Source organism: Micromys minutus (assembly GCF_963924665.1).
Source record: "Micromys minutus genome assembly, chromosome: 29".
In the NCBI taxonomy this organism is placed as follows: domain Eukaryota; kingdom Metazoa; phylum Chordata; class Mammalia; order Rodentia; family Muridae; genus Micromys; species Micromys minutus.
In genome coordinates, this window is record NC_137964.1 from 21,970,034 (window position 1) to 22,114,212 (window position 144,179).

Sequence of the window (144,179 nt, forward strand, 5' to 3'; positions counted from 1 at the left end):
TTAAGAGTGGTGTTATTCCACATCTGAAAAGTGAGAACTTATTACAACGTGCATGGTTTCATAAGATCGCTGGTGAAAAAAAAAATTAATGAGCTATTGCACACGATGCAATTAGCACCATGTAATTAACACTGCAATAAAGTGATATTAAGTCACTTAAACAACTATTACTGATTAAAATGAAAAGCAACCTCAATCTCCTCCATGGAGAGAATCTTGGAGGGTGAGGAGTGGTTGTATAAGCCCGTGTCTCACTTCAGTATTGTGGAGGGAGGGTGGAAAGAATATTTGTGGCTGGAATTTATTGAATGACCCCCCCACACACACATACAAACATTTCATATGGTATCCTTACAAAAGTATTTCCTGTCTCAAATAATACCTAATTACCTAGTCAAAATATAATCAAACTATTTTGCATTTGACTATCTTACTTACTAAGAGAATTGATTTGACCTAGGTTGGATTTTAAAATAAAAATGTACATTAAATTTCAATTGTGCCATAAATGTGAGGTCTTCCACTGGAGCGTGGTCTACAAACTGGGGCCACACTCTTAAAATGACTGCTGCTCTCTCAGCTGCTATCAGTTGTTAAAGGCACCTCTGATATGACCAGACTTCCTGCACACCTCCTCTCTCTGTGCTTCAATTCTATCTGGAAAATAACAAACGAGGACCCAGAGATGGTAGAGAAATAGGTGTAAATCTGGGAGGGGCTAGCAGAGGGACAGTTATGCATGTAATCAAAGTGTATGGTATAAAATTTTCAAAGCACTAAAAAAAGATGAATAGAAATTTTAAGGAGTGGGACTGTTACAGTAAGTCAAGACTTGGAGTGAGTCCCAGAGTTGAGATTCAAAGTAAATTATCTTACAGTGTGCAACTCCCGGGCCATTCAGTATACACAGCCTTGGGCAGGGGGGAAAATAACACAGAGTAAAATATCTGTCTAGGAATGAACTGCTTGTGAGTTTGATAGAATGGATTAGGTAAGGTATATTTATGAATAACTAGAATGTTCTCCTTGGGACATATCCATGCAATAGGAAGTTAAAATGGCACCCATCCCAGTTGGATTTTCTCCCAGATTATCCATGCTCCCTTCACTGTGAAGAGCTGCCAGATTAAAAAAGACTGACACTGTCCTGGGGGCCAACAATTCAATCCTCAGCTTATTTCCCTGACAGAGTTTCACTGGAGCATAGCCATGTGCATTTGTTTATATTCTGGCAATGGCTGACTTACAGACACTGACAGAGTGAAACCATACTGGTGGAGGATATTCAGCTATGAAGCATACCAGGGATGTGCACCAGAATCACGACCTTCACTCATAGATACTTTAGGACTCAAGAAGGCGACTGCCTCCCCTCACTGTTGCCTATGTGGAGTCTGATGACTGTGAAAAGGATTCTGTAAAGAAGTCACTGGACCTCTTATTCAGTATAGGAAGGCTCAGGAAAGCGGTCCTTTAATGAAGGACAACAAAGGGGATTCTGGGAGAACCAATCAGACTCAGACTTTGTGAGAAGCAAGGGCGTGGCTCTACTGTCTACTTGGAGGAACTTAGCCTGGAAGAACTCTTTGAAACTGCTCTCTTGGGCACTGCTTCAAGGGGAGAGGTGGTTGCGTTTCCGTGAGTGGCTCAATAGCCTGTGAAGATGTCTAGGTTTGTTTGAGGCTCCAACACGATCTGGTGAGATAGAACCGGTATTAGCTTACAAGCAATTCCACTCGTCTCTTCTCACAGATGCAGCAATGGCTTATGTCATTACCAGCCACCATCACTTGAGGCTGCCACAAGGTGCACCAGGTGTGGGCTACATATAAAAGGACTTTCTGCCACTATAGCTTTCTCTTTGTGTTCCCACGGGTGCCCAGTCTCTTTCCTGCCTCTTCGCAGCTCTGCCCCATTTGTCTGCCTGTCTACATGTCTGCTCGTCTGCCTCTACCCTTTGCCAAGTCCTCTCTTCTCTCTGACTCCCCTCAATAAACTCCTTTTTACATCAGATCTGTTGTTGCATGGTGTAACTACTCAGGGGCATGCCTTGGCATGGGTTCTCTAGGTCCCCACTCACTGCTTTATATTTCATAAAAGCCAGGCCAGGCTAACAAAGAATTCTACCTGCGACTTGGAAGTAAAATGACCTCAGCAAAGAGGCCAAGAAGAATGACCTTGAGAAGGCCGGGAACAGAGAAGCAGGTTCACATCAAGAGAAAGGAATTCGGAGACACTGTTCGGAGTGTATGAAGAGACCATCACACTCCATGGAAGGGTCTCTCTCATTTCTCCTCTCAAGAGCAGGCTTGGTTATAGGTTACCCATGGAAACCTGTCTTTACCCTTGATAATCAATCAATCCATCTTCATGGGAGAGACAAGATCAGAATCTAACAAATGAGAAACAAGAGGCATAAGAAAGCTGGGACTTTTGCAAAGTAGCACCATCTCCCTCTCTCATCTGGAGGCTCACTCTTGAAGCAGCCCCATGGGTAAGAAGAATGGGCTGGGATTCTGTTATCCTGCCTTGGGTATCAGAAATGAGAATTATTCATATGGCTAGAAAGCCAAGGGAATAGGACCCTGGAGAGATATTTTCTTGGACAAGCAAAAGCTGGTCCTAACTGGAGCCTGTCTGCTGGGGAGTTGCTGGCACAGTTGTAAAACCTGGGGCTGGAGATCAGGTGTAGACCTCTTTCTAAGGCTAAGTATGCCCTTGTCTTGCTACCTAAAGGAGTAGAAATGACTCGAGGCCCAGCATTGAGGGACAGTTCACAAAAGCTGGGAACCTGGAGCTCACTGCACAACCTGAAGACAGCTCAACAAGTAGAAGAATGTTTCTTCGGGGCGCTCAGTTAGTCCGGTCTTCATTTCAGGTAGTTAAACTGGTCCCCATTTGTGTGTGTGCGTGTGTGTGTGTGTGTGTGTGTGTGTGGTGAGAGAGAGAGAAAGAGAGAGAGAGAGAGAGAGAGAGAGAGAGAGAGAGAGAGAGAGAGAGAGAGAGCGCTGATTTGCCTTTTCTAACCAGCTCAGCTGGCCTGAGAGCATCCCTCAGCAGTCTTTCCTCTTATTAAAAAATATGTGTGTCGGGGGAGGGGAGTAGCTTCTGGGATTTTCAGATGATGTTTGAGTTGTTTACTTCCTGAGCTTCAAAAGCTTTCTCACAGGATGGACTCTTTCACCTTCCATTTGACTCTTCTGGGCCTTCGCATCCTGTGAAGCAAGCTCACTTCCAATGTGGAAGGTTTTCATCTCAGAGGAAATGGTTACAGAAGACAATGGGTGTAGCACTCCATTTCTCTGATACTTGGGTAATCTTCCTTTGCAGACAGGGTTATGTTGAATTACCAAGCCAATCCACAATTCTCTGAGGCATTTTTCATCCTCAGATTCTTGAAAAACAAGAACATTTCATCATGCTCTACATTTTTTTTGTTTGAAACTGTACAAAATGTAGTAAACAAACAAAAACCATAAAAGTGGATATACGCACACAGCAGATGCTTAGTTCTCTCTGGGCCAACAAATGCCCACGATTAGTCAGGGACTCTGCAGCCATCTCTGCTAAGCCCTGGAACTCTGCTCAAGGACCAGCCTAGCTCAGTGACAATTAGAGGGATGCGCTTGAGCATGCTCTAGCCAGTATAGATGTTTGTAAGTTGGTCTTCACAAAAATGGCCTTTCGTGTTCACATTTGCATAATTTAATATTCAATTGAACAATAATTAGGCAACTCCAAAATCTACCTGCTCTGTTGCAAGGAGTTAACTTGGCTGGCATAAGATGAAATAGAGTCAAAAAGCAGTTACAATAGAAAATGTATTAGTCGTAACAAGAAATGGGGAAAGAAGAATAAGCAAGAAATTATTATTGTGCTGAAGAAGTGAGAGATGACCCAAGGAAGTGCTCAGAATAACTTTAGTGGCTTGACAAACTATATGTGTTTGTATTCATGTGCACACGCATGTGTATATGCTTATAAATAAATGCGTACATAAGCCTATGAACATGATGTGTATCCACAATCTATAAAATCTGTATAGTGCATAATTAGGAAATTCAACTTCTTTTCACAGGACACCTGGGAAAAAGCTGAATTGGTCCAAGAAATTAGAACCAAAGAATGACAGTTTACCAGGTCTTTGCTTTTTATTACACAATTGGACCTGTTGAATAGAGCATGGGTGTTTCCCCAGCTCAACTTAATGGACCAAAGAAGCCCTGGGCAGGTTGTAGGCCCTCATCAACTCTTGGCTCTCTAGGGTCTTGTTTGTTGCTAAATATATTCAGACTGCAACTGAGATTTCACGAAGAGTAAAACATGAAGGCTTAACCCAGATTTGAGGTTTTTTTTTTTTTTTAAGTAAGCTTAACATTATCATATTTTAATGAATGGAACTCATGCTTTTAGCCCTACAAGCAACTACCTTAATCTGACAGGCTTCTAGTTTCACCCCCAAGGGGGAGAAATGGATTACAGATCAATACTATTGGCAAATGAGCTGGAGGTCCCCCCACCCCTTTTGAATTAGCAGCGTGATGTGGGAATTTTTGTTCACATAATGATGGCATCTGCCAACAGTACATAAGAAATTATCAAAAAAAAAAAAAAAAAGGCCATGTTCCTTTGAACTACACTGCAGTTGGTGGACATCTTGTTATGTAAACTGGCACTCAGCACTGCATTGGGAATAGAAAACTCAGTACTGTTTTGAGTTGTCTGTGTTGTCTTTGTGGCTTCTTGATGTCAACTCTCTTTTCCAGCATCCCCTCATGTTTGTACAACAAAACCAGCAATGATAATGTCAGTGAGACATCCAAAGTGCTAGTGTTCTTCAGAATGTGGTGTTTGCATCCACCCAGTGTGATATAGTCTCTAGATGGCAGGAGAAAACTCTGAAAAGCATCTCAACCATCCCATATCATCCCATTCCTAATCCCAGCTAATTCCTTTCTCCATCCTATGTGCACCCACATGCCTCTTCCCATCTCCCCCTCATCCTTCCTCCAATCCTGCATCCCATTTCATTCTATTCCTTATCCCATCCCATCTCATCCTTCATCCCATCCCTCATCCCATCCCATCTCATCCTTCATCCCATCTTTCATCCCCTCTCATCCTTCATCCCATCCTTCATCTCATCCCATCCCATCCCATCACATCCTTCATCCCATCACATCCTTCATCCCATCCCATCTCATCCTTCATTCCATCCCATCTCATCTTTCATTCTATCCCTCATCCCATCCCATCTCATCCTTCATCCCATCCCTCATCCCATCCCATCTCATCCTTCATCCCATCCTTCATCCCCTCTCATTCTTCATCCCATCCTTCATCTCATTCCATCTCATCACATCACATCCTTCATCCCATCCCATCTCATCCTTCATTCTATCCCTCATCCCATCCCATCTCATCTTTCATCCCATCCCTCATCCCATCCCATCTCATCCTTCATCCCATCCCTCATCCCATCCCATCTCATCATTCATCCCATTCTTAATTCTATCTCCCATCTCATCCCTCATCCTATCCCATCCCTTTCATTCTGTTCCATGCTATCCCATGTAATTCATCCTGTCCCATCTGACTCATCCATTTTATCTCATCCCTTCTCTCTTCTCATTCCAACAAATGAATGAATGTCGACCTGCATCCAAGTCTATCTCATCATATTCCATCTAATTTACCCTGTCTTATATCATCACATGCTATCCCATCCTCTATCCCATCCTAGTCCACCCGCATCCCATCCTATCTCATCCCTTCCCATTCATCTCACCTCATACCATGCTATGTCCTATACAACCTGGCAACTCATTTTTATCCCATCCTCTGTCCATCTTTTCCTGTCTCATCCCACCAGCCCTATACATCCTGTCCCATTTCATTCCTATACTGAAATGAGGATTATGTCAAGGTTGCAGCTTTCCAGAGAACATCAACACTCAAACCCCAATCTTAACATGTCCTGTATCAGCTACTCTCGTGTTTGAATTAGCTAACTTCCCCATCATTCTAACTAAATAACTGGATAACATAACCTAATTAAGGCAAGATTTGTTTCAGCACATAGCATCAGTGAGCACATGGTAAGGCAGGCATGGTATTGCAAACAGCCAGTGGCCCCAGAGGCAGACACTTGAGGCATGGCTTTTTTTCCCAGAGAGGCAGATTACAGAGCTGAGACCTTAGCTTGCCCCAGCAATGCTCTTTGGAGCCATAGGTACCAAATGTTTCAAACCCTCCAGAGTCTTCAAACATATGGATTTGTAGAGTCATTAACATTCAAGCCATATCACTGAGCAATTATGCACTCACCGGTGTGTTTATTTTAATTTATTAAATATACTTTTCTGGCATCAGTAAGCCACCTGGAATGTAACTGAGTATTCTTAAGAAAAAGTTTAGAGGAAAAAAATCTCAATAATTTTACCTCTTAGATATTATTCAAAAGTGACTCTATATGTCCCTTCACAGATGGCTCAGTGGTTCAGAGCACATACTGCTCTTCCGGAATTCAGTTCTCATCACTTACATCAGATGATTTACAACTGCCTGGAATTCTAGCTTAAGAGGGATCTCAAGCCTCTGAAGTCCATGGGCACTTGCATCCACGGGCACATACACCCGAATGCATGCACCTAATTAAAATAATAAAAATAAAGCTAAAATGACCATACATGTACTTTAAAGGGTGTTTACAGTAATAGATATCAAAAATTTTACAGAACATGATTAAATGTTGAGTGTGTTTAGTATATTTAGAACCAAAATTGAGAGGGGTATGTTCAAAGTCAATTGTACTTCCAGCTTAAAAATATCCAGGGATCTTACTGTAACACACACACACACACACACACACACACAGGACATCAATTTCCCACAAGACCATGAACATGTGGTGATATACCTATGTATCCATACAAATTCTTTATTTATTTTCCAAATATTCGCTGAGAGCTGCAGGTGAGACAGATGAGCTTTGGGCTGGGGGGTTGGGGTGAGAATCAGATTTAATCTCTATAATATTTCTCTTTTGTTGCTGTATGACTTTGACATTTTAGTAATCTTAACTTCTGGTTATTAAGACCATCATCATTATTGTTAAACATTACTATTATTATCTAGTCACTTCTTTGACCCGACTACTTTGCTGTGAGATCTTGGAGGTTGAGGTCATTACTGATTCTGCTGGATAAGAACACAATCTGCATTCCAAAATAAATAAATAAATAAATAAATAAATAAATAAATAAATAAATAAAAACTACCTGTAATTTCACAAGTAGAAATTGGTGTTGCAGGATATTCCTACATAGACATATACATGCATGCAGGACAACAAATGCACACACGTGCAACATGCACACATGGATGCTCCTGTACATGTACCCATACACCCAAATATATGCATGCATGTACACACCCTCATGTGCATAGATAACTATACACATATGCATTTGCAAGTGTACAACACACACACACACACACACACACACACACACACACACCTTATTCTACATCTCTCCTCCTTTGCCCTATGAACTCTAGGCAGAAGTCTGGAGTCTGAAGTAGACCCCATACACCTTGATGTGCACACAGGATCTAAATTCGAAGTAAATTGCATCAGAGAAATCACATGGACAAAATCCATCTCATACTTAATGAAATGGTGGCTTGATATCTCTGCTTCCTTTGCCAGAACTTAAACCACCATTTCCCTTCTGAACAGTCCATGGGGCTATGGAAGTCTTAAAATCCAATAGCTCCCAGAATTTGCCCTGAATTTTGTCCCAGTTCCCCTCCGCACAGCCCTCCCAAGACCCCCCCCCCCCCGTCTCCGATCCCATGAACTGAAGGTATGCCTTCTACATAATCATTCCTTTTGATTTTTCTTTTTCTCCCTCTTAATTCTCAGAGATACCAACCCACAGTGAGATAGCAGCAAAAAGAAGATAATTTAAAACAACACCCCCTTATAGCTGTCATCTGTCACCTTTAATCTGAAAGAAAAATAAATCAAACATGATGCTCATGCATAATAAAGCCAGAGATATAAAATCATGTTTAAGATACTTAATAAATGTCAGTTTTTAGATACTGGAGTTTTTAAGGAGGCAATACAAAAACCTGATGCTCCTATAAAAAATAATTTCAAATATTTCAAGCAAACATCTCATACACTTTAAATAAATTACTGTTCTACTGGTGAATTATTAAAATTAGTAACAGAAGTACTTCTTAATGTAACCTACTTTCAAATAAAAGCTAATGTGACCAACTGTATGTTTGCAAGGGTGAATTTTGCGGCTAGGGATGGCATTGGTTGAATGACATCAGGGAGAGCTCCAAAGGTGATGAAATTAAACAAAGGAAAATAAATCATTGAAATTTCATTAGGTATAAATAATCTGAAACATAACTCTCCATTTCACCATGCACACAGCTAAGAGGTTTTCACATAGTAATCAACCCTTAGACTCTCTGGATCTAATTTCCCCTGGAACAATCAGTTACATGAAAGAGTTGTTCTCTGATTAATTGAAAGCAGGAGTTGAAATAGCCAACCAAGCTCCTAGTGTGCCCATTATTTCTGTAAGAAATGACGCAGTGTTTATATGGAAAGAGTGTGTCAATGCTGGGCTGTTGGATGCTGTAACTAGTTGCCACACCTGTCTGTTATCAGTGAGGAGGCAGGTGGCTGTGAAGGGAGGTAAACACAGGAGGTTGCAAATGGGGCTGAACACACACTGGGTTTTAGGAAGAGTGTGGACTGAGAAGTCATCAAAGAATATGCTGTGACAAAGAGGAGGGGAAAGGGGGCAGATGTCTATGGGGTTTCTCAGCCATGGGGCAGTCTCCACTCAACATGGTCATACCAGACAAGCAGCTAAGATTCATCTAGATACTGAAGAAGGCTGGGAAATTTCCCCAGAAGATATGGATAAGAATTTTTAAGCAGATGCTAAAAAAATGGTTCAACAGCTAAGAGCACTTGCTGCTCTTCCATAGGACCCAAGTCGATTCCCCCCCCCCCCCGCCTTCCCTCCACACACCAGCTTGTAACTCCAGTTTCAGGTGATATGATGTCTTCTTTTGGCATGCATTGGTACTAAACTCACAAGGTATATGTGTGTGTGTGTGAGGGGGGAGAGGGAGAGAGAAAGGGGGAGAAGCAAAAATAAATCTTAACAAAAGAATTTATGTGCAGCCAGGTTCCAGACACACACTGTCAACTTACATTGTTCCCACTTCGGAGAAATTCTATGAAGTTCCTTAGAAGCTTTCTTAGAAGCTATCGCAGGCTCTCCACGTCAGAACATATTCATGTATTATGAGTCAAGGAGAGTCCCTTGGGTTCCCTGAAGATTGTTCTCTTACGTGGACTGCAGTGACTTCTCATATTCACGAACCAAACATTAAATGGGACTTACTTACCTCAGCACAGCTGTGTGCCAGGCACATGGTGAGCAGGAAAATAAGCTGTTCACTGCCCTGAAAAAAGGCACCGTGTTTGTCCTACTCAATAGCCACACACAGAAAAAATTCAATGGCACAGGACCTTCCAAGGGGCCATGCTGAGAAGACAGAAACATGTTTGCTCACTGTAGAAAGAATGCCTAAGGAAGAGAATCAAATAAAAAAGATTTTTGTAAAGGTTCTTGGTGGGAAGCCATGTCAAAAGCAACCAACAGTACATAAAGAACATAGATGAATAAAATATTCAGTACTCTCCTGACACCTCAGAGAGGTGGGGAGACACTGCACAATGCTCTATTTTATTTTGCTTTGTGTTGATTTTTAGTGTACAATTTTTTGTCAATCCAGTGAATCCTGCCATACTGATTCCAGTGACTCTGATGTGCAATCATATGTGTATACACACACACACACACACACACACACACACACACACACTGTATATGTATGTGTATATGCATGCATGCTCTGGGATATAAAATCTTGGCAGAAGAATCGCAACCAAAGAACACTGTGGGTGTTTGCACAGTAGTTAAGGGAGAAGAGGGTTTAGTCCTTGTGGACAATGTGAAAGAAAGAAAAAAGGCTTGAATATCAGGATGACACACCCAAAATATAAAGCTACTCATGTTGGCTATGGAATTAAATAGCTGTCCCAACCCTGACACCCACTGGCTATAGCTTTGATGCCCACCCTCCACCCTCCTCCATACCTTCAAGGCACAGGCCAATGTGCCTGGGAGAGCTCTCTTTCTAAGATGACTGTGATTGTACGCCAATGGTATTTCAAAACATGTTCAAAAAACCTTTTGAGGAACAAAATGGACTTTCCTCAGAAACAGACTCCCAGTCAAAGAGAAATCATAAGCAAGCTGAAATCCACATTAAAGGGTACGCCTCCAGTAGGCAGAGTTGTAGTTCAAAGAATGTAGTTCTAAGTTGTAGTACTAAGATGTGACTTTATTGTAAGGAGAATGCATACATGAACTTAGCAACCTGCAACCTGGTATGGGCTGACTATCCAACCTGGGACGTGAAGATGAGTTTTGGAATTATAAGGTACAGGTAAACATGGTGTAGGGAGTGTTTGAACATGTAGTGTCTGGCTATGTCTACAGAAATTGAAAGCAATCCCATCTGACAATCTGCATAATCCCTCTAAAAACTAGAAAAGCCATGGGACCTACAGCTAATCTTCTTGACATTTCCTTTAAAGTCCATAGGAAGATCATAAACTCCATTTAGGAAACAGATGTAGGTCTGGGCATGAACTTACTCACAGGTACCCAGATGCTTGGCTTCCCAGACACAGGTGATCAGTGCCATCCCTCTCTCTCTCTCTCTCTCTCTCTCTCTCTCTCTCTCTCTCTCTCTCTCTCTCTCTCTCTCCCTCTCCCTCTCCCTTCCCTCCCCCCCCCCCTCTCTCTCTCTCACACACACACACACACACACACACATACACACACACACACATTTCTCATCATGGAAACTGGTCTGTGTGATTTCTTCAATTCCATTGAGACATTTGGTATATTACTTCCAAATGTGCTAAAATTAACAAAAAGCTTGTATTGATCTGGCAAAGCTAAAAAGGTGGCAGTTCTCAGAAAAATCCAGAGAGGGAAAAGGATGAAGTTCATCGGTAAGATAAAGTGTAATTTGGGCAGTCATATATTAGATGCAAAACAAAACAAAGAGTACCTTGGCACTGGAGAGATGACTTCGTGGGTAAGAACATTACAGAGGACCTGGGTTGGATTCCCAGCACTCACATGACAGCTCACAACCACCTGTATGCAGGTTCAGAGGACCTGATGCCCTCTTCTGGTCTTTGTGAGCACTGTATTCACATGGTGCACAGACATGCATGCAAGCACTCATACTTTAATTTTTCAAATCTTTAATTTTAAAAAAGCCACTTTATAATTCACAAACACCAATCATCTAGTCATAAATTTCCATAACTCTGATTTTCCTCTTTGTCTCATTTCCAAACTGATTTATAAAAGACAACTAAAATGAGATTTTTTTTTCAAACGCAACAAGAAAAGAAATATGTATTACCCAACACCCTTGATATGTTGTCAATAAAGAGGATATTGTTATTCAAGTAAGTCATTTAGAATTAATATTTTGAATTATATTAAAATCTATTATGCTGTAGGGAAGAGAACCTTTTCCATAAAGTAAATGACAGCTGAGAGAAAGAGAGTAATAAATGTGAGTTGACAATGAGACACAGACAAGCCAACAGGAATTTCATAATATAGACATCCCTTGAAATGTGAAGGGAAAAGATTATAATGTGTGGCATTTTCCTTTGTGCTTCCCCATTGAGTTGATTCTGTGCAAAACATGCAAATTTTTACCTGTGTCATTAATCTTCGCAAGATGTTTGCATGATAAGACCTGGGTAGTAATTATTATTAGTTCAGCACAGAAGCTTGTAATAATCAATGAAAATTCAAAAGGGAACATGTACATTTAAAGCAAGGTCTGACCTTTGCCCCTACTCTACTGTACAGCAGGGAGCAGAGCTGTGAAGTTACCTTGATTTAGACAAAGTCCAATTTCCAATGAATGTTCCAGCCAGCCATGCACTTGGGAGTAAGAGGGTGACTAGTCCTGAATTTTTAAATTTTTCATTGACATTGTGTCCAAAAAAAGGAAGTAAAAGTAGCTTTGTCATCAAAATTAGGCACTGTTGACAGGTGTTTTTATAATTTAAAACAATGCGGCAATGGGTAAAATTTTAAATGCAGGAGCAGTCTCGGAACTGATAGACATTCAGCAGGACTAAACCAATTCTGAAGTGAGCTGACTTACAAGAACCCCTCGCACTAGGTTTTAAGTTGCTAGATCACCTTATTCAGATCTTTAGCTCATGTTGGTGGTTTTCTCTAGTGCCCCAAATAGTGCTGAAAAGGTGTTGAGAAGACTTGTTTCTAAGATGTGGCACACAAGGAAAGGGACATAGCGCAGAGGGACAGTGGACACAGCTCAGGGAAGCATCAAACAGGAAGAGACAGACAGGAGTCGAGTACCCTGAGCTTATTCCACAGCAATATTCTCCCACTGCCATGTTACACCAGAGATGATGGCATCAAGAAGGGAGAAATAGATGGATTAGACTGAGATATCTGATGCCCTAATAAGAAGTGGTCTGAAGGAGAAATGTCCATCACAGGCTCGGATGTTTAAACACTTGGCCACCAGAAGGTAGTGCTATTTGAGGAAAAGTGATGCTATTTGAGGAAGTGATGAAACCTTTAGGAGGCGGAGCCTTGTAACAGGAAATACATCACTGGAAATAGACAGTGAGTGTTTCTAGTCTAACCCCACTTCTTATTCTTCCTTCATGCTTCCTGTATGTGAATGAAATGTGAGTAGCAAGCCTCCAACTCTTTTCAGCTTGCCTTCTCTACTGTTACATATTACAGGCCAAAACACATTCTTCCTCGATTTACTCTTGGTTGTGGTATTTTAACATGGCAACAGAAAAATAATTATTTCTCCATGGCAACGATGATGAACTAAGGATTTATTAAGTATATTAATTTTCATTCATTGTATTTGTTATTATATATTTTATGTATTTATAATATATAATATATATTTACATATTTTGTATATTTTACATTTTATATATAATTATTTTATGAAATGTGAAAAATATAATTATTTTTATAGAACATAAAAATAAATAAAATTAATAAATTTATTAATTTTAAAATGCATTTCTTAAAAATGTGAATCTAGAAATTAAACCCTGAGTTTTGTGTGTGCTAGGCCAGGGCTTTCCTTCTGAGTTATATCCCAGCCCTCACACTCTGTGCTTGTAACTGTGGGCTGCTATGTGAGTCAGCGTGTCTTCAGGCTAGTTTAAATCAAGTACCTTTAAAAGCTTTCTCTTTGGGAGAAGTATTTTGTTTGTCATAGCATCTCCATGTGATGAAGACACTTTGCAAATAAATGACCTGAAGAACTTCTGGTAACCGGTCTCTCCTGGGAAGTGGCAACTGTCTATGTTGTCTTCAACATCTGTACCCACAAAGTAAGGTTGCGAAATTCCCAACTTTCCTTTTTTCTAGAGCTAGCATTCACCATGGTGCCTCAACCAGTAAATGTATGGCAACCCCAAGCCCCAAGTCTTTATGCTTCTACTGCTAGGTAAGCAGTCAGTCTGTGGTTTTATGTGTATTGAGAACATGAATGGGACATGTAAAGAAAAATGGGTCCATGAGTTATATCCATAACTCATGTCCATACAGCTATGAATCTAAGCATCTTTCTCAACCCTCCTTCCAGTCAGCCAGTGCCTTACGAGTGGAATCCAGTAAGTATTAGAGTGCAACATGACATCCTGTAAAACTACCCCCAGGTTTGATCCATGCAGCTTTCTCACTCGGTCATTTCTTCAAGGATCAAATACAGTGTCTCTCAGTAGCAGTGTGCATTAAGTCTTTTCCCACACAAAAGGTGACCAAGTTACGACTGGGTTTATCATACTTCAGCTGTTAGCTTGACACAAACACAGACACAAATCACCTGGAAATAGGGAAACTCAAGTGACAAATTACCCAGATCAGATTGGCCTGTGCATATGTCTTTGGGGCATTAATGTAGTTGGATTGATGGAGAATGGTCCAGCCTGCTGTGGGTGGTACCTCCCCTGAATATCTGGTCCTGGGATGTTTAGGATAGCAGACCAAGCAAATCATGGGTGAGCAAGTTAGTAAGAAGCACTCCTCTGTGGTCTTTGCATGAGTTCCTGATAGGAGTTTGAGTTTGAGTTTCTGCCCTATCTTTCCTCAGGGATGGACTCAGATAAATAAACTCACTACTCCCCAAGTTTGTTTGTTTGTTTTTTTTTTTTTTTTTGTCACTATTTTATCACAACACTGAAAAGCCAATTAGAATATGGCTCTTGCTTAATTGATAGCAGAATTTTTGTTTTAACAGGAAGCCATTATCTAGAGTTGGCATCTCTCAACTACAGGACACAAATATCAGGGACCAATGTTCTCCACAAGTCTGCTTATAAAATGAAAGCAATTGTTTTTTTGAATGTACCTGAAGGTTTTCTGGCATTTGTCCCAAGGCTAATTATGGTCTGCCCATGCCAACGCCACTGCTCAATGTTCTATTTATGTTACAATAGTAGCTAATAATCAGAAAATAAAATATTTCTTCCTGATATAAGAAAAAAAGCACAAGAGACTCAAGAATGTTAATTAGAAGTTTGTACACAAAAACTCACTTCAGGAGCTCTTGGGAAGAGAAAGGAAGAGGTATTCATATTAATGTAAATAAATAATCTAGCAAAAAAGGCTTCTATTATTTATTATCTCTACCGTGACACTGTGGATTTACGAGCTGTAATTAATTATAAGCCATGACAAATCACCAAGGGAAAGCCAATGGTAGTGGCCCTGGTGGTTGACAAGCTGCCGTGGTTTGAGCAGCCTGTCACCTCCAGGCTGGCTAATTTATTAGGCATCCATTCTTACCCAATCGATCCTCCAAAGATAAATGACTATAAATACAGAATGACTTCAGGGAAATATATCCCAGTGATGTGGAGAGCCACTAATAATCACAAATGGTGTGGATTTTGCAAGTTTGAGGTTCTATGTGGCTGTCTCTTCTATAGCACAGATGGGATAAGGCTGAGCTTAGCTGTCCCCTAAAGCCAAACATAAAACCAGGTATGTAGCATGATGATTTAAAATAATTTTTAATTGAACAAAGCAAAATATGCTCTAATAAAGTATGGGGGCTGATGTCTCTAAATCTTATTCAGAAAAAGAAAAAGTCTACACATTGTTTATCCTGGACATCTCTATAAAGACGGGGAATCAGGCTCTTCTGTTCATGCTCACAGTGGACTCTGGGGAACCTCTTAGGAAGTCTCTTCTTCAGCTCGTCCTCCTCTGATTTTGAAGCAGAGGGTAAAAAGTCTACCTGAAGGGGTGTTATTGCCAACTTAAAGCTCAGAGTGGCTTTTGACAAAATCTCTCATTTATCATCATTTGTACCAAGGGGAGATAAGGAAAATGTTTGGTTTGCCCATTCTCCAGGATCTGCCCAGACTCCAGGGAGTTCTTCCAATTAATCCCCAAACTGCATATTCATTTGTCTCCTGTGAGGTCTTGGGTTGAAAGAACTCATTCCTAATCCTACTCTCCAGAGTCTGGTTATTTATAATGAGACTATAACATTCTAAGTGTCGAATAAACCTTGTTGACAAAAAAAAAATGGATAAAGGAAATGTGGTATCTATTCATAATGAAGTATTACTTGGTCGTGGAGAACAAAACAAAAGAGCATCATTTGCATAACAATATGTAAGAAAAATATACTATATTCTGAAAGATAAGAGTGTGTGTTTTCTCTTATATAGAACTCACAATGGAGGGATGAAGGGACAGAAGAAAGGGGATAAGGAGGGGTAAGTGCAGGTGGTAGTAGTAAGGGAGAGACTATGCCAGCATGTTTAAAATGCAATGGAGTAAATGATTTTGCACAAATTATATATGCTAATGAAGTGACCCATTAAAATATCGTATAAAGAAATGAAAATTTACATGCAAATATCAGTTACAGTAGTTATAAAGCTGGAAGATGATCATATTTATTCCATGAGTAATGGACCCATGCCTTCACTATAGGGTAACAAGAGCCCAAGCTACTGTGGAAAGAGAAGTCTTGGGAACCAGTGGTCAATGGGGGATTCAAGACATCAGTCAGCTGAGATGGATCTGTTCCCAAGAGGACCCTCTTGATTTCCGTCCTACTCTAGAGAGGTTCACTCCTCATGTATCATAGTTGGCGACAATAGCTTTCTCCAGAAAAGACAGAGCTGGCAAACACTGATGGAGAACACCAGCATTGATTAGCTCTATCATTAATTTTCTCATCAGTGAGACAAACAGCTGCCCCCAGACTGCAGATGCACAGAATCCATTATAGTAAAAGGGTATAATAGTAGTAGAATCTGGATGCTATGGCAAAAGAAGCCAGAAGATGCTTGCTAACATCTAGGCAAAGCAGGAAGCAGAGATGAGGTGGGAAGTGAAGGTAGGTGTGTTACTTATCTTTTGTTGCTGTGATAAAGCATCATGACCAAAAGTAACTTACAGAAGGAAGATTATATCACAGCTTATGGTTTCAGAGGGAAGGTCTGTAATGGTGGAGAGACATGACAGAAGATGGCCAGAGCATGTAGCCAAAAGATCACATCTCCAGCCATTCACAGAACACAGATAGAGTAAATGGGTTATAAACCTTCAAAGCCCACCCCTAGAAATACATTTCTTCCAGCAAAACCCCACCTCCTAAGGTCCCAGAACCTACCCCCAAACAGTGTCACTTGCTACATCTGAACCTGTGGGAGACGCTTTTCTTTTAAACTATCACACTAGGTTATATAAGGTTCATCTTCAGGTAACCCACTTCTTTAAGCCAGGCCCCATCTTGTAGTGACTTCACTACCTCCCCAAACTCTCACCTACTGGGAAGCAAGTGTCCAAATAAATAGCCCTTTTCACATTCAAAGTACAAGAACCAGCTTCAATCCTGGTGCCACTTAACTTAGTGGATCACTATAGGGTAGATGATGTAGTCTAGATACCCCATAAAAACCAGCTCCAAAAGCTTCATATGGTGATATTCATGTGAGCTAATGCCAAAAAGTCAGAGATGTTTCCCACAGAACACCACCAGTGGTAACGACATTCTTAGGACAGAGAGTTAATTTTAAAGATAGGATTTTAAGCAGATTAATCAGACATTGAAACCTTAATTAATCTTAAATCATGTAGAAGCTTCTGATGGGATTAAACACCAATTTAAACAGATTTCATGATGATAATAGTAAGAACATAGTTACTTTTTACTAAACATTAATAGAATACAATCAACCCACTTATAAACTCACTTGTAAATGACCAACACATATATACATACATGTTTCACTTCAAATCAACAATAATCACTGGTTAATTTTTAAATTCTATAAGGCTACATTAACTCAGAATTTATTGCTTATGTGGGACATACAGGCAATTCCTCTAAAAAGAATCAACACAATTTCCAAGATATAGGCCATCCTATGTGTGGAACACAAGGACTGAGGGTATTTTCACTGAATTAACATGAAATCATGGTGTAATGTAGCCAGAGACTGTGTGTTCATGGCCACCATAAAGGAAAAGCAAATAGCTTTGCTAATATTTATTTTTTAAGACTGTGTGTGTGTGTGTGTGTGTGTGTGTGTGTGTGTGTGTGTGTGTGTGAGTGTCATACCTGTGGAAGTCTGGAGAGTCAGATTCCTTGGAGTAGAAATTACAGATGGTTATAAGGCTCCTGACATGATGCTAGAAATTGAACTCTGGTCCTTTAGCAGAGCAACCAGTGCTTTTAACCATTGAACCATCTCTCCAGCCAACAACCCTGTCACATTCAAAGTACAAGAACCAGCTCCAGTCCTGGTGCCAGCTGACTTGCTAGAGAGCAGAAGTGTAGACAGTGTAGTCTCAACACTATTTGGATCATGGGACAGAGTACCATGAAGTTTTTTTTTGCTTGGGTGTCATTAGTAGCATCTTAAGGTAGATTCAGCATAAACCCTTCCATATTCCCTGTGTGCAAGAGGCAGTTTAGTTCAGGTTGATGGGTAAAGCAAGAGAATCCATGGCATGAATATCTATATGCATATGCCTTTCCCTGCTTCGCTTGTTCTGTGGCCCTGAGCCACATGCTCTGGATCTCTGGGCCCCTGGACCATTTTTGGCCAAGTGCAATGATAATAGTAACAGCAGGTTAGGGGAAATACCCAATAAACTGATGTTCAGAGAGCACACCTGTCTGTATGGGAAGCTGAGGTCCAGCTAGTGTTGTGCTATTATCCACTTCATTAAATTAATATCAGTGGGTCTGTAGTGGGTTGGCTTAATGCTGCTTGTATCCTAATGCTAAATGGTTGCCCCAGAGACAGAAAGTACACACATAGATGATAGCTAAGTGACCCTGCCCCTAGTTAATTATGATTTGTTAAAAAAAAAGATGCCAACAGCTAATAGCTGGGCAGAAGAGACAGATGAGATTTAGGTTTTTCTGGGCTTGGTTTCAGAGGAAAGAAGCAGAAGAATGTGCAAGAGGGAGAAAAGAAGTTGCCATGGGTTAGGAGTTGAGAAAGCAGGACCCAGAGGTCTGGCCAATTGGAGTTAAGAGCAGCCCAGATGGAACATAATAAATAGTAAGTAATAAATCAGAGTTATCAATGGGAAAGTAGATTTTAACAACATGGAGGGTATGCAGCTGCCCAGCTATTGTGCTGTTTAAGACTTATTGTAAATATTAAGGCTATAAGTGTCTTTCTTCTGGGAACTCAATAACTAAAGATGGGGCAGAAGCTCCAGGCCTGGATTTTAAAATATTTCTACAGCAAGGTCCAGCAAGATGGCTCAGCTTGTGAAGTTGCTTGTCATTGAACTTTGCAACCTGAGTTTGGCTTCTGGAACCCCACATGGATGAAGGAGAGAACTGATTCCTACGACTTGTCATCTGACCTCGACATGAAATGAGTTGCTCCTTATCTGCTGGTTGATCCATTCGCCAATCTTCATGTTGATTTTGGCCCAGAATTCAGGGAGAAACACAGAGCACCCTCATTTGCTATTGTTATGGTAACAGGTCTCCTCTAAGGTTGAAGGTTACATAGATTTGTAACCTTTCAAGGCTCTGAAGGTCAGAAGTCCTGAGGTCCTGGTGAAGGATGAGATATTCCCTTCTGGGGACTTCAAAGTAGAACTTACTCCCTTTCCTCTTCCAGGTTGAGACAAGGGAGTGGTTCGATGCACAACTAGAGAAGTGTTTCAACCTCTGATTTTGCCTTCCCAGTCTCCTCTGGCCCATCCTTCTGGCCCTCTCTCATTCTAAACTTATGATTATTATGGCCCCACCCTAGCACTCCAGCTGGTCTCCTCTTCCCAAGGTCCTTGGATTAAGGACATCTATGAATCTCAGTTCCCCCACGAAAAATAACACCATCACATGCTTTGGAGTTAGGTTTTGGACATCTTTAGGGCACATACCTTTCTAAGTCCTTTTCTCTCAAACCTGTGCCTCCTTCCAGCTCCCTTCCAAGTGAGCAGCAGTGACTTCACCCAGGGCATCTTTAATTATAGAAAACAGCTCCAATTCTGATAAGTCCCTCAAGTCATGGCAGTCTTGATTGGCATTTTTTAAAAAAAACTTGCCTATTAAGCAAATGCACAGTTTTTTAAAAAAAGAGAAATAAACAGATGTCTCTCATTAGCAAAATAAGGGATTTTATTTTTCTTCAACTTTTTCCCCCTCAATGCTCATCCATAAATGAGATAAAATGCAGGCTTGAGCTAAATAATGAGTTCTTTAAATTTCTAGACATGGTTAAGTATGGAGTTGAAATAAAGGACACAGCAGTGTGACTAGACTCAAGGAGAGAACCCAGCTGTCACTTGTCACTTGTTCTGGGATCATGTGACCTTCCAGCACCTTGTTCCAATGACAGGACTTTCCCAAGGAAGACAAGGGTAATGTGACAAGGCACAATGTGGCCTTGATTTAATTTCCTTGCATCTACACCTGACTTTCCAGTCTTGGGAAAACATATAGTGACTCTCCCTCATCTTCCTAGCTGAAGACTTTCTAGGTCTTTGCAGAGAGTTTGGTAATGTGATAGAAAGGGGCTTAGAGGCATGCTGGGTAATTTTTATGGACCCATCCCTTTATTTGCATTTGTATTACATCCCAAAACAAATGTGAAGTTTCCCATTTCTGGGTCCCCCAGAGGTCATTCCCACAGGTTCTCTGGCCATCTCCATCTCACTGCCCAGCTAGGGTATATCATGGACTGGGATCATCCCATCATTTTCAGAAAAACATCCTCTTTATGTTTTTCAGCTACTGTCATGGACATAACTTTCCCTAGGAAGCTTAAATAATAAACTGGCTACTCAGAAATCTCTTCTGAATCCAAGGTTATATAGGCTTCTGCTTGTAGTGACCACAATAACACAGGATCTAACATAAAACTAGCCTGCTTCAGAGTGGGATGTGGGTGGTATTTTAACCAACAGCACGGTTGTCAGCTGGTGATGGAGTCACTGTGAAGGAGGCTGGATGTCACTGGGTAATACTCAACGATGCACAAGAAAGCTGTTGGAGGATTGATTCTGAGGGGTGCCACCAAAACTCCCACTTCCTCTCTGTTTTAAGGGATAAATTGTCCCTGAGTGGGAGGAATTGCTGGTATTATGAGGATTCCTTCCCCAAAGAGACAGAAACAGCATCAATACCTCCTCCTTAGATCCCAACTACAGCTCAAAGTATGATTCAAGCAATGTTCACCACGGAGAACCAACGAGTTTTCTGGGATTGCTTTAGGGAGCATTGGTAATGAGGTATGAACAGAGCATGGCATTCTCCAAGGCAACTGCAGTGGAAAGTCTCTTCCCAGTATGGATATGGCTCCACATATCAACATAAACAGACACCCCAGTTAACCTTCCCTAGCCTGTATACTCAAGAACCCAAAGCCATTCATAGTTATGGCAGAAGCCCATGCAAATGGATGGGGGTAGAGCTGAAACCTGAGGCTATGGTCCAGTGACCCTTCCCATCCTTGTAGAAAGGAACAAAAACAGTTCAGAGGTCACATCATCATGACATCTTGCAAACAGGCCCAGCAGATCTGATGAAGATGGCAGCCATTTTGGCTGTTAGAAAACCTCATTTCACAACTGTTTAAGAGGATAGCTGTACACTTGCTCTGTGTCAGAGCCAGAGTACAAAGAGTGAGCAGAGGCAGGTGAGGACACCCACTCTCCCAGAACTTGTGTGATAGACAGGACATGTAACAGAATTATTGCTGGGTAGAGAAGTGAGAAAGAGGATCGGTGAGTGATGGGGTGTGGCTTGAGAGGAAACAATTGGGGATTCCCCACCTGAGACAGTGAATCTATCCATCCATGGGTGCAAGATCATTTGATAGCCAGATGACAAAAGAGTCAAAGTTGTATAACAACAGCTTAGGAGGCTCTCATCTACTCCAGGGACCATCTTACAGTTTCTCTTGTTGGTTCTTCACTTTACAGATGAGGACAGCAAGAGAAAAATGCTTAGTACCTTGGCCAGTATCCCAGAATAATCCATGGTCAGATGCCAATGTCACAGCACACTCCAAAACCAGGGACTCTCTGTCTTCCATACCACCCACAGACACTCCATTCACAGTGAAGGGGTAGAAGTGCTCCATGGCTTCATCTACATTAGTTGAGTTTCCTAGTTATGCAACTGTGTAACAGGCTCAAGAGTCTTGCACTCTTGCCCATTGGTCAAATGCTGGGGACACACCACCCCTCTCTACTTCCTTACTAATGTACTGGGGTTCTGGGGAAACATTTACCATCCCCCTCTACTTCCTTGCTAATATATTGGGGATATATATATATATATATATATATATATATATATATATATATATATATATATATATATATATATATATATATATAATTTAATAGCAACACCGCCTCTCCATGTGCTTGTAGAGTTGAAATGGGTTACTCAATGCAAGACTCTACAATGTGTAAAAAAGAAAGCCTTGTGATTCTTGCTAATATAAGTACCGTGATTAATATTTATTAAACTGAAAATATGATATAAGAAAATTATGAACACAACCTCATAGGAGTGGTAAGAGAAACTGAGTCTCTGCTGTGCCTGTTGACTTCCTATACTCTCTGCATATATGCCTCTCTTGGCAGTAAGGAATAAACAGATGGCACTCCATCACGACTGGCAAGTAAGAACAGTAGATGTGTAGAGTGTGAGAAATGGAGGGGGGTCAATATGGCTGCACCAGCAAAGCAGGAGCAAGTGACCCTTTGTTAAAAGCACCATCCAGGGCCTAGTAAGATGGCTCAGTGAGTAAAGGTGTTTGCAGCATAGTTCGGGGGAGCTGAGATTAATTCTCAGAACTGTATAAATGTTGAAAGACATAACAGACTCCACAAGTTGCATCTTCTCTGTCTACATCCACTTTGAAGCTCAAATATTCATCTCTCTCTCTCTCTCTCTCTCTCTCTCTCTCTCTCTCTCTCTCTCTCTCTCACACACACACACACACACACACACACACACACACACACACGCACATACACACACATGAACACACACAGGCATGCACTCACATATGTATATACATAAATTAAATAAAAACTTTTAAAATAGTTCATGTGCCCCTCTTATTATGTTGCTATTTATTGAGGCTTCATTCACAATGCAGGGTTGGGAGGGACCCAGGGCCTCAGCTATGTTACCCCTAAGTTATATCCCTGCTCTTTATTATGTATTTTAGTTTACCCGTCTCCATCTCTGAATTCTCTGTAACACCTAGATTCACAGTCTGAGACTTGCTTCAATAATGTCCATGTGTTTTCCTCCTCATTTCTCTCTTAGGTAAAATACTGATTTAAATTCAATCCATAGTTACACAATCAAGCTGAAGCCCATCGCATTGAGAGAATGTGGTCAGACAGATGTGAGGTAGCTCTCTGTCCCGGATGCCTATATTTTAATGCTACTGTGAATGTCGAAAGAGGCATTACCAGAAGCATTTGTAATTCTCAACAAATGCCCCCTAGGAACATGTATGGATTCACTAACTAGCTTTCCAAGCACACACAATAAGTGCTCAAATTTTTATCTCCAGTTATAAATTAACTCGGGGAATTTGAAAATATCCCACAGTATCCGTGAGCTGCAGAGATCTACAAATTTCAATCTGTCAATATTCACAGATAATTCTGAGACTTTTAAGATGCACAGATGGGGGAATTCGGGACATCTGGTTTACCTCTGTCTAGCTCGGCTTTGGCACGTGCCTTGTGTTTACTGGGGGAAGCCATACTGTTCTCACATGGGGAGTGTGTCTCCCTGCTTGAGTCAAACTCATTTAACTCAATCAATGGAGTTATTGTTCTGGGGCTGAAATGCCTCCATCTCATTCCCTGTTCTGGCTTCTCATACCATACAAGTGTGATATTAGTTCCCAGCTTCAAGTGGAAGATTCCTCCCAGCACTATAAAGAAATGGAAGAGATGAGAGGAAGTCTTCCCAGTTCTCCCCTGACATCCATTCTCATTCAACCCATCATGCCTAAGCATAATAAACCCCACAGGCTGTGTACAGGCCTATAACCAACACAGTAGACATTATGTGCCTCCACTGCAGGCATTTCTCATTCAGCACCAGTGGTATGTTGACTCCTGAAGTCTTTGTTTCATGGTTCAACCAAAATAAAACTGTTGGGGAATTTGACACTTTTAGGGCACAATCTCCATCTACAGACAGGAATCACGGGTTCTGTTCATGTTCCTCATTTCTACTTAATCAAACAAACAAATTCACAGTTTATTGCAGGGACTGTTAATGTAAAACTGTAAAACATTCAGACTCCGAGCCATGAAGAAGAGGGCTCAGTGGCATGTACAGATAGGTATCTGTTACTGATTTTCTTCCTGAAGGCAGAGGAGTGTCAACGACTGAAGCAAGTTGACACAGACTCAGCTGTCAGGGCACTTACTCTTCACTGACAAGTAGGTCAGCTGGCAACATGGCTACCTCAGCAAAGAGATGAACCATGCAACAGAAAAAAAATCTACAAATGTTAGGTATTCAAATCCTACCACCCTGACCGCTAAACATGAAAGCCATCTCTGACTGTCATGCTCTGTTTATTGTCTTGGTGATAAAGCCAGAGTGACCAATGGCACAAGAATATAACCCCAGAGAGGAAAGAAATAAGGAGGAGAGAATGGTAAACAATGTATTTGTCTTCTCTCAAACATCTATTTTATACAGAGATAGAACCTCAACTCTTCTAAGTAGGTGTTCTGAACCATGGCCATTATGTAAAAGGAATCATGTAACTTATATTCCAAGGAAGCAAAATATAATAAAGACTTTACTTGTAAGCAGGAGGGGGCATCCTCCTCTTCACTGTGACCATCACCACTACCACCACCTGTCACTACCATCAACAGCATAAGCAGTACCAACATCACATTCACCCCAGTCTTCACCATCATTGTGAACATCACCATCATCACAGTTATTACCACCATCACTATCAATATTTATACTCCCTATCACAACATTATTACATAATCACCATTATCACTACCACCAATGGCATCAATATCATCACCATTACAATCAACATCCCCCAAATTATCATCATCATTATCATCCTGTCAACACCTCAGGTTTTTATGCTTGCGTGGTAAGGATTTTACCAGGTCAAGTCAATTCTCAGACCCTGGGAAAACAGCATTCATAGCATGTACTTACAAAGAGGCATGTGTTGGGCATGAGAGAGAAGATGCTCCTTTCCCTAAAGACAATAAACTTATCATGAAATCCCGACTTCAACGGTTCTGTAATTATTTCCAAGAATGCCATCTCTGAACCCATTCAGGGAGCATGTCTGAGTATAGCTAGGTTCAAAGGCCAGGATTCAGTCAATAGCTACTCTGAGGACTGGTGTGTGGCTGCCGATTGGGCTCCCTGTTTCAACAATGAATAAATAGCAGATCCCAAGTCGACTTTCTTCACTTCCTATAGGATAAGTCGATCCTCATCAAGCCCTGTTTTGCTAGATTAGAGCCACTGAGTCTTGTCAACTCTTCCCATAAATCCCTTCCAATAAGAGGAAACCAGTAAGTTCTATAAAACAGCATGAACTGAAAATCCCTGTTCCTGGAAGTCACTCGAGGGGAGTGGCAGCTGGTTTGTCACCACACACTTACTTCACAAGCTTACAGAAGTCAGTAAGATTTCCCAGGAGCCCCAGTTCCCACCGCCACCTAATGAAGATATGGATAATGTTCCTGCTCAGCCTCCACCCGAGCCTATTCCAGAGCTTTGTCCAGTATTCTAGCTACAATATTAAACCCTCTAAACTTTCTTCCCAAAGTGTGCTTTGTTGTTTGATGACTTCACATGTCTATTTGTTCTGAGGAAATTCACTGTCCCTCTCTTTCCCTTCACCTCTTTCTACCACCCCAACCCTCTTCTCTAGCTCAGTTTTATGAGCTTTTGGGGCAGGGGAGGTTGAGAAGGCAAAATCTGTTTTTGCCATGTAACAAGAATGCCCGTTAACTCTGGTCTTCTTACTCTGCCTCCTAAGTGTTGTGACGGAAGTGTGCTCCATCACACCCAGCTTTCAAACCTTTTAAACATCTTCTGCCTGTAACAATTTTAAACTTTTTTTTTTACTTTGGTTATATAGGCACATTTCTTCAATTCATTCCTGTCCTCATTCAAGTAATCCAGCCCACACAAGGCTACTTTAACTGTCTTTTTTTGGAATTTAAATATTAGCAGGGATTAGTGCCAATTAACAAGAGGATTGTAGGATCAAGAGATTAAACATTGGGGATACCCGTGTCTTAAACAGTCATCAACAGAGATTTGATTGCAAAAGTGTTCAGATTCGAGGCACAGACAATTTACCCAACAGGCCTTTAAAAGAAAGAATGTGTTTTTGCTTAATTAACATCTGGGAATGACGCTCAATAAGTAAAACGGTTACTTAGTAAACATGAGGTCCTGAGTTTTATCACCAGAGCCATGGAAACTGGGTGTGACGGTGCAATCCTGTAATCTTATCACTTGGTAAGTGGAGGCAGGGGGATGAGAAAACCAAGGTCATCCTTGGCTTTGAGTTTGAAGCCAGCCTGGAAACACGAGACCATGCTTAAAATAAATAAATAAATAAATAAACGAATGAATGAATGAATGAATGAATAAATGAAGGCAGGAAGGAAGGGAGGGAGGAGGGAGGAAGAGGGGAGGAGGGAGAGGAAGAAGGAAGGGAGGGCATCTGGAACTACTCTGACTTGGTTTTAGCATCAACAGTGTGTACACCTGCCACCTTTCTGCTCTTCTTTTGCAGAACAACCAGTAAGAAAGGAAGACAGGGCTAAATAAGGGCTTTCTTATATGGAAAATACAATCTCACCTGTATTAGTTACTTGATGAAATAAATACCATGAGCAAAAGAAAAGAAAGGGTTCTGTTTTTTGTTTTGTCTTGTTTTGTTTTTTCTCTTGCCTGTCAGGAGGAGTAGAGCCCAATGAAGCAGGGAGGCATGGCAACCCTCAGGGAAAGTACGGAGGCAGGAATCAGAAGGGTGGCTGATCACCTTTGAAATTGTACACAGGAAGCAGAGAGAGAGAGTGGTAATTATGGCACAGCTATAATCCCTCAAAGCCCACCCCACCTCCCCAACCCCCAGTGATGGATAACACCCTCCATAAAGGGTCAGCCTCCAAAAGGTCCATAACATCCCCAAATAGTGCCGTCCACTGGGACCAAGTGTTCAAACACCTGATCCAGTGGGTGTTGTTTCTAATTCAAACCACCACCTTACCTAATTAATGTTTGGCACCTGCTGAATCACATGTTTTATCTCTAGACTCACAAGCAAAGGGGATTTTCTCCTTTGGGTTGACCCAGTGCCCGACAGTGAAGGCAGGCCTGTGTCATCCATCACTGTAGCTTTCCAATCCAATCAGCCACAGCCAAGAGGGTAATTACCGAGGAGTATGAGGCTGTAGGTGGCAAGAATGCTGAGCTTGATTATCACTAGAACACATGGGGACAACGCTATTAGCCTTCCACCACCCTTTTGTTTGTTGGTTGGTTGGTTGATTATTTCTAATTTTTCTTTCTGGCTACATCAGAAATAGTTTGGTTGACAAATTTATATCTATAAGGCTCTTGATATGTTGGAATCTCCCTTTGAGAGCATTTAACAGGGATCAGGCTCAAAGCTGAAGCAGGCAGCCACAGCTAGGTAATGCTATTTTGTGCTTACACATTGTACTTCTTTCTGTAGTCATCTCATTTCGGCAAGGGATGGCAGCATCCCAGGCAAAGCATTGCCATAGTGTCGAGTCTTTTTCAAATAAAAATAATTAAGAAGAGACTTTTATGTTTAAAGTTTTAATTAATTAATTAATTATTAATTTGAGACAGGGTTTCTTTGTGTAGCCTGACTGTTCTGGAACTAGATATCTAGATCAGGCTGGCCTTGAACTTTCATGCCTCTGCCTCCCGAGTTTAAAGGCCTGTGCCTCCACAGCCCAGATCAGCTTTTTAAAGTAAATAATTAGCTTGTGTTACAGTTACTGCGGCATGGGCAGAGAAAACTACAAGGTTGTTCAAATAAAGGTAGGAATTGGGAAAATGGCACACAACTATCAGCAGACGAGAGAAGATATAGACATGACATTCTACAGTGCAGAAGGACCAAAGAAAACCAAGAGATGCCCAAGATTGGCTTCTAAACGTGTTGTGTAAAAATGGCCAGCCTGCAGCTAGAGAGGTGGCTCAGTAGTTAAGAGTTCTGGTGTTTTTTGCAGGGGGCCCAAGTTCCATTCCCAGCATGCATTTGGTAGTTCATTATCTTCCATTAATTCTATTTCTAGAGGTATCTGTCACCTTCTTCTAGCCTCCACAGGCATTGCACAGACATGAAGGCAAATGTTTATATACATAAAATAAACCTTAAAAATAAATTAAAATAAATAATGAACACCAGCCTGTCCGGGTCTTTCTTCCTTTACGAAACTTGTTACACTAATGAAACTCCTAAAACACATGCTGCTGTGGTTTTTAACCATCAAAATATCCAGTTGTGGGCCTGGGAAGATAGTTAATTCAGCAAATATACATACTGCTCTTGCAAAGGGCCTGAGTTAAGTTCCCAGCACTCACAGCCCACAACAGACTGTAACTCCGAACAAAGGCATCCAACATCTTCCTCTGGGTTCCTTGGATACCTGCATAATATGCATATATACATACACATAGTTAAGAAAGAAAAAACTGCATCTTAAAAAAATATTGAGTTCAGGCAGATGGCACACCCCTTTGACCACAAGGCAGGAGTATGCAAGTCTGGTCTACATATCAAGTTTCAAGCCACACAAAGCTACACAGTGAGACCCTGTCTCAAAATCTCAAAAATAACACACACACACACACACACACACACACACACACACACACATCTGACCCAACAGTGACTTTTTTTAGTTAGCTGCTATTATGATTCTCTTATTTCTGAAAACAGCCTCATATACTATAATTTATATGAATCATCTGTTGATTTCATATTTAGAGTGAAAACAAAGGAATAAGTTATGGGCTGAATGAGTGTGTGTGTGTGTGTGTGTGTGTGTGTGTGTGTGTGTGTGTATTATATGCTCCAACCTGCAAATACACACGTACACAGAGAGAGAGAGGTGGGGGGGGGGGACGGAGATTATTAGAACCTTAATATTTTCAACTAAAAGGTTTAAGATCAGTGGTATATATACCATTAACATTTTTCTGCCCAGAATATTATTTTGCTTCACCTTGTAAAATTAAAATAGACTCAAGCCTAAGGCATAAAGTTTGACTTTGGGAAATGCTTGTGTGAGTGGTGTCCTTCCCTGGATATGTGTGACAGACTTCAGGCCTGTCTACAAAAATCTCTTTGGAGGGATAATTTCTTTAAGACCAACCACCTTTATCGATTGTCTTTCTAGTCAAAGGTCTGTGTCTTTAAAAGGCACCAGGATCCAGGGAGAAGTGGATGCTGCTTGGTTCTGTTAAACTGTTTTATAAAATGAACGAAAGAAGGGGAAGAGCGTGGACTGGTTCGCACAGCCAGAGGCAACCTGTAGGACTGACTGTATTTCCTATGTTTATGCAATTTGTTCAGTCTTTCTTATGGTAAACATGGCTTCCAGGCCTTAGAACATCAAATCTATTAATTTCCCAAGCAGGAAGAAAGCAACAAAGGAAAAGAGAAAACCTTACATGGATGCTTACTTAGTCTTTCCTGGCTAGTAAACTTTTCTATCCTACAGTTGCTCATTTTGACTCCTCCACTTTTTTTCTCTTTGTTTATTTTTGTTCGTTTCCCCAAAGAAGCTATTTCTTCTTTTGCCTCATTGGCCAACACGGAGTTATGTGCCTAGCTCTTGCCCAATCAGAGTCAGTGAAGAACTGAATCTGATTTCTGGGTCCAGCCAATGAGGCTTCAGGCTTTGGAAGCACAGTGAGTAGCCAGGCAATGATCACTCATATTCCATATTCCATTACATTACACTATGGCAGTCAGAGAAAATGGATCATGGAAAGGAGAAGCGGCCATTTCAGGAAGCTGGTTCCCAGTGACAAAATGCTTTGGATGAGATATTTAATACTCACTCCTGATCCAAAGCATTTCATGACTAATTTGTTTTTGTTTTTTATTTATTATATTTTTGTTTTAAAAGTAGCATACAGTATAACCAGTTTCTTTATGACATTTTCATATGTATAGTTTTGATTGTTTCTGCCTTCTCAAGGGTCTCTACCCATGTCCCCAGTGTACCAGCCTCCCCGCTTCCCTTTCAGATCACATTTGTTCTGTTACCCTCTCCACCTCCTCGTGCAAAGCTTCTCTTTCGCGTTCTCCTGGTCCTGTTGTTTCATAAAGTACACTGACAGTCCTGCCTCCCCCCATACGTAGAAATCTGAAGACTATAGAGCTCCCCGTTGGGGGAGAACATGCAGTTTTTAATTTCTAAGCCTGGGTTACCTTTCTTCAAATAATATTTTGCAGGCTCATCCGTTTCCCCGTAAATCTTTTAATTCCATTTCATAGTGGCTGGGTGTAATTATCGCATCGTCATTACTGCTGCTCAGTCTGTTGATAGGCGTCTACTCTGACTCCATCTCATTGCTGGGAGGGATAGAGCCGCCGTGATTGTGGACGTGCACGGATCTTTGTGTCTGGTTTCTGCTAGAAGCCTAGGGCCTGGGAGAGCAGAGAGAAACACTTAGTTTGTTCTCCTTACACTTTCTCCAGCCTACACTAGAACACCAGGCCATCCAGGCCAGATGCAAAGGAGCCTCTCACCTAGACACTGGCTCTGGCCTGGCCGTTCCTTAGTAAGCAGAACAGGTTACTCTGTTCCCATGGTAACTCATGTAGAAAAAGGTGTTACAAAAACGACTTCTTTACTCTTCTCATTAGGGGATCTGAGGGATGATGTCAGAAGCTCCGAATCCGTATCTTTGTAAAAAATAAATGACCTTTTGGGATGGCGGAGTGATCTATTACTAGTTATACAAGATTAACAGAGGTAAAATTCCATACATGGTCGCGCACAGTGGGCAAACATCTGTTGAGTCACCATGCAGTTTTCCTAGACACCCTAAGATAGAAAGCAAATAGCAATGGAAACTAGACCCAGTCTCAGGGTTTTAGCAATAAATTCACCTCAATTCCTGTTTTAATTAGTGCTAAGTGTACGGCTACAGGGCATCAAAAGCTGCCCATAGTAAAGTTAAGTACGCGTGCTTACCTCATTATTCAAATACAACCCTCATCAGTGTTGATTTATGTCGCACAGTGAACTCAACCACCTACACAGACATTTCTACAGCCTTTATCCCACACTTCAGAGCTCTCTGTTCTAGACACGTGAGGCAGGAAGCTTCAATAAAGAAATACTGATAAAGGAAGTCAAAACCGTGGGGATCCGGAATTGAGTTATGGTATGTGTGTATTGAGGAATGAGATCTGGTTTCTTTCTTTCTATTCCTACTGAAAAGCAACCCTCTCTAATGTCACAGTATTTTAGAATAGCTCATAAGAGGTATATATATATATATATGTATAATTTTGTTTTGTCACCTTGGCGAGTGGCCTTCCTTGTTTTTTTTTTTAAATCCCCCCAAACTCCTCTAGGAAACTGAAAATGTGAGATGATTTTCTAGTTCTAATATATCATATTTTTTCCACAAGAAAACAAAAGGTTTAAAAAAGCAAAAATAAGCCGAAACTAAACTCCCTCGATATTTCCCATAATTTCACTGAGCTTCTAAAAAAACAGAGACTTTATTAAAACCATGGCAGATGGACAAAGTATAATTTAGGGAGATTAAATGAGCTGGATGTGATGTGCCTCCAGTATTTAAGGCATCACAAAATATAAAAATAATTGGAAAAATGAAGCATCGTAGACACTGGGCTATTTTTTTTTCAGCCGAACAGTTGATAACCAGCTTTCTGAGTGTTCCAGATGTGAGTTTCCTTTAATAATGGAGTTAAAAATAGCACTTTTAATTCTCCTTGTAACGATAATGGGCAGGCTCATTGCCAGCAGACACTCTGCAGGAGGAGGTGGCGAACATCTATCTTCCAAGCCTGTCTACAGGGAGGTAAACATGCACGGTCACCAATATCTTCAAATCCTTTGAGCCCTTCCAACTCAACTCATGCCCATGACCTCCTGGGCTTTCATCTTCCAGTTCACATTGACAGTGATTAAATACACAGCCACTGGACAAGTTGCCACAGTGAAGACTCCACAAAGAACTATGGTTGTTTGAGCCAGGGTCTCAGGACTTCCTGGGGGAGAATTCAAATGTCTTCCTACAAACCACTTCTTCACTTTTCCTTCATGTGGGGGAGACTCTAGCCCCTTATTCTAGGTGAGAGTGGCGTGGAGAAAGGGCTGACTGGTCTCCAAGACATCTAGTAACATCAGTAGCTCATTTGATGTTGTTCTATTTGTGGCCACTGTGGTGATTTACGGGGCGAGAAGAAATCATGGGTCCTCAGTATAGTGCTTCAGACTCACTTTCTGGGCAGGTCCGGAGACACTAAGGGCTTCCGCCTACAGAATGAAGCTCTGAATATCTGACCTCCCCACTCCAAGTCACCAAAAGAGAGAGAAAAAGGCATCCAGAATACATTTTCACAAGTTCAGAACCACCGATACGCTTAAAGCAACATCTGCCAATCTTCACTAATGGTGGTGTCACATCTGGAAAGATGAAGTCCCAAGCCATCACCAAACTTTAACTTCTCCTGAAACACAGGGGCAAGAGAAAAAATCATGCCAAGAACCTAACTGCAGCTTTGTCTATTATGAGGTTATCTCTCCTGTCGGCTTTGCGTCCCATGGGTAAGTGACAAGAAACACACTTGGGGTGGCATAAGATGGTGACACAGATTTACATGTCTCCCATAACCCTACTCCCATTTACTCCTCTTGCATGTATGGGAAGTAACTTTTCTTCTCCTGTTTAAATAGATATGAAGTAATTTTATCCTAAGTGTTGTCAACTGTCTGTAGCTAGGACTCGTGACTGGCACACAAAGTGTGGGTACGCAAGCATGCTGTTTAGAGACATGGGATGTGCGCACAATGGTGTCAACATCAATGCTACATGAGTGTGGTGCCAATGTCTTTTCCCTCCAAGAGTGCAGTTCATTGGTACAATATTAAGCAATGAGAAGTCATAAGTTTCTATAGCTGTTTTTAAGTAACTACTTATTTTCTCACCATTATTTTGATGTCTCTTTGTTATTGAATACTCTGTACTTTTAAGTATGTGCAATGCCTGCGCACCACCTATGGTAAGTTTTAGGACTTTACTGTGCTTCGGGCATTCAGTTAAAATGAAGGAATTGGAAGTTAGGCTTCTCATGGAGGCTATTACGTCAATGTGCTTACAGCACAAAAAGCACATACATGCTGCTCTGTGACTGTGTGACTTATGTTGTTGGCATCTGTCTTAGTCAGGGTTTATAGTCCTGCACAAACATCATGACCAAGAAGCAAGTTGGGGAGGGAAGGGTTTACTCAGCTTACACCGCCATATTGCTGTTCATCACCAAAGGAAGTCAGGACTGGAATTCGAGCAGGTGAAGAAGCAGGAGCTGATGCAGAGGCCATGGAGGGATGTCACTTACTGGCTTGCTTCCCCTGGCTTGCTCAGCTTGCTTTCTTATAGAACCAGGTCTACCAGCCCAGGGATGGCACCACCCACAATGGGCTGGGTCCTCTCCCCTTGATCACTAGTTGAGAAAATGCTTTACAGGTAGATCTCATGGAGACATTTCCACAACTGAGGCTCCTTTCTCTGTGATTAACTACAGCTTGTGTCAAGTTGACACAAAAACAGCCAGTACAGGGTTTTAATCTTTGCATTTGTTAAGACCACCATCTTTTTTGAAAGATTTATTTTGTTCTGTTTTTATTTACATGCATCCCTGCTCCCTGTCTCTGTGAGTACATGCATAAGGATGCAATACCAGTGGAGTCCAGAGGTGGCATTTATTTCCCTGGAATTGGAGTCAGGGTGGTTGTGGGTTACCCAGCATGGGAGCCCGGAACTGAACTCTTTTTAAGAGCAGTAAGGTCTTTCAACATTGAACCGTCTCTCCAGACTTACCAGTATCTTTTCATTAAATAAGTAAACTGGCACACACAACATTAGGCTTCACTATAGCAACTTCAAACAAATGTGTTGTTGTTTTCTTTTTCCCCAACTTCTCCCCCCCACCAGTCCTCATGGTGCCCCCATAGCCTCCTTTCCACCTTTGAGTCGCACGTGTCCTGTTGTCCCCATCTCCCACCGAACACCATGTATCATACACAGTATTAGGCTTTAAACTACAGCTTGTTGCAAATGTGGTCAGAGGTCATTTTGCTGGAGTTACTTTTGCCCTTACACCATGTGGGTTCCTGGGATCAACCTTGGGTCAGCAGGCTTGGTGACAAGCACCTTTACCTGCTGAATAGCTTCACTGTCCCTCTGCCAGGGTCTTTAAATGTATCCCTTATGCTGATTCATCATTTTGAGTTTTAAATTGAGGTCTTTGATCTCTTTTAATCATTTATTTTTTAAAATGCAAGCTTAAAAAGATGGCTCCAACTTTATTTCTCTATTAGTAGATGGAGCTGTTTATTAAACATGTGTGCACGCATGTATATGTTTAACAACTTCATCCAAAATTAGGTGGAAGACCTCTTTCAGTCTATCACTGGGTTGAGAGCCTTTTCACAGGAAATACTATGTGTAGCTAGGGATGGGAGGTGGGTGTAGGTGGGGGTGGGTCTCAATGAATTCACCAACAAAACCTTCACAAACCACAGTACAGGAAAAAGGATTATGGGTGGATGCCTACAGTCTATACTTGCCCTGTGCCCACTTGAAATGCTGCTCTCACTGGGACTGCTGACCTTGAACAGGAACATGCTAAGAACCAAGGCTGCACAGGGCCTTCCAAGTGAAACTGAAGAGGAAAATAAACACCTGGGCTGAAGAAGCAAGAGAGGCATAGATTAAGCACATCACATCGGCAGCGTGTGAGGATTAAACTCATACACCAGCACCGTGCATGCCCTCGTGGGATCCAAGGGCAACATGAATGTGGTGGTGGTTTTTTAAATTCTAAATGTGAACCATCAACATTGTGATGCTCCTGATTTCATTCCCCCAGAAAAATCTCAGACCCAAGAAATGAAAGCGACAGTGTCAGAGCCACTGCAATGACAGGGACCTTGGACTGAAACCTTATAAGAAGGAACACCCCCAGCTGTACACACACACCCCTTACACTTCAAAATGTTTACTCACCAGAAAAGTACATTTTTCCCCAGTGAGTCACAACATTATCTCTGCTTTCATGTTTTCTGTAGAAAACCCTCAATCCCAAATAAATAAAAATGTTTCATCTAAACAAAGGTCTCAGACCAACAATTAGGGCTCAAGTTATTTAAAGCTTTCTGAAGCACTGGTTTGCTTTGTCTATAGATAGCATCCTAGACCTCTCAGAGCTGAGGGCGCTCTCCCCAGGGTGTGTTAAAACTCTCAACTTATTATTTTCCATCTCGACAATAACAGTATCCTGCTTGTCTCCAGTTGGGGAGAATTTATATGAAACTTTCTCCACTTTCCTATATATCGTTTAGTGAAAAGAAAAAATAAACCTGCCGCAGTCCACACATAAATAGAATATATTCAGGAAGAATTCTTCAATTCTTCAGTGGATCCTAGAACTTCAATAGCAGAATGTTTTAAATTCAGCATTTGCACCTTGCAAACAAACTCCTAAATAAACCTTTTTTTTTTTTTTTTCTGAGTCTTGTCCCAAACTTTTTGTGTTCCTTCTATGTTTGACTCCAATTATTCTAATAGCTTTATATTCATGCTGAGGTCTGGAAAGAATTCCAGAAATGGGCAGCTCAGATTTCCTGTTTTCCACTTGAAATTGGACTGGATGAAGCTATTACATAAAAGTGTGTGTGTGTATGTGTGCGTGAGCATGTGTGTGTGTGTGTGTGTGTGTGTGTGTGTGTGTGTGTGTAGGGGATCCACAATTATGTTGGGGGACAATGGACTTATGAATGTGAAGACATATTTCCACCAAGCGAGGACAACTGTGAGGTACAGTTGTGCACTTCAATGCTGGGGGGTGGCTTCATGGGCTACATACCTCAGTCTTCTTAACTCAGGTAGCCTATGAGGCTTAGAGAAAGAAGAAGGAAGTTTGGGTTATTATTAATAAACAACAATCAAAATATATTCCTAAGTTTAGATCCTTGCTTCCAGAATTCCTATGCATACCCCAGCACCTGTCAAAATGACAGCCATGATAACCAGAAGTTTTGCAAAATATGCAGCTATCTAACTACTAAGTGTCTGTGGCCCTTGGCCAAGACACCCACATGTTCTGTTGAAATACCTCCAGACATTTTCTGAGAGGAAAACAGAACTCCATGCCCCTGTGGTTTTCTTTTAAAATCTCTGCAGCTGCCCAATGCCTGGAATGCAGACCTGTGCAATTCCCACTGTCAACATGTGAAGACACGCCACACGAACACATATCGACACACACACACACATATGCATAAACATTTATGAATGTACTCATGAATGATAAGCACAAACACACACACACACACACACACACACACACACACACACACACACCAGCATCTGTTTTTGAAACCACTAACCTAAGCTGTGGAGAAAGAAGAGGTTCTGCCCCATTGGGGTGGTGATAAGCTTATGGGGAGCTACAGCTGAAATGGCCTTTTGAGTACATAAAATCATGAGCTCACACTGGAGCCGGCTTCTTGTGGTTTGTTTCTGTACTTAAACACGAAAACATCTCAGGGTTGTATTGTAAGGTATCCTGATCTGAGGAAGTGAAACCACATTATTGCTGAAGTGATCTGAGGTGTATCAGATTCACCGGGAATAAAGAGAGAGAACAGAGCTTCTGGTGAGACCACCATCCACTCCAAAGGCCAGCCTTTTAGAGGTTCGACCTCTTGTCCTGTCAAAATCCTTCCTCCTGTTTAGTTTCAGTATTTCAGCTTGGCAACTTTAAAGACATATGCTCCTCACGTTTTTAAAATACAGTTACTTTAACTTCATTTTACTTTAAAATTCCCTAACACTACCCAGCAAAAATGTTTGCCATTGGTATGGGCAGTACGTCATTTTTTTTCTCCTTTTTTTTTTTTAAATGACCCTCCACCCAAAACACAAGCAACACAATCAAAAATAGTCAAACAGCTACATCAGATGAAAGAGCTATGCAGCGAAAGGAGCAATCAGCAGAGGAAGAGGCAATCTACAGACTGAAAGTTTTTAAAGCAGTCTGCTGGAGGACGCCCACCCCCAACACCTGACATTGGGGTCACCTTCCTGATCATAGGCACAAAGACTCCCAAATCTGATACTGTCAAAACACAAATGGCCTCCAATGCTACAATCTGAATTGATTACATCTTCTTATCAGCTTTGGTGCTATTTCACTTTTTTTTTTCTGGATAGATTTAAAGATGATCCCAAGCCAGGGGTTTCATTTGGGTTGTTGGCTAAATAAAGGCTAAAAGATTGAGTCTTCTCTATCTACTCATGGTGTTTCCTGCGAGTTCATAGGTCCTGTTTATTCCTGTGATGGTTTGAATGTGAAATGTTTGGATACTTGGCCCCAAGCAGGCGGTGCTGTTCAGGGAAGATTGTGGAACCTTTAGGAGGCGAAGGCTTAATGGAGGAAATCTGTCACTGGGGCGAGCTTTAAGGCCTTATAGACTTGTCTTACTTCTGGCCTGCTGTCTCTGGTTTCCTTGTATGAATAAAATCATGAATAGCTAGCTCCTTACTCCTGAACCAGACTTTACCCTCCATTATAAACTCTACCCTTCTGAAACCATAATCCAAAGTAAACAATTTTTTTCCTTAAGCTGCATTTGTTCACAATGTTTTATCATAACAACGAGACGTAACTAATACAATTCCCGGAGAAAACCTCCATGACCATCTCCCCACATTCTCTCCGTTCTGTGCAAGCCAGGCCGTTCCTTGGGCTGTCTCATCCACACTCCTGCTGGCTGACACCTGAAAGAGAACGCTAGACCACAAAACCTGACATCTCACACCCTTGGCTATCCCAGACAGCACGCCTTACTGAAACACCCCAACTTCTAAGCCTCATTACAGTGCAGAGATGCTCCCAGGGGAGGCTTGACCATTGCTGGGAAAGAAGAGGCAGAAAGTCTTGGAGGACTATAAAGAAATGTTTTCCAGACTCAGCAGGGCAGTTGCACATATGAACTCACAGCAGTTGTGACTGCAAATCGAAGACCTGAATAAGCTCAAGTCAGACAAAATTCTAGCATGGAAAGGGAAGGAAGGCAGGGATTCCTGCCTATAGCTGAGGAGCTATTGGCAACTGAGAGCCACTAGTGGGGCAGGGGCAGGGGGTGGGGAGGGAGGTCAGTTTTCTTTAAAGATGTGTCCCAAGGTGGGTAAGCCACAACTCAGCAAAGGACACATATCCAAGTATATGGATGTATATGGCAGTTTGAAAAAATATAAAAAGAATGGCTCATAAAAGAAGGAACGGGATGGATCTGGAAGGAGTTGGGGGAAGAAACAAATATGATCAATATTCATTGCATGAAATTCTATTTTTTCCTTGTCTTCTTTTAAAGATTTACCACTAATCTACAGTCCCAGCTCAGTTTTTTTTAATAATGTATACAACTTTATCCTAGCTAATCTCCTGCTTTAGCTTTTGACCAAGAGCGGCTTGTCTTTTTCAAGTTTAAATTCTATTATGCAAACCCTTCTTTATTTACAATTTTTAAAAAATTATATGTGCTTCAGTGTTTTTGCATATATGTATGTCTGCATACCGTGTTTGTGCCTTATGCCCACAGAGTCCAGAAGAGGGCCTCAAATCCCAAGGAACTAGAGTTACAGGTGAGTGCTGGGAATTAAACCCAGATCCTCCGGAAGTAGAGCTAGTGCTCTTAACTCCTGAGCCATCTCTCCAGGTCCTGGATAAAATTCTTAAAGAACCAATTAAAAAAACAATAAGAAAAAAAGGGGGGAAAGTCCAAGAAACCCCAGTTCCTTGCTGGTTTTAGAGGTGGGAAAGATGGCTTCAGTATCTGGAAAAATGGAAAGATGGGAAAGACAGCACCAAGTTAGCCATGCTAGATGTGCCCAGAGTCTCCCTTTGCAAAACCTTCAGGGGACATGACACAGTTTAGGGTCTAGAGAGACTAACTCCTACTTTCTCTAAGTCTGAATACAGTGTTGCAAAGAACCTGACCAAAGGGCTTCCATATTTCGCTTACGTGCATCTAAACCCTCCATCACTAAGATGCTTTCCTGACCCCGACCCTTCAAACAGTACAAGGTATCCTTTTACAGAACAAGCTGCCCTAACTCCTTGTGTATGTCTTACCCTGAAACTTAGACACTCTAAATTTAGAAATAAATTTCCACTCTTTTTTCTTGAGCCAAACGTTAAGCATCAAAATGTTTGGATAATTATGTTTGAATTAGTAAGCGCTTCCCTTTGGGGGGCCACTAGGGGCTGCATCTCCTCTGAACACTTTAGAGAGCCATGGAGTTTTGTTCTGGCTACCAAGGGAGGACTGAAGACACGTGCTAGCCATATTTAAGAGTTGTTTTTATAGTACAGAACCATGGTCCCTTGGCTTTGTTCTTCAGTTAAATTGAGAGGGGAAAGTGAACAGAGTACCCTTGGGCTCAACAGTATTTATAAATAACATTTACAAGCCTCTACCAGTTTCTCAGGACAGACCAAAGCTCTGGTGACTCTTTTGCTGTCTACAATACAAGACATGGGAAGAGCTTTCTGGCTATTTATGTGATGAACGCATAGATAAGATCATGGACAATCTGCAATAAGAGGCTGGCTCTGCTCTATTTTGGGGTAGTCTGAGTCACCAGTTATGACTCCTGCAGATTGTTCACAGCTAATCTTTGGCATTTTATTTCTTAGAGAAGAAACAACTCAGCAGAGAACATCCATTGTGGAGCATTCTGGACCAATGTCCACTGAAGTGATGCTAGTCAATTTTATCAATAAAAGACCTTAATAGTTCTTCCACTGAATTCTTACTTTGACTTAAGAGCATTCCTGTGTTTCATTTGAAATTTGGCAACATCTCATTTTAGTAATTTTCTGTCTCTGTCTCTGTCTCTCTCCCCCCCTCTCTCCGACCCATGCAGGAGCACATACATACATACACACACACACACACACACACACACACACACACACACACACACACCTCCTCTTTTATCCTCTTCCTCTCTTTCTCCTTCTCATTTTTCTCTCTCTTCTACTAGAATCTGTCCATCCCATCAAAAACAATGTACAAATTCAGTGTAATCTTAATCCCAATGTCAACTCAGTTCTTTACAGAAATACAAAAAAAAAAAAAAAAAAAAAAACAACAAAAACAAAAAAACAAAAACAAAAAAAAACCAAAGAACAAAAACAAAAAAACACCTTAAAATTCATATGGATGACCAAAGCATCTCAGATATCCAGAGTAAGCCTGAATAATAGGAAGACTCCCGAAGGTCTCACCATACCAGATTTCGAATTATAGTGCAGAGACATAATAATCAAAATAGCATAGTACCAGCATAAAAGAGACACACAGATCAATGAAAGAGAATAGATAAGCCAAATATAAATCCACACAACTACAGTCAGCTGACTTTTGACAAAGAAGCCCAAACACACATTAAAGAGAAAAGTAACAAAAACAAAGACTAGTTCCTTCAACAAATGATGCTGCTTTTCATGACCTTTTTGACATGCCTATTTTTGTGACCCTCCGTGAACATCCATTGAATGCTGTGTCTCCAACAGAAAATTGTTTGTGGCTATTTCCTGGATATTCGCTGCTGCCAAAGTACTTGTTCTTTTATTTCGTTGTATCATCACTCAGGCAAATGGGAAGTGTCATCTTCCAGTGTCCCCATCAAGTTTGCTCTTGTGTGCACATCTGTTAGATTTTTTTGCAGATATTTTTGGACAGGATACTGAAGAGTGTTCACAATAGCTGTGCACATATATTGCTGCAGGTCATCTAATGAGAGTTTTTTTTTTTTTTTTTTTTTACTTTGAGAATTTGACACTGCAGCGTCACATCGCAGGGAAGCAATGTCACATTTTTGCAGTAATCGTGAGAGGGGAGGCTCAGGAAATCTGCAACTTCATACGAGAGAGAGAGCGGAATGTTGCAAGATGCAACAAAGGCTGCTGAAAGAAAGATGCCAAGCAGTCAAGCCACAGGACCGACTTCCCCAGTCTGACTGAATACCTTGGAGGAGCAGGCTTACACTAAGCCTGTGTCATAGACAGTTTCTCTAGGTGTGGGGCTGTGAGAGGGTCATAAGCCACACTCCTTTACAGGTGAGGAAAATGAGGACTGGAATGCTGATGCTTCAGACCAGGGTGGAGGGGGGCAGGGTAATGAGTTAGGTTGCTTCCACGAAAAGCTCAGAACAATGGTGTCCCAGTCAGTGTTTCATTCCCTCAACAAAACACTCAAGGGCACAGCTTAAAGGTAGAGATATTTATTTTGCTCACAGGTTCTGGGGTTTCAGTCCATTGTCAGCTGACTCCATCTCTTCTGAGCCTGAGGAGGTGGGACGTCACATCTGTTCTGTGACTCGGGACAGGGCTGCTTACCCTGTGACAGCCAGGAAACAGAAAGAAGACAGGGGACAGGGGTAGTATTCCAAAAATACTCTTCAAGGCCAATCCCTTAATTTTCTGTTTGCTCAACTCAGCCACTTGCTTCTAGATATCCCATTAATAAAACTGGTGCCCTCCATAATCCAATCACCTCACATCAGTGATAACTAATTACTTAATACAGTTTAAGAGCCATTGAGAGGACAGTTTGCATTCAAACCACAAGTAATTTCTAAACTTTCCTTCAAATTGGTAACACCAGGGATCTTTATGCCCTATCAGTTCCTAACTCCAACATTCATATCGTTGTTTGGGGTGGGGGGGGTTCTTCAGAGCATACAAAAGTTTGGCAAAGTTCAGGAAGTGTGGAGTCTGATTGCACAACTACCTGTCTAGGCCTGACTCTTTCCCTTGAGTGAAACAGACTGAAAGGTCCATGGCAGGACTGCCTTTGATGTCCTTCTCAAGAAACAGCAGCTAAGCAAGTGGTGAACATCACCTAGTGTGTGGGAAATTGGTAGACTAAAAGACAAATCTGTGATGGGTACATCTGGCTGGAGCTAGTGATGTCCATTTTTCTCTAGACCACCATGCCACAGAATCTGAAAATTGGGACACAAAAAAGAAATTAAGACAACAAGAACAAACCCCAAAACAACAACAAAACCCACACTTATTGTAAACTACTCATGCATCTATGTGTGACCATGTAAGTGCCATGAAGGCCAACAGGAGGTGTTGGAACCCTTGTCTCTGAATTACAGGTGTTTGTGAATTGCCCAGTGTGGAGGCCAGGAACTGAATTCTGATCCTTTGCAAGTGCCCTCAACCCCTGAGCCATCTCTCTAGCTATTCTGTTAGATATTTTAAAACAAAATTCAGAGATGGCTTTGAAAGTGCAGAAGGGTATGAGTTAAATGCGGACACAAAACTGTTATCAAGTAGGGACCTGAGCAGACAGAGACCTTGGTAAACAGGGAGGTCCTGGATAGGGAGGAAAGAATCTGGCCAATAAGCTGTCATTAACAAAAATGTTACCTCCGCATTACGTTTTAATGTTCCAGCTTACCTGGAAAAGTACAGAGGCAGAAAAGGAGGAAGTATATGAAGTGGGGATGAGGGGGAAGAAGGAAAAGGGGAAGATGTGGGGGAAGAAAAGGAGGAAGAGAAAGAGGAGGGGAAGAGGAGGAAATGAAGGGTTCAGAGCTCCCTATAGCACCAATACAATTGTGCATGGTCTCACACCGTCTAGCTAACTACATGCTTAGCTCCAGTTGGCTGATTGCTATCATTAAAGCATCACATGATAATTGGGATCTGAGTGATACATGGGCAGTGCTGTTAATTATGGCATCTCATTCACTTTCGCTGAGATGAATCGCAAGCCTAAATCAGTTTCGGTTCAGATAACTTGCTACAGTCATTTCCATGACATGGCTGTCTATGCATCACCAACATCTGTCTCCAGGAAAATTATGGTGACATTCACAGAGGTGGACATGGCAGATGATTGACCGGGAGAAGGACAGAACCATCCTGGTGGAGGCATAGCCACTCTGCTGTAATAGTTAACTTCTCTGACACTTCGTAGACGTCAAAGCTCTTGTGTGTTCAGACCGTCCAAGGCAATGGGAGTAAGTCTGCATATATGCACAGTCGTGTGCAAGATAGCATAATAAGTATCCTGGTTCCCGGTCGAGAGAGGTCAAAGCCCCATTGACCCTAAGAGAAGGTAGGCACTTCCCTCTGATGTAGCTACAGAACCGGCTCCCCCAGTCCCCTGTAGAGAGGTTTGTGGCCATCAGTACATAGGGCAACACTCCAAGCCCTTCTTCCACAGGTGAGGAAGTGAGCACAAATCCCATTATAATGAGATACCTAAAGGCCTGGAGGCTTAGCCAATTAGCTTTCTTCCCATGACGCTCCTCCCAACAAAAGGTATTTAATCTCAGGCCCATCCTGAGAAGTTGGGGTACGGTTTTACTCATCACTTTCCACCATGACAATAAAAGCCTTGAAACCATGGACTATCTCTTTTCATCGGGACCGGTGGTCAAGAGCTGTGGAGGGGGCCTTCGCCTACAGAGCCACCATCTTCTGGTCTCCTGTGTGGAAGGCCTCCATGTCAGCCCACTGCTGTCAGGCCAAGGTACTCCTGCCACGGAACCAGCAGAGCCAGCAGGAGCTCCCCTCTCCCTCTCAGCCCAAGGGGGATTGCACCCTTGGGCCCCCACTCTGTTATCAGTGTCTGAGGGCCTGGGAACATGACAACTCTGACCTCCTGGCAGGCCTGGGGACCCATGAGCCAGCTCTGGCTGTCCGTCCCTGCACCCCAGACTGTGCTTTCCTACCCCTGGAGTGTTGTCCCTGCATCTTCACATAGCCTGACACCTTCCCAGTGATGGGGTGGGGTAAGAGCAGTCCAACTTCCTGCATCTTCCCTCCCCCAGCAGCCTGAGCCCTGTGGCAGAGCAGCCGACACCCCCCCACACACACACACCATTATATCCAGTAACAACGCACTGGTCTTTGTTGCCCATAATGAGAAATTTGCTTTTGACAAAGGAATTATTAATATTCTTTTGAAATCAATGAAATGACCAAGATGAAATACATAATACAAAACATATTAGATGAAGATTGGAGATATAGCTTAATGGGAAATTCCTTGCTTAGTGTTCAAGAGGCCCTGGGCCCAATCCAGACCAATATAGAAGAAGACATATGGAAAGCAGTCTTGTTTTCCCTGAGATGAACATTTTGCAGTGTCTACACATTTTTTTAAGAGGTACAGAAGAAAGAACCCAGAACCTGTCTGGGAAGGCACTGGTCCTTGTACCTAGAGGGTTCAGTGAGGATGATAGTCACCCTAAAATACATGCCCTCTCAGAGAGGGAAACAAGCAGAGCTCAGATGTCCCCAAACTGTAACATCACCAGTGAAGACTGTCTGACCCTGTGCTTGGGAAGCAGCAGAACCATTAACAGCTATTACCTGACCCTCTAACTGAAATCTGTTTAATGTGGGTTTGGGATCATATGAAACGTGAGGGATGAACAGTATTCTAACACTTGAAAAAAATACACTCTTTTGTCAGAGCAGTGGGAGAGCCCTTGTGTGATGCCTTTGGTTCAGAGTCATGAGCTTCTTCTCCCTCATTTCTCTGGCCCTCTCACCTCTCTCTGACTCCATCCTGGCTGTGAAGACAGTGGCGATCCTGAATAACTATGTTGCCACTGCAGGTCTCTGTAACTGGTGTCTGTCTTATCCATTTTGCTGGGCAGACAAGAAGACCACCATCTCCACAGTCACCCAGAAGATTCTCCAAGCCCCAGGGCAAGCAATTTCCAGGATCCCCCCCCCACCCCTCTGCATGCATGAAGTCAGCTCTACTCTCAGTTATGGCACCCCACATAGTCCAGTAGAGTACTACAGCCAGGCCTGAGGGATGCTGAATCTCCGTTCTGCTCAATACCCAGCCCCCTTCCAAATATTTTAATTTTAGAATTTAATATGTGTGTCTCATATACATTTATATCAGTTTTGGCCTTCTCTTCCCCTCTGACTCTTGCTGTGTTTCTCTGATTTCAAATTCATTACCTCTTCTTATTTAATAACATTATATATATACATATATGTATACATATATACACATACATATACATGATAGTATAAGCATATATGTAACAATAATGTCATACATACCCACATTCTTTTGAATCCATTCATTTTTGCTCATATATACATGTGTTTTTAGGGAAGACCTCTTGATATAAAATAGTCTATCAGGAGACTCATCTATGGAGCAGCCATTGGTTGTCTATATCTCTTCATCTAGGGGTGGGGCCTTGTGATATTCACAAATCCAAGTTGGTGTGTCAGCTAATCTTGTCCCTGGGTGAGTCTTGTTTAGGTGACCATATGGATAGATCCCATGGGCGCAGGTTCCTCTCATGCCTAGAAGATATTGTCTAGCAGCAGGAATCCTGGTCCTCTGGTCCCTATGGTCTTTCTGTTTCCTCTTCAATGATTTTCTGAGCCTTGGGTGTAAGGGTTAAATCGCAGATGTATCAGTAAGGGTTGGGTACACCCCGGTCACTTTTTAAGGAAACATCTGAGGCTGACACATGGTTTCCTTGGGCACTGTTTTATTAAGTCATACATGTGCATGTGTCACTTACTTCCCATCAAGTCTGTGTGTGCTCTACAACATGATCATGTATTATTCCTCATCTGAAGCATGATAGGCTTCAGACAAGAAGTTGTTACTTAGACATTCTTCATTAGCTATTAAACAGGAACGACTATTGAGCATACTTTAATTTATGTTCATGTTTGTCCTAAACCTCTGCTCTGTTGTGAAGCTTGTAGCAAAGTCCCCTAAATTACATCCAAGTTGGTGCGCTTTTAAGACTGCTGACTCCCTGTAAGGTTCCTTTATTCAGATACTCCAAGCGGAGCCCATCTTCCTAATGAAGAATGCTCGACATGGCATCGTATCAAACAAGAGCCCGATTAGCTGCACCTGAAATTAATTCAGAAACATCATGTGATGTTTCAAACTCCTTTCAGAAACATCAAAGTCTAATTCTGTTATATGAAACTCAATCAGCTAATATACACACACGGCTGTACTCATTAAAGGGCCTCGGTCCTTCCACACACCAGTGGGGTCACGGTGCATTAATGATACAATTTGAACATAGGACAGATCTTGTTACAAAATTTAGAACCCAGGAGGGGAGGCATTTTCCACAGTTTGAACCTTAGAGGCATATTTTATAGGAAAAGACATTTGTGTCCGCATTTATAAATATGAAGGGGGCCAGTTGTTCTTCATGCTCTGGTTTTAGTTTCCTTAGGAAGCAAGTTCTTAATTAAAATGATGGCAACCCATTTTAATTGTTAAAAATTGCATTTGTTATTTACTTACATGTATACACAGGCACCCATTTCCATACACTCATGGGATCTGTGGAGGTCAGAGAAAATCTGTGGAAATCAATTATTTCCTTCTACCAGGTATCCAGAGATGAAACCCAGGTTGTTGGGCTTGGCCACCTTCTCAGTCCATTTCTCTGATGTTGTTCACTTTCTTCTGTGACATATGGTGGTTTCCTCCTCTCCTATGCTCTTAAACTTAGAGGAAGAATATTTGCCATGTGCTCGTCATGAGTCTGTATATTCAAAGAGTTCAACAGGGCTGGGGATAAATATAGCTCAGTGGATAGTGCCTAGTATACCCAAAGTCCTGGATTTGATCTTTGTGGTCTGTAATCCCAGACCTCAGGTGGTGGAGGCTGGAGAATCTGAAGTTGAAGGTCATCCACAGGTAATAGGGAGTTCGTGGGCAAAGACCTAGAGAAAGAGTAAATAGAATTTGCACGTAGGGCTGGAGAGATGGCAGCTCACAACCATCTGCAATGAGATCTAAGACAGATACAGTGTAATTATATATAATGAATAAGTCTTTAAAAATAAGATTTACACAAAAATGTTATTAGTAGTGTGAGGAGGGCTTTCAGATTAGATTCTTTCAGCATAGAATTTTTTTTGCTGTTATTTTTAAAATTAATTTATATGAGTACAGTGTAGCTGTCTTCAGACACACGAGAAGAGGGCACCAGATCCCATGACAGATGGTTGTAAGCCACTATGTGGTTGCTGGGAATTGAACTCAGGACCTCTGGAAGGGCAAGGAGTGCTCTTTACTGCTAAGCCATCTCTCCAGCCCCCAAGCATAAATTCTATAGACAACAGGTACCTTCCTTTCTACTTGACCTTGGGGGAGCAGAGAAGCTGGAGTTCAAAAGTTGGCATCAACTAAAACCTTCTCACACTTATATCTATACCAGGTGTCACCTGATGGGCACAGTTTTGTTCAGTCATGTACATAGTAAGAAGACTGGAGACAGATGTGCAGAGTAAAATCTTGCTCAGCTCAAGGCCATTGTCTTGTTTTTCTTACTTTTTTTGGTGTGTATGTGCATGTGTGCTTGTATGTATATGCATGCATACATGTGGAAGTCAGAGGACAACATTAGGTATCATCCTCCTCAGGAGACATGCGTAGTTTTGAAGCAGTCTCTCATTGGCCCATAGCTCACCAATTGGGCTAAACTGCTTAGATCATTAGCCCCAAGTATCCATCTATTTCCAACTGCCCAGAGCTGGGATCACCACCGTATACCTCCATGTCCATATTGTTGTTATCTTGAATCTGGGAATCAAACCCAAGGCCTCAGCAAGTACTTTGCCAAGGGGCTACCTCCTCAAACTGGGGCCGCCTTTGGTATAATATCGTGACAGAGTTAATACATTATTCCTTTCTTGTGATTTTTCTTTGGAAGCTGACTGCTGTATTCTTTATGGCTGTGACCTAAATACCTAGCATATTAGGGCTCTTGTTGGGAAAGGTATGGGAGGGTTCCTGAGGTTAAGTGTCATATGCTGTGAACCATGGAATGGAGGGTGTAGGACCAGAACCACAGTGTGGCTATCACTATTAAAGCTCCTTCACTTGATGTATTTCTGACAGTGGGGCTCTACCTCCTTAAGGTTCCATAGCCTCCCCAAATACCAGCAGGCTTGAGGAATAAACAGGCATTCAAAGCATGGGGAGAATTTTAGATTTAAATCAGCTACAACATTCACTTTTACCAAATCGTTAAGGCATTTAAATTTCTCATGCTGAACATTGGCTAGAACATGAGGTGTTTGTTAGTTTTTTTTTTTTTTTTTTTTCAATTAGGAAATAAGCTTCTCCAAGGGTGTAGAAAGCAATGGGGAAGGAAAACACAGTCTGTCTAAATGCACTGTCTTCCAAGAATTTAGGTGAACTCTCACTCAAAACCCTAAAGAGCAAATGGCTCGAAAACCAGTGTGCCTGTGGTTTGTCAAGAGCAAAGTCAAGGACAAAGACACTAGACATGCAGTCAGTACATTCCTATAACAGGCTCCTTAAGGCTAAGGAACCTGATGGCAGCTTCCATCTTGGTGGGTATATCTTAACAGCAGAGGATGAGGGTGAGTTCATAAAGGGTGGTGGAAGAAAAGAGGCACATGTCACATTCAGACCCCACCGACCTAATAACGCTTTACTGGACCATATCTGTGCCCATTCTAAGGCATACTATTCAAGGGTTTATTTCTTTATCTAGGATAAAATCTGATGTGACCCAGGCTGACCTCCAACTATACATGTAGTTGAGGATGACCTTGAACCTCTGATCCTCCTGCCTACATCTCCAGGTGCTTAGATTATGGACATGAATCACACCCTGGTCTTATTCAGTGCTGGGGGTAAAGCTCAGGGCTTCCTGAATCCAAAGCAAGCACTATGGGCTCTGAGCTGTACCTGCAAGAAGAGTGTGATGACGGAGTGTTGCAAATCTACAACAGTCTTCAGGCAGGTCCAAATTACAGCTCAAAGTCCTTCCCAGGAGAGCTGTGGCTCAGTGCATTTGTAGATGACAAGGCATGTTGCAGAGTTCAGAGGTTGGGTATCCCAGAGACTCTTTACTGCTCCTTCTCAAGCCAAAGTAATGTGAAGCATCTAAATATTCATAACACACTGCTTGGTCCCAAAATCTTTTACTTTTCAGGAACAAATGATTGAACCATTGAGATGGCTCAGCATGTAATGGAGCTTGTTGCCAACCAAGGCTTGGCACTGAAACATCAATGCCAGCTGGTAAGCTGAGTTTGTTCCCTAGGACCAACAGTATGAAAGAAGAGAATGAAGTAAGACAGGTTGACTTCTGACTTCCATGTAAGCACCATAGCACATGCACATGCATGAACACACACAAATGCAGAAAAAGAGAGAGAGAGATGAGAGAGAGAGAGAGAGAGAGAGAGAGAGAGAGAGAGAGAGAGAATACATATATATTTTTTAAAGAATAAACCTGTGATGGGTAGAAAGAATGCTCAATGGTTATGAGCACTTGCTACTCTTGCAGAGGACCCAAGCTTGAATCCTAGAATGAGGGCTCCCAACCAACCATTTCTAGGGGACTTGACATTCTCTTTTGGGATGGACACAGCATGCATGTACTGCAGACAAAATAACCATATGCTTAATGTATTGTTTTTTCTTAATTTAAAGAATAGATTCTTGATGGTTTGGAGTTCGCTATTTAGAAGATTGGACCATAGCTGAACCCATCTTTTGAAGTTGGAAGAATTAAATTAGTTGATTCACACAAATCGCTATATTTTAGGAAAACCCTCAGCTTCCAGCCATGATTCCATTTTCCTCATGTTCCCTCAGTGCCCACTGACTCCCCAAAGCACCCCATTTACCCGGCCTCTCAGCACATCCACCCTTGGGGATGTCTGCCCACATAGGAGACCTGTTCAATTCCTACATTTTAACATCTAAGCAGCTCCTAGGCAGAGGGATGAGCACATGGCCATTAGGAAAGCTGTCTTCTCAAATACTGCCATCCACTTAAGTAGCTGTTAGGCTTTATAGAACAGAAAGCCTTTCCTTTCTAATTCACTTTCTGTTTACACAATAGGATAGACACTTCATCCTCTCATTTCAGCTTTGATTCCGCCTCAGAAGTCAGATATCCAGTCACAGGCAGATATGGTGTCTCTCATTAGGGCCCCATGCTGGGGAATTCATTGCCACAAATATGCTTGATTTCCTGAGCTGGTAAGTCTTTCTAACATCAGCACAAAACACTGTCAACAACAACAAAAGCACTTATTTATGATGGTATCTGGGACGCTTTCTGCCTTTCTTCTCTTATTTTCCTCTCTCCGGGTGTTTACACTCCGGCTCTTTATAGACCAGGCAATGAAGTTAGTAGGTACACTCATAAAAATATCTCTGCTGTTGTAATTTGCTTTACAGCAAGGCTAGCATCTGAGATGCTGCACACTAACTGCTCTAATCTGGGCTACCTTGTTTCTTGATGAGTGTTTGGCTAAAAGAAACGTGAGCTCAGTTTCTAAAGCTGCATCCTGGGAGACAATCTCAGAAGCAAGGAATCAACTGTCTGCCGAATCCTCTGCAAGTATTATAGCACATAGGAAAGCTGCATGTCACAATGTCATCCTGGGAATACTGCCTTGCATATGAAATCTCCTTTCTATGTACACCTGGCTTTAATTAAAAGAAAAAAAAAATGTCAAGAGACTGGGTGGAGTAGCTCGGCAGTTAATTAATTCACAGCATACACATTGGGCGGCTCACATCCAGTTTCAGGGGAATCTAGCACCCTCTTCTGGCCTCTGCAGACACTTCACTCACATGCACACACCCATTCAGAGACACATACACATAAATAAATAAGAATAAATATTAAACACAAAATCAAAACTCCAGGTCAAATCAAACATATCTAAGAGCTATTTTTTCTTTACTTTGATTCTGATGCACACAAATACAACTTGTTATTTTTCAAAACAAAAAAAACAAACACAACATTTTCTTCTGGCCAGCACCAGTAACTTCTAGCTTCCCTACTGCCAGACATAGATAAGGGAATGTGCTATGATCCAGCCTTTTAATAGCAGATGTTCTGGGTGTAGGGAGGGAGACAAGCATGTTCCTGCTCTGCAAAAAACATATTTAAATGGCCAATGCAAAATTTTAACATCTCTTATTTCTGTAATCAGCACTGAAGTGGAAACTTAAGGGTTCTTTGGAAAGTCAGTTGTGTTGGATGGTGTTTTGTTTATGCAAACACATGAAGAAGTGTTCTCCTGAAGCCGACACTAGTGAAAGGATATTTTGCAAAAGCAAGCACATGAAATGACATATGATGAAGGATTCTTCACTAACAACGTGCATGTATTGGTCTTCATAACATTGTGTAGTTGAGCTCCATTTGTCATGACTCCATAGAGAGAAATGCACAAAAGAACTTCTGGTGCTGTACTGGTGGCTTCTCGGTGCTCTTGTGGACTCAGGCCAATTGGTAGAGTGATGTCAGCTGATACAGTGTTTTGCTAAGACAGACTTACATGCTAAGGCAAGACAGGTGGAGGACATGTGATATTTGGGGGAAGTATAAATAGGAATCAATGGTCCATAAGAGAGCCTTGTGTGTAGAGCTAGCTCTGCAAAGCTTCTATGTCTTGTGTCTTTGCTAATCTACTGTTTGCCAAGAAAGGCACAGATGAGAACTGCTCCTGAGGTTCCTGGTGGTCCTAATCCCTTTTGCTGACTCATGCTGCTGACTCAGCTATGGTCTTGCTGTTTCTGCTAGGTCAGACCACCACTTCTGCTATCCCAACACTATGGAACTGGACTGCTGGCATATTCATGAAGTGTATGCTAGTAGATCAAGCTGCCATTGTGAATAGAACTGTTGATCTTCTGACAATGTAGATAGGTTTTGCTCCAAAGAACCATTTCTAAACAGGTACACTTCCTCCATATTGTAATAGCCTTTCTTTTTTACTACCTATGGTAGGTGGTGGGCCAGAAGGGAGGTTAAAGCATTTAAGAACTGTCCTTAAAAATAGGGACTGAGAAATTAAAAGCCACATAGCACTTCTGTGATGGAAACCTTGCTATTTGAGCAGCTGACTTAGTTAGCTTTTTATTGCTGTGATAAGCAGCATGTTGAAAAACAATGTGAAAAAGAAAGGGTTTACTGGCTTACATATCCACATCATAGCACAGAAATAAAGGGAAGCTAAAGCAGAGGCCATGGAGGGATGCTCCTTACTCTGCCCTTCATGACCCACTCAACCTGCTTTCTTATAGCACCCAGGACCACCTTCCCAGGGATGACATCATTTACCATAGGCTGGGCACATCCACATTAACCGTCATTCATGAAACTGTCCTAAAGATTTAACCACAAGGCCAATTTGTTGAAAGCATTCCCCCCCCAATGGCGGTTCCCTCTTTCCAAAGGACTCTATCTTGTGTCCAGTTAACAAAAAAAGCCAACCACCTAAACAGTCCTCGTATTTAAAACCTGGTCCACATGGATTTCCCTTGTCTAAATAATCATTTTATTATTGTATTTATGAGACACACTTTTGAGTCAGAAAATTAACTTATTTATGAGCACTGGTCTACTTGTCTAAATTTGAAAAACAATCAAAGTTTGGCCTTTGCTGCTGCTGTAGACCTGGTGTCCTGATAAGGTACAGATTCTAAGATTTTGCTTCCTTGTAAAAGATTTATGTCTACATGCATGAGACTCATATACAGAGCTGATGTCAATTGTCTCTATTTTGTATTCTGAAAGAGTATATGTTCCCCAAGTGTCACACTTAGGACAATGCTTTACCAAGTGGTGTCCTCCAAACCAGAATTGTCAATAATGCTATTGACAAAAATATTGGCTAATATTTTTGGCCAGCCTGTGTTCATATGTTCTGAATTGTATCCTGACTATCATATTTAATCAGAGTTGCCCTAATCCAACATGCTAGTTAAACAGTGACTCTTTCAGCTTACCAGTTACCTAAGTCACACATTTATAAACCTATTTATTAGGGGAAAAAAACTGTCTTTTGTCTGTTTGGATTCAAATGTAGCCTACTGTTGATAAATTTGCTGTCTCTTGCTCTGGAATAAACTCCAATATATTTATAAAGAGAAAATTAGGGAAGCCCAGTGGCCTTAGCACATTGCTACCTATCACAACTCTTACCTTAAAATGTTGTGTATAAGGCTGGAGAGATGGTTCAGCAGTTAAGAGCACTGACTCCTCTTCCAGAGGTCCTGAGTTCAATTCTCAGCAACCACATCTTTAATGGGATCTGTTGCCCTCTTCTGGTGTGTCTGAAGTCAGCTACAGTGTACTCATACACATAAATAAAAAATAAATAATTTAAAAAAGAGTCAACTTGATAGTTGGGGGTTGGGATGTGACAGAATACATTTTTTAAAATGCTGTGTATTATGATAGTACCTTATCACTTGCTGAGCACCCACAAAATCCTAATATGGTTGTTCTACAGTGTTCTAAGCCTTCAGTCATCTACAGTTTTTTTTTTTTTAAGAATTTGTAATTAAATGTGAGGAAAATGGCTCTAATAAAGACTTATTTTCAACCTAGAATGTCTGTAAATATTTTCCTTCATTGGACATGTTCTGTATTTTTTGTATTTGTGGGTAAGTTTTGTAAGTATAACTTCTATCAAAACGACCTGAGCAATATTTGTTTGTTTGTTTGTTTGAGATGAGTTTTCACTGTGTAGCTGTTTTGGAACTCACTCTGTAAAGCAGGATATCCTGAAACTCACAGAGATACACCTTCTACCTCCAAATGCTGGGATCAAAGGCATGCGCCACCACTACCTAGGCCTGAGCAGTATTTTTAAGATGCTGTGATACCCTCAGGGCAGACCAAATTAAATTTGGGAATGAACTCCAGATAAAGCTGGTTTAGTATTCCTAACTTCTACGTCTTAATTACATAACATTGTCAAGAAGGGGTTTTATTAACACTGGTTCTTTGTCTTCTGCAAATTCTCCCCTGGTGCAGAATCAGATGAAACCAACCAGGACAAATGTCATCTCCACGAAGAGGGATGGTCAATATCAAATCATTAGGTGGTCAATCAAAGAAAACTGTTGAGAGAGACAAGGGTGTGGGTGAATTGTCAGAATCAAAGGGGAGTCATACCAGACATGGTGGTGCACTCTTGTAATCCCAGCACACAGGAAACTGAGACAGGAGGGTTACAGTGAAAGTGGAGCCAGCCAGACTATGTAGCCAAAGCACCTTCATGGCAACAACTGACAGATACTACAGTAGATCCTGAATCTCGACTGATATCAGTGATGTTACAATAACCATGGGAACTGTCAAGCACGTCTTTAACATCTAGATTCTGTTTCCTTTGAATAAATACACAGCCATGGAACTGGATCAAATGGAAAGAATCTTTTCAGTTTTCTGAGGAGCCTTCGTACTGGTGCCATAAAGCCAATACTAAAAGACAATACTAGCTCATCTCCCTATTAGCAGTAAGAGAGGGGTCTCCTCTTTCCACGTCCTTGCCACCTTTTTTTATAATATCCATTCTAATACACATGTGAGGTTTTTGTTTACATTTATCTAACAATGAATGACGCCCAACATTTTTTAATATATCTCTGGCTAGTTGTATGCCCCACTCTGAAATAAAAAAGAAAAAAACATCTAATCGAATCCCCTGTTCATTTTTTTAATTGGCTTATATGTTTTTTTTACTGTTTTGAGTTCTTTGCATGTTGAGACAGCAATGATGAAATGAAAAATTTATGCAGTTCCTAGTAGAGAGAACTGAGAATACAAAGTAAATAAAGATATATTTGTGCCTTCAGAAGATCCAGTCTCACAGAGGGAACATATATAAACAAAATACGCAGTCATTAGCAGACAGTTGGAGATCCATACGGCCAGGTAAAAATTAAAAACAAGAGAAATACATTTTTGTTATCCTTTGTATAAAAGGACAGAAACTCTCTTTATATGTGTGTGTTGTTGGACTGATCACTTTAGAAAACCTAACTGTGATGTTTTTTATCTTTGAGTTGCAGGTAAATCATTGAAAAGTTAACAAGCCTTTTCCCAGATTTACAAACAAACAATGTTTTCATCCAGAACCTGGGAGCCACCTCTGGAGTGTAAGCATCAAAGAAGTGAGCCACTGTGTCTTCCAGATATCTGCCTGGCTTCTGCTGGCATCCAACTCCAGAATGCATCTTGTAAAGAGAGAACGTAAGTCATGCTTGCCTTCAGATAAAGGCAATTAGAAATCACAGATACTCCAAATATCCAGAGACTTTATCCCATGTATAAGAGAGGTGCATCAAGTTTTCTATCTTCGAGACTGAGAGTTGCCTTATTTTCATATTGATTAATTGATTGACACATTGTGAGCTGGACCTAGAACCTCATGTCATGCCCCTGACCTACACCTCCATTACTTTCATTTTAACACTTTCTTGCTAAGTTGTCCAAGGTTTTTTGGACAAATTTAGAATTTGGAGGCAAGCCTGGAACTATAGGCTGAGATGGCTGAGGCAACCCTTCTGCCTCAGGCTTCCATGGAATGACAGACCTGTGTCACCAAGCCCTATTATCTTGAGCAAACGCATGAGCCAGGTTGTACCCACTGTGCTGTACAAAGACCACGATGTCTTCTCTCCCGAATATTTCCTACAGTGAGCACCACACTCAATGGTTCTATTTCTCCTGTCTCTATGGAAGGGTTTTCTCAATTACCCGACTTGAGTTGTATTTAATTGTATCCCTTCAGCAGTTCTTATGAGTTCTGGGAGACAGACACTCAGTGGTGATTCTCTACTAAGAACTCCAGGATGAAAAAATGACCTGGGAAGATAACAACTTCCCAGCAATGCCTCAACGTCCCCTCCCATCTACCCTCCAGTGCTCTCAGAGTGGCAAGAATTCAGAGCTTGTTACTTTTGGATCCTCTGCAGTGGCTCCATTGTCCCCCGCTCACACACACAATATATTCAGTGTATTTCTATGCCATTATTACAGACAAGTGTCTTCTCCGATTCCATGTCAGTATTTGAGGGCATCTAGGCTCAAATCTCAGAATGCAATTTTCCACATGATTACCTGTAAGAAGACTAAGCTTGCCCATTTTATCCCTTTATTTGGGAGATAGCAAAAGTACCAATGCTTATAAACTTGGGGAATATCCAAGCCTTTGTATTCACCAAATGGTGTCAAGAAGGGACAAAGAGGTATCTGCTTGGTGAGGTCTCAACTTCCTTTATAAGTCAAACCTTATAGAAGCTAGAGTGAGAGAGACTACAAGCTCAGGAGTCATGGTTGGTGCATATATCAGTCATATAAAACATGAAGCCTGACAGGATGAGGAGGTTCTCAAAGGGGAAAATAGGATCAGGTCAGTAGAGTTTTTAGACTCTTAGTAAGTTTTTTGTAGAATAGAGGAATGGACAGGTGGCTCAGAGGTTAAGAACATATGTCGCTTTTACAGATGAGCCAACTTTGGTTCTCAGCTTCCACATCAGGAAGCTCACAACCACCCGTAACTCTGGTGACAAGGAATATGACTACCTCTTCTGGTCTTTTGGGGCACTGTACTCACACACATGGCATACACACACGCACACACACACACACACACACACACACACACACACACGTATATAAAGATAAAATTTTTAAAAATCAAGATTGCTTAGTAAACTCCCTAGAAGGAAAAAAAGAAACAAAGGAAAGAGAGAGAAGGAGAAAGGGGGGGAGAGAGAGAGAGAAAACAATTGCATCATGTTCACTTTTTGCAGTTTTTAATGTGGTCTAGCTGAGAAAGATTATTTTTTTATCCTGAAGGCAGTCTCTATTTACCCCGCTGGCCATGTGGTTGACTGTGCAGAAGCTTTTTAATTTCATGTAATCACATTTGTCAATTCAAACATAAAGCTGTAAACACCAGCAGTTTATCTCTGTGGTTTCAGCTAAAGGATGACGAGGGGACAGAAATGGTGGCTTTCAGTCCACCTGTCTCACAAACAGAAAGTAGAAAAGAGGGCTTTTGAAAGACAGAAAATGAGGACACCTGGTAAATGCCCAATGTGCCCCCTTACCAAGAGAATGTGTGCCTGAGACCTTTTTTTTTTTTTTTTTTTTCTTTCTACAAGTAGTTCCCAAGATATAAGAGTTGTTGGGCCACAGATACACCTGAATGTCTATGGTAAGTATTAATGGCACTTAGTGTCCCAGAGGATTTATGTATGCACTGTGACTCCTAATCACCATGGTTAGGACCAGGTAAAATCTGTGGCAGTACCGGCCTTTTCCTGAGCCTACCAGTAGAAGAAAAGTTGAATGAGGCTTGTTACAGATGGAAACTTCACCTGTAAACCCTGCTCCTTGGCATGCAGACCACCATGACAAAATTATTAATTTCATCTCTGCTCTCTTTGTTTCTGCCTTTCATTGCCTCTTTCTGTGTGTCTCTTTCTTATCCTTTGCTGTCTTTTTCACAATCTCTTTCTTTCTCCTTTTCTATATCACATACAAACACAGAGATAGGTAGATACATAGATTCACAGATAGATATGTATAGATAGGTGATAGAGAGCTAGGTGATAGGTAAATGGACGATAGACACATAGATAGCTAGGTGATAGATAGATAGATAGATAGATAGATAGATAGATAGATAGATAAATTAACCTTAATGCTACTGGTTAACTAAAGAATCATCTCAGCTGTTGTGTAAGGAGAGAGTAAAATCACCGAGGACATGGCCTCTGAACTTGCCTATGATAGAGTTTCTTATTTGTATTAATAGAGGTAAAAGGATCCTAACTGTGGGCAGCACCATCACAGGTCCCATTCTGGGCTGAGTGTAGAGGACAGAGAAAACTGGGTAGCAAGCATGCATTCATCTTACATTCTCTGATTCTTTCCTTGGATATAGTGTGACTCACTGCCTCAAAGTCTTAATGTCCTGCTAACTCCATAGCCTAGCATGCAGCTTGGGAACAAAGCATGGTTCAGATTCCTAGAGGTAACTGGCCTTATTGTAGCAAGCTTACTTTAACCATGGTAACCATGTTGCTTGTTTTATCTTTTGAAAATATATTTAAAACTTTAAGTGTGTAGAGATGTATGTGAACATAAGTACAGTGTCTGCAAAATTCAGAAAAGGGCATCATATCTCCTGGAGCTGGAGTTACAATACAGGTGGTTGTAAGCTTCTCAACATGGGATGCTTGGACTAGAACTTGCCACTTCTACAGGAGCGGTATTTTTAACCTCTGAGTCAGTCCTCAAAACCACCCCCCTTTTTGTCTCTCATGCATTGAAATGGTTATTGATTATGTTCTCTCAGAACAGAAGAGAATGCAAAATTGCAATAATCCCTTTTAATATAGACACACTCATTTCTACCATTCCCCATGTGTGCTTATCAAAACACACAGTGAACTGGACCTACAAGAGGCCCGAGTTCCACTGAATGCCTCCCAAGCAGGTGGTTTGGCTGCTATTCAAGAGTTCAGAATAGCCTTCAGAATGAAAGTAGAGATTTCTGTGGAAACTGGATTTCACTCCTTTGTTTGCGTTTCTGGACCCAGGGAACCTGCCTGTCAACCTGCTTACCCAGCATGGTGGCATTCACAGCTTTTGCACGAATCCCAGAACTGTCTGTGGCTCTCTGCTTGCTTCTTGGTGCTGTGTGGTTTCTGCATAGTTGCAAGATGTCAAATAGATAACAAACAACTGAGTAAAATAGGATCATCAACATTAGTAGAATTTACCTTTTTAAGTATTTCATATCCATAATTAATAGTTCCTGGATTTTACACATGGCATGACATCACCAGTATTTTTGCTATATTAATATGTGGTCACTAAGAATACTTGTGTGTATTTCATCAAAGAACAAAATCCTAACTTGCTTTCAAAGATTTTTGTGTGTGAGAACATGCACTGACACCTCTCTGAAGACATACTCAATTTCTGTGGGCTGTTTTGTGGGCACTTAGCCTGCAGTTGTTCTGTAGAGGTCATATGTCCAGCACTGTCTAAGACTTCTGCTCTCCCAATATCCAGCTGAGTAAATCCTCTATGAATGTCATATCAAATGGACTTTTGAAGAGAACCATCACATCTGGCCAAAACAACCTCTCCCTCTTCCTGCCAACTGGTCCAAGAACAATCAGGGTAGCTAATTTTGGTCCTTGGGATTTAAGGAGAGAATCTCCCTCTTTTCTTTTCCCTGCCAGTACTTGGAGAAACCTTCAGACCTCTAGGATCCCTAGGGATGCAGTTTGCAGAGTCATGGGGAGTTGCTTAGGAAAAAGGCAGAATGAAGCCAAGAAGCCTTAAGTTGAAAGGGAATTTGTTTATGTCCGTGCGATCTTCTTTTAACACCATGTATTAATAATATGAAGTAAATGAGTTTCATCATGACATCCTTGTAACGTGTCACGTGAGTCTTTTCCTGGGGAGATACAACTGTTCATCCCAGTTGGAGAATTACAAGAGATCAAAGTAATGAGTGCACAGAAGTCCAACTTGGTGAGCCGGTGAGCTTATTGAATTTTCATACAGGATTGTGGCTGTGAGGGGAATTGCTGATGATGCCAGAAAAGTTTGAAAAGCAGCTAGACTACCGAATAGCCCACCCAACACGGATGAGGACTCACAGAAGCTGCACCCAGGATGTTCTCTGTATCACTTATAGGCTGCTCCATGGGTCTCAGAATCTCCTCTTGGTAGCTATGCTGGTCAGTGTCTCCTCAGCTGTTATTCATGGCTTCTATAACTCTGGGGAGATGACCTCGTGAATCTTGCAAGTTCCCTAGACATGAGACATTTGTTTATTCCTCTGAGTCTCTCGAGTACCCTCACTTTATTCATGGGGGCAGTGTTTCAGTGGGAGGGGCTACTACACAAAACATTTAAATTATATTTACCTTCTCTGTGCTCCTATCCTTCTCCATCCTCCTTCCAAACAAACAGTGCCCCCTCCTACTGTCATGTCAGATTTTTTTTTAAATCTCAATTCCAAAGTCGAGGGGGAGGGAAATGTGGTATTTGTGCTCTGAGTCTGGCCCGTTTCACCTAACGCACCATCCCTAGTTCCAGATTCATTATCTCAGTCTGACAAGACCTCAAGGCTGATGCCACTCTGGATGCTCTGGTGCTGTTATCCAAATATTTTCTATTGTTCCATCAAATAAGAGTTAATTGTTTTAAAACCTACAGTTAGAAGCATTCTAACAGTTTACCTGAGCTGTGTCCATTACAGGTCTTTAAAAAAAAAAAAACAGGGATGGATAAAGCTGATCAGTTATTCTAACATGCTAAGGGATTTGTGTCCACACATGTCATCTCTATATCAACTCTTACTAGCTTGAAAAATCCTTACGAATTTGACTAAATGACAGCTATGATGTAGCTAAATAAGGACTCATATGATATCTCACTTAAACTTTAGTCTGGAACCCAAAATAATCAGAGAATGCATACATAGGTGTCCATGGGTTAAACCAATAGTTACTAAATATATAGTATTTTCCTTGACTTATGATGACTTCTTAATAAGGATATAGTAAGGAAAAAATGAAAGTCGTGTGTGTGTGTGTGTGTGTGTGTGTGTGTGTGTGTGTGTGTGTGTGTGTGTTTAAATGTTTCTAACCTACCCAAAGGACAACTAGCAACACTGCACTGCCAAATGTTGGTTGTTTATTTTCCTTATGGTATGGTTGCCTGCAATAGGTTTCATAGTTACACAACTTCATAAAAAGAATATAGTTTCTGGGTGTGGTAAGGGCTGTAATCCCATCTGTTGGGGTCTGAAGGTAGAAGAAGCAGGAGTTTAAATCCAGCCTTGGCTGCATAGGGAGCTTGGAGCCACCTTAGGCTATATGAGACTTCCTCAAAAACTGTTATGTAGATGATAGATAGATAGATAGATAGATAGATAGATAGATAGATAGATAGATAGATAGATAGATAGATGGGAAGATGATAACACCATCAGGAACAGATTAAATCCAGAATTGAAAGTATGGCACCTACTGAATGCAGATCCATTTCCTACCTCCACAAAGTTTAAAACTATCTGATTACTGTGAGGAAAATCATCTACAAAGCAACATCATCTGTGGTAAACACTTCAAGGTGCCTTTGTCAGGGAACTCAGCCCTCTTTCTCACATCATTTTTTATGAAGCCATTTGTAAGTTCTCTAGACACACAGTGTGCTTAATGGAATGAGGAAAACTACCAAGATACCTTTAAGTTTTAAACCTTATTTCTCCTAATTCACCTTTTTTTTTTTTAAAAAATCAAACAAACCCTCTGTGCTGGAGCCAGTGTTTCTGCACCCTGTCTCCCCAGCTCTCTCAGACAACTCTGGCTGCTTGTTGTTTGGGGGACTCATTCACTGGCCCACATAATGGATAGTTCACTCAGATCTGGCCATTCATCATACCCAATTTCTTTGTCCAGAGCTGATAGGATCCTGAACAAAGCTCCTCCAGCAGGGGCCAGTCAAAACCTACAGATCCAAACAAGGGTGCATGGGGAAAGGATGCACTCTGTTCTGCATGACAGATGCCCGGTGTTCCAGGTAGCTGTAGTCATGGAACCAAGGAGAAAACAACAGCAGTGGAGGCAGCTCATGGCCAAAGCAAGAGATAAAGATGGGGACGTCATAGAAATGAATTCTTAAACTGTGTAAGCTTAATGGTGTTGGTGCATTTAACAACAGAGATCAGTCCATTGAATCTTGTGAATTCATTTTAGGAATGACTCTGTGTCCCAAGTTTGTATCAATAAAGAAAGAACTGGTGTTCATGTCCCTGGGTCCAGTCTTGCCTGGCAACAGGTCTACACATGGATAGAAAGACAGGCAGGCAGGCACTCGTGTGTGCTCACACTCACGCCCACATGCACGTGCATGCTCACACACACACACACACACACACACACACACACACACACACACCACAAGACTTTAAGTTTCTCTCTTAGCATAAATGGCCCTTTCCTTTCCCTCTTCTTGTTTTATTTGTTTGTTTGAAGACAGTAATTTTATTTGTTATCATAAGACATCTTTTCCTCTAAATTTTTCTTTGGTCCCTGAGAAGGAGATCGTTTAAAGGGCAAAAGAGATTGGAGGGTCTGATTAAATTGGAACTAGATTTTCAGTTTTGTTTTGTTTTAAGCAGGGTTTCTCTGTGTAGCACTGGCTATCCTGAAAGAAACTCTGTTGGCCCTACAACTCAGAGATGTGCCTGCCTCTGCTTCCTAAATTCTGGGGTTAAAAGCTTGTGCCACCATGCTTGGCAAATTGAGGCTCTTAAATGGAAAAAATAAATGAGCTTAGATTATCTGGTACAACCAATGCAGTCTTGGGTTCCTGATTTTGAGAGAGAGAGAGAGAGAGAGAGAGAGAGAGAGAGAGAGAGAGAGAGAGAGAGAGGTCGACTGAAAGCTTAAATAACTATGGCCTCTTACCTACATTTTAAATGTCCAAAGGATTCATTTTTAAAAAATGATTTATTATGTAAAGAGCATTCTGCCTGCATGTATGCCTGTAGGCCAGAAGAGGCCTAGGTCTAATTATATGGTTATAAGGCACCATGTGGTTGCTGAGTATCAAACTCAGGACCTCTGGAATTGCAGTCAGTGAGTATTCTTAACCTCAGAGCCATCTCTCCAGCCTCCCAAAATAATTTTTGAGTTCCTCTTCCTCCTCCTCCTCCTCCTCCTCCTCCTCCTCCTCCTCCTCTTCCTCCTCCTCCTCCTCCTCCTCCTGTTCTTTTTTTCTTTATTTGGTTTCTCTCTCCATTCTTTTTTTTTCTCCCTTTTTCTTTTTGTTGTTTGTTCCCCATGTGACACAGTCTAGACACAAAATCCTAAAATGACTGAGTAGTCCAGTCTGGCTTCAGCTTGCCATTTGCTGTATATAAGGATGGCATGTGCTCCTCCTCATCCTCTCGCTGTCACCTCCTAGGTTCTGGGATTCCAGTCTTTTGGAAGCTGTACACACCTGTGCTCTCTGTGCATGTTCCTCTGTATGAGAGCACTGAAGAGGCTGAGGCAGAGTTCGTTCCAAGGCCAGCCTGAGCTACAACATCAATCTGAGTTCAACCAGGGTTGAAAGGAGACTCTGCTTCAAAAACCAAAGGAAGATGCTAGGCTGGGGTTATAGCTCAATATATCGAGTGCTCAAGTAGCATACAGAAAACCTTAAGAACAGTTCATAAAAGTGGAAATGTTGGTACCTATCCATGCCAGCACTCAGTAGTGGAACGGCGATCAGACATTCAAAGTTATCCTCCTCTGCAAGGAAAGTTTGAAGCCACCCAGAGCTATGGAGGACTCGGTTTAAGGCTAGCAATACATCCCTGTTACATGGCTGCAATCCGGGTGCAGTGGTACACCTTTAAATCTGGCAAGATGAGAAGCAGAGGCAAGACCAAGAACTCGGCATCAACCCAGTTTATACAGGGAGGTCCTGAAGACAAGCCAGAGTGCACAAGACACAGGTACCTAGGTGCAAGACTGCTTGCGAATTTGAGGGATCAGCCTGGGCTCTGCAGCGAGTCTCTATCCCAACCATACACTTACAGCTGGGAATGTGGCTCAGTACAACATGTGAGTTGCTAGTATGCACACAGCCCTGGGCTGAATGTCCAGCTCTGTGGTGTGCCTCAGCACTTGGGAAATGAAGGCCTAAGGATCAGTCAAACCCATTAACATCCAACCGAGGAGAGGTGAGGAGTCCGTGGGAGCCATGTTCTCCCTGGGGAGATACAGGCAGTCGACAAGCATGGAGAGCCATCAGCAGTTAGTTTAGCTGCTGGTGAGCTGCCTCTGCACAGGTAAGTAGCTCTGTATTCATGACCCATGTGAGTATCCCTGGAGGTGGGATTGATGGAGCTACACCTGCAATAGGAGAAGACAGGGATAATGAGTGTGCTCAGAGTAGGAAACGTCAAGAAATACATTTCAAAAAAAATATTCAAGGCCAGCCTGTGCTGCAAGAGAACCTGTCTTGAATATATAAAAACAACTAGAAATCTACCAGTAGAGCATCGATTCATAAGGCACATCTTAGACAACGGAATCTCAGCATTAAAAAGACAAATCAATCGAGAACATGGATATTTCTCATATGCCTATTGCTAGATAAAAGCCAATCTGAAAGGTGGCATACTATATAATTTCAAATATAAGGTGCTCTAGACACTTGTCAACACCCACAGATTGTTTAGCACATGCAATGAACTCTATACTATAGTCAATGATATATCAGTACTGGCTAGGCAGTGTGGTACAGGCATTTCAATCCCAACACTTAGGAAGACCAACACGGGTTTCTGGTCTACCTAGCTTCATCCTCATAACCTCGTGTCTGATGTGTGTGAATTGGCCCATGTTTCCTGGCATCTGTCTCCAACACTCTGGTGTCTCAGGTGCCACCCAGAGGGCTCAATAGCTCCATAGCCATGAGACATTAGCTATCTGTATCCCAGTTTCCTCCCTCTGGACACATTGGTCTGTATGTCATTCGAGCTCTGATTTCTCTGCTGCTCTTCCTCCCAAAAGTTCAAATTATATCATCCCTTTCAGCAAAATTTTACTACCATTTATCTCATGAATATTTTACTGCTGACATTTGCAAACCCAATACAGCTCCCTTCTCTATTCTGTATATATCAGTTCTCCTCTTGAGCTCAACTTCTTCAGACTGATAACGCTAATAGTGATAACACTATTAGCTACCACTGTCTCTCAGGAGAGTCTTGTCTCTGAAGGTTAGCCACACCCTCCTTCATTCAGTTGACCCACTGTGCCCCAGGCATTTTCCCACAGTCAGCTCACAACCTGCTTCAGGAAGCCCACTCTCCCCTGCTTCCCCCAAGAGCTCATTAGTTAGTAGACAAGAGTTCAATTTGGGAAGAACAACTTATTCTAGTGTCTTCCTAGCCCAGTGGTTTTTAACCGTCCTAATGCTGCGACCCTCATTCTATGGTGACCTCCAACCACTACATTATTTCTATTACTGTTTCATAACTGTGATTTTTGTTACTGTTAGGGATTGTGGTGTGTTTTCTGATGGCCTTAGGCCAACCCTGTGAAGAGCTCATCTGCCCCCCCCCAGAGGGTGGTGGCCACAGGTTGAGAACCTCTACTCTAGAAAGAGGCTAGCTTCTTTCCATTCCCTTTGGTATCCATCTCAGCTCTTCCGAATAGTTATTACAAGCCCTGCTGAGCTGACCCTGTCCATCACATCTCTATTTCTGTTAGCAGCAAAATTAAAGTTGGGGTTTTTATTTACCTTTCTGGAGGTGTAGAGGGCATATGCAGGTGCATGTGTGAGGAGCAGCGCATGCACATGGGTTTGTATAGGTATAGGATCTAAAAGACTGCCTTATGTACCATCCTCAGGAGCACTATCATCATCAGCATCCTTTGTGATGAGGTCTCTCAACAGTCGGGAGCTCATGGGTTCATCTAGTCTGGCTGACCATCAAGCATCAGAGACCCCCATCTCCTCCACTTCAACACTGAGATTCCAAGTGTGCACCACTCTGCCTGGTAATTTTTATGTAGGTTCTGGGAACCAAATTCACTTTTTCATTCTTGTGTGGCAAATATTTTTACCTATTGAGCCATCTCAAAAACAGACCATTGATCCTTATTGATCCTCATATCTTTGAGACTCAGTAGAAAGTAGCACACAGTGTACCCTTGGCTGGTAGCTGTAAAAGAAACTTTTATTTTCCTGAATTAAGTCTTAGAGGCTTGCTGACTCAGTTGGCTGACCTAGGCCTAGTTCTGGATCTTATCTAGGCCTAGAAGGTTTTCAGTCTCTGAGACTTACTACTGCATGAGCTCACTCTTTCTAGTTCTTTCTGTGCTCTGGCTGGCTGCTTCAACTCAGCTTTTTGGCTCAAAACTCCTCCCCAAGCTGACTGTTTTAATCTGCCCCCACCCCTGTCTATTTGTCTCCGTCTGTGTCTCTGTGTCTCTATCTCTAACTCCCTGTCTCTCACTGTCTCCCTGTCTCTGTGTCTCTCTGTGTGTGTCTCTCTGTAACTCTGCCTCTCTCTCTCTCTCTCTCTCTCTCTCTCTCTCTCTCTCTCTCTCTCTGTACTGGCTGATTTTGTGTCAACTTGACACATGCTGGAGTTATCACAGAGAAAGGAGCCTCAGTTGAGGAATTTTCTCCATGAGATTCAGCTGTAAGGCATTTTTTCAACTAGTGATCAAAGGGGGAGGGCCCAGCCCATTGTGGGTGATGCCATCCCTGGGATAGTAGACCTGGGTTCTATAAGAAAGCAGGCTGGGCAAGCCAAGGGAAGCAAGCCAGTAAGCATCATCCCTCCATGGCCTCTGCATCAGCTCCTGCTTCCTGCCCTGCTTGAGTTTCAGTCCTGACTTCCTTTGGTGATGAGCATTAATGTGGAAGTGTAAGCTAAATAAACCCTTTGCTCCCCAACTCCCTTAAATAGCCTTTTTCCCTCTCTTCTCTGGAGAACTGAGCATATCATACTCAGCCAAATCTTTCTCTGATCACTCACTTTGTCTGCCATTCATTTATATACCCCATTCAAACTTGGGCTTTCTTCTACAAACTAACTTTACCTTCATTGTTTGGGATTAAAGGTGTGTACGAAGGTTGAGCCACATCACAACTAGATACAGACTTTCTCAGTAAATAACTCTCTCGGGGGTCCCAATGTGATCAAATAGCCTGCAACATATGGCTGAAAAAATGAAGGCAATAATGGTAGAGATAGCCTTTTTGTTTCTACCCAATCCAGGAAATGTCCACCCAAATGAAGATGCTGTCAGCCAATCGGCATTCCCCAGAGACCTCTCAAAATAAGCAGATGTAGAGATGAACTCTAGCCAGTGGTGGCGTATGCCTTTAACCCTAGAACTCAGGAGGCAGAGGCAGGTGAACCTTTAAGTCTGAGGACAGCCTGGTCTACAGAGAGAGTTCCAGTACAGCCAGAGCTACACAGAGAAGCCTTGCCTCATAACACCGGGGGCAGAGGATGGGGCACTAACTACACTATGTTCCTTCCTTGGGGATTTTGTTCTAAACCTAAGGAAGAATCCTGTCCTTAATGACTCTGATAAGAACATAAAGCTCACACATTGAGACAAGCAACAAGTCCAAGCTACTTTCTATGGGTGTTGCCTATCTATCATCTCCATCTATCTATCTATCTATCTATCTATCTATCTATCTATCTATCTATCTATCTAGTCTCATCTATCAGCTTGTGAAACACACTGCACCACTCCCCAGCCTTTATTCTGAATCAGAGTTCAGTGGTTTTTTTTCACCCTAGGACATTTTGCTTCCAGGGACATTTGTTAATGTCTGGAGATGGCTTTGGTTGTCACAACTCAGAAGACTATTTGACATCAACAGTCAAAGCACTGAGGTCTGAGATGCTGATAAACAACCCTGATACCACAGGCAATCATCACCTGTCATAGGTCAGGTTGAAAAGTTCTTAATTGCCTCACTGGCCACTAATAACCAAAAACCAACAGAAGGTTTGTACCATCGTGGGTTCAGACAGCCATGCTGTCTTACTGATGCCTCTCTGGTAGTCTGAGCTTGTTCTGGCTCCAACTCCTCCAAATCCCATTGCACTAATGTTAAAACTGATGCCCCACCATGATCCCTGCACCTGGTTATGAAAACCCCTGGGAGGAATTGGGGATTTAACTCAGTGGTAGAGTGCTTACCTAGCAAGCACAAGGCCCTGGGTTCAGTCGTTATCTCTAGAAAAAAAGGTGGGGGGATTCACACAGAGTCTCCTGAGTTTACAGAGAACAGAGATTCTATGGAACTATACTTTTATGAAAACATGGCCACAGCTGTAAGGGAGCTTTGAAATGCACCAATAACAACACAAATAGAAAGGTACTGATATTTTAATTCCATCATGAGATGAAAATGTGGTTTCAGAAATATAAGAGAAAGAGTCAGGCAGGAGACAGGCTCTTGGAGCTTCTGACTTTATGACTTAGTCCCAATTCCTGTCTCATAGCTCTGCTTCCAGTGTGTGGGTGATATTTGATCTCTCTACTTCCAGACAGTCATGTCATCCTCCATTGCCACGCCTTCCTTGCCACGATGTTCTCTATCCCTCAGGAACTGTGAGCCAAAACAAACCCTTATCATCTCTCTGTTGCTTTGGGTGATGGTAATCTATCAAGTGAGAGGAAAGTAACCAATGAGCTCAATGTTAGTTATTGATGTGAGGAAAGGAAAAAGAATAGACAGTAACTTCCAAATCACTTTGCAATTTATGGTTCATACTTTAAGCCAATGTTAAAAGAAGGACATAGAATGCATGCCCTGGAACTTAGGAGTTTTTCCAATGGCCAAGAATACAGCACTGAACCTTTTAAGAGTCTCCCCATACCTCACAGGAAGATCAAGTGTCAACTAACCTGGATCTCTGGAATCTCCTAGAGACTAAGCCATCAACCAAAGAACATACATGGGCTGGTTTGATGCTCCCTGGCACATATGTAGCAGAGGGCTACCATGTCTGATGTCAGTGGGAGAGGGTGTGCCTAATTCTGCAGAGACATGATGTATTAGGATTAGGGAAAACTGGATATGGAGGGGGGTTACCTTCTCAGAGGTGAAGGTCAGGAGAGAAAGGGAAAAACTCTGCAAGGGTGAATCCGAAAGGGGGAGGAGCTTTTGGGAAAGAAGGAAGGAAGGAAGGAAGGAAAAAAGGAAAGAAGGAAGGAAGGAGAAATAGTATCTCTTTATGTCTTCTTCCAAACTGCACTATCAATAATCAGGTTCTTCTTGGAACACTACTCTAAACCACAGAGGTCAGATGATCTCAAAGGGAAAATGATCATGAAAAAAGTGGCAGAAATTTTCCTCTTTAGTCTGCACACTCTCAGTTGCCTTCAGAAGGTCTTGAGGACCTTGGAGATCTCTTTTAGTATTATCACATCTGTAATTGAAGATCTGTCATTCACATCTTTATTTCTTTTATTTAAATTTCTGTCAGACATTGAGGTGGAGTCAAAATTCATTTGAAGCACTCTCTATGTGGACTGTGCTATGTTTTATTCTTATTTCGATGAATGACCAGCATTTAAAAATTCAACAGAAAAGAAAAATGCTCCCAGAAGGGCCAACATCTGTGAAAGCAATGGGAACCAGCAGATGACTGTCAAAAGCACTTTTATCAAGACTAAAAACTAATCATTTGTAGTATTCAAAAGAGGATTTATGAGGAAAAACTGCTAAGTCTCATAAATAGTGGGATTTGTGCCATTTTGAACTGGCCTATCTCCATGTTCTGGAATACAGTTGAAAACCATCAGCCTTAGAGGCACAGTAGGTGAGTGTATTCGCTAGTTTTCTGTGCCAATTTGACACAAACTAGAATTATCAGAGAAGAAGCTTCAGTTGAGGAAATGCTTCCATGAGATCCACCTGTAAGGCATTTTATCCATTAGTGATCAATGTGTGAGGGCCTAGCTCATTTTGTACAATGCCATCTCTAGGCTGGTGGTCCTGGGTTCTGTAAGAAAGCAGGCCCAGCAAGCCAGTAAGCACCTCCCCTTCCACAGCCTCTACATCAACTCCTGCCTCCAGGTTCTAGCCCTGCTTGAGTTCCTATCCTGACTTCCTTTATTGATGAACAGCAATGTGGAAGTGTAAGCTGAATAAATACTTTCTTCTTCCCCAACTTGCTTTTTGGTCCTGATGTTTTTTCACAGCAATAGAAACACTAAGTAATATTTTGGAACAGCCATCATTGGCCAGGGTGTGCATTCTCACTGGGTCCTGAGCTTTCTTTGATGCTCTGACGTTGACTTCTTAAGTTTTTAATGGCATGATCTTTAAGTGCTTCTTGGAAAGAGAAGCCTGGTGGGATAATGAGCCATAGGCATGTGCACAGGAGACATGTAGCTTGCTAAAATGCAAGACAAAGAGTCTGGTATTCCAGAAATATGTTCATGTGGGAAACCTCTAATATCTTATTCTTGGGGTTTTATTTCCCATGGATCTGCTCCAGGGACAAGGAGGGGAAGGAGAGGGAGGGCCATCCACAATTCTCTTTTCTATTGTCAGACATACAAAGGCACAGCCTTGGTTCAATGGGCCTGCTGGTAGAAATAAGAATGTTAGATTAGCTTTCAAAGATTTATTATGTATGAATATTTTTCTTTCATGTATGTCTATGCACTACATAAATGCCTGGTTCCTCTGAAGGTCATATGAGGGCACTGGGATTCCTGGAACTGGAGTTATGAATCACTGTGAGCAAAAATGTGGGTGTTGGGAGTAGAACCCAGGTCCTTTGCAAGAGCAGCAAAGGCTTTCAGCTGCTGAATGTCTCTCCAGCCCCTGTCAGATTGATCGTAATGTGGTATTTCCATTGTTCTGTTAAGAACATTTTTTGGCCTTTATAATTATAAGTGAAAATTGCTTAATTTTAGAGATTTCCATATGCATGTTGAACTCTGTTACATCTCTTTGAATATGCCATTGTACAAAATGAATATAAATGATAACATCCATAATAATTTAAATTGCAAATTTTCCTTAATTCCATTACATAACATATTAAAACATCATGCTAAGCAGGGTCTAGTGGCACACCTGCAATTCCAGCACTTGGGAGTCTGAGATGGAATGGTTGCAAGTTCAAGACCAGCCTGGGATACCCAGTGAGATCCTGTGTCAAGAGAAAAACAACCAGAGACACCATGTTAAAGCCAATGGAAGGCTATAAACCAAAGAACACTGTATAATTTAGAACTCGCTCACAATGGCAGTTTTTCTTACTGTGTGAAAGTGGCTTTCATTTTTGCTCACAGATTATGGGGGTATTTGATGACAGACTTACTATGTATCTCCATCTTGAGTAGGCAGGAGTATGTGTCTAAATGAAGCTCAAACCGTGCATATGCCTCATTCTTTGTGTGGATACCGCAGATGTCACTTGGATGCTGAATATCTCACTGTTTCTAGTTTATACTAGGTCATACGTACATATACTAGATCATATGTGCATTTCTGCAGACACACATATGAACCATCTCCCTTTGATTTCCAAAAAGATCAGGCTTGCTTTGTTGTTTTTTATTCTCCACCGTGAATGTAAAATGCCCACCCTGGTTATTATCCTTTACATCTTGCCTCCATGTCTGGTATGGCATGCATTGCAGAAGAGGGCATTGAGTCACTGTGATGTGTTCTATGTCCTCTGAAAACTCTGCAGAGTCCAGCCACTCAATTTTGATGGACAGTCCTTAGCTTTTCTCTGATGATTTGAGGCTTCCTTGGGGTCAACTTGGGGTAGGGATAACTAAGGGTCAAGGTTCACACTGATTAACCATTATGTTATGTAGTCCTAACAGGTGAAGTTGGGACCTGTGGCTGGCTAGTCCATATGGTCTCCTCTCATCCACAGAAGACAGAATAAAGAGAAAAGCATCAGGCTCAGTTGTTTCTTTCTGTCTTGTTGTTCTGATCCCATTCCATTGGACTTAAAGCTAGGATGCTGTAAATCACAGAAATGGGTGAATGACATAGAGGACAAAAATGAGGAGAAGCCATCCCCAAGTCCTGGGGCCCCAGCTTTCCCTACAGCTGTCTGCTGTTTGAGTTCCTCTGTGTAGACTGAATAGACTTCTGTTGCCTTCAGCCAGCATGCTTGATGTGTCTTGCATGACAGTTTTGCAAGACCCACTGCCAACCACCAGGCACTTCGTGGATGTCTCCCCTTCAGTCACTAAAGTTGGGCCTTACTTTCAATGAGTCTGCATTCCAGAAACACACCTCTCACCATGTTAGACTCAATGTACATTCCACTCCTTAAAGACACCTTGAGGTGATCACCCTGGAAAGAGAGATTATGTTCTAGAGAGACTGGTACCCTTTACTTGGCTACCAGACAACAAACCCCAAAGGGTTAAAATTTCTCTAGAACCCCATGCTGTGGGGAAAGGAGAGCTGAAGCCCCAGTGCCAGCCAGAGGAGAAACTTGCTTCCCAGGAAGATATTTCACAGCTGTGACAACACACCAGCCCACCTTCCAACCCCAGAAGAGGGCCCAGACATTGATAGGTCAGTGATATACAGGATCATACCATGGCCAGGACTGTTGAGTTATGCATTCATATCTCATGCCTTCTAGTCACCACTAAGTCTCTTATCAATGTCCCCAAACCAGTGAACCTTATTGTTTGTACCTCTTGCCTATGTGATCATTTTGAAGAGAGCTTCTTTCCCTTCTTCCCACTCTTTCTTGAGTTTTTATTGCCAAAGCAGCTCAGTCTTGCTAGCCAGGCTTGGACCCCACTGTCTCTGGAAACACCGAGGGCACTCTTTCTTCCCCTGTTCCACATTAAGCCATCATCAGCAACTGCTGAATTGAAGCTGCTGGCTTTCTCCAGAACACAGAGGGGGTAATTTAGGGACCAGCTCCCAGGATTCCTCTAGGCAAGGAGTTCTATCTCTCCTCAGACAGTACATTCATCTAAAGGCCTTCCTCCTTATGGTCCCATTGTGGACCAAGTTTGGAAAGAAGATGGTTCCCTGGGGCTAGCAGGGCTTTAAAATGTTAATGGTCCTTTATGAGCCTTTTAGTACCTCATTAACACTGGGTCTAGCTGGTGCTGGAAGCCTGAGAACTTAATTACTTCAGAGACAAGTTGGCCATCAGGATCTTCCAGAAGCAGCAACAGGGTTTTATTTCTCTCTCAGAGTGAGAAAAATCCAGTCCCGTACTAATGATGAGGCTTGATTGGCTTCAGGTGTTTCAGAGACTGAGTCTCCTTGGCAAACAATTCAAACTTCTAAACACATCAAAGCCCAACCTCATCCTATAGCCAAAGAGAGACCAAAATCACACCCAGGAAATTGCATTTTTTTTTTCTTTCTTGATTAAAAAAAAAATACCTTAGTGGTAAGAAGAAAATATGCTTTATATGTGCTGTGGTGGTGGAAGATACGGTGTTTTGAAAATTCAGGGAAAAACTTTTGTTAAGTAGGAGCACAGCTTCCTCTACAGGGACTGACCAATGAGTCCTGACATGGGACTCACTTTGACACTCTATAGTCAATGGTTTCAAATATATCTTTTATTTGTTTGTGTTTTCTTGTTATTATTGCTGCAATGGGGGGGGGGGGGTCCCTTTATGTGGCCCAAGCTGGCCTGGAACTTATCCTTTTACCCCAGCCTCTGGAATAACTAATAAAAGTCACCATACCTGCCTCTGTCTCTTAAGGTGTGGTTAATAAAAAGGCAGTGTTTCTCAGTAACCTGCTGATGGAAATGAGTTTCAAGTCTACAATTATCTCCAGGCCATTGCCTTACACACTTATCCTATTGGATCAATAAAGTAAAAATTTCATAGATCCAATAAGAAATTTTTCATGGTCAAAGGATGTTGTAGTAGTTTGAAGTGCCAGGGAGTGGCACTTTTAGGAGGTGTGGCCTTATTGGAATGCGTGAGCTACAGTGGGCATGGCCTTTAACACCTTTCATCCTAGCTTCCTGGAAGTCAGTCTTCTCCTAAAAGACTTTGGATAAAGATGTAGAACTCTCAGCTCCTCCTGCACCATACCTGCCTGCACTCTGCCATGCTCCTTCCTTGATGATAATGGACTGAACCTCTAAATCTGTAAGCCAGCCCCAATTAAATGTTGTCCTTATAAGAGTGACCTTGGTCATGGTGTCTGTTCACAGCAATAAAACTCTGCTATTCAGCATCATCTAGATGCCACAGGGAAGCTGTACCTAAGGAGTCTCAACAATAAGCTCATATAAACAAGAGAGGCACATTGGCAATACCAGTGATGTTTATTGCATGAGGGAAATCTTTCCAGGCTCCACCCTAAATAAGAGGTAAAGGCAGGCACTGGCTGCTGAGAGGGAGGACCCCTCCCCTTATAGGTTACCCATGATATGACAGTTGATCTTCACTGGCAGCTTGACTGTATTTAGAATCACCTAGGAGACCTCTGGGCACATCTAAGTAAGGGCCTTTCCTGAATGTGAGCAATGTCAGACCCTGGTATTGGCTCCAGAGCTGAATAAAAAGGAAAATTAGAGAAAGCCTGCTGAACACCAACTTCATTTCTTTGCTTTCTGGCCGCAGATGTGAATTGGTCAGCTGCCTCTCACTCTCCTTTAACTATACCTTCTTCTGTCAGGATGGACTGTGTCTTCATTAAGGTTTCCATTGCTGTGACAAAGCGCCATGATTCAAAAGCATGTTGGGGAGAAAAGGATTTATTTGACCTACACTGCCATATTGCTGTTCATTACTGAATGGAGTCAGGACAGGAATTCAAATAGGGCAGAATTCTGGAGGCAGGAGCTGATGCAGAAGCCATGGAGCAGTGCTGCTTACTGCTGTGCTTCATATGGCTTGCTTAGCCTGTTTTCCAGTAGAACCCAGGACCACCAGCCCAGGGATGGCACCACCCACAATGAGCTGGCCCCTCCTCCATTGATCACTAATTGAGCCCTACAGCTGGATCTCATGGAGGCATTTGCTCAACTGAGACTCCTTCCTCTCTGATGACTCTAGCTTGTAACAATTTAACACCTAAAACCAGTTAGAGACTGCAACAGTGAAATCTGAGTAAAAACAGACTCTTCCTTAAGTTGCTTAAGGGCAACAGGAAAAATAGTTAAGACAGTTGCTGAGGCAGGACTAATTCAAGTTCAAAGTACTCTCTACGCTCCATCCTACAGCCTTGGCAGGGATCACACCAGGGACAAAGTGATTGACTGGGTCGTCCACATCAGCGTAAATGTGCTTGGCAGTGCCTTGTGGGTACCTGAGCATACCTGTAGAACGTCACAGTGAAACTTGAATGGATGTAACCTTTGCTTTGTCTTCTGTGTGGATGGAGGACAAGAAACCGTGAAGGGACATCTTGTATTCCATCATCGCTCAAAACCCTGGTCCCCACCTGAGCAGGCAGACATTGAGGAGAGGGGAAGAGAAAGGGGGAGAGAGAGAGAGAGGAGGGAGAAAGGAAGATGGAGAGAGGGAGAAAATCCATTAGGTGATAATGCTTTCAAGGACATAGAAAACATGACGGAAAAACAGTTTGGTGAAGCTAAAGGTTTGGTGAAGCTCAGGACCTTTGGAAGAGGAGATTGGTGGACCATAGGAAAACAGGGGCATTCTAGGGGGGAGAGAAGGCAGACATTAGTAGCTCATTCTGTGTGTCTGCGCAAGTACAGGGAGGTGTCTGACCCCTTACTATAAACCACAGACAATATCTAGAGCAAAGAAAACTGTGAATTGCTCCCCTCTCCCAATAGAAATCAAAGTGAGCTCTAATGTAGTTAAACCTCAATCCTATATCTTTATTCCCTAAATTCAGATGTACTTTTGATAGCAAACAAACAACAAGACATAAAAAAACACACAGCCTGTTGCTGTCATGTGGTATGGATGATGACATTTTCTTGGATCTTCACCCTTTTTAATTCTTCCCTGTGAACTTCTTCTCCATTTGAGACTTATTGTAAAGAAATAGATGTGAGAAGAATGTCTTGTTATCCTCAGTATTAAAAATAATAACCGTGTGTGGCTTCTGCCAGCCAGAAATGTAATGCACCCAGGGACTCTTCCTTCTTGATTTTGACTGCTGTCATCTTTGCATTTTAACCCTTCAATCCTGCTAATTGTTTTGTCTGGTGTTGAAAAGAAACAGTTTTTACACTGAACCCATGTTATGATTTTAATAGTGTGAGACACCAGGCCTGCAGGGAGGCTTGACTGGCTCACATTTTTTAATGGACCAGTCACCACCAGTAAAGAAATGAGTACATTTGCTTTTGATTCATATATCTGGGCTGGAGGAGGGTCAGGTGTGGTGATCACAGAACAAGGACAATGCCTGTTTCAAGGCCCTACCTTTGCAATGGCTCCATTCCTACTGATACTTTCACACCAAAGACATAAAATCCTATTGGCTAGTCAACTGGTGTGCCCTTCCCTGGGGAACACCCACTCTGAAGCTCCCTTCATTCCTTAGCTGCCTGTAGTTCTTTGCAGAGGGGTGAGGTCTCATGAGCTTTTCTCCATCTACTTGCCGTGCCTTTTGATGTCCTCAGGTTTAGGCAGTAATGTTGGTGAGACCTTATGGGTAGAGCTTCTGAAATCACTAAGAGACACAATATCACAGCTAACTCCCTGATCCTTTGGCTGTTAACAATCTCCCCACCCCACCCATTTTCCCACAACAATCCCTAAGTCTTATATATGGGAGTGCTTTGTAGATTTGTAGATGTATCCATTGGAACAGGGCTCCACAACTCTGCATATGGATTGGTTGTGGTTTTCTACCACATACAAAGATAAGATGCTTTGATAAGAATGATGTACAGTAGTTAGCCCTGAAAACACACATATAAGTAATGAATGGGAAAGGGTATATATGTGTGTACATGTATGTATATGTACACATACACACACACACACACACACACACACACACACACACACACACACATATATATATGCCATGAATTTGAAGAGAGTTATATTGGAGCATTTTGAGGGAAGAAATAGTGCAAAATATGTAAAAACTATGTAATTATATTACAATCTCAAAAAGAAAAGGAAAATTTTACAATGATATAATTAAGTCATCCCAAGACCCTCCTCTTTAAAACAAAAGTGTACAGCTCTCAGTGGAATAGTCCCAAAGCAGCTGAGAACAACTGGATCTGTCATTCATGATGTGCAGTGAACACAGACAGGTGTTGGATTCTGAGTCTAAAGGAGACATGGGCCAATTGTCCACCACTACCGAGTACAATCACCCATGAGTTTCTATTAACTCAAGAAAAATTATGTTCTAATCTCAGAGGGCATAAGGAGCTATTTATTCCGAGCTGACCATCCAAGGTGTATCTGACAGTTTTGCATCTCCACAGCAAACTACCTGAGATACTCAACTTGAGTAGTGAAAATGTTTGACTGAAAATCTTTTCAGTGATTGAGAACTTCATGCAACCATAAAATGTATTTTGAGCAAACCCATCCCCTCATTCTCTCTCCCCTCCACGTATTCCTTATCACTCCACTCCTCCTCAACTTCATGATCCATCCCTCCCTCCTTCCCTCCCTCCCTCCCTCCCTCCCTCCCTCCCTCTCTCTCTCTCTCTCTCTCTCTAGCCCATGGAGTCCACTTAATGCTGCCTGCATATGCATGGGTGTAGGGCCATCTTCTGCACTGTGGACAGCCTCTCAAGGGTCCCAGTCCTGAAGGAAACTGACCCTCTTGCCCCAGCAGCCATCAATTGCCAGTAGCTCCTCAACTAGGAGTGGTACTGATGAACCAGCCTGACTCTATTTTAAGATTAAAAGATACCTTGTAACAAGGTCAAAATAAGTTCATTTCTGTTCTCTGTAAAACTTAAATTTGACCCTTTCTTGACCCATGTTCTAGAATTTGACAGGTTCCACACCCTATACCCTAACCTCCACCCTGGTAACTTACTATGTCCTGCCAAACAATTTTAAGATGTTCTGCCAAGTTCCTATGTAACAAACCTTTGAAAAATCCCTGGACTTGAGGTTTGGGGGTACTATATAAGCCCCACTTTTTCCTACTTTTAATGTTATTTTCTGAATCCCCACATGAGAGAGACAGCCATGTCTGATAAAAAATAAAGCTTGCATAATTTGACCTTACGAATTTGGGAAATGAACCAAAGACTACATATGGAGGGACCCATGGCTCCAGCCACATATGTATCAGAGAATGTCACTGTCTGACATCAATGGGAGAAAAATTCCTTGGTCCTGTGAAGGCTTGTTTCCCAAGGGTTGTGAGGTGGGAGTAGGTGGGTAGGTGGGAGTGAGAGCATCCTCATAGATGCAGGGGGAGAGGGGATGGTGGTGAGAGAGGGGGGAACATGGAAAAGGAATAACATTTGAAATTTAAACACATAAAATATCCAATAAAATGCAAAAAAAAAAAAAAAAAACCAAGAATTTGGGAAATGGTCTTTACTCTCATTTGGTGGGATTAGCAGGACCTCATGAGATTACTCTTCCCTGTTAGTGTGGTAACACTACACAATTTTGGAGTCAGGGGCACTGACACTTCTAGAGCCAAGGTGCCAGCCCAGGGCACACCACCTAAAGGTATTTGGGGCATCACCATCTGAAAGAGAAAAATCATAAGATGAGAAGAACACATGAGTGACTCCAGCTACCCTACAACTTCAAATCCTTCATGACTACAATTTTCCCAGGGACAGATGGCCTGTAGCATCACAGTTGAGAGCCTTGGTAGAGAATGACCCTGAACCATGCCTCCCAGTCTATAAATTTATCAAGAAGACAGCATCCCCCTCCACTCACTGAACATGAGAGTAAAGTCTCCACACAGCCCCCTCTGCTCTTTTCACAGACTCCCACTCCACCCAAGAGCATGGCAGTGCAACACAGTGACTATCTGCTCTTGTAATCACTACATTTTCTTCATTTCTAGCTGAAGAGAAAATTGTATGGGTTATTTTATCAGATGGTGTTTGAAAGGAGTTGGGGTGTTTGGATGTAATGGGATATGACGGAACTATCATTGAGAGGAAACAGAGAAAAACTAGAGAGCTCATTTGTACTCAAGAACCTAGGAGGCTAAGGAAAGGACTGAAAGGTTGCAGGTGTGCATATGTGTACATACTTTTGCATGTATATACATCTGTGTGTATGTGCGTACATGCATCTGATAGGTGTGCAAGAGTGTATGTGTCTGACCATCAAGTCCCAGAGATCTTCCTGTTCCTGCTTCACCACTACTGTGATTATGGGCATGTGCTACTGTGTCTGGTGTTACTTGGGAGCTGGGGATGAAACAAAAGTCCTCATTCTCTTTTGACAATTTACCCACTGAATCATCTTTCTAGGTTAAGACATGCATCTCTTAGCTAATCTGGAAAACTCTACCATCAAATCCAGAAGTCTGTGCTCTTTCTGGAACTCCAGCCCCAGGACCAATGCTGAGGTACTGACCAACACCCCTCCCTCCTACAAAAACAACTGCATTAGCTTTCTGTGATTTCATTTCTGCCACCTTTCAGAAGAGAGTTTCCTTACCTTGTCTAAATTGTAAGCCTTCTTTTAACCACTACGTATGGTGGAGAGGCAGAGGCAGGTGGATCTTTGTGAATTTGAGATCATCATGTTTTATGTAGTGAGCTCCAGACTAGCCAAAACTACACAGTTAGACACTCTCCCTAAAGCAACAACAAAAGCCCCACTATATGTACATATTTCCTTTTTTGTTTTTTTTCTTGTCCTTTGATTTTCCTCCTTGGTGATTCTCACATCCTAACATACTCTACCTACACTAGTTATATATTACATTAAAAACTAAACATACTAGTTTATTTTCTCTGAGTCCCACAAGGACTGAGATTAGGACTCATTTTAGTTCCGGATACATGTCTAGCATCTTCTCTGTAGATGGTCACTGAGTGAATTGTTGAAAAATAAACAAGAAAATTGTTCCTTTTGTTTATTTTACAAGTAGACAAGAGTTAAGAAGCTTAGAGTGATTATCAGTTGGATAGGGTGGCACACACCCTTGATCCTAGTATTTAGAAGACAGAGGCAGGTGGATCTCTGAGTTCCAGACCAGCTTGGTCTAAAGAGTGAAATTTAGAAGAGGCAAGGTTCCACAGAGAAGCTCTGTCTCAAAACAAAAGAAAATAACACATATACCTAGCTTGCCAAGAGAATAAATATCAGAAATACATTTTTGACACATGGTCTCACATAGCCCAGGCTGACACTAAACTTTGTGTGTAGCCAAAGGTGACCTTCAACTCTTTATTATCCTGCTTCCAGCCTCCAAGTGCTCTGATTACCAGTGCTTTCAATCCTGAGACCTCAAACACATGGATCATCTATGCTAATCAAGCATTTTGCCCCTGATTTTAACCCCAACCCTAGGAGTTCCCATATCACTCTCAGAATATCTGATGTTCTGATTGATACCCAATTAAACCTCAAAGCCAAACTCAGTTAGATCCCAATTTTCTACAGCTCCAACTAAAACAAAAATGGTTAGATATGTACTAGCAATATGTCCCATAATTGCCTTCAATTCCCTCTGTTCATGTTAGGTAGATACAACAGAATGGCTCCCTTTTATCACTGAATGACCCCAAAAGTCTTTGCTTTGTGCCCCACTAGGTAGATAGACCTAGAACCCAACTTCATGGAGGGTGGAGGGGTGGAATAGAGATGTTTGTATGTTTGCCCCTTTTTGTGCACAACAGAATAAGTACAGACACAATATGTTACTGTCTTTGATAATAGGGGAACCTTTGCAAGAGTTGTGGAGGCCACTAAGAGTCAAGATCCAACCCTACACATAGCAAGCTGATGTCTAGGAGAAGGCTTCAGAAGCATGTCTCTACTGATGGAGCATAGTTTTCCCTTAGGAATGAGATCAGCCTTGGTGCCCTGTGACAGCTGGGCAGATACACTGCTAACTTTACACCCATCACCATTATACACACATTCAGAGCAACCTGACCCTATGGGCTGCTGTAACAATCTCCCATAGTGGCATATCCACATGTAGTTCACTAAACATGATTTGTGATAGAGAATATCAAAGGGGCGGTTTTCTGTGGGGAAGGATCAAAAGGGATCTCTCTGATCATAAGTTAATTGTCTGTCAAAACTTTGGAACATTCCAGAAGCCTCAGTATGCATTCAGGTCAACAAAAACTATACAGATGTGAGGAGATAGGAGGCTCTTCAGGTGGCTCTTGGCTATGTCCCTGTCTGTCCAACTCACCATCCACCTCACTTGGATGGTGACACTGCCCCATTCAAGGAGTCCCCTCCTACCATTCTTGCTTTTGTTCTACAATGTAGCTCCACACCACCAGACTTCCCATGTCTTCCTTTAAATATACAGTGTGACAAGGTCACTCTCAGCTTAGAACCTTCCAGATTCTCTGACTGTTGCTACAAGTAAGTCTGAACTCTCTTCATAGTCTTGGGAAGTCCTAGACAATTATATTCATTCCATTTTGTACAAAACTTCCCATCAGTTTTTTTGCATATAAGCCCCATTGACCTCTTCTCCATTTCTGAAGTGTGACTGGCTCTGAGTTTGAGATCACATAGGCATAGGAACTGCAGCTCTTGGGAGTTTTTAATCTTGTAGCCTCTCTGATTTGCAAAATTTTGCCCAAAATCTATGTTTCAAAATTGTAGACTTTTGTCAGAGCATAAATTGGTATTATTATTATTATTATTATTGAGTCATAATGCCAACTTATTTAATGATATGAGCAATGCTTTCATAACATATAAGAAAATCTTGTAAAAATTTGTGTTCCAGAGCTCTATTTATCATTCTATCAAGCAATATTTCTGTCCTCCAAGGCATTTACTACCCCTAGAAAACTCCCTGGATTATGTGTTGACAGCAAGAAATCACCAGCTGGTCAACCCATCACTTGCACTTGTATACAGAGACTCCTGAAGTTTCAGACACAGAAAAGTCTAGAGAATCTCTCCATCTCATACATACACCAAATAGATTGAAGATGAGAGAAGTTGGACAAGAAAGAAGGTGCTGTTAGTCAATTGACTGTCATGTAAGCAATGAAGGCTAGAGTTTAATTCCCAGTACCCACCTAAAATGCCACCTGTAATGGTGCTTGCTTGCTTGCTTGCTATGCCCGTGCTGGGAAAATGAATACAGAAGAGTTCTCATGGAGACTTAAGGGCCATCTAGATGAGTCTATTTGGTGAGTTCTTGGCTAGTGAGAGACACTGTCTCAACGAGCAAGCTGGAGGGCCAGTGATGTGACTCAGTGGGATGAGGTGCCAATACTAGTGACCTGAGTTCAATTTCTGGAATTTATACAGTAGAAGGAGAGAATCATCTCTCACAAGTCATCCTTTGACCTCCACATGTATATCATGGAACATTTACATCAACCCATTCACCCACCAAATAATAAATGAATGTAAAAGGAATTTTAATGAAGAAATAGATACTCGTATGTATTTGTATCTACATATGTGTGAACAAATAAGTAAATAACACCCATGGGTTACTGTCAGTTCCAAAAAGATTGTCCTCCAGACCTTATGCTACTCAGGTGAGCACAATGATAACTTAAATATCTTGGACTATGCCCAAACAAAGGCACAATTTGTTTTCCCATTGGTCCCTCTAGGTATGCCAGTAGCCTGTGTGGTGTTTAGAATCAATGCTCTGCAAATTGGAAGTGCCTCCCTCATTACCCACCCTTCAGATTCAAGTCTCTGCTCTGTTCTCCTAGCCTGCTTAACTGAGAGAAGCCCCTATGGGCCCTGGGTCTCCTGGTGAACGAAATTGACTGTTTCCTGAGAGCTAAAGTCCTCTACTGCTCTCGAAGGCTATTCATCTTCATTTCAGTGTTCCTTTTCCACATAGTTGAAGCCTTAACAAGTCAGCAGTCTTTTAGTTCCAAGGGACCAGAATATAAAGCAGGGACTGAAGCCATAAAAGGAAAGAGGAAGATTCTCTCCCTACATCCATTCCTCTCTTCTCTGAACTCTATTCCTCCCCCTATCTCTCTATGCCTCTCTGTTTGCCATTCATGCCTCCTTCTATTCCTCCTACTTTTTCCCCTTTCACTTTTCCACCCTTACATTCATCTCTATATCTTTACATCTATCCATTTTCTCCCTTTGCCCCTTGTGTGCATAGCTGTCCTTCTGGGAAGCCCTTTTCATAATGGAGACAAGGTGATGTTTAAAGGCCTAACAACCCAGCAAAGTCCAGGGAAGCTAAATGAAACACATGGGCAGGTGGACACTGGTGCAGAGGTCTTGATGAACAGAGAAACGCCTACTGTGTGATGCCTACTCAAATTGGCCTGGTTCAATTCCAACCACAGTTCATGGTTTGAGAAAAAGTGATAGTTTCTTTTTAAACCAGTGTGTGTGTGTGTGTGTGTGTGTGTGTGTGTGTGTGTGTGTATGTGTGTGTGTGTGTGTGTGTGTGTGTGTGTCCATGCACATGCATACCATGGTATGCATTGGAAGCCAGAGGACAATTTCTAGAGTTAGTTCTCTCTTTCCATTATGTGGACTCTAAAGACCAAACTCAGATCATCAGGCTTGGTGGCAGGCACCTTTGCCCACAGATCCTTCTCAGCAGTCCAGGAATAACAACTTTTCAAAGAAAAAAATAGTCTGATGTGGAAAAAAACAGAGAATGAGTATTGATCAGTTTTTAGAAAAAAAAAACAACAAAAGTGTGCTATTTTAACAGGGGTGTGGTTGTACTTCAGTGCGGCTTTAATTTGCATTTAAATAAGGACATGACTGACAGTGGGCATCCACTTGCCCAAGATCAGTTTCACACTGTCAGATGTTTATGATCTGAGTTACAAATGATGCCCTTTGACCTGGAACTCAACATTGAAACCACAGGGCAATTCACCCTGGTGTGGCAGGTGAAAGATGAATAGATTTTCAGCAGGACAGAAATAAGTGTCTGTCTGAAAGTCCTCCTAATTGCCATTTCAAGATTAGCATTGGCTGGCTTCTGAGGATCTGAGGGTCCAACACCTGCTATGTGACAGTTGATGGGCACATTAATGACAATGAGGCTTAATTATAGAGGCTATTATTCTCCATGCTCAGACACAAACACTGCATCTTAGAGGGATGGACCACAGATAGGGAGGTCCCTGACTGTGTTGTGTCTGATTGGCTGGCCATGACCACTGTGTTCCTTCTAGACCCTAGGAAGAGGAAGAATGTGATAAGGAAAGGTCTCCCACTCCACAGAGTGTGGGGCGTTGCTATAGAAGGTCCTCAAGGATGCTATGAAAATCAGATGTCTAACATGGTTATGAGGGTAGATATATAAAGCAGGCTATGGTGAGCTATGGTGCCACTGAGAAGCATGGTACCCAAAGTTGGGTTCTGTGGATGGCCATGGCTCACTGTGTGATGTTAGCAAGCTCTGTCTATGTAATAAAGAGCAATCCCACCTATGTAAGAGGAGTTAAAAAAGTGTCAGCCAGGTAATGCATGTGTGTATAATTATTGTTGTAGCCACAGAGGGAACAGTTGTCTCAAATAGTACTAGAGAAAACCACCTACTACTTCCCTTCCTCTTCTTCCTCCTCTTCTTCTTTTTCCCCTCCAACTCTTTCTCCTACTCCTCCTTTTTCCTCTTTCTCCCTTCTTTCCTCTTTTCTCGATAATGGAATACTTGAGGACTAAGTACAAAACTACCAAACACCTTAGTAGGCACAGCTATGTTGTACACTCCTAGTACAGGTTTGAAAATGCCATTACACACAGGGAGGCACAAGCATTAATTTCACAGCCTCAGAGTCACCAAAACTGCTGTCCCTGTCCCTCTGTTACCCCTAGGGCTGGGTGCATGGAACTTTGAGTACCTTTGCTCTTCCACAGCAGTATCATCTCCACTGAGTAGATGTGGAAATATGGGTCCAGAAGAATCCAATAATTTGACCAAGATTATATAACCAGAGAATATAGAAGCCAGGCATTGCCCGAGGTCCAGCTATTCCATAGCAGAGACAGAATGTCAATCTTCTCATTATCTCTCTGGCTCACCCATCTCTTCCCCTCCCTGCATGTGGAGAGACAATGGCCAAATGAAAATGAGCCCAGATGTCTACATGCAAATCTGAACAGCCTGGCCAGAGGTTGACAGACATCACCTCAGGCAGGAACATCAGCTGCCTGCCTGACCTCCCTTTGCTTTGAGTATATGGATCAGCCAACAGTAAAACAGATGTGAACCAAGGCAGTTCATTCTGGCTACAATCATGATTAAGAAACATTAAGTCAAGACAGCAGTTTCCCCTACAGATGGTACAGTTCTGGCATGTGTGTCTCTATTAGTATACACTGAAATACCATTGAGCTAAATGTTGAAGACAGGATCCAAACATTCCCTACAACAGGATGGCTAGGATTCTCCCTCTTGTGCAGCCCTGTGGCAGATTCCAGGCTAGTGTGGACCACAAACAGTTTATCTCTTCTTCTTAGTGAGATTCTGGGTGTTCAGAGTAGGAAAGACTTAAGTTCAAACAATGTTTCAGCCATCATGCCATCTTGAGAAAGTTAATATTCTGTTGGGTATATCTTTGTTGTTGCTTTGAATGATTTATTCTGTTATAAGGTCAGCCATTCTTGATATTCTTTTTCAAAGATTAAATGTGTAATATAGTTAGAGGACAAGACAAAGCACCAAAGGAAGAGGCCATCCTACTCTGCCCATCCCTGAGTCCTCAGCTGTGCAGTAGTTACACGTATGCTCTATAGTGTTTTCTCACAGCATAGCTACTTATGCAAACACACTTGTTCTCATGAGGTGTATTTAATTATTTTGCATATTGTTAATGTTTGAGCCTCAGCATTGCTTTCCTTTTCTTGTTTTCTTGTTTATACCCCTCAAAGCTATTCAAATCTGAGCTCAAATGCTTGGGTGTGTGAGACAGTCACACGGAAAACTCTCTGTAACTTGTAATAGTAACCCATGACTCCAAGTGACATGTACTTGACTTTTATTTTTGAGAAAGATATTGTCTGGATGTTCCACATTGGCAAGAAGAAAACTCTCGGTGGCTCACAATAAGGAGATGGTTGCAGGGCAGAGGGAAATTAAGTCTGACCTGAGCTAGAAGGTTTTTCCACAGTAGCCATCATCTGTAGTGCTGGAAAGTCCAAGGTGGGTTGCTGCAGGAGAACGATCAACAGTTTTACCCAGAGAGCTGCAGTGATGGTTTTCCAGGAGTGATGTGCCTGCTGGTGTAGCAGTAGTGTTGTGACCATTATTGGGAAGTCTTATTTACTTCTTCTATCACTGGGATAAAATTTCCTGACAAAAGATGTGTAAAGGAGAAAGGGTTCTTATGGCTTAGAGTTTGGGAGGGGAGACCATAATGGTAGTGAATACCTGTTAGCAGAATCATGAAGCAGCTGGTCACACTGCATTGACAGTCAGGAAGAAGAGGGAGACGAATGCTGGTGCTCAGCTTGCTTTCTCCTTTCTACACACTGTAGAAAATGGCACCACCCAGATTTAGGATGGGTCTTTCCATTTCAATTAAAGCAACCAAGGTAATAACTCAGAGGCCTGGCCTGGGGGTATTCTAATATACATACATACACACACACACACACACACACACACACACACACACACACACATATCATCAGCTGCCTGCCCGACCTCCCTTTGTATATATATACAATTCTAGGGCATGTCAAGTTGACATTTTGTTTGGATTTGATGCTTGCATTACTGTAGAGATTTCACATCTGCTACTGTAAATCTGGCCTAACTATCATTCATATTGTAACTAGAACCTGGGTTGTTTGAATGGGCAACCAGTGTTCTTAACTACCAAACCATTTCTCCAGCATCTTTAGTGGGGTTTATAAACCACCAGTTTATAGTCCTCTGTGAAATGGCATCCCCGGGGAATCATCCTCATCCATTGGAACTCAGACTTATGTGAAACCTCTCTGGTCAAACCAGAAACCATTAGCTTAGTGATACATCATCTATAGTTATAAAATAGTAAGTATTTAAAACATCTGGGAATGAGTTTTGCAATATTAATGTCAGTGTTACCATGGGTACACGTGTGATGCAGTGACCATTGACTAAGTTCAAGGTGTTGGGGCAGGGAGAGAATTTAAAGACAAAACAGTAGGATAATATCTGGTGCTTCAAACCATCAATCCCTGGGGTGGGGGGTGATAGTCAATAGCAAGAGTGACATTTGTCTAATATTAAGCAACATTGTTGGACAGAAATCCCTGTAGAAGGAATTTTTGCATGAGGTGGCTGTCCTAGTTGGTTTCTGTTGCTGTGATAAACACCATGACTAAAAGCAAGCTGAGGAGAAAAGGGTTTCTTTAGCTAAAAGGGTTTCTTTGGCTCCATCACTGAAGGAAGTCAGAGCAGGAACTCAAGACAGGAACCTGGAGGCAGGAACTGAATCAGAACCATGGAAGACTATGGTTTACTGGTTTGTTCTTCCTGGTCTATGCAAGATGACATTTTATACACCCAGGACTACCTGCCTAGGTGTAGTACCACCCTCATTCATCAAGAAAGTGCCCCCAAAGACCTGCTTAAGGCCATTCTGAAGGAGGAAAATTGTCAACTGTGGTCCCTATCTATGTTTTTGTCGTGTTGAAAGGAACTATATGACAATAAAAGTGACCTGTGTAGTAAGCTGGTGACCCCAAGAATTCTTGGTGGGTATTATCAACAAGCAATTATACATGAGAATTCATTCCCAGTTAGTTCCTGTTTTTTTTTTTTTTTTAATTTGGTTTTGTTTTTTTACTTTGTTTTGGTTGGTTTGACAAACATGACTCCATTTTTATTCTGATAATAAAGTTCCCATCTCCTTCACAAAAGCGTAAAACCCACTGGCTCTGGCATAAAGAGGAGAAAAGGCAGCAAAGAAGATTAGGAGTCATGGGGCAGGCTACATGACTTCCACCTCAAGCTTCCTCTTGGCAAATGTAGGTTTCTGCTCTGCTTGCTTGTGTTGTCTTCTCTGCACAATTAGCCAGTTCACTTCACCTTTAACATTGGTATGGGTTAGAATTCTCTGGAGAGGGAAAAAGTCAATGGAATATATAGAATTACAATCATCAAAGGGTTCAGATTATTTTATACAATAGGAGGTTGGGTAGACCAAGAAGTGCAGTAGCCACTGAGCCCAGGAATTTGAAAGACTCACAGTGGATGACAGAATGGGACCAGGTTAAATAATACAGTCTTAGTCCAACACTGAAGGCACAGAAACTTCCTAGAGTCTCTGTTAAGAGTTGTTATGAGTCTATGCAGAAGTCTGAGGATGCTGAATTCTGATGTCCGCAGATGATAGTGTGTGTGATAGGTGGGTTTAACAGAGGAGAGAATCTGCACGAGTGCATCTCTGCATTTGTGCTGGCTTTTTTTCATTGCCTTCTTTTATTCTACCAATGCCTAGAATACAGAGGGTGCTGACAGCACTGAGGCTGCTGTTCCACAACCTGTCCTTGTCTTAGAGTTTCTATGGCTTTGATGAAATACCATGACCAAAAAGCAAGTTGGGGAGGAAAGGGCTTATCAGACTTATTCTTCCAGATTTCTGTTCATCACTGAAGGAAATCAGGATGGGAACTCAGACAGGGCAGGAACCTGGAGGCAGGAGCCGATGCAGAGGCCATGGAGAGTGCTACTTGGTGGATTACTGGTTATGGCTTGTTCAATCTGCCTTTTTATTCCAGGTCTACCAGCCTAGGGATGACACTGCCACAATGGGCTGGTCCCTCCCCACATGGATCACTAATTAAGAAAAATGCCTTTTAGCTGGGTCTTTTGGAGGCATTTTTTTTCAAGTGAGGCTCCTTCTTTGATGACTCTAGTTTGTGTACAGTTGACATACAAAACTAGCCAATACAGTCCTCTTTGGAACTGATATGTCCAGAGATTTACTAGGCATCTGTCAACCTAGTGACTTTGACCATCAAAATTAACTATAACACATCCAGGTAATGATCTTGTCATGTTGTGGTCATGTAGGACTATGCTAGAATACCCTACATCATTGTTTTCCCCACAGATTAGCAAAGCAATGTACTCCTGGTACTGCTTAGAATTAATCCCTTCCCCCCACAGATCCAAACCAGTCTCACAAAGCTGCCTTTTAAATAGGGGTTCTCAACAGTGCTCAAGGGAGCCCCAAGAGAGAACTCTCATCAGATATAAAAATCATGAGATGGTTTTGTCTCAGAAAATGAGACCATGTTCTGTCCCATTAGCTTTTCTAAAGCCCGGGCAGCTTGTCATGCTGAGTGACTGTCACCATCTGTGAGTTCCTGTCCCCTGGAGAGAAGGCAACCTCATAGTCATCAGTAAGAGTGAGCTGCCTCATCAGACAAAGATAAATATTTTACAGAGTTAGATGTTTCAGGGGATCAGGGGTCAGAAAAGAAGACCCTTGAGGTCCACAGTGGCTCTTCACATTGGCTTTCCAATTTCATCCTGGTCTTTTCTCCTACCCTATTAAAAGCTTTACAGCTTCCATTACCAATCTTGAATAAGCAACTTCCCTCCAGGGTATTACTGTTTTAAGATTGCTTTGCAATCACAGAGTAAATCCTAAAGTAGATTGCATTCACTGAAAGTGGGCTGAAGATGTCTTCTCTGTTATCTAAATGCTACATTAACACCCAACTTTCCAAAGCAGGTTCAAAATTCCCTTCTAATTTTGCAAAGAGAATACAGTGACTGCATTATGAATTTCTCCATGTAACCTATGAGGCAAAGTTACCAATGGAATCTGAAGACTTCATCTCTTGGGGTTGGAGTGAGGCAGCCCACCCCACACTGAGAGGCTACTTTGGATGCTCTGGATAATGTCACCAAGCAACCACCAAGATCAACCACCAGATCTGCGTGCAAATGAGCCTTCTGGTAACTGTAGCTACTGAGTCGCTATGTCAGTGAGGGTTCTCCAGAGGAACAGGATGGATAGTATCTACCATTGTAAGAAGGATTCAATAGACTAGCTCACAAGATTGTGGGGGCTGAAAATCCTCCACTGCAACAATCTTCTTCTTAAATAGACATAATGTTTAACTCAAGAATTTGAAAGCTTTGCATTGAGAGAAGGGATGACATCTTGAAACCACAGCCCGAGGAGAAAGCCACATTCAAAGGCTGAAGACCTTACTATCTTAATTCTGTGTTGGCTCTTTGCCTCTGGTGGACAAGTCCAGGTGAAGGGAGAGAAAAACCCGGTCCGGTTGGGTCTCAGGGGCTGAGAGGGATGGTGAGTGTCAAAACACACTGGGCCAGGGGTCTGGTCCAAGCAGGAACTCACTTTAATATGGCAGCAATTTGTTTATATAGACAGGGAAAAGGGGGTGGGAATGGATGTATGGGTGAGATGACAGGCCTATAAGAAATTTATACATCACCAGTAGCTAGCAAGAGGCATTCTCATTCAGGTTGACAGGTTGGGCTGAGCCATTCTCAAGCAGAAGTGAGTAACAGGTCTCGAAAATTGAGCCAGGCTTATGCTTCTCCCCAAGGCTGCAGGGACTTAGGCTAAGCACAGGGCCTCTTGCCCTCAAGCCCCAAGATAAGGCTAAAATGGGTCCCAACAATTCTGGAGGTGACAACAGCCTATGTCTACTCCAGAAAGGATGGAGCAGATATGACAACTATTGCACCTTGTGTTTTCCCCCGGCCTCTAGCCTCAGCTCAGAGCATGTAGGGCTCATGATTAGTTTCTCCCATTTAGTTTGCTGACATTCCCAAAAGCTTTCTTAGGAAGCACCTATAAACACACTGCAAACTCTCTAGTCACCCCTCAATCCAGTCAGATCGCCATCCCATAGTAGCCATCACTATGACTTTTACATTGCTTAATCTGTGGGTATTATTAGGGACCAACCCAGATTCCATAAAGCAGAAGCTGTCAACTCAGTTTTGTGCTTTTCAAATTGAGGATTCATGGGCTGTGTGAATAAGCACCATTTCTCTAAACTGTTAAATTTCGATCACATAGATAAGGCTATCCAGAGCAAAGGCTGTCACTCCCATTAAGGCAACAGCCTTAGAGAATTAGAGAAAGTCAGCCAGTGGGAAGAACACACTCCTTGGAGCTACACTGAGCTTGCAGTGGGGAACTCTGGGTACTTCTTCTTTTTCTTTTTGAAGTCCAGCCAGTGTCCCACCACCTGGTACATGGGTCACAGCCAGGGACTGAATATCAGTGTCTGGTTCTTCATAGCTGCATAACATGTTGTTGTTTACAAAAAACAAATAACCATAAAAGCAGAAACAGGAGAGAATAAAACCGAAGAGTCAGCTCAGTGATTAAAACCACTGGCTGCGTTTCCAGAGAATCGGGGCTGGATTCCCAGCACCCACATGGTGGCTTACAATTGTAGTCTGTAACTTTAATGTCAGGGAATACAATACCCTTTTGTGACCACCAAAAGTACTGCACACACATGGTGCCCACATTGCTCCCCCCCACACACACACACACAAACACAAACACATTTAAAGAAGAAATGGAAGGCATATTTTGGCTCACAGATAGTCCATCACACATAGAAGTGTGGTGACAAGAGTGGCCTGTCATGAGGGTTATTCAGAACAGGAAGTAGGGATTTCACTAGTCTTTCTCTTCTACTTTTGCTCTGCCAAGGTTTGGCCCATGTAAGGCCGCTGTATTTCTCCTTGCCCACCTGCTAATTAATCATCTCCGGGAAACACCCTCCCAGACTCACCCCAGGTGTGCCTCACTAATGCCCTGGATGTTTCTTAATCCAGCCAAGCTGACAATCCAAATCAGTCATCTTGGTGCCATGGGGGAAAGTAAACAGCAAAGAAATGATTTAGAGTCAAGAGCGTCCTGTCCTCCATATCTGCAGCCAGAGAAGTTCCGTGGAAGGCAGAGAGCAAGCTGCAACTTTGGCAAGCTAGAAGGTCAGACTTGTAGGAGGTAGTGATATGTGGATGTGGTCATGCCATGCTTTATATTTAGGACTCTGGGTCTCCTAACAGTGATGGTACTTTCCTGCAGGAGAAACACTGCCCTGAGAACCCAGCCCCTTTTTGAGGCCTTTAGTGCGGCACAATTGTTGAACCATCTTTGTATTTTCTTTGTCTCCACAGTCGCCACTTGTCACTTAACCAAGCAGCATATAGCTAATGTTGATGTGGCTACATTGGCTGTTTTTAAAGTCTATCCTAAATATTAATGTTTAGGTGGGTCTTGTCCTGTTCTTACCACAGAAACAACCCGAATTCTGCTAATGTTGAAGGACAACAATTTCTCTTGAAAATTTGTTTACCTGAGTTTGTTCCCAGGCTCTCTCAGGAGGCTGTGTGTCAGGACAGAGTTTCCTGAAACCAACGCAAGCAACATGTTACAGGTCTCAAATCTGACGGCTGGGATCAATTCTATTGTGTTTTATATTTCAGAGGAAATGGCACAGACTATTTGCCTTGTTTATTGATCACTGCAGGAATAAACTTGTGGAAGATGCTTATTGTTGGCACACACACAGCAATGATGCTTAGCTTTGGGAAGCTGACCCACATGAATACCTTAGATGGGTGGCCACTCACCTCACAGTGAGCATAAACAATGGCATTGACACAGCACCTGGTTTTAGTTCCATCCTATGAAGAAAACTATTTCTAGATCCCGGAACACTGTATTCACAGGGCACACCTTCTCTGTGAACCTTTCATTTTGGAAGAGAATGGGTCAATTAGTTACTTGAATAACTGATTTGAACATAGCTGAGCAGACCGCTCTGTGCAAAGCATCTTGCCCATTCTAGCCCACATAAAAGCACAGAATATCCATTTGTACCCAATTTATTCTGGAACCAGTAGCCATATGGCCAAGTCCCTCTGGCACACAGCCTCAAGCAAAGCCTGAAAATGATGATGCTTTGGAACATGACTCTGCAAAACTCATATGACATGAGAATTAATCAAACTTAACTTAGGAAGATACAGAAAATCATTTTTTTCCTGTTAGTGCTGATGCCTGTACCCAGTGGGAAACAATCACCTTTATTATGAAGAGATACTTAATCATATAAAATCAGAGATCTTATGTTTCAGGTTTCACTAGAAACTTGGAAGGTGTAGACATTTAAGCAAATCTCCTGAGATCTAGCACACACGAAATCTACCCTACTCCTGCATCCCGGACAGACATTACTAATCAATCACCGCATTCTAACAGAAGCCACCTTTATCATCAAGATCATTTCCAACTTGGAGCTTTGGGGATGAATTCAGCTCATGGCATGAAATCAATTTTATACTCAAACTAGACCAGATTTTTAAAGACTGTAGTGGAAACATTAATAACCAGAAAGTTCAACAGAAAAGGCAATTTAAATATTCTCAACATGGAATAATATTTAACACTGGTTTATGCTTTTAATACCAGCACTCTGGAGGCAGAGGCCAGTGAATCTCTGTAAGTTTAAGGCCAGCCTAGACTACATAGAGAATTCCAGGACAACTGCAAGTTTAGATAAATAGATAGATAGATAGATAGATAGATAGATAGATAGATAGATAGATAGATAGATAGATAGATAGATATAAATGAATGGATATATATATATATATATGTATGTATGTATATATATATATATTTAATTTTCAAGAATTTTATACATGTTTTAATCAATTCTATCTTCACATCATCAACTCCATTTACTCCTCTATCTTCCCATTGCTTTTCCCTCTCAACTTTCCTTTCTATTTTCAAAGCCCTTTATACACTTACTGCTGCCTGTAGTTATATGAGAACCATCTGCTGGGGCATAGGTAGCCTCTCAGGAGCAACATTCATGGAGAAAAATGATAGCCACTCAGCAGCCATCATTTTCCAACAGTTCCTGTAGTTAGGACATGAACCTCTTCCACACCCATGCAGGGATTTTGTCTGACTTGATCTTATACAGGTCTTGGATCTGCAGTGACAGATGCTGTGAGTTCATAGACAATAGCTGTTTTGTGTCTGGCAAATGCTGTTTCATTACCTCTTTCATTTTTTCTTGCCCATTTCTCGTGATGATCTCTGAATCTCTGTGGAGAGTATGATACTCACATTTTATTTAGACCTTGAACACTCCTTGGTTCCTTCACCTTTACAGGTTGACCAGTTGTATGTCTCTGTCAAAGGAAACTTTTTATTGAGGGTTTAGAGATGTGTTAATCTCTGGGAGGGCAGTTTGTTACAATGTGCACTTAGCAGAATAACCGGGTTAAGTTCTCCCTTAGGACCCATGACCTCTCAGTAAATTCCCCAAGGCACCAGTCTCAGGGGCCCAACATTGTCTACTCTAATGTATTAGCACAAGTACTTAATGCATAAGCACACTTGCATTCAAGACAACCCCATGCAAGTTTATGCAAGGTAAGAGTGCTACAGCTAAGAGCTCTCTGCAGAGAAATGTAACCTGTGTCACTGTAAATACATAAAGTATTTAGATAAGAATCCCCACAATTAAAGTACTGGCTAATTTTATGAGGTCATACTTGTTGCATACGATTCAGTAAAGATGGGAAATAGTCCATAAAGGAATTGTTTCCTGGCCATTCACTTATTTGTCCTTGCAATGAGAAGAGCTGCATAGCTGGCCTATTCTTCATAGCTCAATGGGTAAAGGAAAAAGAAGTGTTGAAAGAAACATAATTTTAAGGGGATTGGATGTGTGCTGTTTAACTTCGCTTAAATGAATTAATCTCCTTTCACAGACTTTCAGCAACACTGCACATTACATGTTGATCTTTTACAGAACCACATCCAACTTCATTAGTCTGAGTCCCTGAAAATAGCAGGATCTCATTTGAAAGAGCTTGACTGAAATGATAAGGGAATTATTTACCCATGAGAGCATTACAAGAAGAGGCAATACAGTGCCCAGGCGCTGTGATTGTCTGAGGTAAGCCAAGCAAGAGGGGAAACCCATTTAATCTCAACTCCATGATGGGCAGAACACTTGCAGGAGCTTCAACTGTCTGTGGATGCCAGGAGTGTGGCCAGAAACTAGTCAGCAGAAAGAAGGGACCTGTGTTCTCTCCTTCTACACTGAGCACTCCACAGGGCTGAGCCAATGCTGAACTAGTCAGCACGTGAAACCAGATGGACAGGCCATGGATGCAGTGCCATGAGGTTTTCAGGAGGTTCACATAGGGCATGGCTCTTTTTCAGGATGCCCTTTCTTCTTACTTTGAGTAAAATGAGCAAATGTACTCTCATAATTTTGGCAGGACTACAAATCAGAGCAAGCTTAATAGACAATACCATTGTGTAGCCCACATGTGTCCCTCTGCAAGACCATATGAGGCCTTGAAGACACCATGTTTTCAATGGTATTCATTGCATAATTATTTAGGGGGGGAAGGTTAATAGCTTATGCTCAAGTGTCTAATTGTGGAACAACTGTTTTGAATAAGAATATAGTGTGCCCACATAATATAATGCTATGCACACTCTCAAACTATGTGATGAGTTTGTTTGTATTGGCATAAAGTATTTTAAAAAGTAGTTTTAAGGGGAAAAGGGAGCAAAAATAAATAGAACATTTTAATGACAATTTAAGAATACATGAAACAGAATATTATTCAACCTACAAAAATCCTTTTTACATTTAATAAAAAATAAACCCAGGACCTCAGGGCTATTAGATGCCATAGGAAAATGGAGGGACAGTTTTCAAGTCTGCCAACTGTCCTGTATGCAGGATATTTGATCTTTAATTGCAGTGTGGGGGCAGAGAACAATGTGCATGTTAGACAGATTGATGGATGAGCAAAGATCTCTTTGTAGGTGAAGAATCAAGTTTGGAGAACAGATCTGACCCTTTCCTCCATAATGTGGGTTCTTCCCATGCATTTCCATGATTTCTTTCAGATGTTGACCAAACCCACAATACCACAGGCTGATAGCTCAACCTCAGGGACCTATGTCTTCCTACTAAGGTGCTGGACACTACAGACCCCAGGGAAAGCACTCTTCTTGGCTTCTAGGCAGCAGGCTTTTTGCTCTGTCCTCATGGTGGGGGGGGCTAGAGAAAGAAAGATTGTTCTAGGCTCTTTTTATAAAAACAACTTCATCAAAATAAAACTTCATCTTTTCTTCCCTGTGGAACCTTAATTACCTCCTTACTGCCTCTGTTTTCAAATATGGTCACAATGAGAATAAGATTATCAGCTGAAGGAGTTCTCTAGTAGGACTTTTGGGGCCACTTATATATATATATATACTATCATATCATCTGTGAATATATATACTAATTTGCATCTCCTTGATCTTCTTTGGTTGTTTTATTGCTCTAGCTAAAACTTCAAGTACTATATTGAATGGATATGAAGAGAGTAGGCAGCCTATCTTGTCCCTGATTTTAATGGGATTGCTTTAAGTTTCTCTCCATTTAATTTGATGTTGGATATTGGCTTGTTCTATGTTGCTTATATTGTATTTAGGTATGGGCTTTGTATCACTGATCTTTCTAAGACTTTTAACATGAAGGGGTGTTGGATTTTGTCAAAGGCTTTTCATCATCTAATGAGATAATCACATGGGTTTTGTCTTTCAGCTTGTTTATATGGTGGATTGTATTGATGAATTTTTGTATATTGAACCACCCCTGCATACCTGGAATGAGCTTACTTAATCATAGCATATGATGTTTTTTGATGTGTTCTTGGATTCAGTTCGCAACTATTTTATTGGGTATTTTTGCATCAAATTTCATAAGGGAAATTGGTCTGAGATTTTTCTTTCTTTGTTTAATTTAGGTATCAGGATGGCTGTGGCCTCATAGAATGAGTTTAGCAATGTAGTTGGATGAGTGAGAAACCAAGAACAACAGAAACTTATAGGAATCTATGAAGGTGATCCTAGCTAAGGCTACTAGCAGTAGAGTATATATGGAACCTGAAACGGCCATCTTCTGTAATCAGGAAAGACTACCAATGAAGAAATGGGGACACCAACCCAACCAAAAAACCTTCAACACACAATTTACCCTGCCAAAAGATGTGCAGGGATAAAGAGGGAGCAGAAATGGAGGAAATGGCCTACCAGCGACTGGAACAACTTGAAACCAATGCCACAAGAGATCCCACCCATAGACACTATTAACAATATTGTGCTATACCTGCAGACAGGAGCCTAGCATAACGGTTCTCTGAGAGGCTTTTCCCAGTCCCTTATGGAAACAGACCCATAGCCAAACATTAGGCAGAGCTTAGAAAATCTTGTGGAAGTAGGGGTAGGGGAGAAAGGATTAAAGGAGTCAGAGTCCAAGGACACCACAAGAAAACCTACAGAGTCAATTAACCTGGATGCCCATGGAGTCATAGAGACTGAACCACCAGAGACTATGCCTTGGACAGACCTAGCCCCCCTACACATATGTAACTAATGTGTAGCTTTGTCTCCATGTGGGTTCCCTAACAACAGATGCAGGGGGTGTCTCTGATTTTTCTGTCTGCCTTTTGATTCCTGACCCCTAACTAGGCTGCCTTGTCTAACCTCAATAGAAGATGCATCTAGTATTCCTGCAACTTGATATGCCAAAGCAGTCTGATACCCACTGGAGTCCTCCCCTGCTCTGAGGAGAAAGAGAGCAGGGATGGGAGATGGGACTGGAAGGAGAGGAGGGAAGGGAAGCTATGATCAGTATATAAAGTAAATAAATACACTTTAACCAATGAAAAAAGAAGTAAGACTATTAACATGTGAATTGTGGGGCAATCTTGTCCCTGGGAAATGAGCTGTGGTTGCAGGGTCCATCAACTTGAACAGAATCAGAAGCTAAGTCATTTCTATTGCCCTTCATCTCTCTCAATCTGAGACGACTGAGCATCAGAGGACCTCCCAGGCCATCTTGTCAAATAAGGCTCCACACACTACTTAGCCACACATTGGACATTTATGCCACTACTTCCCACAAGGCTGAGGGAACAGAGTGAAAAGGGAGCAGAGAGATGGCAAGAGTCAGAGACCTGGGAAGACTCGTACAAAACAGTGCAAAGAGTGCCCTCTGATCATGACAGGACCACTGCTCTCATGCACTCACAGCCTCGGTGTCTGCCTGCGCAGAATCATACTGATCAGCCTTCCAACATGGAAGAGGGAGAAACTCACGGGCCCTACCCTTGGCTGAGGGCGATTGACAGTTGATGGCTCCTGGGTGAGGGAGAATCATTTTTCCTCAGGTTTGTGGCCTCTCTAGCGTTCTCCATTCTCCAGAGAATGGTGCTCACACTCATGATTATATGAAAAGCTGTCATTTGACTAACTATGTGGCCATTTGGCTAAGTGCATGTTGTTTTTTGGAAGAGGGTGTGAAGTTAGGAGGGGGTTGCAGAGAGTGGGATAGATACCGTATCAGTGTAAGAATAGGTAAATGATATTAAAAATATTAAAGAATAATGTTAAAATTAAAAGGCATGCATATTGGTTAAAATAAAACCATACCCATCACAAATGAGACTTTACCCTGCATGCTGGGTGGAGGATGGTCTTGGTCAATGTCTAGATGGGAGGGAGCTTCAAGGAGTGTTCTAGCATAGATTTCAGGAGCATCTTTTCAGAAAGATGTCTGCAGACACCTGAGAGATGAGCTACTGTCGTTCCACTTTAATTGGCAGGTCAAAGATCTGACAAATGGTCTGTAGAGAATCATTCTGCACCCCAGTCCTGCAGGGGAATGTGTCGAGGCATGAAAGGGCTCTCATAAAACACAAGTTCCTAAATACTGCAGCTAATGCCACTTTTAGACCGAAGAATCATCGCTCCTTCCTGGCTGTAATCTCGCCATCTTTGTAATTCTGCCCACTCCAGTTGCTTTTAACTTGGCTCAGGGGCCATTTCAGCAGTGTTGTTAAAGCTTCCCCTTTTCATCTTGATCATGACTCAGGAGTAAATAAATTACTCTTCCCCTTTCAGCCCCTTTAAGTGCTCTACTTGACATATTATGTTGCTTCTCCTCCTAGGGTAGGCTAGGAGGTTGGGGAGAAATATATCACTGAAGATCCTTATGCTATGATGTTGTGCTGGTTTGTATATGGTTGGACCAAGGAGTGGCACTATTAGGAGGTGTGGCCTTGTTGAAGAAAATGCATCACTGTGGGGGTAGGGCTTTGAGACTCTCCTCCTAGCTACATGGGGATACAGTCTGTTCCTGACTTCCTTTGAATGAAGATGTAGAACTCTCAGCTCCACCAGCACCATGCCTGCCTGGCAACTGCTGTGCTTCCTACAATGATAATGGAGTAGAATCTCAGACCCTGTAGGCCAGCCCCAATCAAATGTTGTCCTTTATAAGAGTTGCCTTGGTCATGAGGTATCTTCACAACAATGGACACCCTAAGGAAGACAGATGTATCCCTAGAAATACTAGAAGGCAGTGTTCAGACAAGCAGGCTGCTGTTGCCTCTTCACATCAGTCAAATAAAACAGACAGTTTGTCAGAACAATATACTCAGAAAGCTTCTCTCCAACACGGGACTGAAAGTAAAGGCCTATTCTTTGGTTGTCTCTTTATGGCCAGTGTCATGACGAAGGAAGCTGTTTGGTAAAGATGCTCATCTTTTTGAGGATTTGGGATGTGTGAATGGATATTGCAGAGGTGTCACCTTTCCATTGCTGACACCATATGCAGGAATGATGCTGGTCAGACAAAAGCAAGCCAGGCTGGTTCTTGTCTTGTTTATACCATACACTTATATGATATCCACCCCACTCTCTACAACCTCCTCCCAACTTCACACCCTCTTCAAAAAACCAAATTCGCACTTAGCCAAATGACAGCTTTTCAGCTGCTCATAGGTGTGAGCACTGTTTTCTGTAGAATGGAGAATGCAAGAGAGGCCACAACCCTAAAGAAAACTGCCCCTCTCTCACCCAACAGCCATCAGTTTTCAATAGCTCTCAGCCAAGGGTAGGGTTCATGAGTTCCTCTTTCATGTTGCAAGAACATGGAACATTTACTAGTGAAGCATCTTCCTACCACATCTAGCTGGGATGTGTTGCTTTTATCATCAAAGTGATGAAAATATGAGACTAAAAACAATGCAGGGGAGGGATGGTTGATTAGGCTCACAGATTAAGGGGGATGGGGAGGGCATGATGGCTATAGTATGAGGCACCTTGCTATCCATGGTAAGGAAAGAGATAAATGAATGCCTGGACTCAGCTCACTTTGTCTTTTTTTTTATTCATTCCTAGACCTCTGCTGATAGGATTGGGTCACCGATATTCAGAGTGGATCTTCTAAGTAGGTAAAGTTTGAAGTGGAAATTTCTGGTTGTATCATGTGATACAGACTCATATGATGTTTTGCTGAGGCTAGACCCTTGCATAGCTAGTTGGGTAGTTCTCCATTGGTCTTGAGCCTTTGGTGATCTTCACTTCCTTGAGAGAGGCACGGCAGAGAATTCCTGGCCTTCTATCTGGTCCTGGTTGCTCCTGTTAGCCGACTCATGCAGATTCTGTGGAAGCCTGGTGGTTTCTGCTGAATTATGCTGCCATTGCTGATTCATTTTTGGTGATACTACTGAACTGGACTGCTAGTAGCCTAAGAAACAGAGATGGAATCCCCCAAAGAACTATTTCTAAACAGGTCCACATTCCCTTTTTCCCCACATTTACCATCTCTTCTCCCCTATCTCTGGAAGGTGGGCTAGAAGGGGATTTGAAGTATTTGAGAATCCTCATTAAAGTGGCCTTTGAAAACCCTAAGCCTACCGAAGTTCTCTGGAAAATCCCTCATGGACACTCCCAGAAGTGGGTTTCCATGATGACTCTAAATTTCAAGCTGACAGTGAAGACACACCATCATGTTTGCCCAATGGTTGTGGGTGTTTGAACTGAATTTTCAAGATCATTGTTTTCCTGTGGAAGCAAAATTACAAAACTCACTCAAGAACACAGGGCTGCAGGCAAGCTTGTTTTTATTTAAACTCTACCTCTGCCACATATTTGCTCTTTTACCACTTATAACCTCAGTCTTTCCATCTGTTAATTGGGGTTCATAAAACCCATGTAACCCATACACAAAAGACTAAATTAGGAAGGAGGTTTGCAAACCTGACTATTCATTAGTGTTTCTTGATGTGACACAAAGGTACTGAAAGCAAAAGCCTGAACCTTGGGGATTTAACATTCTGTCCCAGTGACTCGAGTAAAATTGAGTCTGAAAGCCTGAGGATGGTGTAAATCTTGGGAAGCTATGCTCTTACACCATCGGCTTTGAGAAGACTGGGACAGGCAACTTGTTAAGAGAGTCACCAGACTCATCTAAGAGCCTCGGGTTCAGTAAGATCCTCTTCTGTATATAACAGTTCCTAGGACTGCTGCTGACCTATGGACCTTCCTTGGAGGAAGTCTGAAAAGACACAATAGAAGAGAAGACTTCTTCTTGACTTGTCATCAGAATCCACAGTTTTCAAAAGCAAGCCTCCTGGGGTGAAATGTAAAATATGGATCTACCATTTCTGACTTAAGTCATTAAGCAATACTACCAGCCTGCTGATTAACTAGCAAGAGGCCACTTAGGAACCTTGGTAGAAGGACTTCCTCACAGGCCACTGGAGTTACACCTGTCTTTTCAATCTGATGCCTGTACCTCAGTAACTTTTGATTTTATGAGTTTGCTCAAAACTCTATCTCTTTGTCTCTGTTTCTCTGTGTCTGTCTCTCTCTCTCTCTGTGTCTCTGTCTCACTCTGTGTCTCTGTCTATCTCTGTTTGGTATGCACACACATGTATGTGTAAACCAGTTATGCCCAATCTGCTCAAGAATTGCAGCCAAGTTTTTACCAGAGTAAATATTTAAACAGAACTTCAATCAACACAGACCAATCATCAAATATTGAAGTTTGTATTTTTAAAACAGGAAAATTAAAAGTCTAGAGTGTCCCTGTGGTTATATTTAAACTTCCTCCCAATGTTCAAAATGTCCCTCCAATAAGGAAAACTAAATCTGGGTCCTAGAACACAGCATATATGATATAAACACTTGCACACTGTACTAGCTGGGTTTGTGTTAACTTGACACAATCTGGAGTTATCACAGAGAAACAAGCCTCAGTTGAGGAAATGCCTCCATAAGATCCAGCTATAACGCATTTTCTCAACTAGTGATCAAGGGGAGAGGGCCCAGCCAGCCCATTGTGGATGATGTCATCCCTGGGCTGATAGACATGGGTTCTATAATAAAGCAAGCTGAGCAAGCCAAGGGAAGAAACCCAGTAAGTAACATCTGTCCATGGAGTCTGCGTCAGCTCCTGCTTCCTGACCTTCTTGGGTTCCAGTCCTTATTCCCTTGGATGATGAACAGTGATATGGAAGTGTAAGCTGGATAAACACTTTCCTCCCAAATTTGCTTCTTGGTCGTGAAGAAATAGAAACCCTGACTAAGACGAATTGGTACCAGCATAGTGGAATATTTCTATGACAATCTGACCATGTTTTGGGGAGGACTGTGGAAGGACTTTGGAACTTTGAGCTACAAGATCCACAGAGATTTTAAGAGCTCTGTGGGATGTTCTCTAGAAGCTTGGAAGATAATGTTGAGAACAGTGCAGAAGATGGAGGCTGGCTTGTGAAATTTCAGACGGAAGATTAAAGACTCTTGTCAGGGCCTTTGATTGTGAAGATTATGTGGTTTTGGTTATCTGGGGCTAATGAATCAGCTGTGATTAACAAGATACCAGAACTACTAAAGCAAAACTTTCACATTACTGGGACTATAGATGCTGGTCAACTGGACCTAAGAAATTAGTAGTGATTACGAAGAGACCAGCATCATTGAGGTGAAATCTTCTGGGAAGTGTTTTCTGAGAGCAAAAAGAAGCTGTGTTCCAGAGATAGCCAGTGTTGTACTCATTCTGTGGCTGGACTTGGTAATGTGTAAGAGTCACCCAGGTATTACTGGTTTTGAAGGAATGAATGGGGTCATGAAAATCAGCTGAGGCTCAGCACTGTGAGAGGCCATGGAAGGTCATTGGTGAAGGTGCAGCCTCAGTTGCAACTAAGTGCCCCAGGACTGACAGAAGTGTTTTGGAGAGTCAACTACCATAAGATGACCACCAAGAACTGCAGCGGCAGTGGAGAACAGGCAGCTGGAGCCTAGAAGACAAAGTGTGCGCTACAACGGGCAGAGCTGGAGAATTGACTCAAGCCCTTGGAGGAGTCCAGAAGTTCGTAAGTAGATTCTCTGACATTGGATGGTTAGAGATTGATTTTGCTTTTGATTGTGACTGTTCCCTTATATTTTTCCCTTTTGAAGGAAGAAGTGGAGCCCACAGTTAAGAGACTTTGAATTGTAAAAAGACTTTGATTTAAAAATCAAAGAGACTGGACATTTTAAAGATATTTCAATTTTAATATGTAAGAATCCGTAAAGACTGTGGGAATCTTAAGGTTATTTAGATCTTTGGGATGAATAAGAAAGTAGGGGTTGAGGCTTAATAGTGATGTATTTCTCTGTCAAGTTGACAAGGGGTCAATTGTACTGGCTGGTTTTGTGTCAACTTGACCCAAGCTAAAGTTATCACAGAGAAAGGAGCCTTAGTTGAGGAAATGCCTCCATGATATCCAGCTGTAAGGCATTTTCTCAACTAGTGATCAGGGGGGAGGGCCCAGCCCATTGTAGGTGATGCCATCCTTGGGCTGGTAGACCTGGGTTCTTTAAGAAAGCAAGTTGAGCAAGCCAAGGGAAGCAACCCAGTAAGTAACATCCCTCCATGGCCTCTACATCAGCTCCTTCTTCCTGACCTGCTTGGGTTCCAGTCCTGACTTCCTTTGATGATGAACAGTAATATGGAAGTGTAAGCAGAATAAACCCTTTTCTCCACAACTTGCTTCTTGGTCATGATGTTTCGTGCAGGAATAAAAACCCTGACTAAGACACAGACTGTCAATCAAAGGCAGTGATGCATTGTCTTCTCTAGTTGAATCGTTCCTCGGGATTCACCATATGATTCAAGGGAGTGGATTTAGTGAAGAAGAAAGACCTTGTACCATTTAGGGCTGGAGAAGTAGCTCCAAGGTTAATAGCACAAAGTACAGGGGATCACAGTTTAGTTTTGAACACCTATATCTGGTGCCTCAGAGTTCCATGTAACTCCAGAGGGTCTGGTGTTTGTTCTCAGCTTCTTCCCCTTATGTACAAGGGGCATGTGCTGCACACACGTGCACGCGCGCGCGCGCACACACACACACACACACACACACAGAGAGAGAGAGAGAGAGAGAGAGAGAGAGAGAGAGAGAGAGAGAGAGATGGGGGAGGGAGGGAGGAAGAGAGAATCTTTTAAGAAAAATAAATATATAGCATAAGTTAATAACCATTCAATAACATGCCCTTTAACTCCGTGTTCTTACAACATCATCTGTAGTTAAGAGTAGGTAGATCATTTTTTGGTCTTGTTTGTTTGTTTGTCTGTCTGTCTGTTTCAGACCAGACTCTCTGTTGTTCTCTAGATCTAGTTGTTCCAGAACTTATAATATAGATCAGACTGCTCTCAAACTCAGAGATTCTTCCCAGAAGGATAGAAATTCAAGTTTTGTTCAACACCCAGTGAGAAGTAAAGGGTTGAAGTCATTATGACATGATGACATGAGTTTTCACCCCTGGTGATGATTCAGCATTGGAAAGGCTTTGTGTGTCCTAATGCAATAGATAGCACATTAGTTATTATCTTGTTGCTGTGATAAAACTCCCTGCTGAAGACAAATTGAGGAAGAAAGGGTTTACTTTGTTTCATAGTTCAAGATTATAGTCCACCATAAGGTGGCGGTAGAGGAGGGAGAGTCATGGCAACAAGAAGGTAAGGCAGCTTCCACACGGCATTCCACAGTCCGGAAGCAGAGAGAGATGAATTTGGTGCTCTGCTCACTTCCCCTTTGTATGTAAACTAAGCCCCTAGTCCACAGCCTGGTGCTGTCCACATTACATTTAGGGTAGATCTTCTCATCTCACTTAACATAATCAATGTAACTCCTCACAGACCGACCTAGAGGCTTGCCTCTGGGTGGCTCTTTCGAGTTGACAGTATTAAACATGACAAGCAGAAACACTCTTTCCAGGTCCACTTGGAAATGCCCTGACACATAACACATACCTACACCAGCCATGTGAACAGAAGAGGAGAGGAAAATCAAATCGTGTGGTTTTTATGCCACTCAAATTATTTTTGAATGATCCTGAGGCAAGTGACCAGGCTAAATTCTCTATCTCCTTCCAGTTGGTGTGGGCTACATTTGAACATATCTAGTTGGCTTCTGGGAGGCAGTGGCTAGTTGTTGAGTTTCATAACAATTTTACAGACTATTCCTTCTGTTGTAAAACTAAGTGTGTGCATATTCCCTCTTTGCCACACTCTTATTACCTGCTTCCCCAAAACCTTAACTCATTGTGTGTGATGGAATGAAAAATGTATATAAAATATATGACACTTTTATGTTACAAATCTAAAAGCCAGAACCAAGTCAATTTGTGAGTGTTTTATATTCAAGATTTATTAAGGTGATATTGGGGGGTAGGGATTTTGATTCATGGCTCAGATGAAACTGTAATGCTTTGAGGACATTTAATTTCAACCATCTGCTTGGGACAAGAAAAAAATTATTTTCTCATCACAGCCTATGAAAGGTATCAGGAGAATTAAGCTATTTCTTGGAACTTTATTCTCATTCTGACATACTTAAAGGAATTCTGAAACCTTGGTGTTTGGAAGTTATAAAAATTAAAGCACCTAGCGTATCAGACTAAGTATCAGACATAGACCATGTTGGGTGATCCGTAGAATGTTCTCCCTCACTTCCTGGATGAAGATATGGATACTGGGGATATAACTCTGGTGAGCTTTGCATCTCAACTTCTTTCATTTACAGAATTGTGGTCCTAAATTCACACACCTATTGCCATGAGAGAGAGCTGAAATATCCTACTCCAGGGCCTTTCAATTTGGGCTTGTGGCCGGTCTTGATTGCCAACCTGGTGGGTAAAAACTGCCAAGAACTAGTGAAGAGTACTTCTGGAAGTGTCTGTGACGTGTTTCTAGGGATGACCGGCATGGAGGAGGAGTTACTACCGAGGCAGGAAAACACACCTTGAATGTGAGTGGCACCAGTAGTCTGGAGGACCAGATGGTAAGGAGTTAGGAGGAGAGGAAGTGATGGTGTGGTGCATGTAAGCTCTATATACCCTGAGTGAACTCACTTCCTCCTGGTACCTTCCCTCAGGACTTCAGACTAAAGCAGTTTTGACCTTTTACCATAAACTTAACTCAAGTGACTCTCCTGAAGGCTTCCAGGACTTCAGCATGGAACTGGGACTGCTGAGGCTTGGAGCTTCTTGGACAGAACACTTTCTGTGTTCTGTTTCTCTCTGGTTTGTAGAAAACCATTGTTCCCATTATGTAAACCAACCATATATATACACATTTGTATATATGACCACAATTGTTTCAAGTACTAACCTGGTCTCTCCCATCTCACTGACAATGCTGTGGCTGGGCTGGTCTAGATGGAGGTAAGAATCAGACAAAGCAGAGAAAACATATCCTGAAACATCAGGCCAACCCAATGCTTGCATGATTAAATTAATACACTTAACAACATTAGCTCAATTTCCAAGAACAAAATACAGCATATACTGTACAAGAAACTGGTTTCCTAGAACCAAGTGATTATCAATTTTCCATATAATGGCTTATCATACAGAATCACCTCCGTACATTTTCTGAAAGTTTGCAAAACTCCAACAGAACCAGCATAATTTTGAAAATCTTATGTTGATAAATTTTAGGTAAAAAGATCTACCCCACTCCTACCTCTCTGTCTGTCTCTGTCTCTGTCTGTGTGTGTGTGCGCGCGCTCGCACGCGATCGTGCACTCGCACACACTCGAGGGCAGGTGCATGTTTTGTGTATGCTAAGTAGATGCTTTGCCACTAAGCTACACTCCTACCTGGGATGTTTGTCTAACATGGTGAAATCAAACCCTAAACCTGATGTCACCCAAAAAGCCACTTCTACACTGAAGAGTAGTGGGAAGCTTCCAGCAGCTCCCTTATGCAGGGGTTGCAAGGCTGTGAAAGACAAATCCATAGGTCCCAGTGGTCGTGTGTGCTGTGCCTATCTATGGAAGGGAAAACCAACTGTAGAGGACGCTGGTACAGAGAAGTGTCAGGCTTAGAGAGGCAAAAGAAGAAAGAATCCTTATAGCATTCCTTAAGCACATAAATTCAAAGACACCCCATACAGGAGCTAGAGGCAGTGGCCAGGAAGCACCCAGTTTCAGGGTTGCTTCACTCTGGAACGCCAATGCTGGGCGAAGGGGTGTCCCACAGAAAGTCCTGAGAATGTTCCTGTTCCTATAGGCTGTGTGAAGATTATGCAATAGTCTTTCTCCTCCTGCCTTCACTTCACCTATCTCCTCCTGTTGACTTAACAGTTGATGTTTTCAGGTGATAGGTTTATACCTCAGCTCAACTACCTCCTGGTGTGAGCTCATGAAAGAGCAGCCCCACTTTTCCCTACCTCTGTTTACTGGCCTGCAAAATAGGTACTGAAGAAGACTGGGGAGTGAGTGGGGAATTGGTAGTACTTAGCAAGCTGTCTGCTCTGTTCAGAGTACATGCTTATAATGTCAGAACTATGATTAGCCTCAGCATCCTTCATCAGGCCATGGTACCCCTAAGAAGATATAGCAAGACTAACAAAACAACAACAACAAAATTCACCTGCCAGACACTCTGATATTTAATAATACAGCTCTAAACCTGGTTAAGTCGAGTGTCTGTGAAAGCAAATACACATATTTGAAATGTATCTAAAAGGATCATCTGTGACTTATTTTTGTTATGGGGCTAGAGGAGGCTCATTTTCTGATTGTATCAGCTTCTCATTAAAACCAAAATATCAGTCCGAGGGGCATATGTTAAGCTTGTCATTTAATACTTTGATTCATATAACCTAAGTAAATAGGTTTCACTATCTTAGATAATACCCCTTTCAGTCACACCATAAAAACCCATTTGACGTTAAATTAAGTTCATTTAGTTTTCATTGCCTTTTGATAAGTTCACTTATAAGAAAATAAACTAATTTGGGCTTTCAAGAAGAGCATATGTCCAAACTGGAGCCCACAGTCAGGCCATCTTATAACTCAGTGTGTGGTCATTTTTCATCGCTTGGATCGAATACTGGAGAGTCAGTTTCACAGGAGCCGAAGTTAGTAGTGAACATAACATTGTGTAGTTAATTGGTATTCTTTCCTCTGAGGAAAATGGTCTCTCTTGCTATCAACATCTCTTAGTTGCCTGTAGTTCTGTGTTGGGACGAGACCTCGTGGACTTTCCCTCTTCCATGTTAGCATGTCTAGTGTGGTTCTTGTTCGGCTCATTGCCATTCCTGAAAACATACATGCAAGTAACAAATCTCACAGGTGGTACTTAGGAATATGCATGTATATACATAGACATACGCATACACACACATACGCACATATACATATATTAACAACAATAAAAGCCAGTGCTATGGATTTGGAAGAGAACAAGGATAGGTATGTGGAGTTTGGATGGAGGAAAGGGAAGGACAAATGATGTATTTACATTATCATTTTTAAAATAAATTAATAAAGAAATGAATATGGCATGTCACAAAACCCTTATAGTCTGTATATTCATATTATATATTTTCATTATTTTGTATTTATTCCTTACACTTTCCTAACAAGTTTGCTACTTCTATAGCAAGATGAAAGATTATAGGTATTTCCTGATATTTACTTTTCTCATGATAAAGAAGGGAAACCGGATCCCAAAACACCTAGCTCTCCTCTGCCTGTGTCTCTTAGCTTTTATTTAATCTGGGCTCAGAAGAGAGAACAGTTAGGCCACCCTTTTGTATATATAGAAGAGTTAGAAGCCTTATACTCACGTTATAGCTACATAACTTCTAATATTGTTATGGAATGATGTCACATATTTATAGATAGGTAGATAGAGTATATAATAAAAGATAGATGATATCTAGAAAATAAATGATAAATAATAAATGATGTATAAAAAGATGCATGGACAGATAAATAAAAATAGATATATGGGTAGATTCATAGATAGGTGGATAGATAGATACATGATAGGTAGATAGATAGATAGATAGATAGATAGATAGATAGATAGATAGATGCATACATACATGCATACGTAGATTAGATATAGAGATAGAGAGACATAGAGAAAGATAGAGATAGAGATAGATGACAGACAGAAAAGACTGAGCATATCAGAACTTCAGTTTTAAAAGCTGAAGCTGCTTTTTGTCCATGAGATGGCACTCTAAATTAGGAATCCAAGTCTTCTGGTACTCATTCTGCCTCTATGAGCAAGACAGGAAGAAATGAGCATCATCATCTCTACACCTCTACCTAAGCCGTGGACCTGTCCATGCAACTCCATGGTAGCCACAAAATAGCACAGAACAATAGGATGTGATGATGCTCATCTACCAGTCCAAAAAAAAAAAAAAAAAGAATACTGGGCATGGATCTGACAGCAATGATGCAGCAGTTAGAACAATTTAAAAGAAATGCTTGTACCATCAATTTGTATTCTCGGGTGAAATGGGCTGGGCCACACTGAAGTTAGTACCCAACATGTTATGTCAGGTGGTAATGCATGTAAGGAAGCCAAGTGGAAAGAGTGCCAGACAGTGAAGGAAGGTTGTGTTTTTAAGAAGTACGTACAAGGGACAGGGAGGTCTTCACAGTGAAGTCATTTAGGGATGAGTAGTCTCTGCTTAAATGGACTGAGAAGCACCTGGGAGGTTACTAATGCACACCCCCAGATTTGTCAGTGAAGGTGCATGCACTAGTTAGTCTGTACTGTGAATTTGACATGACCTTGGCCACCTTGGAAGTAGGAACCACAATTAAGGAATTGCCTCCATTAGATTGTAAAGCTGACATGTCTGTGGTGCATCTCAGTTGTTGATAGATATGGAGGGGTCCAGCCTACTGTGGGTGGCATCACTCTTGGTCAGTTGGTCCTGGGCTACTGGCTAACCAAGAATCAAGGGAAACAGGCCAGTAAGTAGTAGCACCCCCTCTCCCTTACACACACACACACACACACACACACACACAAACACACAGACACAAACACACACACAAACACACACACACACATACACACACATACACACCATACACACACTACTCCTGCAACCAGTGCTGCCACTATTTCTCTATGCTTCAAGCTCCTGTCTTGGGTTCCTGCTTTGATTTCCCTCAGTGAAGGACTGTAACTTGTAAGCCAAATAATCTCTTCTCTCTCTGTAGGTTGATGTCTATATGTAGGTGAGGGTTGGCACTAGTTAGGTCAAGGTGATACACGATTGGATGATAGAGAATAGGGTGAAGACAGAGTTTTGGTAAGGCAGGAAGAAGGAGAAGGAAGGGGAATCAATCGAGATAAAGCTGGAGGAGGAAGTTTTAGAACCAGGTGGTCTTAATTGGTAAGAGGTAGATATTATTTCCAAGGGTTTCTGTAGTCAACTTGTTTTATCTATGTGGGCAGTTTACATGTTTGTCAACTGATAGTAAGATTGTTGTGTGGATGGATTATGGATTGATAATTTAACATATAGATCTATTTGATAAATTATTGATTGTTGAGTCATGGTTTTACTGGGCTGTGGAGGACAATATGTGAAAGCAATGGCTGAGAGGCAGCTGGATGTAGACTGTCCTGAAGCTGTTCGTATTTTAATGTTCATTCCACTTCCTCCAAGAAGGGCTGCCTAGTCACATGCTCATGAAGTGTGATTTCATCTAAACCTTCTTATTCTAATTAGTAAAATGAAGGAGAGCCAGCGACTAGGCAGGATAAAAGAGATGGAGAGAGAGAGAGGTCAGAGGTCAGAGGAGAGAGACAGACAGAAGAGAAAGTCCAAGATGAACCTCCATAAAGGCAAGCTAGATCCAGATGGGCTTAATTGGAGTTAAACAGCTATGAACATTAAGGATTTTATAGGTCTAATATGTCATATAGAAGGGCAGTTTGTATCTTTGTCTATTGGATGTAATCTTATTGTGTAGAGAGAGGGTTTGTGGACTGAGAATTGAAGACATAACCCTATATGTAAAGCTTATTGTAACTAGTAAGATTTCAATGCATACTATCAAACATTTAAAAAGAAAACCAAGTACTGACAAAAATATATTCATATACTTTTATGCAAAAATGCTTTTAAAATCTGTACATTTATCTCTTTTTTAAAATAAAGTTGTTAAAAATGAATAGATAAATAAATAAATATCGGGCTATATAGTTGTGTTTGTGTGGTATTTTGGTGGTAGAGGAACACTCCGGGACAGAGGCAATAGGGAAGGTGGAGGAAAACTGCCAAGGGAAAAAAGTTGTGCGAACAGAGTGAGACCCGGGTGGCGGCTCGGACTGGGCAGCAGAGGCGTGCTCATGGCTCTGTACTAGAATTGGGCATGTGGAGTGAGATTTTGGGGCCCATAAAGAGATAAAACCTTCTTTATTATTATTTAATATTTACTGCAACAGCTGTAGCATTGCAACCAGCTCTGTTCCCACATGGAGTTAGAACACATGGTGCCAGCTGAACAAGATATGTGTGTGTGCCAGGCATGGTAACTACCCACCTAGGGGGACCTCATGGAGGGAGTGGCTATAAAAGAGAAATAGCTGGGAGAAGACAGCTTTTGGACCAGGTACCAGAGTAGCAGCTGGGTCCACACATACCATGCGGCCCTAAAGGTGCCCGGCACTAGCGCAGGATAAAAGGTTACCACAATTTTATTTATCACAATATCTCTCCTTAAGTTTTTCTTGGTCTGTGTTTTATAGCAGCAATAGCAAAACCAAACTAGGACAATATATAATATAAATATATAATACATGTGCGTGATACTCTAAAATTCAAATAAAATAATAATAACCTGCGTTGAAACTTCTCTACATATTCATTTACCTGTTTGCTTTCTCAACACTCACAATATTATTTCACCCATACTAGTCACTCAGTAAATGGATGGAATATTTGTTTTATATATAAATAAGCCAGAGGCTGAAACTGATATGTTACCTGTCAAAAGTCGCGGCAATACTGTTGAGACAGACGTTGGACTCTGCTAAGACCCTTTACCCTGTTGCATTGTTTTCCTAACCCAAGTCAGACAGTTGTAATATTTGTGTGTCTAGTGGTCAACATTATTTTGAACACTCATATTCTGGCCACATATGAAGATGAGAAAAATGTAAATACAGTCTGTCTTGGATAGCCAGCCAAGCATTGTCACTTGCGAAGAGTCCTTGAGACTTTTTTTTCCTCCAGAAGGAGCTTTGGCAGTGTTTTCTTATGTCAGGTGATATTACTAACTTAGGAAATGGGTAGAAGCACAATGGGTTTCCTGCCTGTCCTGATGATGGGAATGCTCATTAAAAAGGTATGCTAAAATCCAAAAATCCAAAATTATATTTCACAGGGAAAAAAATGTGTTGTGATGAAGTCAGAACATGTCTGTGTTATTTAGGGAATCCCATCATGCTGGGGAGGAGGGGTTGCTAATTCAGCACTTCGGGTATATATTCATCCTGTTCCCTCCAGACTTGAATTTGGTAATATGTTCAAGACCAAGCCAGGGGAATACTAATTATCTCACACACACACACACACACACACACACACACACACACACACACACACACACACACAATACTGAGTATATTACACACACACACATATACATACAAACATACATACATACATACACACACAATACATATATACTACAACCTCAGTATCCTGCCTGTACTAAACTGAAGCTAATGCCTCAAATGACTGTGCAATACATACACAGTGCCACTAACTCAAGAGATGGAGTAACATCCATATACCCTCCTGAAAGGAATGTGGAGACCCAAGTCCCACCGTGGAATTTACTAAACGTGGATATAGTCAAGGATCAAAATGCAAATTGAGAGCCAGTATCAACTATGGCATCCAAAAAACTAAGTATTAAATTATATTACAATATTTAGACCAAATGCAGCAAGCCCATGGAAACGATATACTTCCTCTAGAACTGTTTACTAAGAGAAGATTCAGACTCAAACCCTGCCAGCCCTCAACTTCTGTTTCTTCTTCCCAAGGCTTTCTGCTTTGTGAATATGAATTCTGAGAAGAGATTAGCAGAATTCTGATTTGTCAGGAGCATTAGGACAACTTATCAGAAATGAATGCCAAGGATGTTTTTCCAAGACCAGAGGAAAAGAAATAGATAAGCTCACTCACCATTCCATCTACCTCAACTCCTCAAAGCAAAGTGGAGCCTACACCTTATTATGGTTGTCTCCTTTTCCAGCACCTCAGTGTGGATTTCAATAAGATATCCTTTTGTTAATCATTCTATATTTGCTGAGTTATGGATCTCTCCAGTCTGAACAATCACAATTATATAGATAATATTGTTTTCATAAGAGAGGGTAAAAGGAAAGTGCTCAGGTGGACTCGGGTTGCTGAATTATTATTTGGTGAATAGGTGGCTCAGCAGTTATGAGCACTGGCTGCTCTTCCAGAAGACCTAGTTTCAAATCCTAGGACATGGTGGCTCACAACAACCTGAAGCTCCAGTTTCAAAGGATCTGACATCCTCTTTGGACCCCTAGGGACCAGGCATATACATGGTACATAGGCATAAAGCAAAGTACCCACATACATAAAACTTTAAAAGTGTCTTCATTATTAATAAGGGTAAGAAATCATGATCCTTAAATGCTTGTCCTTGTGAGAGCACACTCCCTCACTGCTAGTTCTTAATAACAATATTGATGCAGTTACCCAGACTACAATGTAACTTTAAATTTTTTCAAAGCCTACTTTTAATGATGGTTCTTAAATTCTTTGACCTCCCTTATAGCCTACCACCTACCTGAAAGGAAAAGAAAGGATACAGGGAAAGTAAACCTGCTTAGAAATGGTCCTTTGGATCAAATCCCATCTGCATTGTCAGGAAGTCAGCAGTTCAGTTCACAAGTTGGCAGCAGTAGCTTGATCCACTTACAGATACTTCATGGATATACCAGCAGTCAAGTTCAATAGAGTGGGGATAGCAAATATGGATCAGCAGTGGTGGCATGCCCTAGCAGGAAGAACCAGACCTCAGCCAAATCAGCACAAGTTATCAGGAGGGACCAGAGGAAATGCCAGGAGTTCTTGGCTGTGCCTCAAGGAAGCAAACATCAGTGAGAAGTGTTGTACGGCTAGCTCTATCAGCAAGCCAAGCTCAGCCCCTGTCACTGTCCGTTGAGTCCTAATTTATACTTCCTCCAAACATCACATGTCCTTCATGGGTCTAGCCTCACCATGAGTCTTTCTTCAGCACAAGAGTCTGACTTAGCAAAACTCCATGTGAGTCTGTCTCAGCTGACATCACTCTGCCAATCAGCCAGAGTCTACTGAAGTGGCAAGAAGCCGCTAGGATATCACCACAAGTTTTTTTGGTACATTTCTTTCTGTGGAATCTCATCGAATGGAGCTCAACTATGCAATGTAAGGTGAACCAAATGCATGTGTGTCTTTTATAATGAATCCTTCATCACGTGTTCTTTCACATGCTTACTTTATCAAAATATCCATTCACCTGTGTCTGCTTCAGCAAAATGGTCCTTCATGTATTTAGCAAAACACCATTCGACGCAACTAACTTTCCAAAGAACCCCTAAGTTTCTACTTCACTACAATGTTAATGTTGGAAGGCTATTATTACACATGTAAATAATATTCAGCCAACAGAAACTTGCTTATTACTCCACTGGGACATGACTGAACTCTTCCAGATCAGCATATTATAGGAAGCTATAGGGTAGAAGCTTTACTTAGTTCATCACAATAATTACTCAATATAAGTGGGATAGGACACTCACATTATCAAACCAAAAAAAAAAAAAATTCAGTCACTATGGGAAGCAATGTGGGAATAAGTTTATGAAAGAGAATTCAAACCTGCCACATAAATTTAACCCATGTCCCTGACTAGTTATTAACAAAGAGTTTGGGGTCTTGGGAAAGAAGATGAAAGCTGCCTCAAAATAATCATTGTCACAAAGAATGCTTGGTGTGAGATTCTGTTATGAGACAGACCTGCCTCTTCTGAAGAGAAACTATACTAGGAACAGAGCATAGATCGGGGGTTCAATGCTTGCCTCAACAAATTGTTGTCTCAACATTTGAGGGTTTGTGTTCAATAACCAGCCCATAAAAGTAAAAAACAAAACAAAAAAAAAATCCAAAGTACTGTTTTTATTGGTAGTGGTCATGTTTAAGGAACATTCAAGAGTTGTGAAGTTGTCTGTTTTTCTCAGAGAACATTAAAACTCATCTGTAGTCATATATAAGTCGGGATTTATTCTAAGTTCAGTAGATAATAGTATTAGTGTACAATGTTTTGGATGGTACCTGCTCATCCTTCAACTCTGAGTGTGTTGCTTTAACTATCCAGGTTTCTTGATTTCCTTTCTGTTGTTCTAATAAAATGCCATGAATAAAATTTTTAAAAAAGCTTAGGGAAGAGTCTATTGTAGTTTACAGCTCCAGAAAAATAGAGAAAATAGAGTCCATCCTGATGGGGAAAGCACAGCAGCAGAAGTATGAAACTTGCCTGATATTCAGGAAACAGAAAGATTACATTTTTGTCTACACACAGAAAGCAGAGAGAGCAGAAAGCAGGATAAAGCTATAGACCCCCAATTATATACTACCTCCAGCCAGACTCCATCCACTAAAGGTTCCATAACCTCTTCAAACAGCTCCACCTGCTGGGGATCAAGTGTTCAAACACCTGAGACTATGGGGGACATTTTCCTTTAAACCATCATTTTAGGAAAAACATAGGGAAATATGTCTACAATATTGTTGTAACTACAATATAACAATATAATACAAAGACTTCTCTATTTTAATCTCTAGAGTGACCTTTGTTGCATGTCACACCTGTTTCATCCTCTACTGCTTTATAGTGAAATGGTTTCACATTTGGCCTCAAAATGCAACATAGTCCCATCCATATCTTGTGTAGCTCTCTACCGTTGTTGACCTAACACAACCAAGACACAATGACCAGCACCAAGAATTAACATTTGTATATTATTGAAGATTAAAAGTGTTACTAGAGCTTAACAGTTTTTTTTTAAAGAGACAGGAAGAGAGACACAGATTCAGATGCCCTAGAGAGAGAATTGTGAGCCATCTCATGTGCATACTGGGGATTAAACTCAGGTCCTCTGGAAAGAGCAGCAAGCACTCTTTATGGTTGAGCCAACTCTCCATCCACCACCAATGCTTCTGTATATGACATCACACACTTGTTTATCTACCTGATTTAATTAATTATTTTGGATGGTAAATGTGATTAAAATGTAATATGATATCCTGTAACTATAATTATTTTCACTAACAAAACATTAAGAAAAAAAACTTGAAATCTATGTCTTGTCACAATGCCTTCTTTTTATAAATTAGTTTTGTATGCCTGGAATATACTTTATATTGTTCTAGTTTCTGGAAGACATTGACTGAGTAGAATTCTGTGTGACAAGTTTATTTAATATACTTTTTAGCTCTCAGTACTATGGATTTTTGTTGTAGTGCCTTTTTGTTTGCAACATTTCCGTGATAAATCTGCTGTCATTGACCCATGGAAACAAAGATGAGGACACCAGCTAGTTGCTTCCATGTTTCTTTCTTATCACTAGCTCAGACTTTATCATGAAGAGTCTTATAAAAATTTCATGGTTTTTGGACTTTGGATACATTAGTAATCTTAGATTTGGAGTTTCTTATTTTCATTTGATCTGAACATTTTCTGCATATTATTCTTTCAAGTCTCCAATTTTCCTTTCCTTCCAAGTCTTTCCTTGGAAATGCTGCAGAATTCACTTCTATGCATCTGTTTATGAACTTTCTCATGTTTCATCCTTGTGTTGGAAGGTTTATGTCATTATGTGTTCAAGTTTACTCTCTTCAATCCTGGCATGTGTGTGTGTCCTTTAATTGCACATGTGGTAATTTGAAAATGGTTAGTCCATGGGAAGTGCCACCATTGGGATATACGGCCTTGCTAGAGGAAATGTGTTACTGTGCTTGTGGGTTTTGAGGCCCTATGCTCAAACTCTGCCCATTGCAGGAGAGACCCTCCTGCCTGCCTACCTGCCTGTCTAGAGAAGACAGTGTCCTCCTGGCTGCCTTTGTATTAAGATGTAGAACTCTCCTCCATCACCTGTCTGCTTGCACAATGCTGTGTTTTCCCCCATGATGATAATGGACTGAACCTGTGAACCTGTAAGCTAGACCAAATAAATGTCTTTTCTGAGAGTTGTCTTGGTCATGGTATCTCTTCCCAGCAATGGAAACCCTAATGAGGTCAGTATATTTCACCTCTTTCATCAGTTGTTTCCTGCATGTTTCCCTACCAGGTTTATATGAGGCAAAAAGAAATTGGAGAAAGAGGTCACAATTTGTTCATGAGTAAACTACTTCTGGATAAACAGTCACCCTAAGCAGATTTACACAAGTCATGAATCCATATTTCCAGGCTCATGGGCCTTGATGGAAAGCTAGAGTCACCTTTCTGACTTCAGGCTCAGGTGCCTGTGGGTCAGTTCTCTGCAACTCCACAGCATTTTGTAACAAGCAACCAGAACTAGCACATGGAAAAGGCAATTACATGGATCACATATGTACCCATCATATTTTTCAAAATCCAATTAGCCAACGCAACTCATGCAGTGAAGCCCAAATTAAAAGCACACCATCCATAAGGCAGTCCAGTATAGATGCCTGAATAAATCAAACATCAATTCAACAAGGAATTGTCTACTTCTTACTCTGTGTAGAATCAGGAAAATATGGAAGGACTTGCTATTCAAAAGAAATTAAAACTAAATCCACAGAACTGGTTCGTGAAGGATTTTAAAATTGGCCTGATATTTATGAATAGGTGAGATATCAAGATGGGCAGAGAGAAAGCATGAATGTGTGTGTTACGGAGAAGTGCTATGAAAACCGTCAAAATGTGCAAAGAGAAGTTTCGCCAGATCACAACAGACTGGAGTGATTCCTGGCTCCTTTACACATCTCTTCCTACAACATAAATAAGCAGATTTCTCTGTGACTAAAATATTTGAGTTCCTGAGCTGTGAATGAGATGTTTTCATTTCAAACTCCTTTATTGGAAATGACGGTACAGAGAAAACTTAATTAATCAACACAAGGCATTCAGGGCTGGCACGTGGACATTCACTGTGCTCATAATCCCAGGACCTCCCCAGAGAGAGGAGGAAGTCGGAATAGAACTCACAGGTTTTCCTGTCCTCTTTTGTTACATATTTGCATAAGTTGCTGCCACCTGTGGGAGTAAATACCGTGAGCATACAGTGAGCTCACTTAGAATCTTTTGTGACCTTTGTCTTACATGCTTAGCCAAAATGGCTTTTTTTGTTCTTGTTTTCTTTTTGTATTTTTGTACATATCTATGCATGTATGTATTTACAATGTATGTTTGTGCATGTTGTGTGTGAATGCATGCATGCATGTGCCATCCAGAGGTTGATGTATTTATTAGAATACACTGTTCTACTGTGTTTATTGAGGTCAGGTCTCTTAAAACACAGAAATCTTTGAAATGACTACTGTTCTAGCCAGCTTGGTCTGGAGAATTTCCTGGTTTTGCCTTCTGAAGCTGCAGTTTCAAGCCAGCCACCAGGCTATACCTGGCATTTATGTGGGTTCTGGAGATCTTAATGTGAGTGAGTCCTTATACTTGCTCAGCAAGTGCTTTTATCCCTGAGCCTTCTCTGCTGATCCTCCAAGTGGCTTTTTAGAATCATCTAGTAACAATGGCTTCACTGTCGGCTCTTTGTTCTCAACCTTCTCTGAGTAGGTTTGGACTGAGCTGGAATCATAAGAGTGGACTCTGAGCGAGAGATTCAGTCATCCTTCTAGCGTAGGGATTCTCAACCTTCCTAATGCTGTGACCCTTTAATACAGTTCCTTATATTATAGTGAGCCTCAACCTTAAAGTTATTTTCACCATCCCTTCATAACTGTAATTTTGCTGCTGTTATGAGTTGTGATGTGAATATCTGTGCTTTCCAATGTTCTTTGGTGACCTTGAGAATGGGTCATTTGTCCCCTTAAGAGACAGGTTGAGAACCAGTACTCTAGAGCCAGTTGCAGATCACTCAGTGTCCCCTACCTGGTTGACTGTCCACAAGGTACATGAACATGGCTGGCACAGCACAGATGGGAACTGACGGAGGAGTGTAACTATGAGGACTCATGCTTTTGCTAAAGGTTGATGTCAATCACCTACTGAATAGGATTATTTTCTGCTCCAGTCCTTACCAGTGCCTTTATCACCCCCAAATGCCAGACTCTGCCTCAGGATACCCAGAGGGCTTTCCACATCAGCTCACTGAAGAACTGCATTGATCTTTGTATTCATGGGTAGAATTGTTATCTAAGTACAAAATAGTTCACATGGACACTAGTTATAATTAACTCTGGCTAAGAGCCTACTATGTCACAACTGGAGAGCCAGGGAGATGATCTGGAGAGGTCCAAAGTTCAAATCCCCAGACACCTAGGTAAATGCGAAAGGAAGTGATGGTCCATCTGTAATTCCAGTCCCAGAATATGGAGACAGGGATCCTCAGAACTAGCTGGCAAGGAAACTGACCATATCTGGGAGTTGTGGGTTTGATTAAGAGACCCTGACTGAAAGAATAAGAGAATAAAGAAGTGATTGAAAATGATTCCTGATATTACCCTCAGGCCTTGGTACATGTACCCACACACACACACACACACACACACACACACACATGCCCTCACATATGTATGCATGCCCACACACCTGCTAACATTCATACAACACATAAATATGCTACCTACACACATGAAAGCACAGCTAAAAGTATCTCTCTGTGGTCATCTCAGGGACCCTTGGAGGTACGTTCTGCTTTCATCCTGGACACTTCACAAATATAGGTTGTAGGAGGAGAGAAACAACGTTCCCTCAAGGAAGCAGCTCACTGATCAATGAATACCCGGGCCATAGTTCCAGAACGCCATAGTTCTGTCTGCTGGAATATCCCAGCACACCACTAGCGAAGAGCTTTGTGGGAAAAGAGAGGGCCAATCAGGAGCTGAAATGAAAACCACATGCTGTGTTAACTCATAAAATTATTTATGCACATACACACACATATACACATACACATATATGCAGAGAGAGAGAGAAAGAGAGAAAGCAAGCTGGTAAAGCCATCCTGCTATAGGGCAAAGACAACAGTAGCACAATCCTATGCTTTAGATAAATTAGATGCATGCTATAGAGAGCCATAGGCATGCCTTCACTGCTTGTCACTGGCAAGGAGCTACATACAGTCCAGAAATACTGAAGCTCAACTGAGCCATGTCCTTCCCCCATTGCTCTCTTTTGAGAGAGAGAAGGGGTCCTCCTTTTCAATCTTTGACTTACTATAAAAATGGAAATAAAGATGCCTGAGGTATGTGTGTGTTGTATGTATGTAGCATACTTGTGATATGAATGTTAGTGGGTGTGTGGACAGGCATGCTAATGCATGTGCATGTCCATGTGTGAGTGTATAGGTGTGTGTGTGTGTGTGTATGTGTGTATTTGTACATGTACTAAGATCTGGGGGGGGGGGATAATATCAGGGATCAATGTCCACATGTTCTGTATGACTACTGTATTGATTTGTTACATGGAATAACATGTTTTCCGGTCATTGCTTCTCAGCCTCTCCAGTAAATAATGAGATCAGAATCCATTGCCCATTGCCCTGAGACCGCAAATCTAGGCAGACACAATGATGAGTGTTTCCTTTTCATCTGAGTGACAGAGAGGTGTCAGGAGCTATGTGTTCTCTATAATTGTCTCCTATTCCCTCTCGAGGCCCAACTATAGACACTTGCAGGAGCCTCTGACCCCCACTGTCTTGTCTCTGACATAATCAACTTAGTAAGACCAGTTTTTGTTATGTGTGTGTGTTGCCTTCAGTAAGTGTTAAGTGTTAAATCATAAAAATCCATCATCCTATTTGACTCCACTGTGACTTACAATTTCAAAACTTAAAGACAGAGACAGAGGGAATGGAGAGGGGGAAGAGAGAAAACAAAGATTCCATCCATGACTGTTTTAGTCTAAAAGCAGAAAATGAATAGAGCTCTGTTTGGATGCATTGCTTACATCAGACAGGACACACTGAATGTTATCAGGAATTCTTTGGGATGAGTTTGAATGTCCTCTCAGCAAATAAGACACCTTTTTTCAATCTGAGAAGTATCATTGCACACTCATTTCTGAGTCTACATTTGACCAAAAAGGTGCATAGAAACAATTTCTCTGTTGCCTGTCCACCTCCCCCCACAACACTGGGCTGGGCTGGAACTTGCCAGTTTCCAGAGGTTGGCTGACAAGTGGGTCCTAACAATCCACCTGTCTCCACTTTCTATCACTGAAGTTACAATCTCACACCGCTATACTATACCTTGATCTTTTCACATGGGTTCTGGAGATGAAGCATATGTCCTCAGTTTGCAAAGCAAGCATATCACCTTCTAAGGCTCCTGATTCTATAAACCCAAAGCACATCTCTTGTCACTTCAAGAGCCCTGAAGACTGGCTAGTGTGGTGGTGAGACAGACGGAACAGGCTCAAAAAAGACCCAAGTGCTTCTTTGACCTACAGGTTGTGCCCCTCCCCGCCTTAAAAACACACCCAGCTTTTAAAGACATGGAGAGTTTACACAAAATACTCGTTACCATTTGTTAGAAAGTCTGCCCTCATCTCTCAACATGAAAGATTCAAAAATGCTTCTACACTTGTTGATCAAAGTCAACCACAAAGAGAAGCTTGTGTTTTTATCTGGCTTGAGTGGAGTGGGGATCTCCTAGGACCTGCACTTAGATTAGCAAGATATTAGGAAGTTTTGCATTGAAACCAGCCTTTAATGTTTCATTTCCTCTGTTTAAAGAGCATTAATTGGGTATCTTTTCTCTCTCCACACTCCATGCCAAACCCTCAAAATACGTGATCACAATTTCAAACTCGTGTGGTGCTGGTGTACATGTGCATTCCTCTCCGTGTCACGGCCTGTGGAGGCTTGAGAGCATCTCTTGTTGTTTCTTCTCACTGCATACTTTGTTTAAGACAGGGTGTTCTGTTTGGTAGTCCCAGGACTATGGGGGTATTCTCCTGCTTCCATCTCCTGTATCACTATCTCACTGTGATTACGGAGGCATAATTCCCTGTCTGCATATTAGGAATCCAAACTCAGGTCCTCATGATTATGTGGCAAGTGCTTCAGCCAGTGAGCCATCACCCCAGCCCTACACATCAGTTTTTGTATCACAGCAGACTATATAGGGCACTGAGACTCACAAACGCTGTCACCCAGTGTCCCATTGGCAAGATTTGAACCAGCTGAGTCTGAATGCAGAGATAACTATGTGACCCTCCAGGATTCTCAGGTCTGTATTGTCTTCCAGACCTGTGGGTAAGTAGGTGACAGATTTAAACTTTGCACAACTGGAATTTCTCCTTTAGGTTTGGATTGGAGTTATGAGTAGCCTTTATTTTGAATGATTTATGTACATGCGCGCGCGCGCGCACACACACACACACACACACACACACACAATCATGAGGTTTCTTCTTATAATAATTAGTTTGCAAATCAATGTGAATGGGGACATTTTATTTCATTCCAAATATGTATTTCTCTTTTCCATCTTATTCACTAGCCAAGGGAAAGATCACTGTTCACAGCCAGAATTCTAGAAGAAGCAGGGCAGAGAAAAGGTTGGACAGGGCAGCCAGCCTGCCCTGTGGGAATATAATGAGACCTTGTCAACGTTATGGCCATTTTGGTGTCAACAGTACAGGCAGCAGGGGCTCACTCCCCTTCCCTGGAAATCTTCACTTACCCTTCTCCCAACTCTCTGAAAGCTGAATGATACTGATGTTTTGTTTTGTTTATTAAAATAGTACCCTGAAGCCAGATGTGCTTTCATCCCAGCACTCTGGAAGCAGAGGTAGAGAAAGTCTCAGATCTCTGAGTTCGAGCCCAGCCTGGTCTGCAAAGCAAGTTCCAAGACAGCCAGGGTTATACAGAGAAACCTTATCTGGAAAAACAAACACACAAGCAAAAAAGAATAGCTCTTTGAAACTCACATGCTCAAATTAAAAGTTTAAAATGAGACGAATCAACAAAGGTAAACCTCAGAGTTCAGAAAATTATGTAGGACTACACAGCCATGTGCCCACACAAAGCTATTTTTAAAAAACATGGAGCTTTAACTCCTTTTTCAATGACTTCTGTCTTTACCTGGGAAGCAGAGAAACAGTCATGAGCACTACATTGGACCAGTAGTCTCCAGGGCTAGAGTCTAACAGTCCCAGCTCACTTTAAGGAATTTACTCTTGCTTCTGTGGGATTCTTTGCTGGTCTCGTTTATTTAGTGGACACCAGAGGCCTCAAGTCTCCAGCATTTGAATGAGTCATGGCCCAGGTGGAAAATGTGAACAGGCTGGCTTTTTGAGGTGTTCTTCACATAGGGATCTGTAAATACTGAAAGCCAGGCTCAGCTTCTCTGGGAGTCGAATGAATGTCACTTTGTTCATGAGAATATCGCATAGTCAGTGGGAAATGGCTAGTCTGAAACTGCGGCTGCGGGATGAGGTTGTAAGAAATATGAGTGGAAACGTCTAAAAAGATCTCCTCACAAGTCATCTACAAAGCTGAAGAACTGGTAAGAAAATAGGGCTTGGTGGGAAAAGGAGCGTTCTGTACAATCCTGACATGCTGAGTTCAGTCCCCAAACCCCACATAAAGGCAACAGGAGGGACTCACTCAGGCATGTGCATGCACATGAACATACATGTGCACACACAATGGTGATTAATAACAAAAACAAACTTAGAAATTTACAAAATTTACAAAGCCGAAAGAAAATGAGTTCCATGATGCAGAATGGGGTGTTTCAGGTCTACTGCTTAATTAGAATTCATCTTGGTCTTGCTTTGAACACCTGCTAAATAGTCTTCTTTGCTCGCCTCTGTGTTATTCTGTAACGAGGTGATAAAACCTTCGGAATGTGTTAACTAAGCAGACCACTACCTTTCCACAAACCCAAATTCAGAGTCACTTGATATCATATCCGAGGCCTAGAGCAGAGATTTCTCTTTAAAGCTGTAACCCACCTTCGTCGTTACCATCAATGTATTCATCTTGTATTTTTTTCTTTTACTATCTTTGTTCTACTGCTATTAAAAACAACAACAACAACAACTTCATGAAATGAGAAACTGCTCATACATTGAAATGTGGAAATCTGGAGTAACCCGAGTCTGTGTTCCTCAATCATGGTTGTTGGTATTTCATTCCACAATAGACTCTTATTTCATTTGGGGAGAGAACTGTTTTGTGTGTGGATAAAAATGAAGAGCTATCACTTTTTAAAAAGACTATTTATTTATCTATTTATCTATATTTATTTATTTATTTATTTATTTATTTATTTATTTTATAAAGTACACACTGTAGCTGTCTTCAGACACACCAGAACAGGGCATCAGATCCCATTACAGATGGTTGTGAGCCACCATGTGGTTGCTGGGATTTGAACTCAGGACCTCTGGAAGAGCAGTCAGTGCTCTTAACCACTTTTAAACCCCTTCGAAGAAATGTCTGGCAACATTTGATCAAGCTGGAGGTACATACATTCTTTGACACAGAAACCCACTTGTAGATATGTTTAACTACACATAAGGAGACATGTAAACCATAATTGCTTAAGAAATTACCCACATCTGGACTGGAGAGAGGGCTCAGTGGTTAAGAGCACTGACTGCTCTTCCAGAGGTCCTGAGTTCAAATCCCAGCAACCACATGGTGGCTCACAACTTTCTATAATGAGATCTGATGTCCTCTTCTGGTGAGTCTGAAGACCGCTACAGTGTACTTATATATAATAAATAAATAAATCTTTCTTAAAAAGATTTTTTTAAAAAAAGAAATTACCCACATCACTTGCTTAGCCATAACAAAGTTCCTGCAAGGATTCTGACAGCTAACTGACGATGCTTCCCTGGCTTTTGAGCTTGCATGTACCCCAGCTCCTTCCTTTCTCCTTTATCACTACATGGCTCTCATCTTTGTTTTACACATTTCCTACTGATGAGAGTTTAAAACGCTTTACACTAAGACCCTCTCTTACCTTCTGACCCAGTGCCCTGGGTGGTTACATTCAACAGCTTTCAGAATTCTTATCAAAGTGGTCCAGGCAGCTTGTGCATTATATTCTATTAAAACGATCCCGCCCAAAGTTGTCAGAATTCAAAGACTGCAGTGTCTGAGGGACATTTTGTTAAGAATATATTCATAGATTCATTTTACTAGTTATCAAACATGTCCCACGAGGCTGTGTTTAACATCTCATTTGGTAACATAATTCAACAAAAATGGTAAAAAAAAAAAAGGTGGGGGGGCAATATTTATTCATACGGCTGGATGAATTTTGCTTCGATGTTAGATAGACACATGCTGGCTTCTCTACATTGGAACAACACACAAGGTCAAACAGAGAAATGGAAATATGAGAGGAAGGGTGAGACAGAAATGTGAGAAATTCTAATTATGTAAGTTTCTTACATAAAAGAGTACTTTTTCCCCTTATGCAATCAGTCTTATCCCTTCTAAAAATAATGAGAATGTTATTCTCATAAAAAAAGAAAAAAAAAAAGGAAAGAAAGCCGCCATCTGTGCTGTTCGTGCAAATTTAAAGTCTCATCTCTTGATCCAAAAGTTTGAAAAAAAAATGTGCATCCTATTGGATCTGCAGATGCTGCTGTGAGAGACGCAGACTGTAATGTCTGCAGAGGCAGGGAGGGTTAGTGGGCTCCTCTATAATATAACAGGACTGGGAGGACACTGGTGCCTAGGGTGGTCCACCCTTACCATGACCCATCTCTATGTTCTACATATCTTTACCTTCTCTCTGCCCGTTTGAGAGTAGCTGAAATCCTACTAGCTAAGGCTCAATGGGGCTTGACAAAGAATATAAGAAACTGCACCAGAAGACCCGCTTCTAGCTGAGGGGACATTGGTAGTTGACGGCTGTTCATTGAGGGAGAGGGACTTTTCTTTGGTTGTGACCATCCCCTGGAAGAAAACCCCACAGCCATTTAATAGAGCTAACTGGACTCAGTGGATGATATTTGGTTTTGTTTTTAAAGGAAAAGATGAGGTGGGAAGTGAAGGTGTTAGGAGAGTTGGGGGAGGTGCGTAGGAGGTTCAGGGAAGGAGAAAATAGGATCAGGATAAACTGGGCTGGAGAGATGGTGTAGAGGTTAAAAGTTCATACTCCTATTGAGGAAGACCCATGTTCATTCTGCTCCCAGCACATGCTACAGTAGTTCACATGGCATAAACACACACACACACACACACACACACACACTTTTAAAAATTAAACAAGCCTTTATAAAAGATGCATTTGACTTGAGTTACTTTTCAATTATCAAGATGGAACACGATGGTCAGTCAAGACAACTTTTAAAAGAAATAATTGAAGTTAGATTCTCACAGTGCTACAGGGTTGGCCTACAACCATCATGGTGTAAAACAAGACAGTTGTGGCCCTGGAGCAGTAACTGAGAACTCACATCTGGTCCTCAAGCACAAGGTAGAGTGAGAGCTACAAAGCCCATTCATAGTGACACACTTCTCTGACAAAGCCACATCTCCTATAGGTATACCTTACAAAACAGTTCAACAAACTGGGGGCTAAGTATACATGAGTCTATAGGGGCCATTCCCATTCAAACCATCATATATGAAGTAAAAAATATTTGCCTAACCAAGACATGCATAATGACAGTGCCAGTTGGCATGGCAACATAGATATGGGGAATCTCACAAGGCACTCAATGTGGGTACTCAATGGCTGCCAAGAGGGGGATGATCAGTCTTCTCCAGGGATGAGACTGCTGATAGGTCATCGATTCCTAAGTGATCTGCCCTAAACACATGTGCATGAAAAAAAGCACTAAATAAACTCAGCAGGTTGTAACTACATGTAAAAACATATTTATAACTATTTTTGTATGTATATATGTATATGTGTAAGTATATATGTAAAATAATTAAATGCCAATGATTTGAGAGGGTGAACAGAAGAGTGGAAGTAGGGGGGGTGAGAATTATTTAAATCAGTACTCAAGCATGAAAGCCTCAAGATTTTTAATTAAGAAGTTCATGGGGTCAGTGACTAAGGAAAAACTGTAAAAATGTGATAAGTGGCTCCTGGAGGGGAAAGTGACTGATAATAAAAAAAAATCACTGCCTAATATGTGCACACACATATATACACACGTACATACATATACACAAATATACACACACATACACACATACATACACATACACAAATATACACACACATACATAAACACATACATACACATACACAAATATATACACACATACATAAACACATACATACACATACACAAATATATACACACATAAACACCTACATACATACACATACACACATACACATACACAAATATACATACACATACACACACATATACAGACATACATATACAGACACATACATGCACATACATACACACATACATGCATGGGCACACACATATTTCAGAGAAAGAAAATTTCCATATTAATAAGGTACATCCACAGTTGGGTTGGAGTCCAGAGAGTCTGGCCCCTGGGCTCAAGATTATGACCATGAGGACAAGGGCAGATTTTAAGCCAGATATGCTACTGGCTTCGGGGTGCCATGGTTGTACTTTTTCTTGCTGCTGTTGTTGTTTTTAGTGAGAATCCAACTCACCATGTTATTGTGAAGTGTCAACAATTTGAAGTGAAGGACCCATAAGTGTTGTGATTTTTATGACACATTTTCATCTCTGTGAAAGTGGAAAGCACACACAAAGGCAGGAAAGAAACTCAAACTAGTGTGCTGTGAGAGATGACACATAAAAACACAGCTATTTTAGAAGGCTGGTCGAGAGAAATGCAAATCTATTCAAGTTGCCTTTGTTTATACAGCGACGTGAGACTCAGTCATCGCCACCTTCCTGGGACAGCTGCATTTGCCATGGTGCCAGGGAGGTGGAAAGAGTAAGTGCCAAAGAGACACAGGTTGGGAAGAAAACTCCTGCGTTTCAATCCCAGAAGTGTAACTGGGAGTTGAGAGATTTTGGAGAAGTTACTCACTTTTTAAAAAATGAAATTGTGCATGTGCATGCAAGTGCAGTGCCCACATGGGCCAGAAGTGGGCGCCAGATGTCCTAGAACTGGAATCACAGGTATTAGGGAGCTGTTCAACATGGATGCTGGAAACTAGACTCTGGTCCCATGTAAGAGCAGTAAAGCTTTTGGCCACTGAGCCTTGACGTTTTTTATTTCCAATACTATAAATGACAATGGTATTGAATTTCAGAGGATGTTATGAGCTTTGTGCACACAATACATGCTCCTGCCTAGATGATAATGGGCTGAACCTCTGAACTTGTAAGCCAGCCCCGATTAAGTGTTGCCTTTATAAGAGTTGCCTTTGACATGGTGTCTGTTCATAGCAGTAAAACCCTAAGACAACTTCTTTATAGTTACCTTAGACTTGCCAGTTTTCTACCATTTATAAAGTGGGTGTGTACCTTGGTATAAATGGAATTTCCTTTTCCTTGGCACATATCCTCCAAGATTGGAGGAGTTAGGTAATAGTCTCTAGTGGGGCTGTGGACAAGGAATGTGCCCTCTGCTTCACAGCCCTTCAAAGTAAGAGGAGGTATGTCCCTGATCATCCTACAGTGTGCCCAGCTTATGGGAAACGTGTTAACCTTTGCCTGATGTGCAATGTGCTCTCAGGGCTAGAGAGACAGTTCATTAGTTCAGAGAACTTTCTGTTCTCCCATTTCCCAGTAACCATGTCAGGTGATTCATACCTCTGGCCTCACATACACATAGCCACACTCACACACACACACACAATTTAAAATTTAAACTATAATATAATTAATTATAATAATTAGAATAGTGATCATTATCTTATAAATGTTCATCATTAGATGATTATATAAAGTATTAAATTAATTAAATTTAATAACAAAATATAAAATGCTGGTATAATACTAAGTAACAGTTAATATTATATTAATTGCAATTATAATACCTAGTAAAATATGCCAGCTCTCTCTGGATAAGGTGAATCTGTGGCTAGAGTCATCAACCATGTGGATATCATGGACACTTAAGGATTTCTTAAAATGCAGGGTTTATGTGCTCAAGAGGGGAAATGCCAAGACTCTAGAAGGGTCTAGTGGGTGCATTAGCCATTGAAAGAACCACTTCTGGAATGAGGTACATTGAAATGCAATGTACCAGGTTTATCAAACTTCATGATTGGCAAGCAGGTGAATTACACTGACTTCTTTCCTTGGTACCTAGAGGTCGAGATTCTCTGGAGCAGACAATTCAAACCTCTATATCTTCTCAGGCCTTCAGACTATTTTTAATTGGGTTGAAATCCCACATGGGACACCCTGTCCCTGTCACCGTGGGTTTTTTTTTTCTCCCAAGGAGAGTGACACACAGTCTCATCTGGGCCTTGTCAGACATTCTGAATTACTCCAGCTCTGGGAAGCAGAAGCACTTTTAAAGGGTATGATTAATGACAACTGTGAAGATACGTCTAATTTGGATTCCCAACCAAATTAGTCTCTGTGATAAATTAACCACAAGAAGAACAAGGAGAGTGTGATGCCTGCAATTTCTCTGAGCACCCCAGGGCTGGTGTAAGGGACACTGTCTCAAAACAAGATGCACAGGCCTAGAGAGATTCCAGAAATGGGCTTTGGGGGAGTTCATGCTATTGGACCTCCCTACATGGCCGAGACATGTCTCATTAGTACAGGACATAGCAGCCTGGCCATTAGAGATTTCTGGTTCTGGTTTACAAACCATGAAGGAAAACTGAACCATCTGGAGAGAAAATTTGTAAACGATCAACACGTAAACTTGCAAGAAAAAAAAAAAAAAAAGCGTGATGCAGCAATGTGATTCCAAGTCTGAGCACTTGTAAGAAGGCAGAACCCAGAGCAGATGGGGACTCTTCTCAAACACAAACTTTGGTTTTAGCAGAAATGTCCTAGTTTGCTTTCTGCTACCATGATAGCAGCCATGACCAAAAGCAACTTGGGGAACAAAAGGTTTATTTTCTTACACATCCCCATCACAGTACATTACAAGTGGAAGTCTAGGTAGGAACCAGAAGGCAGAAAATGAAGCAAAGACCATGGAGGAATGCAGCTTAAAACTAGCTTGCTCAATTCACTTTCTTATAGCACCCAGGACCATCAGCCTAGAAATGGCATCACCCACAGCGACCCGGATCTTTCCTCCCCTATACCAATCATTAATCTAGAAAATATCCCACCCACATGTCAACAGGCCAATCTGATAAAGAATGTTGTTTGCTTGTTTGTTGTTTTTCTTCGTACCCCTGGCTGTCCTGAACTCACTCTGTAAGATGGGAACTCACAGAGATCCATTTGTCTCGGCCTTCAGAATGCTGGGATTAGAAGTGGTCACTACCGCTAGCTAAAAGTCATTTCCCTGAACTGAGGTTCCCTCCTCTAAGACAACTCCACCTTATGTCAAGTTGACACAAGAAAAAAAGAATAAATATACACACACAAAACTAACCAGCATAGGTGCCTTCCCTTTCTTTGTTTAGGGACTGATCTTATTTTATTTACCCACCTACAACCCAGAGTCCCATGGGATCCAACGTCCTCTTCTGACTTCTGTATGTGCTGCAAGTACATGGTACACATAAAACATGCAGGCTTGATACTCGTGCACATAAAATAAAAATGACAAAACAGTTTTTTTTTTAAGCAGTTCTTTCTGAGGCTAGTGGTTTGTGCTGATACTTCTTGGCATAAGGCAAGGATTATTGCTTGAGATTCTGAAGCAGGAGAATTGCTATGAATTTAATGTGAGCCTGGACTGTACAGTGAATTCTAGATCAGAGAGAGAGAGAGAGAGAGAGAGAGAGGGGGGCAGAAGAATCAGTTCTTCAAAGTGATTTGAATCACATCATCAAACGTTACTATAAATCACTTACAAGGTACTGGAATAGCAGTGGATGGGTCAACTAATGACTGGGGGAGTTTGAGGGAACACGTCATAGAAGGAACAGTTGTGCGGAAGCCTGGGGATTTCTCTATCCAGACAGAGGGCAGTAGCATGATTTTTTTTCATAGTGTCACCATGATAAATTCCTGTCTTGATCTGAAATAAGAACTGGACTTTAGGTCATTTCAAAAGGTTTTTCTCTTGCAATGGAGGCTTTCAGAGGCTTCCAGGCTGAAGTCATCTTAATGGCTGGTTATACATCATCTAGTGCTACTTTAGTAAGTGTGGAAAAGTGCTAGTTTATGGTACGTTAGTAAGTATAGAAGAGTGTCCTTTTCTGTGGTAATGACTAGCATGCAATATAGGGGGACCCTCTTGGCTTTGTATTTAAAGACTGGCTTGAATCCCATTCACAGAAAACTAGATCTCAGCATGTCCCCTGTGACAGCTCTCAGACAGCTAAGGTCTTGGCACAAGGCACATCTCTTTGTGCTGACAATGATCCCTTGACACTCAGCCACCAAGGCAGATCATGAACAGCACCTCCCAGAAACTGCTTAGCTCATCAGACGGTTTACAAAAGAGCGATATAAAATCCGGATTCCATTTAGCTTCATTTGGTTTTAAATGCCGTATCAACAGCGAAAGACTCCATATGACCCACAATTAGCCCTGAGAAAAGTTGCCAACTTATAAATGGGTTTAAAGCGTTATCTGCCCAAATAATTATAAAAGCAGTGTGTTGAAATGAGGTTTTACTACTTGCCTGTCACTGTTTGCTTTCTGTGGGTAGCCATGGCCCAAGCCTTATGTCTTTCTTTCTTTTCTTTTCTTTTTTTTTTTGGGGGGGGGTGGGACAGGGTATCAGGAAACCCAGGTTGACTTCTAGGTCACTATTTAAAGGGCTGACTCTGAACTTATGATCTGCCTCCCAATCCACTAGGAGAATTTATGCCAGATTGGATTGGAGCTCCAGGCTTTGTGCTATGCAAATTCTTTATCATCTGACTCTGAACTCTTGCCAGCTTGATCCCTTGACTTAGCAGTATCCTGGAATTTTCCAGAAGGTTGGAAGTACAGGCTCCACAAAGGCTTAAACATGAAGAGCAGTAGCAATTTTATTCATAGTAATCAAGCCAGGAAACAGCCCAGAGGTTCATGAAGACTCGAAGGAAGAATGAGTATTTACCCAACAATTAAGTTCTAGTCATCTGTTAAAAGAGAAGTGGATTTGCAATTCACACCATGATTTGGCCTGGTGATTCATACCGAATGTCAAACTGGCAGGATGTAGAATGACAGAGGGGACAACCTCCCCCACCCCAACCCCTGCACGTCTGCAAGGGATTGCCTAGATGAGGCTGGCTGAGACAGGAAACCCCTCCCTGATGTTGTGTGGCACCATCCAATAGGCTGAAGCCCTGAACCAATTAAAAGGTAAAAAGCAGGCAGAGAGCTAGAGAGATGATGGCTCAGCGGTTAAGAGCACTGACTGCTCTTCCAGAGGTCCTGAGTTCAAATCCCAGCAACCACAGGATGGCTCACAGCCATCTGTAATGAGATCTGATGCCCTCTTCTGGTGTGTCTGAAGACAGCCACAGTGTACTTACATATAATAAATAAATCTTTTTAAAAAAAGAAAGAAAGCTGAGTACCTGCATCCATCTCCCTCTTCCTCCTGACCATGGATGTGATGTGAACAGCAGCCTCAAGTTCTGTCCAATGGCTTCCAGGCTGAAGAGATGGCTCAAAAGCTGAGCATTCTCACAGCTCTTTCCAAGGACCAGAGTTTGGTTTCCAGCACCTACATAAGTGGCTCACAAACTCCGGCTCCTGGGGTTCCGATGCCTCTGTCCAATGCCCTCTTTTGATCTCAAGCACCAGGCCTCCAACAGACACCTGAACTCATGAGTAGACAACCACATATACGTACAGAATATAAAATAATAAAAACTTATTTAAAGTAAGAAAAAATAATCTTCGTTATTCCTTAATTTGCTTTCAATTTTATCACAGCAACAGGAAAAATAACTGAGGTGCACGGATGAGCCGGAAATTGGCTTTTCAACAGACATTTGCTTACTTTTAGTTTATTATTTTTCATGCAATTTAAAAGTCAGGACGCAAAGTGTCACGTTTCATTATGGCATGCCTTTGCATCTACTTCATTATATTTTGCTTACTCCCCCTCCCTCATCATCCCTTTCCCTCCTCATGCTGGTACCCTTCTCCCTCCACACCAAATAGTCCCTTCTTCTATTTCACCAGAATCCCACTTACCTCCCCTTCCCCCACACCCTCCCTCTCTCTCTCTCTCTCTCTCTCTCTCACACACACACACACACGAATCTAGATTCTGCATGAGAGAAAGCATCTAGTCTCTCATTCACTACCATTTGCACAGTAGAAGAAACTGGACAACGGGGTGTGGTATGATCCAAGAAAGAAAGAAAAGAAAAGAACAAATGGAACCTATTTAAGATGTCAAGAAACCAAACACCAAAGTGTTTCCATGTAACCTCATATTTCTGTGGGAGGCAAGGCTGTACCATGTGTGAGAGACCTCTGATGAGTCGTGGGATGGTCTATGTCTTGCTTGTGATGGTAACTTTGCTGGGGGCTGACTACATAGCCACAGAGTTGATTTCTCTCAGTTTATCCATGTGTTTATAAACAGAACATCCACAATATACCCATTCGCTCCAGACAGAACCATACAGGCCGTACAGCTCTTCCCAGACAGCAACTGGGGCCTCCAGCCAACTGTCTGTTCTCCCTTCACTCTAGAGCTCTGTCTCTCAGTGTTGCTAAACTCTTAAAAGAGAGGTCTGGGGCTTAAGAGAAGGCTCAGCAGTTAAAAGCACTGGCTGCTTTTGCAGAAGACACAAGTTTAATTCCTGGCACCCACATGACAGTTCAGAGGCATCTGGAACTAGAGTTCCAGGGGATCTGATGATTTTTTTCTGACCTCTGCTCACTCCAGACATGCATGTGGTGCACAGACATAAACACGCAGGCTGAACACTTACACACATAAAATTACGTCGTTGATTACATTTAACAATTGAAACAAGCTATGCTCCTAAACCACCTGATGGCCAAAGATTCCATAGCTCCAAGCATTATACCTACCCTCTAGGCTCTAGGTAATAATAATACACTTAAGTACTCGCCAAGAAAAAGCACCCAGAAGCCATGCCCTACTGAAGAAGGAAGAGGAAAAGGAGGAGGAGGAAGAAAAGGAGAAGGAGGAGGAGGAGGAGGAGGAGGAGGAGGTGGTGGCAGGAGAAAAGAATGGGGACTGAGTTACTAGCTCCAGTGTCACTGGTCTGCCAGTATCTGACCAGCCCACCTTCCTTTTCCATCTCTCCAACTGTCTCCAGCAAGTCACGCTTGCTCCAGCAGCCCACCCCCACCCCCTTACAGCCTGTCTCTCTGCTTGAGTAGGACTCCGGAACTTCAGTCCGGTCTCTCTCTCTGCTCCATTTTCAGCCTCGCGTGTTCAACCTGTTCATTATTCTATTAGTTCTCCTGGCTTTATTCTGCACGAGCTCTGAGAAATCTTGCTTCAAAAAGAAGGAAGGCAGGAATGAAGTGAAAAGTGTGGAGTGGGGAGATGGGGGAGGGGAAGGTCCACACGCTGCAAAGCTAAAGCTCTACAGAGAAGCGAAAATTGTCTGGCTGGGTGGTCTGAAAACTTCCAACCTAAAGGACGACTCTCGGGCGTGCCTAAGGACTTTGCGAAGTCAAAGCAACTTTTCGGCGTCACTAAACTTTTCAAGACATTATAACGTCTTCATGATACACGCAGAACAACGGCAGAGAACGTGATTCTTTATTCTGAACCTGAAAAGAATACAGATACGCTGGACAGAAAAGGCCACTTGCTCTGCCTCTGGTGCACCCCATACAGAAGAGAATGACATTAATAGCCTGTCTAGACAAACCCCTCCGGCTCGGCCATGTGTCCCAGACGGACCCTTAAGCTCCCATCACTTTCCGGGTATGGAGAAGGGACAGAGTGACAGGTTTCCAGAAAAAGGATTGTCTGGAAAATTCAGGTCCTTCATCTGCACAGGTGGACAATGATGGGCCGGTCCTGGACCCAGTTGCTGCTGAAGATGAGCGTAGAGTAAGATCCTTTCCCTTCCAGAGTCACAGTGCAACTGAGTTTGTGTAAAAAAGCAACCATAAATAAAGAAGGCTCTTCCTTAGCTGCGCCCTATGGATTGTGCGGGTACTCACCGCTGAAGGAAGCATTCCTGTGAGCGGTTACAACCAGTTCCTCCCGTCCCACCCCCTCCCGCAGCGGTGCCGGTAGATCTCCAGTTCGCACCTAGGACACATCTGTAGAACCTGACAACTTCCCAAACAGGAGGCTATCATCTTGCTGCTTTCTTTTTTGCAGAAGGCGACCCTTAAGGCTCTGGGCTCCTCCCTGCTTCCCCCACCCCCCCCCCCCTTCCGGTGCACTGGCCAGGACCTCTCACTGCGCCCCGCCCCTGTCCCCGCCCACTGAGAGCCTTGGCTCCGGAAAGCACCCAGAAAACTTTTCCAGGCCTTCTCTGAGCTCTCGCTTTCTGGTTCCCTTCATTCCAGCCTTCTCCTTCCCTCACGTCCTCTAGGGTTCGCTGCTTCTTGTGGTTTCGGCGGGCGACTGATTCTCGAGTCCCAGCTTCCCGCGCCACTCCCACTCCTAACACAGGATAACTTTCTGTGCATAGAGTGTAACCGGCCTGAGCATACTAACGGGTGAGGGGGAGGAGCCCACAGCCAGGAGGATATCCCCGCCTCCCAAAGAGGAAAGGCAGTGAAGAGCTCGAGAGGCTTACTGCCTTCCAGTCTTCAGAGTCCGTTGGGGTCTGAGGTGTGCACTACAGACCTGGCTTTAGACCACATGCTGCTAGAGAAAGGAGCCAAGTGGCTTTACATGGAAAGATCTGACTTCATCTTAATGTGGGCAAACAGGACTGGAAATAAACACTGGTGAATATTCTCTATAAGTTAATAGTGATGCCCTTGAGAAATCTGGACTAAAAACGGGAGTTTTGTTCATTTTGTTATGGTTATTGTTGCTATCTATTAATCCACGAGCATTCTGTCTTGTCTAGTTTCTTCGTATGTGTGCACAGTGTACTCAGGAAAGTTAAACATGCCACTTAACAGGCTGGTCCCACTTCTGTGAAGAGTAAGACAGGAATCATTTGGTGTCCCCTCCCATCACCCATCCACCACCAATCCCTTTTCCAGCACTGCCCTCTGATGCCCTCTGATGCCCTCTGGTGCCCTCTGGTGCCCTCTCACCACCCAGTGATATTGCTAAACTCATTGTTCCTGTGGTTGGCTGTGTCTCTTTGTGGGTGGGAATCTGACCCCTGCCTTCCAGAATTCCCTAATGGAAAATGTAACTATGGTACTTAGAACCCTCAGAGTTACCCTCACCTCTTCCTTCTACCTAGCCCAAAACAATAGCCTTGCACATCATATCTCCCATAGGACTGAGCAATGGTGTGAGTTTGTTTCTGGAAATGAACTCCAATGTCAAGTGTCCCGTTTCTTCACTTCATTTATCTGTCCTGGACTTGGTTTGAGGGGTCAGACGTAAAAACCCATCCAGACAGGTTTTGTTGCCTTAAAAGGTTGTTGAGAAACAGTTTTCTCCAAGATACAATCTTTCCGTCCTGCAGGGAAGTTTCTTAAGCCAGGGAAATAAACAGCTCAAAGGAAGTTCCTGAAACTGACCAGATTCACTGTCCCCTACCCACCCCACGCTCCACCTCACCAAGTGTATAGAAGCTAAAGAGATGGATAAGAGATGTCTCAGACAAGATAAGCCTCCTGGAAGAAATGGAGATCACCTGAGCTACCTGGAAGAGTCTCCCAGCAACTGAGCCATCTAGAATGGCTACTTAGCAACTTGTCTAGCTGCCTGAAGGCTGTGTGAAGTGCTCCAGGTTCCTGGTTTTTGTAAGCTGTCAGCCATAGTGGGGTAGATTATGGTTATGCAGCTGTCTTTGAGTCATTCTTGTAAGCAGCCCTCACCCACATTCTCATAGATAACCTTGATAAGCTCATTGGTTATCACTAAGGTGGATTTGGGTGGTGTCTGTGCTTTTGTCTATTCTCTAAACGAATATCTAATCCAAACGAATAGATATTCATAGCTCCACAGAAATTGTCACACAACAACAGGAAGTTATTTCTTTTGCAAAGCCTGAGCAATTGCTGTCTAACTACTTGACCTTAACTTCTGATCAGTTGTTGAATAAAACTTGTCTTCCCCAGAATCCATATGAATGAAGGAGGGTGTGAGCTGGTATGGGTACAGAGACAAGCCACAGATGCATTCCAAGACAGAAATGACAATGAGCCTAGGAATGCAGTTAACCTGAAGGTCCTGGGAGAGGCTGGAAGGTTACCAGAAAGAGCTAACCCGGCTAACCTCTGAGACAGCCCCGTAAGCCACTACTTGGGGTGGCAATTACAATAATTCTCCTTGTTTTAAGCCACTGAGCTTGCAGTAATTTGAAAGAGCAGCAAGAGGAGACCCAACATGAATATGAATAGCCATGTCCCCTCATTTCTCTGGGGTTCAGACTATCCAGATGGCTAAGGTGGCCTCATTGCTAAAACCACCGTCCCTGCCTACACTTTTGCTACTCAGGGATGGTTGATTTTATAAAGAATGTGCACCTCATTAGGATGCACATGGAGCTTTTCCTACCCCACTGCTTGAATGTAAACTGTTCTAGTGCAGGCAGCTAGCCATAGCTGCTAAGTTCATGTGTGTAGCTTTCTACCATGTCCCAAAGATACTTTCATCCTGGCCCTTTGGTTCTAACAGACTTTCCATCCCCTCTTTTGTGCTGGTCTCTGAGCCCAGCTCCTTCCTCCATGTGATGTGATGTGTGTGTGTGTGTGTGTGTGTGTGTGTGTGGTATATGTGTGTTTTTGTATATGTGTTGTGGTAAATGTGTTTGTGTGGTATGTATGGTTTGTGTGTGATGTATGTGTACATGTTTATATATGTGATGTGTGTGTCCATGTGTGTTTGTGTAATATGTATATATTTGTTGTGTGTTTCTGTGTATTTGTATGATGTGTGGGTGTTTATGTAGTATGTATGTTTATGCTGTGTGTATGTTTGTGTGCTGTGTGTTTTTGTTTGTGTGGTGTGTGTGTATGGAATGCATGTTTGTGTGATGCATGTGTGTGTTTATACATATGCATATGTGCCTGTATATGTGTTTGAATGGTGTGTACGTATTTGTTGTGTGTTTGTGTGATGTGTGTATGGTGTGGGGAAGATGTGTGTATTTGTGTGTTTGTGTGTATTTATATAGTATGTGTCTATGCATGTTTGTGTGATGTATGTGTGTTTGTGTGGTATTCGTGTGTGTTTGTGTGTGTGTATATGTTTGTGTGATGTATGTATGTTTGTGTATGGTGCATATGATATACATGTACTTGTGTGATATGGATGATGTTTGTGTAAGTTGTCTGTGTGATATGTGTGTGCTTATATGGTGTGTGTTTGTGGTATGTATGCTTGTAGTATGTGTGTGTGTGTGTGTGTTTGTGTGGTGAGTGTATGGTGTATGTGTGTTTGTGTGATATGTGTATGATTTATGTGTATTTGTGTGGTGTGTGTTGGCATATGTTTTTATGCTGTGTGAGTTTATATGGTGTGTGTGTGTGTGTGTGTGTGTGTGTGTGTTACAGATGTCCTACTTAGGAAAACACTCCATACACACCTATTCTCTGCACTTTGGCAAGTTGCTTCTGTGTTAACCACTGTCCACTGCACAAAGAGACTTCTCTGATGAGGGCTGTTCAAGCAGGCATAGCAAGAAACCACTGAAGAAGGCCACTCCTTGGAGAGAAAAGTAGTTCATGGAAAACAAACTGCTGGACTTCCTCTAGGAATAGAGAACAGCAGCTGGGCACATACATTTGCTGGCTTTTATTCAGATAAATGACCAGGGGGTGCAGCTTGAGGACTGGAACAGCCAGAGGTATTGGTGTAGAGACTTTCCAGGCAGAAGAAGGAGGTGCATATTTGTGGTCTGGAACACACAGCAATCTGTTAAGGGCTTCTGAGAAATGCTGAGGTTCAGATTTTTGGATTTTAGCAAAGACCAGCCCAGGTGGGACCTAAGCCATCATCTTGAAACACTGCCACCAGCAATGCCATTTTAGGACCCAATTTGTGACTAGGTCTGAGAGTCACCCTACTAGTATAGAGATACAGATTTAGAGAGAAGTCTGATACCATGCACATTTAGTAGAATAATAGTAACAGATGAATCCCTGAGGCCTGTGAGTACCCCAGTTTTGGCTTCTTGACCAAATTTACAGTATCATGGATGTGTTTCTTCCTGTGTGGGAGGCTCTACATTCAGTTGGGAAACTGTGGGCTATTGATGGATTCTGTGGGAGAGAGTGTCAGCTTCATTAATGGTGTGGTTCCTGCTAATTCAACTGCACTGTGGTGCATGACCACATATTTGGAAGTATATGCATGGCACAAATTGGAGTTGGTGGGATGTTAAATTTAAGTGTGTGTGTGTGTGTGTGTGTGTGTGACTCAGGAGTTAAGAGTACAGGCTACTCTTGCAGAGGACCCGAGTTCAATTTCCAGCATCCACATGGCGGTTCACAGGCATCTGCAAGTCCTGTTTTAGTTTATCTACACCCTCTTTTGGCCTCTGAGGACACCAGGTATACAGGTGTTTTGGGTTGGCATGGTGCCGTTTGTATTCTGATGTTAATATTGCTTCCCCAAAAGTGTTCGCCCCCTGCGGAGCAGTTCATTTATAGTCAGATGACATCATGTGAACCTTCTCCCTATTCTAACTGGTCAATAAAAGGGTGCCTGTGATTGTGCAGTGGAGGGAAAAGATGGGACTGGGGGTTCCAGAGTAGACAGAGAAGAAGACATGGAAAAGGGAGAGGGAGGATGGAGGAATAGGAGGGAAAAACCTCAATGAACAAGAACTGCATGGTTAGGAGGAACTCTAAGTAAGTAGCAAGGGGTCTTATAGCTGAGGAATAAGTTAGTACGGTATTAGATCTGCCCAATATAGGCATATGGCTTATAATTATAACTGGATTGTGTGTGTGTGTATGTGTGTGTGTGTGTGTATGTGTGTGTTTGTGTGTGTGTGTATGTGTGTGTGTGTGTATGTGTGTGTGTGTGTGTGTGTGTGTGTGTGTTATGGGCTTATTAGGGTTGGAAATCCCAGCATCACACATGCAGCCAGAGCACCCATATGCATAAAATAAAAGGTAACAAATATAAATAAAATGAGTTTTAAATTTAAATAAGAGGATGTGAGACCAAGGTGTATCTAGGTTGAGTTAAGGGGAGGAGCTGGGGTAAATATCAAAATGCATTGTATGTATGAAATTCTCAAGGAATTACTTAAAATTACTTAAATTAATTATTTGAAGAGAGATATGCAAGATTTTGATAAAGCTGTGTTGTTTAGTACTTACCATGAGATAGTAGCATTTCCCTTAATATCCCCTGAAATAGCTGTCCGGCATTATTGAATCACAGTGGACAAATGCATCTCCTTAGACTCTGACACTACGTTAAGGGGTAGAGCAATTAACACAGAGAAAATAAAGAATATCTCAGGCTCCCTTATAAAGGCTGCATCCTATGCTAAAGCTATGAGCAAATCAAAATGATAGCACCAAGTCCGATGGCGATTAGGACCTTGTGTGTGTGTGTGTGTGTCACTGGGAAGAAATATGTAACCGCTGCTGGCCTCTCTACCACTGACTTACATGAATTAAGAGCTGTGATACTCCTGTGGTAATTTTTTTGGTGTTATTTTAATAAATGGGGTTAAAACCATGCTATAAGGAGACTGGGAGGTGACCCTTTGTCTGGGAACATCCAATTCTCTGCATCTGGGGCCACCTGAGTCTGGAGGAGGAATGACTAGTGATGAGGCTGGTGTTCTGTGCACCCTGCTCCCTAGCACAATGAATTGGTGGGGGAGGGCATCTATTAGACAAAGGTAATGTCGTTATGTTTTGGGTTGGACTGGCAGAGCAGCTATGGATAATGCAGAATAAGGTCACCAGGACAGGAATAATAGTTTCACTATGACCGGGAAATTCAAGAATGAAAATAACAACATAGAAAATTCTGGGGTGGGAGGGGGAGTTCTAGCAAGGATTCCGGAACTGTTAGGCTGCACGGCTGCAGGCGTGGGGATGGCAGCGGAGGTGGTGGATGTCACTCCTCTGTTGGTGCCACTTCAGAAAGGCTGCAGCCAGGTATCCAGTGCCGAGAAGACAGTAGGCAGAAGAGATGACTGTGCAACCCACTGACAATGAGATCCAGCTGAAACCCACTGCCATTTGTCAGTTGGTCGCTGCTGGAGCCAGGTGAGTCGCTTTTATTAAGCATGCAGGGCAATCTCTTAGCCTGGACACCACGAGGAAGGGGATTCTGGGAGATTTCTCACCTTCACCAAACTGGCAAAAAACAAAGAGCTGCCATCTCCATAAACGAAGGTTTGGAGACGTGATATATGAAGACCAACCAAAGGAACACCTGTCTTTAAAACTTTGCAGAAATAAAACTTGGAGTTGGAGAGATGGATTAATGATTAAGAGCACTGGATGCTCCTCCAGACGACAGGCATTTGTTCTCAGCACCCACATGATGGATTACAACCATTTGTAATTTCAGTTCTTGGGCATCTGACCACTCTTCTGTCTTCTGTGGGCACCACACATTGAGGCAGTGCATAGGCATATATCTGGGTCTCTCTCTCTCTCTCTCTCTCTCTCTCTCTCTCTCTCTCTCTCTCTCTCCGACACACGCACACATTTTAAAGTAGCACAAGTATACGATGAATAATTTCATAATGATGGAGTCATGGTGCTGTGTGGAGCCATGTTTTTGTTTCTGTTGGATTTGCAAATGCTCTCGGAGGGTGACATGAAATTTCATATCACCTGATGAGGCTCAGGAAGATAGCACCAACAAGTGGATAAAACAAAGATCCAGTCAGAATACACAAATCACCACAGTGGATGACGGATGGGCTGTCCCATACAAATCATACCACATACATATACACATGCATGTACACATACCATACATACATAAACACACACACACACACACACACCATATAGACATATGCATAAAACATGCATACAGATCATACCGGGTTTACTAGTTTACACTATCCACAGAATTATAAGAGAGACCAGGATCAAATTGCCTACATCCTCACACATGGGGATTTACTTCTACCTCTGAGAGGCAATTGGCATTCCATGACTATGAGTCTCAGGGTGAAAATCTTTTTTTAAACAAATGTGATTGTGCTACTGGGTATCACATGTTCAGCCTCAGAGAGCTGAAAGAAGAGAGTCCATCTTTGCAGTATTGGGAGGGAGAGATGACATCTGTCTGATAGATGTACTGTGCCAGCCAGCAACCAAGCAGCAGGGTCGGGCTGTATTTTAAAATGCCATGGGGGGGGGGGCTGTGTGCAAGGGCTGTGTGTAAGGTTTCCCGAGTTGTACTATAGGTCATCCAAAAGGTTTGAAATGTTCAGACTATCTGATCCAAGAAGAAATTGGGGGAAATTGCTAAAGATAGAAGAGAGGGGAAGTAGCTGTGTTAAAGTGCTTGCTATATGGGGGGACCTTAGTTACAATCCCCAGAACCCAAGTGAAGCCAGGCATTTTTGGTAGCTGTCTGTAATGCCAACGTTCGTACTGTGAGAAGGAAGGTAGAGGCAAGGGAATCTCCAGATGCTCTGGGAGCAGCTAACCAAAGACCCTGTCTCAGACATGGGTGAGAAGCAGTAACCAGTATTGTACTTTTAACATCCAGACACATGCTACATAGCACATGGATGTGTGTGACCCCCACGTCATATGCATGTTTACACAAACACTGGGGCTGAAAACATTAATTTAAGTATTTATAATAAAATGAATGTTTTAAAATGCAGCAGGTTTAATCTTCCATAGGTTTATTATTATTATTATTATTATTATTATTATTATTATTATTATCAGTGCAATGTTGGGAAAAACTCCCTTACACTTTGATTCTTATTTAATCTTTTCTCATACATTACATCCTCACTGAAGGTTCTCCTCCCTCCTCTTCTCCCTACATCTCCCCCTTACCATCCCTCTCTTTAATCCAGGTCTGTTCCTTCTCCTTTTTCTTTCAGAAAAGGGCAGACCTGCCAGGGATAGCAACTAAACATGGCATATCAAGTTACAATAAGACTAGGCACATCCCCTCACATTAAGGGTAGGTGAGACAACCAGTAGGAGTTTACAGTTTATTTTTATGTTTATCTATGTGTATGTGCACACACACAAATGCATGCATGTGTGTGAGTTTTCAGCCATGTATCTGTTCTATATATAAAATAAATGGATGGCAGACACAGCTTGAACTTTGATGCTAAAACCTCTGAAATAGAACCTCTGTCCCCTTGGGAAACCTTGAATCTGTTGCCAAATTGCTGCGCCACTTGGCAGGTTGTATCTGAAGTTAGAAAGTTTCTCGACTTCTTGTAACCCAAGGATATTCCAGCAACAATATGCCCTTGTGTGTCTTGGTTAGGGGTGACACACTCTGGCTGGATTTTATAGCTCTGCAGTTGGTGTCTTGTTTTTCAGAGTAACTCCCCTCTTTATGGCCCACCATTTAATTTCCCTGCTGTCAAAAGGCAGGATTAAGTTATCCCTCTTTTTAAAAGAATGATGTAAGTGGGGAATAATGAATGCAAAGCACTGTAGTTAAACATCAGCCGATGAACTGATGGATCGGCTGTCACTCATATTGTGCTATAAATGGTAAGAAAGTGATATTTAATCATTTGCAAAAAAATAAAAAAACAGCGTTGATAGATTTGGTGAGCTTGGACTCTGAGCGACTCGTTATTGCAAATTGTTGTTTTCCAGTTAATAGAGAGAATAAAAAGGGCAGGGCAGGGCAAAGTCATCGCTTTCAGGAACACAGCAAGCCTCCCACGTGGCTGAGATGTGGGAAATGTTGCAAGCCACATAGTCTAGTCAGCATCTTGTCCTCCTCAAACAGTCTGGAACAGGACTGAATTTGGAGATAGGGTTCAAGGAGGTAAAGGCTAAATAAGGCCAGTAGTGTGGCCCTAACCCAATCCTGGCATTCCTTACAAAAGGAGATAAGGGAATGTGCTCTACACACACCCACAAACACACACACACCATGTATATGCTTACACATACCATACATACAGTCACACAAATACACCATATATACACACATATACCATACACACACTCCACACATGTACACACATACCATAAACACATATACACCATACATGCACACACACATATACATACATACATA